The 144179-nt window shown below is 43.5% G+C and overlaps 5 protein-coding genes across 10 annotated transcripts; 3 read left to right on the top strand and 2 right to left on the bottom strand.

Annotated features, from left to right (window-relative positions):
• The first annotated feature begins 32415 nt into the window (after positions 1-32415).
• Positions 32416-40112, top strand: LOC130117244 (transgelin-2-like). The gene is made up of 5 exons (XM_056285445.1): positions 32416-32616; positions 38304-38491; positions 38658-38829; positions 39054-39156; positions 39316-40112. Exons 2-5 carry the CDS (start codon positions 38312-38314, stop codon positions 39467-39469), a joined length of 609 nt encoding a protein of 202 aa, XP_056141420.1. The 5' UTR covers positions 32416-32616; positions 38304-38311; the 3' UTR covers positions 39470-40112.
• Positions 40113-48760: 8648 nt separating this feature from the next.
• apoa1a (apolipoprotein A-Ia) lies at positions 48761-50571 on the bottom strand. Its single transcript, XM_056285427.1, has 4 exons — positions 50472-50571; positions 50096-50147; positions 49836-49980; positions 48761-49646 (listed from the first exon to the last, which is right to left on the bottom strand). Exons 1-4 carry the CDS (start codon positions 50508-50510, stop codon positions 49046-49048), a joined length of 837 nt encoding a protein of 278 aa, XP_056141402.1. The 5' UTR covers positions 50511-50571; the 3' UTR covers positions 48761-49045.
• A 6434-nt stretch (positions 50572-57005) lies between these two features.
• Positions 57006-96279, bottom strand: pafah1b2 (platelet-activating factor acetylhydrolase 1b, catalytic subunit 2). Of its 2 annotated transcripts, none has more exons than XM_056285435.1 (6): positions 96088-96279; positions 68096-68177; positions 64012-64101; positions 62646-62762; positions 61115-61237; positions 57006-59036 (listed from the first exon to the last, which is right to left on the bottom strand). In XM_056285435.1, exons 2-6 carry the CDS (start codon positions 68174-68176, stop codon positions 58758-58760), a joined length of 690 nt encoding a protein of 229 aa, XP_056141410.1. In that variant the 5' UTR covers position 68177; positions 96088-96279; the 3' UTR covers positions 57006-58757. The 2 variants fall into 2 exon arrangements, with proteins under 2 accessions (XP_056141410.1, XP_056141409.1); XM_056285434.1 differs by lacking the exon at positions 96088-96279 and adding an exon at positions 68627-68808.
• Positions 96280-108024: 11745 nt separating this feature from the next.
• On the top strand, positions 108025-120983 carry mpzl2b (myelin protein zero-like 2b). Of its 5 annotated transcripts, none has more exons than XR_008810629.1 (5): positions 108025-108307; positions 113279-113448; positions 114857-115067; positions 119949-120231; positions 120754-120983. XR_008810629.1 is itself a non-coding variant. In XM_056285448.1 (4 exons), the coding sequence occupies exons 1-4, from the start codon at positions 108253-108255 to the stop codon at positions 118332-118334; spliced, it is 567 nt and encodes a 188-aa protein (XP_056141423.1). In that variant the 5' UTR covers positions 108025-108252; the 3' UTR covers positions 118335-119224. The 5 variants fall into 5 exon arrangements, 2 of the variants coding, with proteins under 2 accessions (XP_056141423.1, XP_056141422.1); XR_008810628.1 differs by lacking the exons at positions 119949-120231; positions 120754-120983 and adding exons at positions 115182-116315; positions 118204-118232; XM_056285448.1 differs by lacking the exons at positions 119949-120231; positions 120754-120983 and adding an exon at positions 118204-119224.
• Positions 120984-126126: 5143 nt separating this feature from the next.
• scn4bb (sodium channel, voltage-gated, type IV, beta b) lies at positions 126127-135887 on the top strand. Its single transcript, XM_056284259.1, has 7 exons — positions 126127-126305; positions 127105-127187; positions 127398-127493; positions 133480-133643; positions 133783-134002; positions 135387-135516; positions 135791-135887. Exons 1-7 carry the CDS (start codon positions 126127-126129, stop codon positions 135885-135887), a joined length of 969 nt encoding a protein of 322 aa, XP_056140234.1.
• Positions 135888-144179: the final 8292 nt, after the last annotated feature.

Here is a 144179-nt window from a genome sequence, read left to right on the forward strand (position 1 = left end):
CAGCCCGACAATTGTTGCAAGCAATGTACAATAAATTTGTGCTAAATAGCATATGCTAGACCACCAGGGGCAGTGGGACTAGGAGGTAGTAGCTAGAAGGCGACAGACGAGGTTACAAACAAAAAGAAAATGGGCAAATGTAAATTAAATCTGAAATGTTGAAGGACGACAAATATCGTGGGTGGCTTAAACAATCCAGCAAAACTTACAAGGCACGCTGTGAACCTTGTCGCAAAACATTCAAACTGGTGACAATGGGTTGTAAAGCAATAGATTCTGGTTGAGGTGAGTTTCCCCCTTCAATGTGAAGCGCTTTGGGTGTCTAGAAAAGCGCTATATAAATGTAATGATTATTATTATTATTATTCTCATATGAAATCCGAAAAGCACAAGCATTATGATATGCTAGCACTCGAGAAAGCACTGTGGCCTTTCAGTCACATGCTGAGCCCGTTGTTAGCTTGGCTGCTTGTGGTAACATTGAAGCTAATTTGTTTGCTGCAAATGCGTCCGCCCAAGCTATAGGCTCCGTAACTGCCACAGACAGCATTCAGCAGTTTTTTTCTGACAGCCGCATTGAACGCAAAAATACTGTGGGTACCGAGTCTACAAAAGAAAGAAGACAACTTCACAGAACTAGCAGAGATTACTGCAGGGACGAAAATGGCAATGCTGATAACAAAATCCAACACACTGAGGAAACGAGCAAAGGAAATGAGAGCAGTTGCTAATGCTAGATGGTGAAATTAACAAGAAGGCTGTTGTCAGCTAATTTGCACAGAAAATTGCTTTTCATATTCATAAAAACTCAACAACAGTTTATACTAGTTTGTTGATTTTTTTCTGTGGAAATTTTTTTTCTCCCATTTAGATGTATTAAAAAGGGCAGCACGGTGGCGCAGTGTTTAGTGTGGTTGCCTCACAGCAAGAAGGTCCTGGGTTCAAGCCCCGGGGTAGTCCAACCTTGGTGGGTCATCCCGGGTCGTCCTCTGTGTGGAGTTTGCATGTTCTCCCCCGTGTCTGCGTGGGTTTCCTCTGGGGGCTCCGGTTTCCTCCCACAGTGCAAAGTCAGGTGGATTGGCCATACTAAATTGTCCCTAGGAATGAATGAATGTGTGTGAGTGAGTGTGATGGCCTGGCGGCCTGTCCAGAGTGTCTCCCTGCCTGCTGCCCACTGATTGCTGGAACAGGCTCCAGTATCCCCGCGATCCTGAGAGCAGGATAAGCGGTTAAGATAATGGATGGATGGATGTATTAAAAAGGTCTTACAAGTCACCAAATTTTTTACTTTAAAAGTGTTGGGATACTGTGTGATAATGACAATAACAATCATCATCTGGCATTATTTTTACTTGCCTTGAACGTGCTGTATAATCCATTGTGTTGCGTGTTTAGGGTATACAAACATGAGTATGATACTCATGTTTGTGCTACGGCACTATGAGCTGGATCTGGCTTGGATCAAGACCAAACATTGACCAAAGCACAAATCACATGGCAGCCACTTTGATTCCGCCTTTAATCTGGTTGGCATATGAAGGCCTTTGACTTTTGCCTCTGCTGGAGAGCCAGTTCTCACCTGGGATTGACTTTGGCATGAAGGATGGGCATCTAGCCAATGTTTTTGCAACAGATAGAAAGCCTGCAGCACAGGGTAAACCTGCTTACATTTAATTCGTCTTTTTTTTTTACATTTTATGGGCTGACAAAAATTATTTTGATGAAAATTCATAACACGTGTTACGCCTCTGTAAGAGGAGATGTAAAGAAATGAAGTGGGCACGATGTTGCTGGCTTCAAGTCCAAATTGTAATGAACGAGCATACACAACATACATGTCCACCTTTAAACAACTGGCATACTGTAACACATTGACATGGTTCTTAACTTTTTAAATACAATAAACAATGAATACAGACAAAAACCCCTTTCTTACTGAACGGCGCTGGACACGTCTCTATCATCCTCTGTCTGCGTGATCCAAGCTAGCAAGCATGCTACGACCAGGCTAACACTTCATGTTTCGGCTAACTCAATTCACTTGCTGAAATTACCCTTGACAGAGATATTTTACCATCAGCGTGCTCCTTGTAACATAGAAAACATACGTACACAGTTAAACATTTTACAACTGTTATTTTTACCTGTAAGAGGAGATGAAAAGAAACGGACATGATGTTGAGGCTCCAAGCCCAACGCGTAATGAACGAGCCACGAGCGACACTCTCCCTCTCCGCCACAGGGAAAATACGGAAGCCCGGAATGATCAAAATACATTTCCATACCGAAGCAACGGATTACAAACAATTAAACTTGGGGAAACAAAGTATTGTAGCGAATTCAGGGGGCGAACCCGTGTCGCCCGCACCATGGGTGACCACGATAACCAGTCAACTGAAGGGTCCGATCCATTGGTTAACGGGCTAGGAGTCTACACATCCGTGATCGTTAGACGACCCCCCTCCTTCGGGAAGCGTGTCCCCGCGCTTCAGCATAGTGTAACGAGCATGGATAAGTAGACACGCTGGCCGCTGGCTGGCGCGTCTGACCCTTTAGTCGAGCGGCTAGCGATGTCTCCTGCGGTGCGGGCGATACGGGTTCGCTTCCCGGCCGCGGCAGCTCCTGTGGTTGTGTTGTCCCCCGAATTCGCTACAATACTGTAAACTACTAATAAGACACGTTAGCCCCTAGCTAACAGGTCTGACCCTTTAGCCGAGCGGTTAGTGATGTCGCCTTGTGGTGCAGTACACTCCGTATCGAATCCCGCACCGGGCAAGAAAATAACCGGTTACATTGGTGGCAGCGGTGGGATCCGGAAGTGTGCAGATCCTCATAATTCTCTTCGGAGCGCGGGAATAACAAAGCACGAGGGCGCGCTTCCGGGAGAGGGTGACGACTGTAAACTACTAATAAGACACATTAGCCCCTAGCTAACGGGTCTGACCCTGTAGCCGAGAGTAAGTGATGTCGCCTTGTGGTGCAGTACATCCCGTATCGAATCCCGCACCGGGCGAAAAAATAACCGGTTACAATACCAACTCCCTCACGCCTCTGGACACACGCTTCCGATGGCCTTACGGTCTCACCATCCCACTTCTGACGCCAATATACCGAGTTCAGGTGGCAGCCGGGATGCGAACCCAGGACGCCTGCGCTCACCAGTCAATTAAAGGGTCCAACCAGTTAGCTGACTGGTTAACGCAGTCGCCCGTAGTGCGGGCGGCCCGGGTTCGCATCCCGACTGCCCCCTGAACTTGCTATATTGGCGTCAGAAGTGGGATGGTGAGACCGTGAGGCCATCGGAAGCGTGTGCGCCTAGAGGCGTGAGGGAGTTGGTATGCTGAAGCGCGGGGACACGCTTCCCGAAGGAGCGGAGTAGTGTAACGACCACGGATGTATACACTCGCTAGCCCGTTGGCTAATGAGTCAGACTATTTGGTTGACTGGTTAGCGTTATCGCCCGTGATGCAGGCTATCTGAGTTCGCTTCCCGGTTGCGGCGGATTCCCGCCCAGATAGCACCCGAATGTCAAGAATCAAGGCAAGGCAATTTTATTTGTACAGCACATTTCATACACTAGGGCAATTCAAAGTGCTTTACAGAGGGACAAAATACAAAGATAAAAGATATACCATTTTTACAATTAAAAATCTTAAAGTGCAAAAGTACAGACAAAAAATACAAAGGATAAAAGACTTAAAAGTAAACTAGTTAAGCTAAAGGCTATTTAGCTAAAAAAAACGTTACAGGGCAAGGTAAGCAGTACAAAACAAGAACGTTTTTAACTTTGATTTAACAGTGGTCAGGGTCGGAGCTTGTCTGATATCATCTGGAAGGTTATTCCAGGTCTGTGTAGCATAACAATGAAATGCTGCCTCACCATGTTTTGTTCTAACTCTTGGGACAGCCAATAGGCCATCCCCAGATGACCTAAGGGTCATAGAAGAACACTTTATTGTAATTTCTGCTATGTACTTGAGTACACAAAAGAAACGAAATTCTGTTTCACCCAGCCCACAGCAGTGCAACACAAAAGACATTGTTGGCCACTTCAGGCAATGATGTGGCACTGATGGCCTTCTTCTGGCCCTGACAAAATGGATTTGAGCCTGAAGTGGCTCACATGTATAATAGCAAATATTGCCCAAATATGCCAAATCAAATGTGGGCCTTTTTTTTGGCAAAGATGCAGTGCTCTCGGCAACATGTAATCTGGATGTGACCCTGAAGTTGCCCATGTGGTAAATGTTGAATATGGCCCAAATATCACAAAACAAACATGGGCCACCTTTGGCAAATATGTGGCACATGCATCATTGCTATGGCTTGGTTCTGGCCCAGATCTGGCAAACAGGAGCGGACCGCCCAAGTGCCATCATTCTATGTGGTATGTGGGCCGGATGAATGTGTCGGGTGTGGGACGGTTCTGGGCCACAGCAATTTTGTTATCTGGGCGGCTGCCCCCTGAATTCGCTACAGTATAAAATTACAGATACAGTGGCTTGCAAAAGTATTCATACCCCTTGAACTTTTCCACATTTTGTCACGTTACGACCACAAACATAAATATATTTTATTGGAATTTTATGTGAAAGACCAACACAAAGTGGCACACAATTGTGAAGTACAAAGAACATTACACATGATTTAAAAAAAATTTTACAAATAAAAAGCTGAAAAGTGCGGTGTGCAAAAGTATTCAGCCCCCTTTTCTCTGAGTGCAACCCATAGCCTTCAGAAGTTGCCTGATGATTGCTGAATGATCGAATGTTGACCTAATGACTAAATAGAGTCAACCCGTGTGTAATCTAATCTCAGTACAAATACAGCTGTTCTGTGACGGCCTCAGAGGTTTGTTAAGAGAATATTGGGGAGCAAACAGCATCATGAAGTCCAAGGAACACACCAGACAGGTCAGAGATAAAGTCGTGGAGAAGTTTAAAGCAGGGTTAGGCTATAAAAAGATTTCCCAAGCTTTGAACATCTCATGGAGCACTGTTCAATCCATCATCCGGAAATAGAAAGAGTATGGCACAACTGCAAACCTACCAAGACACGGCCGTCCACCTAAACTTACAGGCCGAACAAGGAGAGCACTGATCAGAGATGCCGCCAAAAGGCCCAGGGTGACTGGACGAACTGCAGAGATCCACAGCTCAGGTGGGGGAATCTGTCCACAGCACAACTATTGGTCGTGCACTGCACAAATCTGGCCTTTATGGAAGAGTGGCAAGAAGAAAGCCATTGTCAAAAGAAAACCATAAGAAGTCCTGTTTGCAGTTTGCCAGAAGCCATGTGGGGGACACAGCAAACATGTGAAAGAAGGTGCTCTGGTCAGATGAGACCAAAATTCAACTTTTTGGCATAAATGCAAACGCTATGTGTGGCGGGAAACTAACACTGCACATCACTCTGAACACACCATCATCCCCACTGTCAAACGTGGTGGTGGTAGCATCATGCTCTGGGGGTGCTTCTCTTCAGCAGGGATGGGGAAGATGGTCAGAGTTGATGGGAAGATGGATGGAGCCAAATACAGGGCAATCTTGGAAGAAAACCTGCTGGAGTCTGCAAAAGACTTGAGACTGGGGTGGAGGTTCACCTTCCAGCAAGACAACGACCCTAAACATAAAGCCAGGGCTACAATGGAATGGTTTAAAACAAAACATATTCATGTGTTAGAATGGCCCAGTCAAAGTCCAGACCTAAATCCAATTGAGAATCTGTGGCAAGATCTGAAAGCTGCCGTTCACAAACGCTCTCCATCTAATCTGACTGAGCTTGAGCTGTTTTGCAAAGAAGAATGGGCAAAAATTTCAGTCTCTAGATGTGCAAAGCTGGTAGAGACATACCCCAAAAGACTTGCAGCTGTAATTGCAGCAAAAGGCGGTTTCACAAAGTATTGACTCAGGGGGGCTGAATACTTTTGCACACCCGACTTTTCAGTTTTTTATTTGTAAAATTTTTTTTAAATCATGTATAATTTTCTTTGTACTTCACAATTGTGTGCCACTTTGTGTTGGTCTTTCACATAAAATTCCAATAAAATATATTTATGTTTGTGATCGTAACGTGACAAAATGTGGAAAAGTTCAAGGGGTATGAATACTTTTGCAAGCCACTGTATATACTGATGATTAAACTTGGAGAAACAAAGACAGACCATTTCAAATGCACTCTCCCAACACATCAACGAAAGCTAATTAGAGTACATTTTTAACACATTTCCATATCCATTACACACACACTATATCTGTAAGCATCACACTAGTATTTTTTATATATTGTATAATATTGGTATGAAATTAAACAGTATAAAAAACATAATTTGATCATGACATTTTTTGATTTATGTTTGCTTTGGTTGCTATTTCCCCAGTGGTAATCAGATTAGTGGTCATACATTTATATGTCGTTATCTCATAGCAGTACAGGAGAAATGAAGTTAGACGTCAGTCTGCTACTATCTACTGGAGAGACCCCAAGGCCAGCCAGCTGGCTGTGCTTGGTAACATAGATGGATAAAAATAAGTTGCTCTCTATATGCCTGCTACTTAATTCTCCGTCTCTTCCCTGGCGGTGGACCCTCGATGTAAAATATGCTGTGCTCTCTTGTTAATCTGTCTTTAATCCGTAATGACACACTGTCCTGACACAACGATGTGTGTGCTAAACACTAAAATAATTTTTCATGAAACACACAACAAATGGCTGACATCCATGCTTTTAGAAGCACAGATTCATAACCTCGTTTAACATCAATTATTCAAGCCTCAGAAGTGATACGTCTCTGAGAGGGTTGTTGTGTTAAAGTATTCTGAGTTTCAGCCGATAAATTATAGATATTTTACCAATCCAGCTATGATATAACAACATAAAGCTCTTGACAATGGTGAATTTATCATGAGCCATGCATGGAGTTTTTACTGCCACTGTTTTTGATGAGGTCGTGCTGAATTTCACCACCAGGTTCTCTCCAGAAGTATATCCTCAAGGTGAGAAGACAGCCATTAAAGGAACAAAACTTTATATTTCCTACTATAAGCATCTTTGAAAAATATTGATGATGCTTATTTTGTTTTTATTTTGGTTTTTTTGGTTTTTTGTTGTTGCTTGGTTTGATAGTAAATTGGTTGCAGAGATTATATAAGCAGTAGTGATGTCTGACCTGCTGGTTTCATTGATAAGCGAGGCCACAGGGGAATGGAGAGAGGTGTGTGGGGATGGTGAACCTTTTAGTGTTATTAAACCTTCAGTCAGTGCAAGTAGCATGTGACTAAGCCCTTGGGCAGGGAGTGGGGGGTTGTTGCTGAACCGAAATCTGAAAGATGGGGGACAAGGGAATAAGAAGTGGTGGTTAATAAAGTAGATGCCTGATTACAATATGGAGTAATGAATTTGGGGTTATTCATTCACGTAAAGGGTATGCCATGTACTCATGGATATGTGGATAGCAATGATTGACTCTAGGTGGTGGGTGATATGGAATGTAAACAACAAGTGCCCCTCACACGCATGCATGTGCACACACACGCACACACACACGCACGCACGCACGCACACGCACACACACACACACACACACACACACACACACACACACACACACACACACACACACACACACACATACATACAGGGTCAATAAATGCCTAAACAAAAGCATTGCTGCTGAGGATGTAGCCAGGATGGTTGCTGTGGTAACAGGAGGAGAGTAACGATGTTAAGCACCACAGAGACTACTAAAGTGAAAGACAACACCGGCAGAACCCCTGCATTATAGCATAGCTGTATCCTTCCATACTAGTAATACATCACTAAACAAAATGTATTTGTGCTTGCTTTATCAGTCCCAAATTCAAGCAATAGGAGACATTAAGGTTTACGATATTCTCCACTGTATTTACACTTAATACCAGGTACAAAGACACTACAAGTAAACTCTATGTTATTCAAGTTAAAATCATTATGGTGTGAAGAAGGCATAATATATTGTTTTAAAATGATAGCCACTATATAAAATAAAAACAGTATATAGTCATAATTCTGTTTATTCTTGTGGGATTATTGGCTCACTTGACATTCCATGTGATGAAGCAGATGCTACTGTTGTTTATTGTCGTGGCCATTATTGCAAATAGGATGCATGATGCAGACTATCCGACACCTGGATGGCTGAGCAGGGAAGAAAGAAGGGGAAAAGAAGAGGGAGAGGGGAAAAAACAACAACAAAATATTATGCAGTAATAGGTCAATGGTGGAAAATATAATTTAAAAACAGAAACTGGGGACTAACACGTGCCTCCTATACAAATAAAATTGACTTGACTTGACTTGGCTCTTACCTGTACTTGTTTCAGATTTAAATAGCAAAAAATGCGATTGCATTATGTATTTGTGCACTTTGCATCATTCTGTTAGTTGTTCAATGTAGCAATAATTCCAGAGAAGGTGATTTTTACTGTGAATTTTGATATGGGAATGTAACTAAGTATGGAGTGCCATCAAATACCTTGGCCCCACCATTGTAATGATTGCCTGTTGTCTGTACTGTCTGAGGGATTTACAACTAAGTAATGTCCAGAAAGCAAACTCCCTTGAAGGTGTAAGAGTAGGCAGGGTAACTGATTTATTATATAGTTCAGAACTAGACATGCTCCATAGGAGTTCTGCATGGCTGGAGCAGGCCTTTGATTAATTAAATTGCTTGATTGATATGGCCCATTGTTTGATTATTCAATGTCAATCTGTCACCTTAGCACTCAACAGGACACAAGTAAACATAGTTTTAAGTGACAGAGCAGCTGTTAACATTGGCACCTGTTTAACCATTGCTTATGTGAGGTAGGTTGTCATATTCTATTTTAGTTTATATATTCATTCATTCATTAGCTATTCATTGGACTTTTTTATTTTTACTTTTTATTTTGATATACTTTAATGATCCCCATAGGGAAATCATGCTCTGCATTTAACCCATTCTAGCTGTGTAGCTAGGAGCAGTGGGAAGCTGCTGTGGAGCACCTGGGGACCAACTCCAGTTCGTCTTGCCATGCCTTGGTCAGGGGCACAGACAAGAGTAGTAACCCTAACATGCATGTCTTTTTGATGGTGGGGGAAACTGAAGCACCCGGAGAAAACCCACCGCAGACACGGGGAGAACATGCAAACTCCACACAGAGGACGATCTGGGTTGACCCCAAGGTTGGACAACCCTGGGGTTCGAACCCAGGACCTTCTTGCTGTGAGGTAACAGCTCTCACCACTGACTGCACCACCGTGCCACCCAAATTTACTTAGTATTAGGTTACATCAGCATTTTTCATAGGTTGTTTTTATCTCATACACTGATCCACACACTGGACCAGGGGGAAAGTAAGTACAATATTAACAAGAGAAATTAAAAAGACACATAAAACTGGTGCGACTGACGCAGACAAGTTCAAGAGGGACTGGTTAGGACTAAAATAAATTATTGTTACAGTATCAATATTGCAACTCCCCCTCTATCGCCTGTTATTGGCAAAACATTTCATAGTAAAGCAGTGTCTTCAGCTTGATATGGTATGTACATACAGTATTTTACCATAGTCTGTTGTGATCAAGCCTATTTTCCCTACCCAGTGGGATTCTGCACAGATGTTTTGTTTAGCTGTGGTTGATAGGATTGCCTACAGAAGAAAAAAACATGCATGTGTCGCCTTAAGTTAATATGATCATTTTGAGCATTGTTGTGGCTTAATACATTCATCCTGTACTCCTTCATTTGTGCACACATAGTCATGCATATCTACTGTATTTGTTAAGCAAATGCACACGCACACACAACAAGTTTATATTACCTACTTATTCATGCATTAAAGCATGTAAATTGAATGCTTGCCCTGTTGTGTATACTGCTTTGGGGCACTGTGCGTTGATGCAGCTGAAATGAAGGTAGGAAAAATGGCTGCACCTATCATTTTGAGGTTTTTCTCCTTTTCATAGTGCTTTCTCTGCCCTCTTTAATTACTCTCATTTGAGAAAAACCTTCTTCTCACCCTCACCCATTCAACTAGTGTGACCTGGCACAACTCAGTATCAACCACACTCTTCCTGTTTACCCAGCAACCTTCGGACATCTGTATCTGGTGACATTTCAGGCCACAGCAGTTCACTTTCCATACTGCTCTCCCACCATTTGATGATACTCCGTATCAAATGACTCTGCTCCTGAGGTTTGCCAAAAACACACAACATACCCCACAAGTCCACGTTTTCTGACCCGTGCCTCACCCCTCCAGCAAGTTAATTGAAGATAGGATGAATCGTCTTACTCCTTGTCATAGCAGGGTTTTGAGCCCCATATATAAGACAAATGTATGAGAATGCCAGGGTTCTTTGGCCACCTTGCACTCTTACTGGCAAGGCATATTTACTGTTGTACGGGATATGATTAAACCTATCAGTTTGTCATATCATCCTTTGGCTGATATGGGGGAGGAGGCATCCTGACATGTGAAGTACTTCTGTGCTCAGAACTAACACACTACTACTACTGCTCGCTAAATGAGCTGCTGTCCACATTGATCCTCATAGTAAGTCAGGATTTCCACACCACCTTAACTGTCTGGCCCGACAAAGTGCCATATCTGAAAAACCAGTCTCTCCCCCATTGGTTGTAATGTTTTTGTAGTTATTTTTCAAATGTTTCCTATCCTCCCATTGGTTGCTGTGCAGAGTAACTATGGGCATGGCGTGAGGCAGCGTGGTATTCATTGGCTGTATCTTCTTTGTTGTTTAACCACCTTAGTAGCTGACGAGTGTGTGGCGTACAAAACAGGCTTGTACTACTATGAATTAAAGTTTTTTTCCCCCTACATCTGTCTTACTATTCCGCTCCTCATTTGTTGAGCACTCTTACCAACACCATTGATGGTTTCCAGAAAAAAAACGTTTTAAAATCCAGTGAGTCAAGTAAATTCTTTATGAGACAGTACAAGCCTGTTTCATGCCATAAGCAATCATCGCTTATGGCAATATAAAACAGGTTTGTACTGTCTCATAAAGAATTTACTTGACTCACTGGATTATTTTGCTCCTTATTTGTTGAGCACTTTCCCTACCGTTGAGTGTTTCTTTTAACAAATTCATATACGTATATATATATATATATATACACTACCGTTCAAAAGTTTGGGATCACCCAAACAATTTCGTGTTTTCCATGAAAAGTCACACTTATTCACCACCATATGTTGTGAAATGAATAGAAAATAGAGTCAAGACATTGACAAGGTTAGAAATAATGATTTGTATTTGAAATAAGATTTTTTTTACATCAAACTTTGCTTTCGTCAAAGAATCCTCCATTTGCAGCAATTACAGCATTGCAGACCTTTGGCATTCTAGCTGTTAATTTGTTGAGGTAATCTGGAGAAATTGCACCCCACGCTTCCAGAAGCAGCTCCCACAAGTTGGATTGGTTGGATGGGCACTTCTTTGAGCAGATTGAGTTTCTGGAGCATCACATTTGTGGGGTCAATTAAATGCTCAAAATGGCCAGAAAAAGAGAACTTTCATCTGAAACTCGACAGTCTATTCTTGTTCTTAGAAATGAAGGCTATTCCATGCGAGAAATTGCTAAGAAATTGAAGATTTCCTACACCGGTGTGTACTACTCCCTTCAGAGGACAGCACAAACAGGCTCTAACAGGTACTATTTAATGAAGATGCCAGTTGGGGACCTGTGAGGCGTCTGTTTCTCAAACTAGAGACTCTAATGTACTTATCTTCTTGCTCAGTTGTGCAACGCGGCCTCCCACTTCTTTTTCTACTCTGGTTAGAGCCTGTTTGTGCTGTCCTCTGAAGGGAGTAGTACACACCGGTGTAGGAAATCTTCAATTTCTTAGCAATTTCTCGCATGGAATAGCCTTCATTTCTAAGAACAAGAATAGACTGTCGAGTTTCAGATGAAAGTTCTCTTTTTCTGGCCATTTTGAGCGTTTAATTGACCCCACAAATGTGTTGCTCCAGAAACTCAATCTGCTCAAAGAAGTGCCCATCCAACCAATCCAACTTGTGGGAGCTGCTTCTGGAAGCGTGGGGTGCAATTTCTCCAGATTACCTCAACAAATTAACAGCTAGAATGCCAAAGGTCTGCAATGCTGTAATTGCTGCAAATGGAGGATTCTTTGACGAAAGCAAAGTTTGATGTAAAAAAAATCTTATTTCAAATACAAATCATTATTTCTAACCTTGTCAATGTCTTGACTCTATTTTCTATTCATTTCACAACATATGGTGGTGAATAAGTGTGACTTTTCATGGAAAACACAAAATTGTTTGGGTGATCCCAAACTTTTGAACGGTAGTGTATATATATATATATATATATATATATATATATATATATATATATATAATGGAATAGGCAGAATATGTCCAACCAGATTTGGTCGACACCAATCAGTTCCCTCCAGTGCCTCTAATTGTTTCCCCTGTGTTTCCATGTGTTTCCCTTTTCCCCTGTGTCTCCTGTTTTCCCATCTGTCTCTGTGTGTGTATGTGGTGTAGGCATGGCTTCCTTCTTTGGCACTCTCTGGCTCCCTCCTGATTGCAGCTCATTCACCTTACCTGCCCAGCCTGCACACCTGCCTTCCATCAAATCAACAGTATATCTACCATGGTTCTCCATTCACTCATTGCCAGATCATTGTTTAAACCACTGTGGTAGTCTCTAGCTCTCGGCCGCTCTGCAATAGCATATTCAGAGTTATCCCTCATGTTATTTGCATTATCTGTATTTGCTGTGTGTCCTTGTGCTTCCAGGATCACTGCCCTCCGGTCCTCCTGCCTGCCAGCCTCCCTCTTCTGCTCGCTTATTAACCCCCCGAGCTTATCCTCAGTCAGCCACGCTTACTCCCTCATCCGCCTTTCCTGCTCAGCTGATTTTTTTTTTTGCCATCCACGATTGGCTCTCTACCTTCTGCATTGCTTGCCGTCCTCATTGCCCTTTATTCTTGCAATAAACCCCTTTTATATTACTTAATTCCATTATCTGTATCTGCAGTTGGGTCTGCCTCTACTGATCGTAACATAGGCCAGACTATCTGAAGCAATATGTTCTATAAAACAGTGATCTCGAGTTTTGTCACTTGGCTGATTTCTCTGGGGTCTGGCTTTGGTCCTATTTTTCAAATTCGACCCTGTATTTTAATAATCTACTCTAAAAGGTACAGTACATCTCTCTGCCTTGTAAAGCTGGATAGGTGTTAGCAGATGGGCTAGCATTGACTATCATTTCCAGAGTATTTACCAATATCTCGTCAAATTTTTATGTGCTCTGCATCCCACAACTCCCATTACATTGCTGTCATTTATCATTATCCCAAAGACAGGGTAGCCCTCAGAGAAGCTCCATCTCATCATTTCTCCCCTATATTCATTGGATTGTTCCCTCTGATGCATACCCATCCGCATACCTCATAATGGATTTGGCCCGTTCTTCTCTAGAGACTGCTTGCCTCTCTGTACCGCTCTTAATGTCTCAAACCATCCCCGTGTACCCTTTTCCATTCTCCTCTTCATTAGCTTCAGAGGCTTGGCAAATCTGCACTCTCTCTCCCCTTCCTCCCTCTCCTCCTCCATCTGGTCCTCTCCCTCTGCACCTGATTCACTCCTCTCTCTTTCCACCAATGCTGCCACCTCCCCACTTCTTTTTGCCCTCCTTCCTTCCTTTGACCTTCTCGATCCTATTTCCTCTTTACCAGCTGTCTCTTATCTGACTGAGGCAAATGAAGCAAAGCCAGTGCCATCAGCCGCTTCCAACAGTTCCTTTCTTCATTCAATTTATCTGTCACGCCTGCTGAAGACGTTCAGGCATAACATAATCCATCCTATGCAAGCCGAAGCTCTTTCTGCCAACTATATACAGTATACTGGCTCTCACTACCTCCTCCCCCAGCTATGCTTGCACTGGCTCAAAACCTCTCCCCTTTTACCCACATATCTGTCAGCAAACAAGGGCTTCTACATGCCATCTCAACCCTCTTTTTCTAACTGATGGGCATACATTGTTCCATTTTGTATAATGATAACTATTAAGAGCAGCATCCCTGTTTGCATCCAGCCCTTTTTGTCTGGCTGACTCCTCTGATATAAAACGGTAAAAGTCAGCTTACTGTGCATCACAGATTTAAAGCAACCAACATGCCAGAAATCCCCACAATAGTCACTCAGAGAGCTGTGCCTTAATTTTAGCACAAATACAATGGCAACAGTTTAATTCTGATCAATAGGAAATGCAGCAGACAAATAGAAAAGGTGAGGAACAGTCTCATGTTACAGCCAAAGTAAGAAAAATTGCACGATTATCTGAATCTTCTAATTCATCAGTAATATTGCATGTTTGGTCCATGTAAGACAACAATAATGCATTATAATGGAGGTGATAGGCAAAACAAATCATTCCGAAGGTATTCTATTTTTTTTCAAGATTATTTTTAGGGCAGTTTTTGCCTTTATCTGGCAGAAAATGAGAAATAGCATAGAAAGAGAGAGGGGGGGGCAACAAACTCAGGACATGGCACATAGGCCTAAACCAATGTGGCATCAGTGATGGTTAACCCACAAAGGTGCCTCCACTGGAAGATGTCACTTTAAAAGCTATATATGTTATGCTTTTAGCCTTGATAGGGTGACATTTACAAAACCAGAGTCCAACAAGTGCCCCGGCTTCTTACATCCCACTCTCATGAAGCCTTAAGTGTGTATGTACGAACAGTGCTTCTCAAAAATAACGCGGCGCTTTATCAGTCAACAATCTCTAATTGAATTTATGAAGGACTGAGGTGCTTTATCATTTGCAATTTTGCAGCAATTTCCCACATTGTTAGTGAGAGCGCTGACAGGTTGACTTTACAATACAATCCTTAGTGAGCGATGAAAAATGAGAATACTATTAATATGTAAATTATTGCAGCACAAAACTAGACACACACGCACACACACACACACTCACTCACTCACTCACTCACTCTCTATCGCTCCCATATCTTTAATGATCCTGCTTAAGAACACCTAATCCTCTAGTGGGAGCCCAATTCAGCCATTACTGCAATAAATTTCATCTGAGTGTACGCCACAGAATGTGTATGTGTGCAGGCAACCTCGCACTGCTCTCCCTCATTACTTAATGATTCCTAAAGGATGATGAGCTGAGGAGCAATGGGCCATTACTGCTGATTTGTTTTTGTTTGTTTTGTTTTTGTTTTGTTTTTTGGGGGGGGGGGCTGATAAGCCAGCATGACAGCTTGTTCTGTTGTTAGATGATCTAAAGCTAGTTTTTTATTTATTTCTTTTGTATATGGGTATAATTTTGTATGTTTGCAATCAGAAAAAAACACTTTTTTTAATGAGTAAGCAATTTCTTGATCAGCAGTTAAAAACATGTGCATGGTATCTTCTTGTTCTTAACATTTGCATCTCTCGCAGATCTTGTACAAGTTCCTGGCTCTCTGACCTGAGTGTGCAGAGGGCAGAAAATGGACTGCACCTCCCTGCAGGTCTCCTTGCTTCTATGCTTGTGATTTAGAGCCAGAGGAAAGAGCCATTGGCAAGTTTAAAGCCTTCTGTTAAAAGGCCAGCTCCCCAGGGCATGAGATACTAGCAGGAACTGGCAGCGTTTAAATATAACTTATGCTGCAACCGCTCTCCGAGGTATCCAGTCACTTACACCGACCCCTGAAATGTTTAATTTGTAAAGCCTTAAGTGCTCACCTGAAGAAAATAAATGTAAAAAAAAAATGCTGCAAAAAAAATCAAACCTTTGTTGTGTCCTTTCCCTTTATCGTGCTTGATTTCGATTATCTTCTGTGCTGTTAGTTTCATGTGAGTCTATGTCATGCTGACTTGAAATCACAAGGAAAATGTGAGAGAGGGATGCACAATAACAGACAGTATTGGAAATATGTCCGATATTATGTGTTTGCTGAAATGAAATTATGAAATACCTACGAATCCTCTTTTCTTCCCTCTGTCTCCCCGCTCCTTTTCTTTTCCTCCCTCTCCCACACACACACACTGACACACATGCAAAAACAGACCTGCCTTTCCTCTCCTCTTTTGGCCTTTTTCCACACCCTTCCTCCACCTATGAAAATCTGCCTCCCAGATCAATACATACGTAGAGGTGACGTGAATTAAATGCAAGGCTAATCTTATTTACTAATTGCACTTGACAGGATGTTGCTGTCATCCATTAGTCGTGTACAACCAACTCAAACAGCAGAATAGAGGAGGAAGTAGACTCGGTCTTCCCCCTTCACTTTGTACATTCTCCATTCAAAAGCACACAATACACACACACCGCTCCATACCTCATGTGCAAATTCAGTGTAGAGCTTGTCCGCTTATTTAAACAAATAACTTTAGACCACCCATAAATTCAATTGCTACGTAATGATGGGCCTATTTTCCACATTGTAAAAGTATAAAATAATGACTAAGGTGGTGAACTGCTTCATAGTAATGGGGAAATTGAGCCTTTACGTAATTCTTGTCACTCTCAGCTGAGTTGAAAGACAAGCCGTGGCACTACTGTCCAAATCACATTTCACTAAATAGAAATACAATACAATAGGGCGTCCGGGTAGCGTAGCGGTCCAGGCACGTAGCCAGGTAGGTGGTTTTCGTGTCTGAACCCCCCCCCCCGAAACCCCACGGCCGGTCTGAAATGGCACCAATAATTATTTAGTTATCGTTTCGATTATTTGTCACCGCCCCTCTAGCCTACTCATACACTGCATCTATTATGACTGACAGGCGTTAAACCTGTCAGTTAATTTGTTTCCAAACATGATGTATCTTATTGGTCTGTTTCGTAAAACAAATAAAATCACACCCTTTTGATTGGCTCAGGGGTCTGACGAGTCAGCTAAGCAACCTGCCACTGGTTATGCTCGCTAAATGGTCGATCTATAGTTTGCTTTTCAAAAGCAATGGAGCCGCCGAAAGCTGCCTGTAAATCAGGCAAGAGCAGTAAAGTTAATATTCGAAGAGGTACTGGACATCTTTTGCAGACAAAAAAGACGATTGGACCTGCTTTCATAAGGTAAGATCCACTTTCATTTATTAATGCATTGATGATTATCTATGGGCGATTAATACGTTGACATTTACCGTACGGTTGGGTATTAGGCTATAGTATACAGTGTGGGAATTTTATTTACCGGTAGCTTTCGGCAGTGTTGCCCGACCCCCCCCCCCCCCAAAAAAAAATATGTTTCTGGCTACGGGCCTGTAGCTGTCTACTCCGTTGCCTACCAACACGAGGATCGCCGGTTCGAATCCCGTTACCTCCGGCTTGGACGGGCGTCCCTACAGACACAATAGGCTCTGTGCGTGACTGTAGTCCGATGACTTCCGGTTTCGACCGCGGCAGTCATGCTAGTTTCCGGTTTATTGCTGTACGCTATCGTCAATGGCATGTTATTCACCGTGCCTACAAGATTTACCGCGGATAAATATCAACGACGTGTACAGAATTTTCGACGCACTTTCACCTGCAACCACCAGCAAACGGGTGAAAGGTTTCAAGTTGTACATGTCAAGTTACAGCCACAATTACAAGGGTGAGTAATTACAAACTCTACGAAGAAAAACAATAAGTTTACAGACATCAAGATTGGCTATAAACTAGGCTAGAATATTGGCTTAATTACTCACCCTTGTAATTCTGTACACGCCGTTGACATTTATCCGTGGTAAATCTTGTAGGCGTCGCGAACAATATGCCATTGACATACAGCAATAAACCGGAAACTGGGTGTGGACGTAACTTGATACGTACAACTCGAAACCCCTTTCACCCGTTTACTGGTAGGTGCAGGTGAAAGTTTGTCGACAATTCCGTGCATGTAGTTTACATTTATCCATGGTAAATCTTACAGGCACCGCGAAAAATATGCCATTATCAATAGCACGCCCAACAAACAGGAAACTGGTATGACCGCTGTAGTAGAAACCGGAAGTCAGTGGACTACAGTTATGCACAGGGAAAAATCCGAGAAAAAAAATACAATAGAAATACACGTGGTTTAGTGACCAAATATCCAGAGTTGGTTAATTGCAATAGCTAAAAGTGAAACAGATAGACAGCGTTCCTCTGTTTTAAATGCGTCAGTATCAAAGAACTCCATTTGGAGAGGTGAAGGCTTTACGTTGCCATCAAGTAAAATTACCTTTTTTTTCTGACCAATCTGAAACGTGGGATCTTGTGAGCACAGTGGTTGAAAACTAGAGTATTGATGGTTTATAAGATGTCGCCCTTTTCAGTGATTCGTCTGGACACCCGAGTCCAGCCTCAGAATCTAACAACTTGTCATTCAGTCAAGGGAACAACTCTGACAAGATGTTGATAATTATGACCGTGTGTGAGTAGACAGGCACAGGCTTATCTTCTGCACGTTTGACTGCAAACGTTTTGTAAATGAGACTGAAAGGGCAAGTTAGACCAAGTGTAATCATAAATCTCAGGTCTGCCTGGTTAGAGATGAAACTCACACAGGACATGCCCACGCCTTCCCCGTCTGCTCACCCCCCTTGGTAAACCATGACTCACGAGGTGGGGATCCGGCGTTGTTTTACGAGCTTATGTTTGCCTTTGCAACCAACACTGTATCGAAAATAAGGCCTCTTAGGGCTTGATATAGATACGCAGACATGATTCATATGAACGTCACCAAGGAGGCGGGAATACTTGGAGCAACGTGCAAATGTGTTGGTGAGTAATCAGTTCCTGTTGCAGGAGTGGTGGATGTGTTGCTGATCTTATTGTTGATAATTAAAAAAAGTTGATTGTGCTGGATTTTGGAAATGATTCGCCGGCCTAAGAAACAGTAAGTGTTATTCCCTCTCTTCCAAGAATCAGTCACTGGATTTTGAGGTAAAAGTTCCCATACTTATGTTGGAAATAAAGGGGATGAATAGTGAGAGTAAGATCGGATACTGGATTGGAAATTGTGTTTTGTAGAGTCACATGTGGTAAAGATAGTTGTTATTGTTAATCAAAGGAATTCCATACCTTCTTTCAGGGTGGTGGTTTGGGCTGTCACACTGAGACACAGCACCTCCAAGAGGAATAGATTGCACACTGCAACTCTTGATGCTCAAAGGGGACATGCATGTAGGTGAATACATACATCTACAGTTATCTCATAGATAATAAGGAATTTGTTCATGATAATTGATACACTCGGCCCTGAACTGTATTAAGCTGGAAGAAATCATGGATGGATGGATCGAAGTTTTTTGCATTGTTCTAATAAGTGGATATTTATTTGCCACCTAATCTTCAGAAATACATCCAATGGTTTTGTGTGTGTGTGTGTGTGTGTGTGTGTGTATGTGTGTGTGTGTGTGTGTGTGTGTGTGTGTGTGTGTGTGTGTGTGTGCGGGCGCGCGCGCGCGCGTTTGCGTGCTTGTTCACATTAAAACTTTTCAAGCTGGCCAGCTTTCGCTTTCTTCAGAAAGGGTTCAAATTATCTGTTTTAAGACATATCCAAAGTCGTGAACATCCTCCTCCATTAAAATCCTGCTCACAGTCTACCAGCATGTGAATCAGTAATAATCCTCCACATTAATAATCTGACAAGGTGTCTTGCCTTTCCCTGTCATAAATTAGTGTGAGTAGAGCAAAAGCGCTATTATTTTGAAGAAACTGTTCCATGCTGTATATTTATAGATTGAAGGACAGAGCCCTCGAATAAAAGAGATAGGACCTATTTGAGATTGTCTAACCGACTGCTTCTCCACCTGAAAGTTCAAGCTGATTTGTCCCAGTTGACAGAACACGGCTACACAGCCAGGTGTCTTAATCCAAATCTCCTTATTCATTCAAATATGTTATTAGCATATCTCCTTGTGATGACCTTCAGAAATAAGAGCCAGTGCAAAGTATGGCCAGGAATTCAATCGCACACATTTACCTTTATCCGTCTGCTCGAGCTGACCTTGCAGCCATATTACATACTACAGCAGCCAGTAATTTCCATTTCTTATGATTATGTTGTTTTATGACTTTTGGTCATAAGCTTCACTGCGTGGCGACAGGCATGGACGCAAGTCCACGACTACTGGGATGGCATCTAACACTTTACCTGTGCCCCCATCCATTGTGTCAGGAAGGGCATCCGACGTAAAATGTTTGCCAAATCAGTACGTGGTTTGACAAGACCATACCGGATCGGTCAAAGCCCGGGTTAACAATGGCCGCCGTTGCTGCTGTGCTCTCACGGGGTTCCGACGGACACTATACAATCCGCTGTGGCGACCCTTGAGAAACAGGGAACAAGCCAAAAGAAGAAGAAGAAGAAGGCTCCACTGCAGTGAAGTGTTGGTTCCCCTCACCAAATTCACCTCTGATGAATCTTACTTCACTTTGTCCTGTAACCTGGTGTGTGACTTGGGTCACTGGTGAGAAACAAGCAGCAGCGTGGCCATCAAAGACTGGAGAGCAGAAGTATGAAGTTCCCCTCGGGTCACAGACCAAGGGCTTTTCTTACAAGCAAAATTAAAAGCGGAAAAATGTCAATGCAAAAAAACAACACGGGGCCCTTTCTTGGGTTCTGGATCCAGTTTGGCTTTTCCCAGAACCCGTACTTCTAATCTTGTTGGTAATGGGCCAACACAATGGTCCCACGTGTAGTCTTTTGGGGTTGAGCCTGGCCGGTTTACAAGGACTACCCAGTCAACAGGTGCTCACCTGATCAAACAGCATGGGATCTTGTTCTGGGCAAGGTAAACCTGCTGTCTATGTGCACTGTGACAGAGGTCTTTTTCACACCTTGAGGGTCTACCAGGTGCACGAAGCTCCTGATCACATTGGTCCGGGGGTCATTAAACTGCACAACCCCCTCCGCCCCTACAAACCCGGGATCCAGTGAGAAGGGTCTTGACGAGCTTAAGTAAAGGAAATTTTCGGAGGGGGGGGGACTCATTCCTACAGTATTTTTAAATGTGTCCGTTGTGGCGTCCGGATAGCGTAGCGGTCTATTCCGTTGCCTACCAACACGGGGATCGCCGGTTTGAATCTCGAATCCCCGTGTTACCTCCGGCTTGGTCGGGCGAATCTACTGTAGCAAATTCAGGGGGCAGTCCGGAACCGCCACAGCCGGGACGCGAACCCGTATTTCCTGCTCCGCAAGCAACAACGTTAACCAGTCAACTAAAGGGTCCGACCCGTTCGTCAAGGACCAACGTGTCTACTTATCCATGCACGTTACACTACATACATAATTGCCTGTGTCTGCGGGTGGGAAGCTGGATGTGGGTGTGTCCTGGTCGCTGCACTAGCGCCTCCTGTGGTCGGTCGGGGCGCCTGTTTGGGGGGGACTGGGGGGAATAATAATAATAGTAATAATAATAAATTAAACTTACATAGCGCTTTTCTAACACCCAAAGTCGCTTTACAATAAACGACGGTGAAACAAGACAACAGATAAACATAGCACAAGACATACAGGGGTGGATGGGAAGGGGGTGGGAGGAGCTACGAGAGGGAGAAACTGCAGCCACACACGACGCCAGCAGTACTCTCCGACTTAAACAGATACAAAAGGGCAATAAAAACAAAAAGCAACAGCACTGTGGACGTAGATTTTCCGTTGGGGTTTACTCCCGTAGCCTATTCCTCTCCCGAAGTGTCCACCAGGCAGTGGCACTATTTAACCCATAGCTGGGGGCTGGTTCGTGGGCATCAGGGAATATCCCCACTCCGGTGGGTCTGCGTACCGCACGTCTAGGGGCCAGACCTCCTCCGAGTCCCTTGTAGTTCAGCCAGGGTCCAAGGTGTACCCAATTACCGTGAGTCGCCACAAGGAGGCACTACATAAGGCTTGCTGTTGGAGAAGCTATGTACTGGCAGCGAGAGACTTATGTGTTCGGCTCTCCTGTTCGCATTTTTGCTAGCCAGCGGTGAAGGTTGCGAGTGAGACGTGACAGGCACAGAACACTACACCAACACACTAGGTGCTTCACAACAACCCGACTTCTTACACAAGAATGTCAGACACACAAGACTAGTGTGAACCTCCCACACACTATGTCGCCCAAGGCTGGATTACGGACCGAACATGCCGGGTGAGTGCCCCGGGGCCCCGGACCACGAGGGGTCCCAAAAGGTCAAGGGTATTGTGTTCGTGTATAGTAAGGATCCCCAATCCTACCCAACAGGGGACGTTTGTTCCAACCCTGCATCGTGATGCAGGGCCCAAGCTAATCTCTATTGATGCGGGGGCCCCAAGCTACAGTCTCTACTGATGCAGGGCCCCAAGCTGCAAAGTTTCTATTGATGCAGGCCCCCAAGCTACAGTCTCTACTGATGCAGGGCCCCAAACTACAAAGTCTCTATTGATGCAGGGGCCCCAAGCTACAGTCTCTACTGATGCAGGGCCTCAAACTACAAAGTCTCTATTGATGCAGGCCCCCAAGCTACAGTTTCTATTGATGCAGGGTCCAAGCTACAAAGTCTCTATTGATGCGGGGCCCCAAGCTACAGTCTCTACTGATGCAGGGCCCCAAGCCACAAAGTCTCTAATGATGCGGGGGCCCCAAGCTACGGTCTCTGCTGATACAGGGCCCCAAGCTACAGTCTCTACAGATGCAGGGCCCCAAGCTGCAAAGTCTCTATTGATGCAGGGGCTCCAAGCTACAGTTTCTATTGATGCAGGGTCCAAGCTACAGTCTCTACTGATGCAGGGCCCCAAGCTACAAAGTCTCTATTGATGCGGGGGGCCCAAGCTACAGTCTCTACTGATACAGGGCCCCAAGCTTCATTGTTTCATTGTGTATATTTAAACAAATATGCTAGCTAAAATGCCCATACTGAAAAATAATTAAACAGATAGTTTTACTAAAATATGCCCATATTTCACGAAATTATTTGCTCTGAAATTACTGTTGGCAGGCCGTTGTGAGTGGGAAGAAAGCTTCACAATATATTTGCGATGCTGTGAGCTGCTATTCTCATCTCTGTTTGTTTTGTGATTCAAAATTGTGTTGTACTTTGTAGTCGCCATCCGAATCCCATGCAGATTGGCATAGCGTCCACTACCATGTTGGGTATTTGCATTAGTTTTACATTTAACAATATTTAGTATTGTTTGCGTAGCCTATCTGACAGGGCGGCGGGGTGTGTGTGGGGGGGGGTGGACGTGCATGCCCCGGGCCCCCTGGTGGGTTAATCCGGCCATGACGTCGCCCTGGCGAAACTCCTCACTGTCAGGTGAAAGAAGCAGCTGGCGGCTCCACGTGTATCGGAGGAAACATGTGGTAGTCTGCAGCCCTCTCTGGATCGGCAGAGGGGGTGGAGCAGCGACCGGGACGGCTCGGAAGAGTGGAGTAATTGGCCGGATACAATTGGGAGAAAAAGAGGGAACAATGCAACAACAAAAAAAGAAAGAAAGAAAGAAAGAAAGAAAGAAAGAAAGAAAGAAAGAAAGAAAGAAAGAAAGAAAGAAAGAAAGAAAGAAAGAAAAAAAAAGATTTGTCCGTTGCTTATCCAGTCCACAAAGCTCTTCGGTGCAGCTCAAACAAATTTGGATATCAGCCATTTGTCTCTGGTCTTCTCTCTCCCTAAGGAGCTAACTGGCTTCCTGGGTGTCTGGTGTGGCTTGTTGAAGACAGTAGTTCCTCTGGTGGACACTGAGCGGCGCCAACGGGAAGGAATATAAATAGCCTCCATGCCTCTCAGCCCCTCACATTGGCCAGAACCAGGCATGTCTTATCTTTTGTTGGCACTCCTTCCTTCTGTGTTGCTGTTTAACGCCATCCCCATTATTTGCATTGTTCAAGTTTCTCCCATTGCATGCTGATATTATCTAAACAGATTGACTGCTCAACAATCAATCAATCTGATAATGTGAATTTACTTATGATAGACTATGGCAAAGGTGGCGTCTCTTCCTTTGTATTGTGGAGTCTGTTTTCCAGCTGAATAGCTGAAAAGTTCAGCTGTCTAAACACCAATTTGCATGGCCAACTCATTGGCATTATTTATGAGATGTTTGCAGTTGACTGAGTTTCACCGAACATGTAAGTGAAATTGTGCCATCTGGCCCCAGTGAGCCCTTGTGTAGCACATGCTGTTTTGTCTGTAGGGTTATGCCAATCTTTCCTTCTATAGGGCATTTCAGGACATGGTGCTATACGCCTTGTGATTTCTGCACGTGGCTAGTGTATTAACTGGACAGGAATTAATAGATGTGTCCTCTATTGTAATATAGCTATTCCTTGACAGAAGAAAAAAGGACACGATACCATTTTGCCTCTTCAACAATGTGCTCAGTAAAGAGCAGGTTAGAATCGGCGGATGAGCCTGTGCATAGTGACATTTATATGTAGGCCTTGGGGTAGGGTTGGTTGGCCACTGAGTTCATACTCGCCCAAGGGACGTGACTGAATAGATCATAAGTACCAACTCTCACCAGAGCGTTGGCTTCGTAGGTATTTGTTGTTTATTCGTTCCCCTCTTCAGGCAAGACGGTTTGTATTCATTACAGTTTTATTTTTGTAAAAGGCAGCTGAAAATTCAAGAAAGGGAAAAAATATGTTTGCTAGGGAATCCTCTCATAAAGCCTCAGATTTTAGTATCAAAACCCCAGAGAGCACGCACGCACACACGCACACGCACACACACACACACACACACACACACACACACACACACACACACACACACACACACACACACACACACACACACACACACACGTCACCCTATACTTGTGGAGACCCCACATTGACTACATTCATTCCCTAGCCCTTAACCCTAACCTTAACCATCATAACTACATGCATAACCTTAACCCTTAACCTTAACCCTAAACCCAGGACCTAACCCCAAAATAGACCCTTTTCCTCATGGAGTCCCATAAAATATCCCCACAAGGTAGGTGGTTTCAGGTTTTTCTATCCAAAACCTGGTACACGCGTGCACACGCATGCACGCACACGCACACACACACACACGCACACGCACACACACACACACACACACACACACACACACACACACACACAGAAACATAAAGTGTACTACAGTCAATGTGGTGAAGTGCCTTGTGCTATTGTAGATTTAATACAGGCACTTTCGTTTAGTTGATTTTTTACTGCTGCACTTTATTGACACATTAAAGTTTCTAATTAATCTCTGGAAAGGCACAATATAAAGAACACTTATCATTATCATTAATGAATGGCTGAGGGAACAAAAAAATGTGAAACTGTTAGGTTTAGTCTTTGCAATCAGGTACCTTAGGGGAGAAAGAGATACTTGTGTTGTGATAGATGGTCACAGTCTAAAAGGATAATCTTTTGCAGGCTCTGTCTATTACAAAGCTCAGAAAAACACATCCGCTTGACCCCATTTATCATGCCGTGTTGGTCAACAATGCGGTTTAGTACATTTTTAAATCTAACATTCGAGTTTACAAACGAGCATACCATGGAAGAATTTAAACTGCCACAACAAAAGGCTTGTTAACCATTGTTATCAGTTTCTTGTCATGATTATGAGACCAGACCTTTCTCACTAGGCATGAGATCTGTTGCCCCCCCCTTTTTTTTCCACAGTGAATCAGTATTTACAGTCACTTATGGTGCCCAGATTCTTGCAGCTGTTGACGTTTTCTCTCTCCTGGTGCTTTATTGTTGCCTTTTGGGTAACACCATGTTTGTACGTAAAATCAATAGTCGTGACTCATGTCTGTACATGTGCTGCAAAAAAAAGGCATCACGATACCGTGCACAATGGGCGTGTGACACACGCCATCTTCAGCTAAAAGACTGATAATAACAGTCATTCACACATTTCAGGAGCATAACATGGGCCGTGACCGTCATTTCTGTACAGAGTGTACAACAGGACTGAAAGAACATGGCCTTGAGTTGAACCTGCAGGAGAAACTGGTGGATGAGACAGGTAGCCATGAGTAGCACTAGTAGTTGTATTAGTAGTAGTTTGTAACAGTAGTAGAAGTAGTTTAAGTAGTACTAGCAGTAGAAGAAGTACAAGTATTAATAATTTTAGTAGTATTAGAAGTTTTATTAGTAGCAGAGTTATTTTCGCCCATCTAGAAAAACAACACCAGCAGCAACCAAAAGGCCAGGGGTTCCTGGTGGACACAGAGAATCAGTTTGGGTGGATGAGGATGGTGATGTCTGTGTCCACCGGTGCTGACACTGAAGGACTGCGAGCCGCCTAATCATATGAATTATTTGATGGAGTTGCCTACACTGACCAAGCCGGTCATTTTGACCATTTTGGATTTTCAAAGTTTAATAACTTTGTGGGGGGGGGGGCGGGATACAGACCTGCCGCTCCCTGAATGCTCCTAAAATTGCATATATTTGCATTAAAACGAGTTTTAGATCAATTGCACTAAAAAGTTATAAGCTCTACCTAAAACGACCACGAGCGGTCAAAATGACCGCAGGTAATTTGCGGATCATCGTTCGCGACATGTCACTATTTATGACGTGTGTTGGTCGCGTCATTTCCTTCGCGAAGTTCATTGCTCTGCCCTCGAAACACACTGGCGTTCTCCAGTGCAGAGTAATATTCTAAACTTGATTTTTTAAAATTATTTCCAACATGTCTGGGTGCAGCCGCCGTTTCAGACGCACCATGACTACCACCGAGGCGTTACAGTATTTACAGGCTTTGGACAGCGGCAATTTTTAATTGTTTGAAAAAAATAGTATTAAAGTTGTTAAAATTTTAATATTGGTGTCAGTCGTTTCTTTCTGTCTTTCCTTTTTTTAAAGATTTTCCCCCCTTTTTCTCCCCAATTGTACTTGGCCAATTACCCCACTCTTCCGAGCCGTACCGGTCGCTGCTCCACCCCTTCTGCCGATCAGGGGAGGACTGCAGACTACCACATGTCTCCTCCAATACATGTGGAGTCGCCAGCCGCCTTTTTTTCACCTGACAGTGAGGAGTTTCGCCAGGGGGACATAGCGCGAGGGAGGCTCAGGATATATCTCAGTTGGGTATTTATCTTGACAGGATATAGTGGGCGGTCATGGTCGTTCTAGTAGTTTTTAAGTTCCGGGCGTTGTTTGGGACTGTTTCAATGGTTATTTTCAGTTTTTTTTTTTTTACTTGTCACGTTTTATAGGCCTTGTTACGTTTGTTAGATTAGCAATACGTGTTTTCCGTTTTGTTTTTCAGGTAATATTTTCGCTTCTTCAATTTTGCTATTCACGTTCGACCATGTCTCTCTGAAGTTTAACTTGTTTAAAAATAGTATTATAGTTGTTAAAATGTTATTTTTGGTATCAGTCGTTTCCTAACAGATATACCAACATATGCAATGCATTAATATCTCAATTGGGTATTGACAGAAAACCCATGGTCGTTTTAGGGAGTGAGATCCCGGTAGTTACAAGAACTCAGTTTTAAAAGTGAGCGATGTACCTATGTGCCATATGGTTCACGGTGTTTTCACTCTTGCGTTGGAGTCAGAAGATGAACACAGGCACATAAATAGCTGGTGAGGAACTGTTCACTAGATAGTATCTTCTTCCTTTGCCGTGACACTAATCGCGGCTTTGTCTCTTTTGGCCACCAGAGGTCGATGTAGTGCAGTGACGCTCTGGTGCACTCCTTTAGGTTCAAAAGAGGGAGCAGGGCCAGGCATTTTCAGAGACTCCTCTGCTTGATGTTGCCTTTCCATACTTGGTGGACTTGAGAAAAGACATTTCAGACAAATTCCACAGTAACATTGTTTTTTTTAGTTTGAACTGCAAGACAACCACACAGAGCACTGTAGAGAAATATTAATCTTACAGATAGAGCAGTTTGTTCCACGTCAGAAACAGCAGACGAAGGTAAAGATTCAGTAGCCTATTCGATATATAAAAAAATATAATATATCTTTTGGTTAGTCATCCATTATAGTCTTTTCCCTATATTCTATTCTATTCTATTTTGCATACATTTTTGTTCCATTTTCATATGCATAACTTTTTTTTCACTTTATTTCAATCACAGTATTTCAAGTGAAAACTTACATTTCCTTTAGAAAGCCAAACTACCTTTCAAGAGCCACATATCTGAGGCATTTTGAGAAAAAAAAAGTATGACAAATGTTAGTTATGACATGGCATGGATAATGAACACTGCAACTGTGTAGGGCAAAGCCTAGACCATCATTGTGTGTGTGTGTGTGTGTGTGTGTGTGTGTGTGTGTGTGTGTGTGTGTGTGTGTGTGTGTGTGTGTGTGTGTGTGTGTGTGTGTGTGTGTGTGTGTGTGTGGACAACATGCTTAAGGCGCACAGAGCCACCCTCAGCAACCCACTATCCCAACCTCTCAAGAAACAATGGCAAGACCTCCGCTCTGAGGCCCAAGCAACTCTGCAGAATCTGCAAAATGAGTGGTAGATTTTGAAAGCCAGCGAAATCCAGGCTCCTGCAGACAGGAACAACATACATAGTTTCTATGATGCAGTTAAGACCATCTATGGCCCCAGAAACTGCTCCCTGGCACCTGTTAGGTCTAGTGATGGAACAACTCTTATCAAGGATCAGGCCCTGTTAGTGGAGCGGTGGGCTGAGCATTTTAACACCCTGCTCAACCAGCCCACCCCAGTGGACTCAACTGTACTGGCAAAGCTCCCTGAACAGCCTACCTTACAAGACCTAGACCTCCCACCAACCTTCAAAGAAATCTTGCATGTGGTCAAGACCCTGAAAAACAATAAAACCTCTGGACCTGATAACATTCCAGCTGAAATCCTCAAGGAAGCAGGCTATCTCTGTACGAGGACACTTTATTGCTACATCCTTGAGGTGTGGAGTTGCGAGTGTATCCCTCAACAGTGGAAAGACGCTAACATTTTGACCATTTATATGAACAAAGGAGACAAATCCATCTGCTCCAACAGTAGGGGTATTTCATTACTTGCCATTGTCGGAAATGTCCTAGCCAAGATCATGCTCCGCAGACTAACAGTAACAATAGCCAAACGGGTCATACCAGAGTCACACTGCGGCTTCTGAAAGGATAGAGGGACAGTTGACATGATCTTTGTCACATGCCAGCTTCAGGAGAAATGCTGGGAATAGTACAAGGATTTATTCATAGCATTTATAGACCTCTCAAAGGCATTTGATACAGTCAACAAGGACCTGCTGTGGCAAGTCCTGAAGAAATTTGGATGTCCACCCAAGTTTCTCACAGTACTTGAACAGTTTCACTCAGGAACGATGGCCTGAGTGGTAGTAGGGAACCACAGTTCTGAGCCCTTTGGTGTGCAGACTGGAGTCAGACAAGGCTGTGTGCTAGCCTCACTCCTGTTCAGTATCGTCTTAGTCTGTGTTACAACACTGCTATGAAGGAGGATGGAGAAGCAGGCTGGATTCACCATTGACTTCAGGCTCGATGATAACCTATTCAACATCAGGAGGTTCCATGCAACCACCAACTTGACCTCTGAGAACATCATTGAGCTACAGTATGTTGACGATTGTGCCCTGGTAGCCTACACACCAGAAGCCCGACAAAACACTCTGTCGGCAGTTGTAACTGCATACAGTTGAATGGGACTGATCATCAACACCCAAAAGACAGAGGTAATCTGTCAGATGAGTGCCGGCCTCCCAAGACATCCAACAACCTAAACAGCAGAAGGGCAACAGCTGGCCACTGTTCCTGCCTTCAAATATCTGGGAAGCATACTATCTGACACTTGCACAATGGATGATGACATCCGACACCACCTCAAACAAGCCTCTACATCTTTTGGTCATCTAAGGAGAAAGGTTTTCCAGAACAGCAGCCTCAATCTCCACACCAAAGTGCTTGTTTACAGGGCAGTGTGCATCTCCACACTACTCCATGGATGTGAGGCATGGACCATCTACAGCCACCATCCCAGAAGCCTGGAGGCCTTCCATGTGAGATGTCTCCAGAAGATCCTCGGCATTACTTGGGAGGACAAAGTGCCACACACAGAGGTGTTGGAACGGGCAGGTAGTTGCAGTGTGGAGTCTACCCTAAACCACCATCAACTCAGGTGGCTTGGGCATGTTATTCACATGCCCAGCCAATGACTCTACAACTAAAACTTGGTCAATGCACTGCTGGTGGGCAGAAGAAGTCATTCAAAGACCAAATGAAGACCACACTGAAAAGAGGCCAGATCAACCCCTCTTCTTTGGAGGAACTTGCCTCTTGCCACACCATCTGACGCTCCGACATCTCACAGGGAGTGAAGTATATGGAAAACCAGCACACACAACACTGTATAGCAAAGTTCCGATCCGCAAGCGCAACTGTGCACCCAGGATTGGATTATTCAGCCACCAAAGGACTCACAAATAGGAGAAGGTGGTCATCATCGGATACGATGGACAACCAGCAAGCAAGTATGTGTGTGTGTGTGTGTGTGTGTGTGTGTGTGTGTGTGTGTGTGTGTGTGTGTGTGTGTGTGTGTGTGTGTGTGTGTGTGTGTGTGTGTGTGAGAGAGAGAGAGCACGCGAGAGACAGAGAGACAGAGAGAGTCAGGGGCAATCTGAGAAATCACAGCATCTAATCTTGAACGAGGTTGAGGTTGTTAATACCTTAAATGTTAAATACATGCAAAGCATTGTTGATATGTAGCTGAAGTTTGATTGAGTTGATCACTTTAATCAGTGGAACGGCCACTGCCACTGGCGTAAGTAAGTCCTTAGTGCAAGGACTGTTTACTATCTTATCGCCTGATCAGACTGCATGCAGTTGTGGACTGTACCACCTGTGTGTACACTGACTGCTTACTTGATAAAGGCTGCAGCGTTCTCACGCACACAGCCCCACTTTAACCCCTTCATCCCATCCCCTTCTTGGTTTTGTAATATGTTAACTAACCACGACATGATCTATGCATACATCGATTCATAAAACTGCACTTTTTGTTCAGCAAGACTGCCCTCTATTACATACAGATCAAGATGATAAGGTTGGCTGGGAAGCTTGAAATGACCATTCACAATTCAAGATTCTTTTTCCTTTCTGGTTGCATTTAAAGCTAAAGAGTCAGAAAATAAGCTTGGAAAGAATCACTTTTGGGGGGAAGGTGGGTGGTGGTGGTGGTGGGGTGATACAATGCTGTGCTAATGTAGCCTGCCGCTATTGGCACACTCCAAGATAGGTTTTGCTTAAACATATACTATATGATATATATTTGTCGGGACTGATGGTGCACAAGGGAAACATAGACTCATGTAGCATTATTGGATCTGAGCACATCTGTGTCATTGAGCATATTTTCAAATGTCAAATAGAGTAGCTCTCCAGGAGTTAAGAATCAACAGACAGGAGAGAAACATACGATCGAGGATACTGACTCACGAATAAATATACCCTAACACCAATAAATACGCTCAACACCTGGATTATTGACACACGGGCTCAGACAATTACCTCACCCATTCCCGGCTCCTCCCGGTTTAATCACATCTGATGTCGTGGTGGCTTCCTCTTTTTTGTTTTTGCTCCTGACGTGGCTGAAGGGTGTGTCTCACCATGATATCATACTCCCTCACACGATGTCCCAGAGGTACATCTTACTGTATGGAAGTGGAGAAGTTAAACGGAGCAGGAGGACTTGAACAAAGCAGAGAACACGAATCAAGAAAGCTCTCTGACAGCTATCAAGGAAAATGCCACCGCATGTCATGACACGTTCCTCTCGCCACTTCTCTTTTTTCTTTTACCTCTTCACTGTTTCTCCAGTTGTTAATTATTTGTAGAGCGAGCAAGAGAGAGAGAGAGAGAGAGAGAGAGAGAGTGTGTGTGAGAGAGAGAGAGAGAGAGAGAGAGAGAGAGAGAGAGAGTGAGTGAGTGAGTGAGTGTGTGTGTGTGTGTGTGTGTGTGTGTGTGTGTGTGTGTGTGTGTGTGTGTGTGTGTGTGTGTGTGTGTGTGCGTGCGCACATTCCATTGATGCCTGGAGATTCTTTCAGTTCCTGGAGAGACCACAAACAACGTAGATCAGAACAGCGGTGGCCATTATTCTTCAAGAAGTATTTCAGTACACCTGGATCACTGTCAATCCCCTCCTGGACTGCATTACACTAGACTACACACTTCTCTTGTAGCATATGACCCCCCCACCCCCCACCCCCCTCCGCACACACACACATACCCTCAGTCCCCGTCACTTCCTCATCCTATCAGCTCTCAGCGGTAGAAGGAGAAATTTGGAGAATTCCATTCAGTGACCACACTGAAATCCCTGCTGGTCACATGCCCTCTCTTTTTCCTGCTGTCATTCTCCTAAATAAGGAATTACAATTTGTGGGGGTGGGGGTGGGGGTGATGGTTGCTGGTAGTGGTGGTGGTGGTGGTGGGGGAGAGGAAAAGGGGTGGGTCAAAGAATGCATTAAGAGGTCTTAAAGGCATATCTCTTTTCCTCACTCTTTCACTTGAATGTGGTGAAGTCATTTCAGACCAGGGCGTGTGCTATTTTCACGTTGGCAGTTCCACAGAGCGGGCTCTCTGCAGTGTTCTGTACGGAAGACGAGTCAAGACATTCAGAGCGGGGATCAGAAGACAAGCCACCCAGACTACCTGCACACACGCCAATCCTGTCATTGTGAGTAAATGCTCTTTCACAAGAGTTAACATTGTGACAAAGTTGATGACCGATCCCTGTTTTTGGTGTTGTTTTGTGGCTGCTAGTCAGATGTCTCTGTGTTTTATAGCATGTGGCAAATTGGCTGAAACAATGTGGGAAAGTTGTAGAAAAAAAGAAATATTTATCTTTATACCTTAATTACATCCTATATTGCTTTAGTTCTCTTCTGTCTCTTTCTCTGTCATGGATACACACAAACACACACACACTCACTCACTCACTCACTCTCTCTCTCTCTCTCTCTCTCTCTCTCTCTCTCTCTCTCTCTCTCTCTCTCTAATATTCATACATAATTCTCAGTTGTTTTCTGCATCTGACATGGCCTGTGAATATGGTAAAAATCTTTGATAGTGGACATAACTCTCACTGATTAGTTAATGATTAGTTTTCTCTTAGTGAAACTGTTCTCTCCTGGTAGGGCTTGGTTATCAAATCCTGTTTCTTATCTAACTCTGCTCTCAGCTCCTTTTCGTATACTCAGTAAAATCCCAGGCCCCACAGTTTCAGGGCATGTTAGAGTCTGCCACTGAGAAATCTCTTACTGTAGATACAAGTTTTACAAGGTGGAGTCAGTGTCGGTTTGTGTTAATACATATTATGTCCAGAAAAGACTGAGATCCATAAAGGCAACTGTTGCTTGGCTTGCTACCAGAGATGTTATTTGACAAGTCCTGATTGATTCACCTCTGCCTATCAACTGTGATAAAACAGAATACAGAGCCTTGTAAGAGCTGGGGCGGGACTGTACAGCAGCTGTGTTTGTACAGCTTAGGAGACGATATGGGCAATGTACATTGCAAAACAAAAAGACTAAATAGAAATGGCTTATCTGTCATGTTTCAGATCCCCAGCTTTGACTTCATGAAGAATTCATTCAGTAATTATTTACAGGATGAGGTTAGACATCATATTATAATGACTGATGATGATTCTGTTTGAATTTTATTCATATTGTCTAATATTTATGATTAGAAAACATTAAACAGCATTTTTGTGCCAAATTATGTATTATATACTAGTATAGTGTTACTGTTTGGTAGCTGGTTATTCATAAGCCTGCAGTCTCCACTCCTGTGAAATCATGGAGGATAAACTCATTGACCTTTTTGTATGCTTACGGTATTTGATATATATGTATGCAATACAGTGTATGTGTACTTACATTTGGAAGATTGCACTGTCTTTCAAGATTACACTGGTGATGAAAAGCAGTAGCATAGCATTTTGGTAAGGACCTTCAATAACGAACTGCACACCCCCACCTGATACAAACAACACAGCCACATGCAAAATACACTATCACACACTATATGCACTACTGCATCAACACCAACTAGACAGCTGATCTTTAACAACCACAACACACACCATTGTGCACTATATCAACTATTGCGGCATCACCATCAGATCTTCCTTTATGCCACACAGCAACTAGATTTTACACATACACCATGTGGCAAAAAACAAAAACAACAAATGAGTTTCCACAGTTTATGTAAGTGTTCACCAGTGACTATCTTAACTTCAACAAATTCAATAGTCAAGTCAAATTTATTTAGAAAGCACATTTAAAAACAACTCACATTGTTCAAAGTGCTGTACAGATCAGGTAGCTAAAACACAAATACAAGAAACACTGACATAAACAACAAGGCACATAGCTCATAGGCACGAATAAGCAACACATGGGCATAGGCACAAGTCAGAAATCAGCCATATCAGGAGGATTCAAACGCTAGTGAATAAAAGTGTTGGGCCGGGACTTGGAGGGGGCAGATCTGATATGGAGGGGAATGCTCTTCCACAGTCTAGGGGCTGCAAACGCAAAGGTGCAGTTACCCTTGAGCTTAAATTTAGATCATGGGACAGCCAGGAGTCCCAAGTCAGCCAACCTGAGGGACCTGGAGCTGGAATAGAGGGTTAAAAGGTCTGTGATGTAGGAGGGGCCCAGCCCATTTAACGCTTTATAACAAACAGGAGAACCTTAAAATCAATTCTGAATTGCACAGGTAGCCAGTGAAGAGAGGCCAGTATAGGGATAATGTGGTCCCTCTTCCAGGTACCTGTCAGGAGCCTGGCGGTAGCGTTCTGGACCAGTTGCAGGTAATCCCAATGTATGTGGAGTTGCAGTATTCCAATTGGGAGGATAGAAAAGTATGGATGACTTTCTCAAGATCTTTAAAAAAGAGAAACAGCTTGATTTTGGCAATAGTACAAAGCTTGAAAAAAAACAGGCTTTCACTACATCATTAACTTGTTTGTCAAACTTGAATGCTGAATATCACATCAAGGTTTTTGGCATGATGTTTGACAAGTGTGGACAGGTTGCCAAGACTGTTGTTAAACACTTTAATGGAGTCAGGAAGGCCAAATAAGACAACTTCAGATTTGCCTTCTTTCAGCGTTAGGAAGTTTTGTGCCATCCAACACTGTATGTTCTCAAGGCAGTTCAAGAGGCTGACTAGACTGGACTGGTGGTTTGGTTTCAGGGGAAGATGAAGCTGAGTGTCATCAGCGTAGCGGTGGAAGGAAATGTATTTTGAATGATTTGACTGAGGGGAAGCATGTTTAAAGAGAAAAGGATGGGACTTCTGATAGAACCTTGTGGGACCCTGGGGGTACTAGCTGAAAATGAGGGAAAATTGCCTATGTTAATGGAGAAGCTTCTATTTTTGAGTATAGCCATAATATTATCAGTGCACTGCCTTCAGTTCAATAAGAAAAATTAAACATGTAAGTTACCTTTGCTGGCCTTGGTAAGCCCATCCAGCTTAGGTGTAGGTCTTCCTCTAGTAATTATTTCTTTTTTGTCTCCAAATGGTCACCTTGAAAAAGGCACACAAAGTAGATTGGCAACAAGATTGTCAGTAGCTGTCAATGTGGTGGACATTGCGTTTTCTATCAGTACGTAGCTTAGTTCACTCATAACCCGCCAAAGGCTCAAGCTCAATGTTGATGACGACACCAGGGGCTAGCACTGATACATTGCAGGGCCCCTTAGGTGCTCTTTCACTACACATCTAAACTTGATTGGCTGATGATATGGTCACTCACAGTTGTAATCGGTTTGTGGCTTTGGGCTTCAACGAAAGGCCAGTAATACCACTAGTACTGGTCCAAGGAGTTGTCATGCGTTTAGATGACATTCCGATATAGGAAATCCCTGCTCAGCCTCACGAGAAAACAAGTAATTGAACTCAGACACATTTTAGGCACACTTCAATTTAAGTATGAAAAACAAATTATGATTTTGATTTTGACAGGGCCAGCAGAGAAGGCCCTGATGGCCCTGACAGTCCACCAATGATGAAAACTAAAAAAAAAAAGAGACAAGACCTGCCTTAACTTGTACCTTGGTTTCGTGCCATATACTTTAACAGTTCATATGGCTGCTGACATATTAGAGTGAAAATGGGAGCCTCAGATTACAATGCAGTCTTGCTAACCACAATGCTGCTTTCAGATGAATTCTGGAGTGTACTGCTTTTAATCTCCCTTTAAGTCATAAACACTCATAAAATACACAGCATTCTTACAGGGTCAGTCCCTTTAGTTCTGTGCTGTGCACTCTATCATTTTTTCTTGCAGTGAAATTCATCACAATACAATGTAATGAACACAATGGGTAGGTTGGACCCCTCGTCATGGCTTAATCTGGTGACTTTCATTTTGAGTAGATTAGTAGTTTGTATGTGGCCTGTAAGCACAGACGTGAAGACAAGTTGAAGGAGGGACTGATCTGGAAGAAAACCATCCTTTATCATCCATTCTGGGCCATCCATGCAGACAAAGGGGTCGATGTGTCTCAACATGACGTTTGGGGATAACAGTTTCTAGGCATGGCGGGACATAAAAAAAAAAAGAAAATAAATCCTCTTTGTGAGGTTGATATACTATCTTGAACGGTCAGAGCAGAAATTACTATTCAGTATTTGCGATGGTTGCTGTAACAAACGGTCTGTCTGGTTGTAACATAACTTGGCAGACAGAACAGACGGGTCCCTCCCTCCAGATGCCCCTGTATCCACCACAATATCCATGCTTAGCACTACCATTATGGCACCAGTCTAGAATTGAATGACGCAGTAATTTGTCAAATGATCAACACGTATTGGGCAATATTCTCAGTTTGTGTTGTGTAAGTGGTGGGAGGGGTATGTCTGTTTGTCCCGCAAGGGAGATATTGTTTCTTCTACATTACACTGAAGTTTGGCTTGTCAGTCCTGACAAACCTATCCAAAAGTCTTTTCCAAAATTAATTTACATAAAACATGAACATTATATTGTATGAGCTTTTTCAATGCACCTACTGAATTTGAACATGATTTAATCATTACATAGTCGCTGGTTAAAATACTTACTTACTAATGAGTGAAAGTACTAGAATTGTGATGAATTGTGGTGAATCATTGTGGTGATTTCAACCCTAGCAACCGACAGCTGGATTTTGTGTTGTACTAACACTTGAAGAGGAAGCAAGGACAGGCAAGAGGAGCCGTTAATAATCAGCTGTAAACATCTCCATCTGTTATTAACACTTCGCTTAGAGTTCAGTGAGTTGAGATTGATTTGAGATTTTCTGATCATTGCTTTGCAGTCAGTTTGAGATAAATACAGCAGCATGGTTGCAAACACTCTATATGACATATAGTATTTGTCATGCAGAACAGTTCAGGTAAATGTAATGTTATTGCTCCTTTTCTTTAGGATCAGTTTAAAATCACATAATGATGTGTGGTGTGTTATTTGGTCAGCTGCTCTCATACATGAAAATAGTTACCTTTGTGAGGAAGAGAGGAAGGAAGTGACAGCTGAGAGAGCAAACAGGATGCAGGGAGTGGCGTGGTACTGCTGCAGCACAACAACAGACATAATGTTCCTATTTCCATGTTAAGTGGCAGCCTGTTAGCGTTACTCAGGAACATTTTATAATTTTATAAGTACAAAGTGTAAAGAAATTTACCCTTTACATTGTCAGCAGCATTTTGTCCTTGTAAGATGGTGGTATTATCCAGCCTTGGCTTAATAGGAGCACAGATATAGTTTCAGTCCAATTCATTGAATGTTGTACACTTCAGAGTGTTTTTTTTTTTAGGGTACTCTGGTTTCCTTCCACAGTCTGAAGACATGATGGGAGATGAATTGGAGACTTTAAATATCCTCATATGTATGAATGGGAGCTGGAGTGATTGTGTGTTAAGTTGATGACCCTGCAATGAACCTCTCCAGGGTGTCCGTCCTGCCTTCCACTTAAAGTTTGCTGGGATAGACTCCAGTTCTTTGTGACCTGAAAAAGGCAAAAGTGGATTAAGAAAATGCATGGATTGATTTACTGGCTAGTCTATAAGGAATCAAAGTATTATAAAATTAGTGCAGTTCATGAAGAACTTTGTGGCCATATGTGCTAATGAGGATATAGACACCCCCCCTCCCCACACACACAAATCAGGAGAGTGATTAAAGTCTTATTTGTCTTGACTTAAGCAGCACCCTGGGTGTGGACGGGGCAGGGATCTGAGTGTGAATGTTGTTCCATCTATTAAATAATGATTTAGATTTTGAATCTTGATACTGGAAAGGATATAGTGGCTATTAGAGTTCAAAGAAGTATTTACTCAGCTAATGCTAAGTCTCCCTCCCAACAGGATCAGCCATGGCAAACAAAGGTCCGTCCTATGGTCTGAGCCGTGAGGTACAAAGTAAGATTGATAAGAAATATGACCCAGAACTGGAGGAAAGGCTGGTTGAATGGATCATGGCCCAGTGCGGCTCTGGAGCAGGCCAACCCGGAGATGGAAAGACCGGTTTCCAAAACTGGCTGAAGGATGGATCTGTGAGTGTGATGTCTCTTTCAAAAGAGGGGTTTGCGTATGAGGGATCGTATATCTGTTGTCTTTGCTGATGTGTACAGTATGTTCAATGGGGTGGGGGGTCTGAATGGGATCTGTTTCATCTATCCATCAGCACAACTGAGCCCAGCTCCTCCTATCTGTGTCTAGGTTCTTTGTGAGCTCATCAACAGCTTATATACCACCAACAAACCAATCAAGAAGATCCAATCCTCGACCACTGCATTTAAGCAAATGGAGCAAATCTCCCAGTTTCTCCGAGCTGCAGAAAGCTATGGTGTCTCCAAAATGGACATGTTCCAGACAGTCGACCTCTGGGAGGGTAAGACACACCACAGACCCCATCTGTACAGCCACACTGAGGCCTAGTGTAGTACAGATATTTTCAGCTAAGACAGATGAGCTGTGATGTAAGAAAGGAAATAACTTCTGGTTGAACTGGCGTATTATCAAGCTGCTGTCAGTGGAGAGTTGAGAAAATCACTGTAACTTCCTTGTAGATGGGTGTGTGCCCTCAGTTAATTTGGGAATAATATCTGATCACAGGGAAAGATCTGGCTGCTGTCCAGAGGACCCTGATGGCTCTTGGGAATTTGGCCGTCACAAAAAATGATGGGACTTACTCTGGGGACCCCAAATGGTTCCATAAGTGAGTTTGACATTTCTTTTTTATTTTTTGTCTTTTTGTCTACTCTCCCCAATTCTCTGATCTGTGATTATTTTTTACTTGTACAAAGAAAGGCTTCATTTCAACATTCCAGGGGTGAGATGTTGGACTGAGAAACGTGTGTTTGTATGTCATGTGCAGGAAATCACAAGAAAACAAGAGAGAATTCTCAGAAGAACAGTTGAATGAAGGCAGAAATGTCATTGGCCTGCAGATGGGCACCAACAGGGGAGCATCTCAGGCTGGCATGACGGGATACGGGCGACCCAGGCAGATTATCGGCAACAAACCTTAAGTTCAGCCTAACACCCAATTCTCCCAAAACCAGAGATATTCCTCCTCCTTCCCATTTTATAGATCAGTCAAGGAGGGTGGAGAAGTTCCATCGACTAACTTGACCATGGAGGAGAAAGAGAGAGAGCGATGTGAACTGAATGTTTTTCAAAACTAATGTGGACCAACATAGGGATGAAGGAAATCATATGCATATATGAAAAATAAATTCAACATCCTCTTCATGCTGCACACCTGCATGAGTGTACACATGCACATGTATACTCACACACACACACACACACACACACACACACACACACACACACACACACACACAATGTATGCATAATGACCAGACTGATATTCTGACATGTGCTTACAACATTTTCAAAATTACAATTTGACAAAGTATGACCATTCCATTTATATGTTATGTTCATGTTATGTTAACTAGTTCTGTTACTAGTGAGGCCAAAATGTTGTATAAGTCACTAATGCTTCTAGCGTATGCTTTACTAGCATTGTATTATACTAGAAAAGCTGCAGTTAGGTGCCACCATTCCTCTGTTGTCTAATCGAGATGTTGGGTCATCTTCCAAGAGCTTGATACGTTATGAGTCAAATATTGATGATGATTTTGAAATAAAATTTGATTTAATTTATGAGAAGCCTCTCGTTCTTCACAACAAGTAGAGACAGGTTTGTTTACATAAATGGCTTTGTCAGATTTGTTAGATAATTCCAGTAAGCCGTGCACAGTGTGCAGTGCACTGTGCTGTCTGATTCAGACAGATGTACTGAACCAGGTTATGGGTAAAAGGCAGGACATACTTCTGTTGCCTACCAACACGGGGATCACTGGTTCAAATCCTCGTGTTACCTCCGGCTTGGTTGGGCATCGCTACAGACACAATTGTCTGTGTCTGCGGTTGGGAAGCATGATGTGGGTATGTGTCCTGGTCGCTGCACCTGTTCAGGGGAGAGGGGGAACTGAGGGGAATAGCGTGATCCTCCCACGCGCTATGTCCCCATGGCGAAACTCTTCACTGTCAGGTGAAAAGAAGCGGCTGGAGACGCCACGTGTATCGGAGGAGACATGTGGTAGTCTGCAGCCCTCCCCGAATCAGCAGAGGGGGTGGAGCAGCAACTGGGATGGCTCGGATGAGTCGGGTAATTGGCCGGGTACAATTGGGGAGAAAAAGGTGGGGGGGGCAGGACATACACATGCATGGCAAATATATGGCAAGCACACTACATTTAACATCATTATCATCTGTCTTTCCTCAGTCTGCCTGCCATTAGAGTGTATATTAGGGCTCCTTAGGAGAGCCATACTTCACACTAGTGGAGACATGGAGCTGTGATAAGGAGAAGCTGGAACAAAAGATGTGAGGCAGCCCAAGGGAGGGGAAATAGAATAGCAGAAGGAAAGGATGAAGGATATTGTCTGACTGGATTTTCCCTGGATTGAATTGAACCAGGATGTGTGTGTGTGGGGGGCTGGGGGCTGGGAGGGGGGGGGCTTTACAATGGAAGTATCTCCTGGCCTTGCCAAGTTTTTGTTTATAGCCTGTTGATGCTTGTGTGCAGACAAGGCTGTTCAGTATGAGGAAAGAGGATGGCTATGTTTGAGAAATAGACATTTTGGAGAAACGGTGGGCAGAAGAGAACGTAGATGTGTCACAACACCGCTGTGTAGTAAGTAGCGCCAAGTGTTATTGCGGTGGGTCTGAACCCCGAGGAGGTTGGGTTTCATACAGCATAGGGAGCACGAGGAGTTTAAGTTAACAGATGTGATACAGAGTACTTAGGAAATCTGAGCACATATCCAAAAAGGGACTGATCACGACAGAGGGAGGGCAATTTTTTCTTTGCCTTTCCTCTCATTCTTGATGTGTTACTTAAATATGGCATGTATAGAATGTGGCATGGATGGGGGGAAACGTTTTGTTTTACATTTTGCAATGAATATTGCATTTCTGGTCTGGTCTTAGCTATGTTTTCAAATCAACAGGTATGCCTTTCAGCATTCCAACACACTGGTGGCTGCTGGCCCGTTCACTGACTTTCACATGAGTTCATAAACAGAATAACTAAAAAGTAGTATTATTTGTGGTCATGCCCTGTGTACAAATGTTTACGTGTATAAAACTGACATTTCTCTCCTCCCTCACATGAAGTCGGTTTTCAGAAGGACTTCCTGTGTTAAAGGATTCTGAAAGGGAACAAAAATGAAAACGGATAAGACACATTGAGGAATAACGATGAAAAACTACAATAATGCATCCACCAACCAATACATCAAGGGTTGTGTGGGAACGTGTAAATAGTAAGATTCCTGTAAGATAATTTCCCCATAAATATCCATGGAATTAACCAAGGGCAGTCCCGCTGTTTACATGATCCTAAACAACTTGAAATGATGGAAAGCAAAGGTTCTGCTGGCCTGCACTTCACCCCCGGGGCCAGCCATTAAGTCAGCCATAAAAAGGAAGTGGAAAAAACGCCATCGATTTTACACCGTACTGAAAGCATAGCTGTACTGTGACACCCTCTGTCACTGAAAGACAATATTTAGTGTCTTACCTACACACCCAGACAGGAGTCATTAGTTGTATCAACATGTTACCCATATTGTATGACCCGAGTTGCTCTGACTCATTCTGAGAGAGAAACTCTGAAGATCTGCAGAGTCAAAAGGTTTATGGAGAAGTTTTACAACTTAATTAAGGTGCTTTACGAGGAAAAGAGACTCCCAGCACAGTGTTTGAAGCTAGGAAAAAGAAGGGGGGAAAAAAGTTTTGTGGTAATGCCTTCAGTACTTCAGATACGGTATTTTCTCTCGGTAACCTTCATTAGTAAATGATATGTGAAATATTTCTTTTAACCATGTCTTGCGGCTTTTAAAATAACTATACTGAAGCAGACTAAGATAAAAATTATCTGAAATTGCATGTTGGGCACAGCAATTTGTGTTTTCCAAGATTTTTAACTTAAAAAGCAAATGAGCAGTGGAAATCATTAGCTGATAGGTTTGCGTCATTTATTTGTGGAGCAGCTTATTCATGAACATCACCGTCTTGGATTTCAAGGCACACATAACATCTCCAAACGAGTGACTTGACGATGGTGGTAAATGCTATGGATTGAGGATTTAGGTATTTTGACAAAACACTAGGCAGGACTAGATTCCTGAGTGTAATGGTACACTGTTTCCTGTAAAGACAAACTACGGGAATTTGAATACTATGGCTATAAAAATAGTACCAGACCTTTGCAGTGAGGTGCAAAATGATGGAAGGCTGCAATGTTTCCACCTGCTGACTCCATCCAAGGCCCGAGGGAAGCCATTACAAGCAACTAACTATCCACTTTGAGGCCATACTCGCCATATTGTAGTTACGATTATGAGTTGGAGTGCATCAGACATAATGGCCCTGTTGTCCTGCATGAATGTCTGTGACTGAAGAAACAACATGTGGATGCAGGACAATGGAACAAACATCTAGTGCTAAGTACTGCTGGTGTGGAAGCTTCATGCAATTGGACAACCCAGGAAATTTATGGAAAGACTGTATGTAGAACTGTTGCATTTGGATAAATGTTGGGGGCCATTATGTAGATTGCCAGGGAATTAAAGGATAATTGTGGTATTTTTTTAACCAAAGCCCCATTTTCCGACCATTAGGAGTCAAACCGAGCAAAGGGCTGCAGAATCTATTAAATTTGATTAAGCATTGAGCAAGACTGTGTCAGCCAACTGCTGCACACCAAGCTGCAACCTAACCCTCACCAAATAACCTCCACTAAAAGAGCTCTTTTTGGCACTAACAGGTTCAGTGTTTTGAAAGGAGTCGAAAGAGCCTTAGCGCTAATATCAATCAGTCATATTGTGGCAGGAATGAGGAAAAACACATGAGACCAACGCGAGTTTGATGTTTATTCCTCAACTCCAAAAACCAACTGCAGCAGGAACAACCCTGCCCCGGCGAGCCCGGGAACGTAAACCACGCCCCCAGCTCACAGTCCTGCTGGGTGAGAGGCATAGCCCCTAGTGTCCACCACACAGCCCCCCCCCCCCCGAACACCCAGAAGGGACTCCTGGAAAGAAACTTAGTGTCTCACTGAAGGCTTAAGCAGCCTGCCATAACGGCTGCGCCGTCCCTCAGCCGAAACGGTAGGTGAAACACAGTCCAAAGCCAGCTGAGAAGCAGAACGCTGAACCTGTGAAGACACTGCCGGGGTCCTGGAAGGAGGACGACCCCGACGGGGAACCTGTCACCCTGTGCGCCGGTTTAAGCCTATCAAGCGTGACACGCTCCCTACGCCCACCCATATCTAGCACAAAACCCTTAGGACCCGTCTCAAGAACCCGAAATGGGCCATCGTATGGGGGTTGGAGGGGCGAGCGGTGAGCATCATGCCGTACAAAAACAAAACGAGCCGACATGAGCTCCGCAGGCACGAACGACCGCGGAGAACAGTGGTGAACGGGGCCTGGAACCCGAGTGCTGTCGGACAAAAAAGGGTAAACGGCCGGACGGGGTCGAGGAGCGGAACTCCCAGGCAAAAATTCCCCAGGGACGCGGAGCGGCTGACCGAGCACCAGCTCAGCGGGTGACGCGTCGAGGTCCTCCTTAGGAGCCGAACGCAACCAGAGCATAACCCAAGGTAAACGATCCACCCAGTTACCAGCCGAGAGCGCAGTGCGCAGCGCTGCCTTGAGCGACCAGTGAAAACGTTCACACAACCCGTTAGCCTGAGGGTGATACGCGGCAGTGCGGTGTACCTGCACACCCAAGGATCGCGCAAGTGCCGACCAGAGCTCTGTCACGAACTTGGGGCCCCTGTATGAGGTGATATCTGACGGAGTGCCGAAACGGGCGACCCAGGAGGAAAGAAAAGCGCGTGCAACATCCGAGGATGTTGTGGGGGATAGAGGGACAGCCTCTGGCCACCTGGTGGTCCGATCTACCATTGTGATCAGGTGCGTAAAACCCTGTGAAGAAGGTAGAGGGCCCACCAGGTCCACATGCACGTGGTCGAAACGTCTGGCCGGGATCGGAAACGGTTCGAGGGGCGATTTAGTGTGCTGGTGGACCTTAGCGCGCTGGCACGCTACACATGCAGCTGCCCACCCCTTGACGTCCTTGCGGAGGCCAGGCCAGACAAACTTGGAACCGACCAACTTCACCGACACCCGAACTCCAGGGTGCGAGAGGGAGTGAATCGAATCGAAAACTCGACGGCGCCAGGCCACTGGAACAACGGGGCGGGGACGGCCGGTGGAGACATCGCAGAGGAGGGCAGGACTGCCTTCCTGCATCACAGCGTCCTCTAGCTTGAGACCGGTACGCGTTGACCTAAGGGCAAGGGTGTCCGGGTCGCTGGGTTGGTCGGCAGCCATAGCGGAGAAATCCACACCGAGGTGCACAGGACACACAAGCAAACGCGACAGACAATCAGCAACAGGATTGGACTTCCCGGCCACATGCTGAATGTCCGTTGTGAACTCGGAGATCGCCGCTAGGTGGCGCTGTTGACGAGCAGACCACGGCTCAGTCACCTTGGACATGGCAGAAGTCAGCGGCTTATGATCCACATAAGCCGTGAATGGGCGACCCTCCAGCAGGAAGCGGAAATGCCGGGTTGCAAGGTGCAGTGCCAGCAACTCCCGGTCAAAAACGCTGTACTTGCGCTCGCTGTCTCGCAGTTTGCGGCTAAAAAATGCGAGTGGCTGCCACGCATTCGCCACACGCTGTTCAACCACAGCCCCCACGGCCATGTCAGACGCATCGGTTGTTAAAGCTATGGACGCCGTGGGTGTGGGATGGGCGAGGAGGGCAGCGTTAGCCAGGGCGCACTTAGCTCCGTCAAAGGCCTGGACCTGTTTGGGAGTCCAGTCGACAGGGTCGTTAGCCTTCTTAAGCCTCAGGGCTTCGTAAAGTGGCTGAAGGAGGTGGGCAGCGCGAGGGAGGAAACGGTTATAGAAATTCACCATGCCCAAGAATTCCTGCAATGCCTTAACAGAGACTGGGCGGGGAAATTCCGCCACCGCTTGCACCTTAGAAGGCAACGGGAGCACGCCTTGCGGCGAAATGCGGTGACCCAAGAAGTCAATCACCGGCAGTCCAAACTGGCACTTGGCCGGGTTGACTATCAGGCCGTGTTCGTCCAGATGACGGAAAACCTGTTTCAGGTGCGCCAGGTGCTCTTCAGCTGACGGACTGGCCACTAATATGTCGTCGAGATAAACGAACACGAAAGCAAGGTCACGCAACACCGAGTCCATCAGCCTCTGAAAGTTTGCGCTGCCCACTTCAAGCCAAAAGGCACGCGCATGAACTCAAAAAGCCCAAACGGGGTGAACACTGCGGTCTTGGGCACGTCCTCTGCGCGCACGGGAACCTGATGATAGCCGCGCACCAGGTCCACCTTAGAGAAAATAGTGGTACCGGCCAGGCGTATGGAAAAGTCCTGTATGTGTAAGATGGGATAGCGGTCATTGGCGGTGACGTTGTTCAGGCGGCGAAAATCGCCGCAAGGCCGCCACGACCCATCCGCCTTGGGCACCATGTGAAGCGGCGAGGCCCACGGGCTGTTGGAACGCCTCACTATACCCAGACGCTCCATGATGGCGAACTCCTCCTTAGCAATAGCCAATTGTACCGCGTCGCGGCGCCGCGCGCGCGCAAAAACTGGCGGTCCCAGAGTGGGAATGAAATGTTCTACCCCGTGTTTAGTAACCGCGGTGGAAAAGGCAGGCGTAGTCACCGATGGAAAATCCGCCAGCAAACGCTGAAAAACATCACCTAATGCTAAAAAGTTAGTGTGTTAACGGCCCGGCTCCCCCTGTCTCGCACGGAACAGTGGCGAAAGACACAGCATTCATTAAACGGCGGTTTGCAACATCAACCAGCAGACCATTAGCACACAGAAAATCCGCGCCGATAATAGGAACAGTAATGGCGGCGACTACAAAGTCCCACTCAAAATGGCGCCCGTGGAAGCAAACAGTCACCAACCTTGTGCCAAACGTCGTAATGGACGAACCGTTAGCTGCACTTAACTGTGGGCCGCCACCTTCGGCCGACCTGTCTGTCTTAGCAGGAGGGAGTAGGCTCTTTTGCGAGCCCGAGTCCACCAGAAACCGTCTTCCTGACATCGGGTCCTTAATGAAGAGCAGCTCACTACGACCGCCAGCGCCCACAGCTGCTACTGAGCGCTGGCCCTGGAGTTTCCCGCCGCCTCAAACGTGCACGGAGGGACGCAGCGCCTCGCTTTGCCGCCGAACCGCTGGTGGAAGAAACAGAGGCCTCTTCCGCGCCGTCTCCGGGCAGTCACTCCAGCCACCACTGCCGGGTCCGCGTCCTCCGACGTCGGCTGCAGAGGCTCCGATGCCACACTCTGCACAGAACCGTCTGGTAGCCAGCAGGACCCGATCGGCCTCCTCAGCCAAACCTCGGCAGTCACCAGCGGCCAGACACGGGGAGTTAGCCAAAGCCGCGTGCACAGAAGACGGGAGCTGGCGCAGGAAAACGTGCGGGAAAAGGAATCCACCTTCGTCTGAGCCTAGCAGCGACAGCATATTGTCCATGAGATCCACAGCCGTCCCGTCGCCCAAACCGGATAGGGAAAGGATTCTATCTGCCCTCTCTGCGGTAGATAGGCTGTACCTCCGGAGCAGAAGATGTTTGAGGGCGACGTATTTATCGTGTTGCGGAGGGGCGCGCAACAGCTGCATGGCCCGGCGTGTGGACTGCTGGTCCAGCGCAGCGATGACCAAATAGTACCTGGAGTCGTCCGCGGAGATTCCACGCAGGTGGAACAGCGCCTCGACATGCTGGAACCACGAGGCCGGGTCGCTCTGCCAGAACTCTGGGAGTTTCACAGCCGCGGCGAGAACGGCCGGCTGTGAGAGTTGGGGCGGCGTGGCCGAAGTGGATTCACACACATCTTCCGCTCCAAACATGTTCAATTTGGGGTCACCAATGTGGCAGGAATGAGGAAAAACACATGAGACCAAGGCGAGTTTGATGTTTATTCCTCAACTCCAAAAACCAACTGCAGCAGGAACAACCCTGCCCCGGCGAGCCCGGGAACGTAAACCACGCCCCCAGCTCACAGTCCTGCTGGGTGAGAAGCATAGCCCCTAGTGTCCGCCACAACGTCAATCCATTTTTAACCCTGGGGCAGAAGTCTCACTTTGTAACCCAGTCAGGTGTGAGTTGTTGCAGGGAGACAACAGAGGAAGCGTGAGAGTTGCAAAAAGAAAATGCATAAAAGGGTTCGTCACTGCTCTCTGACTGTGCCAGGGCTATCTTCTCATAATGGAAGAGGCTTTTCAACATTTCTCATAAACATCTGGGCCTGTTAGTGCCAAAAAAACAGCTCTTTTAGTGGATGTTGTTTGGTGAGCGCTATTGCCCCGAAGGATTACATCGCAGTTTAGCGTGCAGTGGCCGGCTGATGCGAGTTTGCCCAATACTGAATCAATTGGAAAGATTTGTTACCCATCGCGCGTTTTCACTCCTAATGACAGGAAGATCGGGCTTTGGTTAAAAGAAATACCTTAGTTTTCTTTAAGCAAAGAAAATTCAATTTAGAGAAAAATGTTCTCATTATTTGAACAATTGAAATCTGATGTGTTCTGGCACAAGTGGGGTCTTTGTTAGGTCTTTGTTAAGTCTCCATTCAAAACACCTGCAAAATCTAATAAATTCTGTGTTCTGTAGGGGGCTGATAGAAATGATGGTAGTACTATTGTGTACTTAACAGTTAGTTTACCAATCACTATTGTAAAGACACATGTAAAATGGCCCATTGTTTGAGGCAAACGGTGAAAAAGAGGGCCTGACAATTGTGCATGTCAGACAAAAGGACATAAATTTGATGTGACGTGTCTTTTTTTTTCCTGTAAAAAAAAAATCGACATAATAAACCAGACCATCATGGGATGCTTTGCCTAAGTATTTTAGGTTGGCAAAATGAGTGTCATCTTCTTAAATTATTTTTCGCAAGACAATTTATTAACCAATTTTTGACCTCATCCTTATTTCATTTATGTTACTGGCTTGCATTGCTGTTTATGGAAGACTTTATGACTGTATTCCACTATTATCATTACCAAAGCAGATGCAACATGCTCCTCATGTGTTCATGTTCAGTAGGTGTACAAGTCCATGATATTGAAGTGAAGCACAATAGCAGATGCTGCTGGAAAGAATATTTGGAATTTAAAAGGGAGAATAATTAGAAATGTAATGAGAGGGGTTTGTGAAGCATGTAAGTAAAATATAACACTATTGCGTTTTGGAAACTTTGTGGTTTTATTGGCACTTCTGCACTTCCAAAGTATGGTATACACACAGCAATATGGAATCAGACAGTGTTCTTCCATAACAAGAATATATTTGACAGAAATGGTTGGGTGGATGTTTGTATGTTTACTGGTGTTCAAGTTGCCAATGAATTGAGTTGTTCTTTAGGTAATGTGCAAGTGCCTCAGTAAGGTTGTAATTCATTAGTGTGAGCCAGTTTCTTGTTCATTTGTACTAGTGGAAGGTGAATGTGAAAATTTGGCTTGGTCTGGTGTTTATGCATTGATGGCCTGGGCGATGCGCTCATAGAGGGACATGACCTTGGTCTTCAGGTCCTCCATGTAGGGCTCCAGCATGGTCTGCAGGTTCTGGGTATGCGGCGAGATCGTGTCCTTCAAATCACCAGCAATGCTTGTGAGCTGCTCCTTGTACTCTGCAACGTAGGGGTTGGCCAAGCTGCGCAGCTCCTCCAGGCGCTCATTCAGCCTAGAGCGGACTGTCTCCACCATGGGCATAAGCTTGGCTTTTGTCTCCTCCACATTAACTGCCACCTGGCCGCGCATCTCTTCCATCAGGGGCTGCAGCTTGGTCTTCAAAGCCTCCACTTCCTCTTGGCTCTTGGTCATGTAATCATTGAAAATGGGCTCCATCTTAGCACGGTACTCTTCAATGTGTTGTTGTACCACCCGCTGCAGTTCTTCACGTTTGGGCTCCAGCTGAATACGTAGCTCGTCGATGTCAGCCATGACCTTGCCGCGCACCTGTGCAGTCATCTCTGTGAGCTGGGCTGAGACTGTCTCGCCGTAAGGGGTCAGGGTGTGAGATGATGTCTGGACGTACGTATGGAGATTATTCAGGCTCTCTGACAGCTTCATCCTGACAGCAACAACCGGAAGGGTTTGAGAAAGACAAGAGGGAGGATGAGAGGTGCAGGGAGGACTGAACTACTGCATTAATATAATTTGGAAGAGAAATAGCTTGGTATCAGAAACACAAATGGAAAAAATAGCAAATAATAGAAAAATGCTGCATGCAAAAAATAGTGTTATATTATTTCTTTTTTACTTGTACTGAGCAAAGTCAGTTCCATCCAGGTGGTCCAGGGTCCTCTGGGCGGACTCCTTCACCTGGTTCATGTAGAGCATGGTGGCAGCCCTCACCTGCTCCAGTGAGGAGGGGGCATCGTTCTGGACGGCCCTGGCCTGGGAGCCTGTGCAAGGTCACATTCAAACAGCCTCAAGTTGGTATGAGTGAGTTATGGGTCAATTTTAAAAGCAATTACACACAATATCCCGTGATCCTGAAGCAGAGGAACAGATACTAACCGACAGCCAGCAAGAGGGTCAATGCACAAGCCAAAAATTTCATGGTGAACTCCTGAGAATGGGAGGAAAGGAACAGTGTTGTAACATTCCTACTCAAATACTTTAGTGAATAAAAATAACTTTGAATGATTAAAAATAGAATAAGAATAACTTTGTGATAAGAACAGTGAATAACTCTAGTGGTCAAAAAATGCCAAGCCTTTAAAATCAGCTCAAACTGACTTACTCGAAAAGCACCTCTGATACCAAGAGCTATTTTCCACCGACATTTTTGATCCCTTCCAGTCATTCATAATACAGTTGGCATTTCAAGTGATCTTACTTCATAGTACAGGTTAATATTCTCCATGTTCCCACCTGAATGAATTTCTCTTACCTGAAGGGTTGCTGCTCTGTGAGACTGAGAAAGACTCATAAGACTGAATAGCTTATATAGGTCTGTAAATCCACATGTAAAAGGTGAACCTTAGCCCCATGCCAACCACCTGGAAGACCTAGCTCAAAGGTCACTGACAGAAAAAAAACCCAACGGGATGGGGCGAGATATCTAGTGAAAGACAAAGACACACTGTTCTCAGTAAGGTTGCTATCAGTGATATGTACCAAAGTCCCTTCCTCTCAGAAACAGATAGCCACAGATGAGCATGGTTAACCCTTCTCAGTGGTACACAATGATGTAATATCATCATATCTCCATTTCATATTACAGACATAATGACTGGTATAGCATGGCAAATAGGGAGACTGCTCTTTTAACTGGATCCAGATTCAAGCTCATATTTCCTGTTTTGGCATCGGGCCTCATCATGCTGAAGTGTCCTGGAGGAAGATAGTGTATTTTATTATCACTCTGTTCCCGTCGAACATCCGCGGATAGAGGGAAGTGAAATTCAGTTTACTCCTTTGACAATGAGTAAAGAATCCCCCTGGATAAATATGTTGGGGGTTTTTTTCATAAAGTTTAAAGGAAAATAACACCACACACATGAATATAGCAGTGAAGTCAGGAGAGAGACTATTCGCAATGATAATTTTCTGTTTTGTTTTATAGTCAAAGCAAGTTTTTTTTTATGTCGACCTTTGTCGCATAGAAGTTCAAGTTACAAAATTATTTTAAAAAAAAGTGAAATTATTGACAAGCAGCTTTCATACCGGACAGCCTGTGTGGCTAACATTAATGTTTACAGGGTCAACTGGGCCAAATTGGTACCCTACACCAGTCAAACAAGTTTCCAAATGAGTGTTTTGGTTGCATCTTCAGATCACCACCTCAATTTCAAAGATAATTAAAGTTGAGGTGGTGCGTGCCATCCCCAACACACTGTGGCCAAGAAAGTCCTGCTCTGGATTAAGAAATAGAGAAGAAGAAGAAAAAGTAACGCCCTATTCCTGAACATGAACCTCATAATTGCAATGAGGAGCATAGACAGCTATCGAATAGTAGAGCCTGAAATCAATAATAAGAGACACATTTAAGGGTGTGGCTCTGGATCAGAGAGGCCCTGGTGTCTTGGAAAAGCTTCGTGCAGCACGATACTGGATTGCAGGCTTGTAAGCGATGCCCTCAGGGGAGATCAGAGCTTCTTCTTTCTTTTTTTTTTAAATATATGGCAGATGTGAATTGGATTGGTTTCAAATTATTCATTGTAAACACTGGGTGACTCCTTCCCTAAGCAGGAAGTGGGAAGGCATTATTTGCTGCAGGAATCCTGCATATGTGTGCGGTTTTCAAATGGGACCATTATCAACAGGGACTGTGAAAAGAAAAAAAAAACACGAACTGGGCAACAGTAAGGAATGTAGACTTTCCTAGAGACTAAACGTGGCTAAAGGTGCAATACCACAAATTCATATGAGGTTGCCTGTTCCACACTGAATCACAGACCAGTAGAGTTAATCAGAGTAAGGAAGGATAAATGTGACCTCTTGCGTGCCATTGATATATTTCAGTATGACTGGATGAGTGATGGATGGAAATGGTAAGCAGTGGAGGATTGGTTTGTTCGTAAACTGTTAACCACAGAGGTAGGGTGCCACCGTACCCTGCCTTAACTGTGAGAATGGAGATACATGTGAATGTAAGAAATAACACATACTACAGTTTATAGATGGAAATTAGGGTTTTTTAGAGTTTGGCTCCACACCCAGTTTGGCTCCACACCCAGTCTTAAAATTAATCAGAACCATCCACACTGTTACTATCCAGGATCTAAACTCATTATCTATTGAACGATACTCACCTACACAGCCATATGTACACGCCATAGGCTTTTACTTTGGCAGTTCACATTATACAACTATGCTATCTAATCAGGGCCCTGGCTTCAGCAACAATATAAGTTAATGAGTTGGCTGACTGCTGACTTACAACAGCCCATTGAGCAGTTAGGTTAGTTACTGATAGTTATTGATACTGAAATACACTCCCAGCCACATGCTTGGAGCATAGTTGACCCTGCTAGTTTGAAATTGCATGGATAGAGTGTGTGTGTGTGTGTGTGAGAGAGAGAGAGAGAGAAATAGTGCAGTATGATTGCAGCATGTTTTGGCTAGCGCTTTATGTAAACATATTGAAAGGTAAGATAGGGATATCAGGGAATGCAGGCGTGGAAATAGTCTTTCCTTTGTTTCAAGTCAAAATATTGAGATCTGCAATAACCATTTTTGTTTATGTTCAAGTAGCTCACTATGAAGGAACGGCTGTGATTGGAGGACAAGAGAATAGAGGGAGCAGATTTAAAGGAGAGAGAGAGAGGATTTAAAATTAACATGGTGTCCTATCTTTTTACATGAAGGAGCTGAGGATACATTGACATGCTCAAGGCCCTTTTCCAGAAACAAAGGGAGAATCGGTGAAAGCAACTCTCTGGTTTTCCAAACAAGACAATCTTTTCCTCTTGATGCACATATCAACTCAACAGCAGATCACTTTATTTAAGTTACTGTCAATCTTAATACTTTTCGACTCTGTTCGTTGGCAGCTATTGCATGCATATCTGGCCTGAAAGAGGGATCCTGCTCTGACACTCTTCCTGAGGTTTCTACCATCTTTTTTTCCCCTGACAAGGTTTTTTTTTCTGTTAAGTATTTCTTCACCCAAATCCAGAGTCTAAGGATAGTGTGTGTTGTACTTTGCACAGAATGTAATCGGGACTCTGGGACCAAATTGTGATTCAGGGCTATACAAATAAATCTGACGTGACTCAAGTTTCGCTCCTTTGCTTTTACAGAACTGAAACATAAGCCACGCCGTTTCTGCAAAGCGGGGTGCGCAGAGGCATAGTGGTGTGCAGTAGGAGGACATACTTCCTCAGTGAAACAGAGCGTTGCAGTCATCTTGAACTTCTGCTGTCACAGGTCAGTTGAGGGCACGTTAAGGCGTGCCAAACTCTTTTGCATGGTTTTGCATTGTATTTTGGCGCGACCTCTACAAAGTCGGTTGCAATGTGGCAGCGTCTCTGGTAGCAGCATGAGGCTGACACGGCAGCCACTTAAAGCACAGCTGTAACAAATTAATCTTAATAGCTTTTGGGATGGTTTGTTTGAAAATGTATCTCTTAATGCGCTCTTTGGTGGTTGTGATGTGGTCTTCTGAAAGAAATGTTATTTGATGCTAATAAATCATTGCTTGTCTCAATATATAGGGCTTCTATGACACATCAGACAAAAAAAAAAGAATTATAGGGTTCTATGTCATGGAAAAAAACCCTTAAGCAATGCCCTGGAAGTGGGAGTATGGTTTGATCACAGGGATAATTTCTGCATGTCATTTGTGGTAATTCACCACTGATACACTGCAAAAATGACCTTGCAAATCTATACCAGTATGGCGCGTTATGCAGCTTGCATACATGCAGCATTTCATTTGAAATTAAGCAATGAGTATGACGTTCGAAAGATGTCTGCGCTTCAGCTGCGCCAGAACAAAAGTAAATGTTGCTAGCACAAATATACATTCAAATGTCCATCCATCTATTATCCAAGCCGCTTATCCCAATTGGGGTCGCGGGATGCTGGAGCCTATCCCAGCAGTCATTGGGCGGCAGGCGGGGAGACACCCTGGACAGGCTGCCAGTCCATCACAGGGCTCACTCTCACTCACTCACACTCACACTCACACACACACACACACACACACACACACACACACACACACACACACACACACACGCACATTCACACCTAGGGGCAATTTAGTGCGGCCGATTCACCTGACCTGCATGTCTTTGGACTGTGGGAAGAAACCAGAGCACCTGGAGGAAACCCACGTAGACACGGGGAGAACATGCAAACTCCACACAGGGGACGACCTGGGTTGACCCTCAAGGTTGGAACACCCGGGGTTCGAACCCAGGACCTTCTTGCTGTGAGGTGACCGTGCTAACCACTGCACCGCCCCCCATTCAAGTGTCATTACTTTCTATTCCACCAAACTGTATCTTGCATCATGAGCTCTAAAGTGACCATGATTATAAATAGCTTAGTGATTTTAAATGACCACCTCAAATGAACCAGATGGATTTAATCTGCTCAGGCCAAATGGTTTAGAGTGAGGCAGGAACCATGACATCCAAGGAAGTAAAATTCACTGTAATTAAACATAAGGTTTGATCACGTCTTTTAGTCACTTACAGGTTTGAGCACTTGAAATAACTGGCCAATGTAATGGTAAATGTGATGTAATTCCATCCAAAAAGGAAGTTCATGCTGATTAATGCACAAACACATTTCTGATGTTTCAACCACAAAAAGTGAAAGGACGGTCTGATCTGCCACCAGTGTTTACAGCTTGGTCTGGCACACAAGTTGAACGTCTCAGGATGGAGGTTTACAAGGCTCTATTTAACAGGCTCTATTAGCTCATAAGTTGACAAGGTGGGAAATAAGTGAACCCAGCATGTGAACTCCCCTGCCAGGATTTTTTTTTTTTGGTGCATTAGTGTGCAGTGTAATTAGACAAAGTACAAACTAATTCTCACTCATTAAGACACAAAGTCCGGGAAAGTACCTCTAAACATGTTATCAAGGGAATGCACCGCAGCATTTAAAATATCTGACAACATCTTGCAAACCCTGAGCTCATGGCACAAACACAGTTGACCTTTGACAGGTTATAGTGATCTAGAGCATGCAACCTACTTTTCCTTTCCCTTATTCAAACGACCGCCTCATGTTCTAGGTCGAATAAATGACCAGAGCCCTAGTTTGGTCATCCTGGGCTGATAAGCCTACTGCAGATGATAGCTAACTTGCTGGTGACGTTGTCAGTCTTTTGTCATGCGTTTAGGCATTTAAACTTTTCCTCTTTTGGATTCAAACGGGTCTGCTCAAGACCGCAGAACAATAGGATTCTCATGCTGCATTCTATTTGATATTTTAGGCTATTTTCCAGTTGTGTAAGGCTGATGCTCTAATATGATTTGTGTGCCAGAAACACAAACTCATCAAGGAATCCAAGAATCCGAACAAATAATGGTGATGCTACATGAGTTTAATGGGTTTGAAGTGTTGTGTAATTAGACTATGCATCAAGGACGTGGTAAACAGTGCAAGATTCCAACTGGACCAGCCGTTGTACCTCTGGATCAGACAGTTTTGGGTCACCCTTGAAATGAACACGACCCAAAACAAAGATGAGGAAGTGGGCCTTAAACTAGGTAATCTGATTTGCAAACAATGATGCATATACCAAAATAGTTGGGGTACATGTTCTATGATGTCTTTCTCAGGGTAAATGTGGTTAAGCACAATATTAGAAAGAAGAAAGAAACCCACTTTATTTTTGTCATTGTACAGGTTACAAAGAAATATGTTCTCTGCATTTAACCCATCCTATTGTAGAGGAGCAGTGGGCAGCTGCAGCACCCGGGGACCAACTCCAGTTCTTCTTTCCATTGCCTTGGTCAGGGCACAGACAGGAGTATTAACCCTAACATGCATGTCTTTTTTATGTGAGGAAACTGGAGCACCAGGAAGACACCTGCGCTGACACGGGGAGAACATGCAAACTCCACACAGAAAGGACCTGGGACGGCCTGGGGTTCGAACCCAGGACCTTCTTGCTGTGAGGTAACAGTGCTAACCACTGGGCTATCGTGCCGCACTAGGCTAGGCTATTGAAAAACACCACTCCCTGGTCTGGGGAAGGAAAAAACACAGAGCAGGGTAATAGCGGTTAAGAGTTTACGTGGGATAACGGCTCCCCCTGTAGGTTACAACATCAACCTTCACCAACAGCAAAACATTATCCCAGTCATGGTTGAGCTTTTCCATTTGACTCTTCTCTAGTCGACAATGAATGTCGATAGATGCATCGTTCCATTGGGCATATCGTAAACACCTTTCTCTGGCTTTAACCCGGCAAAGTGAACAGTGTGCAACCTAAAAACCTGCGTGTATCATTTACTGCTACTTGTAAGAGGTACTATAACTGACAGTGTACCCTTATTCAGAATAACAGGAAAGAACACAACAGATAATTACATCCATGATTTTAATTGGAATGCTTCACGTTGTTAGCATGTGACATTGGGCCAAATGTATTGCACCAAATACAGTCTCCCGCTTTCTGAATTCCCTTCCAAGGACATCTCCTCAAACTTCACTTATATACAGCTGGGGCCACATTCACACTTCCAAGTCACACAATTAAGTGACACAGATACACAACTATCCCCAGAAAGACTTAAGGCACACACAAACACACAAATACATACAATGTAACAGAAATTTAAACAAAGCACACGCATGTGTACAGTGTAATATGGTAATAATACTGGATAAGCTGATGCTCAATGAGGATTTCAGCAACAAATTTAACAGACCTGTGCCAATGAAGAAATGGGTATAAGATCATATATATATATATATATATATATATATATATATATATATATATATATATCTCACATTCTTTGCATGACCTGTGATAGCTTTACAGCGTTTAGTGTAATAAAGACAATATGTGTCAGTATCTTCACCATGATGCTACTTTTACTTTTTAAAAATATTCAACAACTATGTAATATACTAGGATGCAGGTGCTGGGGACAGGGGCTGAATGAGGTTCTACTACACATACAACATAACAGGACCAGAGATAAAGAGTGGGTAGGTGACAGCATTAGGAGGTGCTTAAGTATGGAAGAAAGAGAAAAATCTTAAAAGATCTACACATTGAGGGAGAGGGAGAGAGAACCTTTGCTAGAAATATTTTGTCTACGGTTGTCATATTTGTTTAGCATTTCTATGCAGGTACAGGGTAAGTCAAATTTGTTCGTGTCGACTTTAGCGAGACATTGTGTGTGTATTTATAATGTCCCACGCAAATAGAGAATTACCAATTTAACGCTTACTGATGTACAATGCAAGGTGAAGTTCTGAAGATAACGTGACAGTACTGTAAATCTAGCCGCTGGAATAAGTGCACTGGTTCTGCCAACAGAGATCCAGGCCATGATGCAGAGGTAACAAGTAGCCTGACATGGCTTGGGGATAGCACCTTTAGTAAGCAAAGATAAATTGCACATCAAATAAAACATGGTAATGTGCACGCAGCGCATGGAGACATTAAAACATCTGAGCTGACAGGCCTTGTTTATATACCACCGAGTATGTTTAGTTGACATCACAACAGAGCAGGTATCTGATTTTTGGAAGGTAGCTAAACGGCTGAAATGTTGAGAGGTTACTGACCTCGTGAAATGTCTGGAAGCCTTTTATGGACTGCATTTGTATACGGAAAGGAATATAACTTCAATTCATACGTCTTTGACCAAAAAGTATTCAAGTTTGGGCTTTGTCATTGGGCTTACCATATCTACTGCTGTGCATGAACATCAATGTAGATTGGGGCAAAATTCGGGCTATGGTAAATTTGCATGTTTTTATCGTAATATTCTGGTTACTACTGAGCATGATTGGTCTTAATGTCAAAGTGTAAGGTGAATTTTGCACAACATGCTCCTGCCAACTGCCATGCATAATGTGAACAAATGTAAATTCTCCAGAGCAGCTTCTCTATGAAAATAGTAGCCAGACTCAAAACTCTAGTGTGAATGCTGTTAACGAGTGATGGCATACATACGAGTATAATGCATACTCTCTGCAAAGACCTTTACTTGTACACCAACATCTAACTGTGATCATCAATTAAATGACGACTTGTTCCGTATGTTGTTCACTGTTATGTATGATTTGGTGTGTTCTGTGTTGGTCTTCGTAAACCTGATTTCCGTCAGCACAATGAACATTTTTACGTTTTAGAGCATTTTAGTAAAGCTGTGTAAGCCACAGTGGTCTCCCAGGATCTCAGCATACTGTATGTGTCTATGCTTCAAAAATGTCAGACCTCACCTTCTAGTGCTACCACGGCAGTCACAGTGTCTAAATCTGTAAGTGTAGTCTCTCTCCCTCTTTGGCACCTCTCCACTCCCAACCCTGACCTGAAGAGATTCATGCATGTGATTCCACACTCCCTCTTGTGGGCCCACCCATACCAGGGAGACTATTCTCTCTCTCCCTCCCTATTTTCATGTCTCAGTCCCCTCCTATGAGTGAGCCCTCTCTCCTAGAGACACCAGGGGCATGTCTCTCCCTCCCCTCCCCCACAGCAGTAGGTGAGGCATGCCTCTGGCTGGCTGTACTGTTCAGCCACATGCCCTCAGACCAATGATGCCCTTCTCTCCTCTGGCATCTCCTCCAGTATCTGCAGAAGTAGATCGCTGAGGGGCTTGGCCACGGTGCGGTAGCCCGCTGATGTCAGGTGTAGGAAGTCAAACATGTCCTGTTGGCTGATGGTTCCATCAGAGTGCACAAACTCCCCACCGACTTCCAGGAACTGGGCCTGGCCCAATCGAGGCAGCCACGAGCGCAGGAATCCATTAACAGCTGCATTCTTCTCCCGCAGTGGGTTGGGCTGCTCACCTCGTGGCAACAAACCCTGACATGGACAAGATATTTTTGACTCTGACATTTATCACTGCGTCAGTGTGGAAAACAAAGGGTTATCCTGACATTCTGAATTTAAGTCGGTTACTTTCTTAAAACATCCTTGCCGCATGAGAAGAAAATGGCTTCATTATTTTTCATTTTACTTGAACCAACTTGTTTAAATTGAAATCTGGGATTTTTCTCAATTAATAAATACACTATTTTAGTCAACTGAACCATGGAATCAGGTTACACGATACTAACTGACATCTTTATCATGGTTGGAGATGCTCTCCATATACCACTGTTGGAATTTCTGACCGGGTAGGACAAACACCGTTTTGTCCCAGCAGCAAACACGTTCCAACTCAAACAAGATAAAGACAGAAACATAATTACAATGTGGTGATGCTTCAGTTGGACAATCTACCAATTCTACAGCCAATATTACAGTAGAACAGTGTTCCAATATAGTTTGATGCAGTTTGTAATACATTACATTGTCTGCATTAGCTTGGGTTTGAGGATGCCATTTTTGCGAGGGTAGGAACAGTTTACTGCTAAGCTGATGGCACACAAGCGACAGTTGCTGCTACACCTTGTTTGTAGTTCTCGCTGCAGATCGGGGAAATCACTGAATATTCCTACAGAGACCAATGGGCACAGCTAATAACTAGCCACAAACTCGAGTTTGCATCCTGTAACTTGTGTGAAGTGTGCTGTTGCCCATTTAAGGGTATAGCCCAACAGCTTGCCAGTATGAAATTTGGCCTCCATGATGCTACCATCCCAGAGCTGCATAGTTTAGCACTGGCTACTGCTGCCAATGAGTGACCAGCAACATCTATCACAGACTCAATTAAAGTCGTGCTTCTTTCTCTGTAGCACTAGTGTGAATGTGTTACATTACACGAAACGAGACTGTTCACTCAGTGAGAGAACAGATATACCGCGCTAAGCAGCATTCTTTCCCGGGGTCTTGTTTGGGCACTGACGTAACAGCCGGGTGGAGTCAGTATTTGATTTTAAATGGGCCTGTCTGTCAGCATGCTCATTCCCTGCTTGCTGTGAAATGGTGGCAAGTGACCGAGATCATCAAAACACCAGCCCACATGGCGGAGAATGAGTCGACTGATGAGTAAACATTTCAGTGGCCAAATGTGTCAAAAATTCTCAGTCCCTTTGGGTAAGAGACTTTTTATAAAAACGTGAACATATTTGCTGCAAGATTCACATTCAAACTAGCTCACTGTTTGTGAGTGGAACTCTTATCACCCAATCTGCCATGTTTTGTTCAGAGGCCTTTTTTTTTTTGCAGCCGCTGCTGGTTATAGTCAACGCTGACTCGAAGCGCCGCCTTTGCTGGCTTATGTCAGTTATGTGACCTGGATGATATCGGGTGTCCATAACCATGTGCACCCCAAATTTGAAAGTGAAAGTAAATAATGGGTGGAGACACTTTTTTTTTTTAAAGATTTCTCATTTGCCTGCACTGACAAGGGCAATCTTGTATAATGTGTCTTTGAGCTACGCCTTGTAGAAATTTGATGCACAGGCTAATTGAAATGGTTCTAATCTAGGTTGAAGATTTGATAGCAGTTTCTATCTTGGGAACTATCTGTTAGCTGGCTATTATTCCACAAGGCTGTATCAAATGGTAAAAACAGCCTAATGCAGGTGTGACCAACTGGTTTAATGGGGAACGAGACAATCGGTATTCCATTAATTTTCCTCTACATAAATGAGCTCAAAGCTGAAAATAAATTGAAACCTCAAGTGAAGCTGAGTGGCATTACAGCGATGGTCACAGCTGGTGCCCAGGGAATTTGCAGAGGCACTGCTTTGGAAAATATGTTAGATGGAAGGACGGGTTTTACTCCAACTGGTGATCATATTTTTTGCCCTGGCTTTATCTGACTGGGTAAACTTTTGATTAAATGATTACCCTGTGAATCAAATTTTGTTCATCTCTCGTCAGTGTGTTGCATTTCAATGTTAGCAGTGGTCATGGCAGGTGCTGGGACTTGAAAATTTAGAATGTCAAAGGATTCCCTTCAAGCTTAATAGACATACCACAGACAATCTTACCAGCACGACAATTTTTGCCTTGTGGAGGCGGGAGGTGAGAAGCTGTGCAATACCAAGAATTCCTCCTGCGACTTGCTCTACTGTGTGTTGGTGATTGTTGGTTCCTACCCACACCACCACCACCTAGACAGGACAGCAGACAAACACATTTATGTTATTCTAATTCCTTTCACTGAGCACTGGTCTCTCTCTCTCTGTCACTCACTCTCTCTCACTCTCTCTCAATTCAATTCAATTCAGTTCAATAGGACTTTATTGGTATGACCATATTCTGTTACACAGTATTGCCAAAGCACAAGGTGGTACAAAACAGTACAGTACAGTTTATAATATACAAACAATAATTTCAAAAAAAGTTGATGTACTGTTAAAAACAAACAATCAACCAACCAATTTAACAATATTTAGTAGTGCAATGTTAATTGAACTTGAAGGACAAAGAAGAGAAGGACAAAAAATAGAGAAAAGTAAGAAACCTGTGTTTGTGTGTGTGCGTGTAGGTGGGCGTGTGTGTGTCGGTGTGTGGACGGGGGGCTCACTCACTGTCCCTCAGATTGTGACATGCAACACTATATTTAGCTGCTGTGTTGCAGCTTGTCTTCTCCTCTCCCAGGAGTATGGCTAATTTGCTGATGTCAGGGAGGCTTCTGATGTTTGCGTGGATCTGTTCAATTTTTGGGTATTAATGATTACTAATTTGGTTATACTTAGGACAGGTGACGATGAAGTGCAGCTCTGTCTCCACCTCTCCCATGTTGCAGTGTGGGCACAGCCTCTCTTCTGCCGGCAGCCATGTTTGTCTTTGTCGGCCTTTTTCTACGGCCAGGCCGTGCTCACTGAGTCTGTACTTCGTCAAGGTGGTTCTCAGTGTTGTGTCACTGTGCGCAGATATTCTGCCACAGTGTACTGTCTTTTTAGGGCCAGATAGCATTGCATTTTATGTTGGTTTTTAGTTTGTGTGTCCCGATAAGTAATTTAGTTTTTGTTGAGTTATAATTTGATGGATTCTGATATTCTGGTCCTGAGGCTGTGAAGTGTTAAGTGTTTGTTAGTGAACTGAGTGTCAGGACCAGTTGAGTGAGGGGAGTGGTTTTGCTCAACTCTTGGTATTGCAAGGCTTTGTCTGTTTTTCTGTCTATCTGACTATCTGTCTGTCTGTCTGTCTGTCTGCCCCCCCCCCCAAAAATAAATTTTGGAATGATTCTAGAATAATCTTGAATAAGATTACGGAAGACAATATTAAAACCATGCAAGACACAGTTGGTTGATTTGAGCTGTACTTACATAGGAATATGTGCCCAATACAACAGATGTATACAGAAAACAGAATTATCCAAATTGATGTAATTTTTCTTATAAATAGAACTTTAGAGTTATTTCCTTGGGCCTGGTGTTGCTACTATTTGTTAAAATAAAGTTTATGGTCAATGCCCAATTGTAGGACCTAGTGTCACTCAGTTTCTTTATATCAGCTGAATGTCTTATCTCGCCTAGACTGTCTTGTCTCAGAGACCGGGCAAGCTTGGCTCACCTTGGGTCGGATGTTCTCTAGTTCTCCATTCTGCAGCCTCCACAGTACATTACAAGTGGTGTCCCCCCCAATGCCAAAGTTGAGCGCATGAAGAGGTGAGAACAACTCCCTCCAGATCTGTAGACAGTAAAACATAAATCAGCATTTCATTTGGCTTTCCTCAAAAGTGGTTACAAAAGTGGAAAACATGAGCAATTCTAAGCAGGAAGATGACAGCACTGCATGGGCTCCATCATAAATACAAAAGGTTTTCATAAATTTGTAAGGATCTGCACGTCAATGGCGAACCATTTTTTAAAAAGTATTAAAGCTAGAAGACAGTTGCAGCATTCCAAAATTGATTCTCTGCCTTACTCAATGGTGTAGCTTTTTCCAGACAAACGCATACATCTTGGGAAAATGGCTAGCATGTATTTCTATGACACAGTGAGCTCAAGAAAAAAAACAATAACTTCAAAAGGAAGGGACATTCAGTATAGTCACTGAATACTCATTCCAAGTTTCAGGTGCTGTATGCCTTCTTTGAATTACTCTACAATATACGTGATAAGAGCAACCACATACAGAAAGGGAACAGATTTAAGGAAAAAACAACATAAAGTGTCTTAGTAAGGTGTTGGGCCACCATGAGCCTCCAGAACAGCTTCAATCCTCCTTGTCATAGATTCTACAAGTCTCTGAACTCTACTGAAGGGATGGAGCACCATTCTTCCAAAAGACATTCCCTCATTTGGTGTTTTGATGGTGGTGGTGGTGGTGGTGGAGAGCGCTGTCTAACATGTTGGTCCAAAATCTCCCATAGGTGTTTGATTAAGTTGAGAGCTGGTGACTGTGAAGGCCTTAGCATATGATTTAAGTCATTTTCATACTCCAAACCATTCAGTGACCCCTCGTGTCCTGTGGATGGGGGGCATTATCAACCTGGAAGAGACCACTCCCATCAGGATAGAAATGTTTCATCATAGGGTAAAGGTGATCACTCAGAATAACTTTGTAGTGATTTGCAGTGACCCTTCCCTCTAAGGGGACAAGTGGACCCAAACCATGCCAGGAAAATGCCCCCCACAGTGTAACAAAGTCCCCGGACCCCCTCACTGTAGGGGGTCAAGCATTCAGGTTTTTCCTTTAATTTTTCATCTGTATGTACATGTAAGTGGCAGAGCAAAGGATAACAAGTTCTCAGGATACATGCAAATCCACCTAGAACTTTGTGACATGGTGTTACTGGCCTCAGTCAAATAGAGTTGATTGTCTCCCTTTTTAGCTACATTTGGGGAAAGTTTATAATGACGGTCTGCAACTTTAATCTTGCGGAACACTGTGAACATTAAAAAAGTGAGTGTAAAAAGTCACCTATATCTCTCACCTCATATTGCTGCATAAGCTGTACCATGGAGTCTCCCACAAACAGTACATCTGGTTCTGCATCCTTACACTCCTGCACAAATCTTGTATGCTGCAAAGCAAATCTTGTTACAGCAGAGCCTATGTTCAATACTTGTTTAACTCATGCCATTATAGAACTTATAATGCAATAATTTGATTACAATGAGTCGGAGGGAACAGTTTCAGTCTGATGCCAGGACCACATTTAGATCATAATGCACCAGTGTTGCTAAAAAAAACATGTTGCAATTAAACTGATTACATGTAGTTAATTCTAGAATTACAAATTGAATTGCATATATGATTCATGGAGGAAATGTTTTGATAACAAAAACTAATGCAAAGCTAGCACAAAGCAAAACATCATTAGTTTTAGTTTAGTGTATGCATGCATTATAAACACAATCCAGCGCATGCATGTCTCTCATTACACTGCAGTACTAATGAATTAAGTAGCAATAATGGACTCTCTCAAATCAAATTAATAAACTTTAATGAAATATTGGTTTCCAAGCATCAAGTGTAAACTCAGGCTTCAATTGTGAGTTTTGTGCTGTTAAATTCTGCATGAAACAAATGCTTATATGACCTTGGGAGCCAGATGAGTTCATCAAAGCACAGCACAAGAAACGTCTGGCATCTAATAGAAAGATTGGAATAAGGCAAGCTTAAGGAAAGTCTTCCTAGTCCTATCCGCTTTGGCGGATTAAGTAAAGACGTGTCTCGGCTAATGACCTACCAAGAGGTACCCCTTGAGAAGAAAAAGGGCAAAGTTTGGAAAGAAATTCCAAATCTTAGGATGTTTATGGTCCCATATGTCAATTCTTGGTACAAGGTAAACACGAGACATAGAAAAAACTACTAGCTGGCGACCTAATTGTAGCCATTAGTCATAAAGCTAAAAAAACAATGTCCACAACAGCTTTCTCCTGCATACAGTACATGTGGCCCACTGCATCTATATCGTTTATCTTGTGCTGAAGGGTTCGATTATTATGTCTAAAAAATGATCAGTGCTAAATTTGTGAAATATTGTTAACTTTGCCAGTACTTAGTTCTAAAGAGAGAGAAACCATCCCAGTCACTATCCAGAATGTAACCATCTCCAACAGCCATCATTTTGACAAGGTGCCATGCTAAACCTATAACAGAAGCTTAATATTCTTTCCTGATTTTACTCATTTAAAACAAACACCCTATTGCCAATCAAATATACTGGTGTTATCACCAGAAATGCATGCTCAGCATTTGCATCAGTGCTACAGAAATGTCAGAATGGTTTACCCAGGGAAGATAGCTGGAGATTTGTCCTGCTGCATCAACAGTAATTTCCTGTCTATCCTGTCTATCTGTGTTGAAACACCTCCTCCTCATTACCAGCTCTGATTCCACAAAAACGCAGTGAGCCCCCCTCCTCCCCCCCGCCACAATCTAGTAGCATCTGAATTGAGGACTTGAAGCATGTGACACTTATATCAGCTTTTGAGGATGTACAATGTTTGGTAATGTTTGTTTTAAACTTTGATGTTTGTAAACATTTAAGGAAAAAAATAATAACTTAGAGGTCAGCGAGACATATACCACACATTTTGTTTTCTATCAAGAAATAGAACTACTTGATAATGTATGTTTAAAATGAGAGATAGGCTGTATGCTTGATGAGGCGGGACTTGGCCTCTTATTCAACAGCTTAGTCGAATTTTCCGTTCCACCTTAAAAATGACAGTATGTCACCGATGGGGGATTCTGTTTAGTCCTTCTCCATGGAGAACGATTTAACATGTTTAGTCGTTTTACAAGACTATGGACTACAGTAAACGTCCTCGATCAAAACAGTTAATTACAATGGCTGTCCCTCCTTCATATCAAAGTCTCAACAATCTGACACTGTGGTGTCACGCGCTATATAACTGACTACCAAAATCCTAAATTTAAAGAAAATATACTGTAGCATTTATTATTATGACCCTCTGAACATGGCATGTGTGATTATATGGTTATAATGCAGTGTGATTACACATTCTGCTTAATTACTATGGTTCTTCCTCCTTAATATCATAAGTCTCAGAAATCTGACAGTGGTGTCACACCTACCAAGTGGTGTCACACCTATAACTGACTAATAAAAGCCTGAATTTTAAGAAATGTTATTGGAATATTTCTTTATTAGGACCCTCTGAAAATGATGTGTGTGGTTATACACTAATAATGCTGTGTGCCTGTAATTTCTGCTTAATTACTATGGTTCACCCATCTTAATTTTATAAAGTCTCAACAATCTGACACTATGGAGTCACATTGTATAACTGATTACCAAAATCCTGAATTCTAAGCAATTTTACTGTACTACTTTTTAATTAGTACTCTCTGAACATGGCTTGTGTGGTTTTACCATCATAATGCAGAGTGATTACACCTTCTGCTTAATTACCATGGCTGTCCCTCCTTAATACCATAAAGTCTCAACAATGTGACACTGGTGTCACACTCTGTATAACTTCCAAAAGCCTGAATTTAAAAAAAATCTTACTGTAAATTTTTTTTATTATGACCCTCTGAAAATGGCGTGATTATATGGTCATAACACAGTGTGATTGCACTTTTGGCTTAATTACCATGGCTCTTCCTCCTTAATATCAAAATGTCTCGACAATCTGACACTGTGGTGTTACACTCTGTACAACTGACTACTAAAATCCTGAATTTTAAGAAATATTATTGTAGCATTTCTTTATAAGGACCCTCTGAAAATGTTATTTGTGATTATATGGCTGGTTATAATGCAGTGTTATTGCACTTTATGCTTAATAACAATGGCTCTGCCTCCTAAATATCAAAAGATTTAAACAATCTGACACTATGGTGACACACTGTATAACTACCAAAATCCTGAATTTTAAGAACATTTACAGTGACAATTCTTTATTAGGACCATTTGAAAATGGCATGTGTGGCTATACGGTCATAATGCAGTGTGATTGCACTTTCTGTGCAATCTCTTTTTCTGTGTTCTCTTTTTCTCAATTTCTGTGCAGTCAGACCCTCTGATGGTCTGGCAGCCTGTCCAGGGTGTCTTCCAACCTGCCACCCAATGATTGCTGGGATAGGCTCCAGCATCCCGCGACCCTGAGAGCAGGATAAGTGGTTTGGATATGGTTTGGATAATGGATGGATGGATGGATTGTACTTTCTGCTTATTACCATGGTTCTTCCTCCTCAATATCACAAAGTTTCAACAATCCGACACTGTGGTGTTACACTTTATAACTAAGAAAGATGTCAGAAAGTGCAATCACACTGCATTATGACCGCATAATCACACATGCCATGTTCAGAGGGTCCTACTAAAGAAATGCTACAGTAAAATATTTCATAATTCAGGATTTTGGTAGTCAGTTAAATAGAATGTGACACCACAGTGTCAGATGGTTGACACTTTTTGATATTAGGGAGGAAGAATCATGGTAATTAAGCATAAAGTGCAATCACATTGCATTATGGACAATATAATCCCACATGACAAGTTCAAAGGGAGCTAATAAAGAAATGCTAGAGTAAAATGTCTTACAATTCAGGATTTTGGTAGTCAGTTATACAGAGTGAGACACCAGTGTCAGATTGTTTACTTTGTGATACTTAGGAAGGAGAACCATGGTAAATAATCAAAGCGCAATCATGTTATTGGATCTTTTAATTATAGTCTAACATGCCATGTTTTGTTATTCTGATCTTTTTAATACATATTTTCCACATTATGAAATACATTCCACACAAAAATGCAAACTGGACAGTCACTATTTATTTTTTCTTTCTTTCTTTTTTTTCCCTTTTGATTCGAGAATCGAGTACCTTTACTGTATTCTTTATAGAAGTCTTTTGAAAAATGACTAAACAGAGTCTCCTATAGGCGATATAACGCCACTTTTAAGGTGGAATGGGCAACGCGAATAAGAAGCTGTTGAATAAAGAGCCCAAGTTCAGCCTGGTCTTAAAATGAAAGGAAGTTCGTTTTCTCCGGTGATTTTATGACAGAATGATTCCCCATTGACGCTTAAACAACCAACCTGTGACATCCACCGACCATCCCCTTGCACATCCTCTACTGGATGCGCTTCTGCAGCTGGATTCATGTCATCGTTGCTCATCCTGCAAAAGAGAGATGCCACAGCTTGCTAACATATGTATGCAGACGCCCGGGGCGTGTGATATTTACACAGTGGCATACTATATCATAAATAAACAGATACTTAGACGTTATGTGACAAAAAACAAACAAACGAACAAACAAAACTGAGAGCCCGCTAGCTTCAAACAACCATGGGCAACGGAGCAGCATCACGTTAAATGAACAGACAGTCAAATCAACGACGCACTATGGCTTTCGACATCTACGATCGGCGATACAAACCGCCGTTTAAACAGCTATCTTTGATCGTAGTTGATCTGGCGTTAGCTTGTTAGCTAATCACCGCAGACTATTACCGCTGCGCATACGACACACACTACAAACACCAAGTGACACACCCGCGATTATGACCGCAATCCTGATTACTGAGACGTTTAACCTGGTGAATAGTTTCTGGCATATAAACTACCTGGCAGATCGATGATGGCCGGTGCTCGTCTTTCCAGGTTTTAAGTATCTACTCTCAGCACGGCGGCTACACGCCTCTTCTTTGTCACTGTCAGGGATGCTCAGTGCCGCTAATGTTGAGCTAGCTAGCTGACTCCGCTAATAGTGGGCTAGCCGCCGGCTGCAGAGGAGCAGACGAGACAACAAAAGGTGTGTCAGGAAGGCAACATTGCAAAGACACTCGAGTCAAAGAGCACCGGAGTGCTGCCAGTTGCCGTAACACCATTGGGACGCGTTGCAGCGCTTTATATTAATTCCTTGTGTGCTCGCGCAGTGCACCATGGGTTAATGCCAGATAGGCACTGTATCTTTGGCATAGCGATTATTTCCCAATGTATGCCATGAAAATAGACGTCTTCCGATCGCTGTATGTGCCATCTTCATCAAAACCCTCAAATGGTTCATATGCCTTCAACGGAACCCGGGCTCCACTCGTTGCGCATAGCGGGAAACATAACTCGATTTCCTACTTGCGGCCAATCTTACCGTATAACGTTTTTGTTCGCAAGGCATTATGGTCGCCGAATATCAGAGCTCCCGGTTAGCCAGGGCGTGATATTTGCCTAATTTATGAATTTAAAGTAGATTGACTCACATACTCGTTAAAATAGTCACAGAATTCCCGTTATGAACAATCCTAACATAATAAGAATACTTTGAAGCACACACACACACACACACACAATTAATTTCTATAAGGGCCAGGTTAAAAAATGAATGGGCATATTATCATCTTAAAATGATTAAGGCGCTAACTGGCTGATATCCTGGTCGTTTTTCTTGCCTCATTAAACCTACTGCCGACTTTTTTGTTAGGAATTGCGTTTTTTTTTTTTTTTAAGATTTTCAAGCCTCATCATTTCATGAAAAAAAAACACATTCCGTATTTCAATCACCAACTTGCTGCCTATACTGTGTATGCTGAACAGGAATGCCCCATGTGAAAAGAATGAAATTACATTAAATGAAAAAAAGAAAGCCACGTTATTTTGTCATACGTTACAATGAAATTTGTCTTCTGCATTTAACCCATCCTATTGTATAGGAGCAGTGGGCAGCTGCAGCGCCTGGGGACCAACTCCAGTTCTTCTTTCCATCGCCTTGGTCAGGGACACAGACAGGAGTATTAACCTAACAACATGCATGTCTTTTTGATGGTGGGAGGAAACCGGAGCACCTGGAAGAAACCCATGCAGACACGGGGAGAACATGCGAACTCCACACAGAAAGGACCGGGGGCGGCCTGGGGTTTGAACCCAGGACCCTCTTGCTGTGTGGCAACAGTACTAACCACTGGGCCACCGTGCCACCATGTGATCCATAACTCACCAGTCATGATTGTGCAGAACCGTATGCCATTAAGTTATCAATGTTTTTTTCCTGAAATATGGGATTAATGAAGGAGAAGACTGCAGCACCGTAACAAATGGTAATCTTGTGGTAATAGAAAGTACAGCACCTCACTAGGCTGGATCATCCTGGATTATCTGGCTGGATTATCCTTGCTGCTAACTCTAAAGAAATGCATATCGCTGCTCTCTGTTTCTGTACATCTAATATTAATACTGTTACTTGTTAAACTGTGGCCTAACTGTTACCTGAATTTAACAGTTGAAAAATAAAATCAACTTGTTTTCTTTTTTCCTCCCCAGCTAGTCCGAACATCCTTGTTACACAAATCTCCCACACTGTAAACCCCAGATGCCATTCAAATGAGTTCTGGCCGATTTCCAGATCCTTCCTGCAGGTTAAAAATCAAAGCAAACTTAATTCATCTGCATCTTATTTGCTATTAGAGGCATTTGATGTGATAGTATAAAGCAATGAAAATTTCATGTTTTGGCAATCTTTTTTGGCGCACGTCTAAAAGTTGTACCCATTTTATTACATTAGTCAAGTTTGCACTGTAAATCATTCAGTAAACACGGTTATTTCCTCTCCCACTGGTGCCAATATGCAGCACCGAGGCAAAGCTGTAGACACAAGTGACCAACAGAGGAAGTCTTGTTCCAGGATTCTCCAAATTATCTTGCTCTTTTCAAAGCAAATATATTTTTACTTTACTGTGTCTGTGAATTATTGTCCAAACTCTTGGGCCAAAGAGGATGTAAAGGTATTAATATATTTACTGCAGAAGCAAAACAAAAAGTGAACCCGCATTAAAAATCTCACTACATACAAGTCGGTGAAAACTTGCTGTCACTTTGTATTTTTCATTTCCCATAATATATTAGTACAGACATCTCAACAAAGGCACTGAATCCAAAAAAGAGACCCTTCGACACAAGGTCACTCAACCAATCTTTGTAGACCACTTATCACATGGTAGACCAGTTGCAGAAAAACTGCATATTGGGGACTACTGTACAAAGAGTTTGTCTACATCTACTTTCACCAGCAAGACTGTGTGCACAATGGAGGCCAAAAAAGGTCAATACAGCACCTCTTTTGCCATGCAACATTAATTCTAAATGTGATACTCTAATCCTTTCCCAACATTTTTTGACAATCATTAACTGTTCTATTTTCATACCCATAAATCCTCTGGCCAGATCTAGTCCTACTAAAGACATTATCATTTCCTCTTTGCATTTTACAGTATCTCTAGCACATTTTTAAATATGAATAGAACAGAATAGAATAGAATACACTTTGTCATTTGTACATGCATACAATGAAATTCACTCTCTGCATTTAACCCTAGCTGTGTAGCTAGGAGGAGTGGGCAGCCGCTGTGCAACACCTGGGGACCAACTCCAGTTCTTCTTTCCATTGCCTTGCTCAGGGGCACAGGCAGGAGTATTAACCCTAACATACATGTCTTTTTGATGATGGGAGGAAACCGGAGCACCCGGAGGAAACCCACACAGACACAGGGAGAACATGTAAACTCCACACAGAAAGGACCTGGGATGGCCTGGGGTTCGAACCCAGGACCTTCTTGCTGTGAGGCGACAGTGCTAACCACTGGGCCACCTATGGCAAAGAATACAGATTTTATGTTAACTTTTGGCAAAAAAAAAGCAAATCACTACTACTGTGTGACTAATTTTTCTACTCTTGATGACTGCTGCCTCCACTTTTATTAATTCAGACATTCTCCTCTCTTAACGCTACAAAGACACATTACTAAATGTCTGTGATGATGCCTTTCACAACCATTGATTTTTCTCATCGTTCAGCTACCAAGACATCACCAACATATCGTCAGACCATAACAGATCTGATGTCATGCTTAGTCCAGGCTGTACAAGGCCATATGGGGCTTGCTCTTTTGACAGAAATCACCACTTTTGGCCCAGATGACTGCCAAGGGGTTCTCTTTAATTAGAGGTCCTAATTAACATGCTTAATTAGCCAAAATCAGGTGATAAATTCTCTTTTGAACCAGTAGACAGATTTGGGTAATATTTGGCTTGTGTCTCAAAGTTTTTAGGATGCTGGATTAATTCCTGACATACTCAAGGTCACTTGAGTTCAAGACCACGTGTTAAGGTCAAGGTAATTTTTCACCAAGATCTTTGTAATTTCAGATTGTTCCTCATGTATTTATTATTTTATTATCATAATATTATTATCTAACTAAAACGGAAGGAGTCTCTGTATGTATGTATGTATGTAGTGGGTCTGACTGCGTTGTGTCATAAATGAAGACAGCCTTTCCTGAGATGCGCGTATGTGATATGCTCTCATTCTGCGCCTGTATTTGTGTGTAGAGATATTCACATTGAGTTTCTTACATGCTCTCACTCCGCGCCTTTCCCCAAGAAATCCCAAAACAAAGAGAACAATCAATTGCCAATAACATTACAAAATAAATAAAAAATAAAATACATCAGTGCAAAGCATGAATGAATTAATCTAACGTTGTATTTTCTATCAAAATAATAAAACTATGAATAAACCTACATACCTGTATTTGTGTGTAGAGAAATATTCACATTATGAGTTTCTTACAAGCCCTCATTCCGCGCCTGCGTAACATGAGTACAATCACTACACGCTCCATACAACGAGTATCAACAGCACACACTACCGTGACAAGACACATGGCAGCCCTGCAACACACAAAAGCCTCCACACACTTCTACAGCAGGTTTACGCATAAAAACAACTGAAATGGCATTTCTACAACACAACACTGTCGTTACACTGACTTTACATGTGTTTTGAAGTAATTTTAACGTCATCTTTACAACTATAAACGGCGAAATTGTAACGAACAGAAACTTCGCACCTTTCCCCAAGAAATCCCAAAACAAAGAGGAAGTCAAGCCAGCGGAAACGAGAAAAGTGCATTTCACAATAAAATGCTCGCTACCTCCGCTTGGATACATCCCCCGCGATTTCCCAGAGAAAGGTGCTCACTCTTAATGTGAAAACCGAAACGAAACATTTACAATACTAACACATATTAACAACACTGAGTGAACGCAGGGACCCTGAAAAGAAACCCGCTAACCTGTGTCTTTCAGAATAAAAGCATGTGTTTCAACCCATACAACATCCTCCGAAATATACCATGCCCTGTTCATAATACAGCGCAACATCATCACACTACTACATGTACAATACGTATACATACGTACTGTAACATTCGGCATTGGGCTGGTGTAGGTGGGCAGAGCTAGCATTATGTGGCTAGTTAGCAAGAGCCCCGGGATAGCTGATTAGCTCAGAGAGTCGACAGACAACGAGATGGGGATTTCCACACTGCTACTTTATTCTGTAGTACATACATCGACCATACAATGCCAGGTCTCCACGACACTATGTTCACCGATCATACATGAACAGTAAAACATGAAAATTATAACCTGCGCCAACATGTTACGGTGAGAGGTCGTTCTTGTGAACGTCTGTCCGGACAAGCGCACACTAAGCACTGCGCTACTGGGAAGTCGGATGTGGGTATTTGTCCTGGTCGCTGCACTAGCACCTCCTCTGGTCGGTCGGGGCGCTCCCCGGGTCGGCAGAGTGGGTGGAGCAGCGACCGGGACGGCTCGGGGTATTGGCCAGAAACCTTTCGCAAAGTGTTAGAAGACTAGACTAATACTTTATGTCTATCTCTGCGCAGATGAAGTGGATTATTAAACCGTTATAAAGAATCGTACTGACTACCGAACTTCTGCTGTAGGGAAAAATGCAGCCTCCGTTTATTCGGTAGTTTGGGGAGATGAAGAAAAATGAACGGCGTCTCAGTGACGTAATCAATCCGCGCATGCAAGCGCAACACCGCCCACTTGTGGACAAACAAAGTCGTAAACAAAATAATAGTACACAGTAACACATAGTCATACAAATACGCTAGTGTCATATCTCAACACTCCCACTTATGAATCATGAGCTTACTGTATACCTTTTCTTATCATAGAACAAAAATAAAAAATAAAAATAAAACTTGGTATAACCCATACCACTCACATTTCACACACCAAACATTGCCTTAGCAAATGTCTTCAGTTTTACCTTGGATGCGGGCTTCGTCATTACATCCGCAACCATTTCGTCTGTAGGGCAATACACCAATGACATCCTTTCCCCTTTTATGGTAGACCTTATAAAGTGGTATTTGATATCCACATGTTTGCAGCGTTGCCTACACACCGGGTTCTTCGCTAAAGCTATTGTCCCCTGGTTGTCCTCATAAACCACTGTTCTCTTATATTCATATGAATCAATACCTCCCAGTAACTGTTCAACATAAATACATTCCTGGATAGCTAAAGCCAGAGCCATATACTCCGCCTTGCACGTAGAAAGTGCCTCAGTAGCTTGTTTCTTGGCTTTCCAAGAGATAAGTGCACTTCCCCTGCTCATGCTCACACAGTAACCTGATGTGCTGCGTCTATCCGCAGTATCTGAAGCCCAGTCGGCATCACTATATGCCTGTAAGCCAAGCTTCTCGTCGCTCTTCCTGTAACAGAGCTGTTTGTCTGTGGTGCCCTTAAGGTAACGAAACACATGTTTTACTGTTACCCATTGCTCTTCAGTAGGCTCTGCAAAATGCTGAGATAGCTTGCTCACAACAAAATATAAATCTGGACGTGTACATGTAGCTAAGTATATTAGACTCCCGACCACCTCTCTGTACTTTTTCACATCTAACATTTTTGGTGCATCTTCTGAGTAGTCTAATTTCTGCTCACATGGGGTTTCTCTTACCCTGCACTCCTGCATATCAAAACGCGCCAATATTTTCTCAGAGTACCTTTGTTGTGAAACTGTTACACAGTTGGCGGACTGAGTGAAGTCCATCCCAAGAAAGCACTTTAACCTGCCCAGAGCTTTCATCCTGAATTTTGTGGACAGCATCTTTTTCACTTTACTCAGCATCTCTGTGCTGCTTGATGCTATGATAAGATCATCTACCCAGGTTATAATGATCGTTTTCCCTTCCTTTGACTCCTTGGAGTACACACAATGGTCTGATTGGTTTTGTGTAAAACCATCACCTATCAAACACTCGTGTAACAGTAAATTCCCACTGCGGCCAGACTGCTTGAGGCCGTAGATTGACTTCTCTAGTTTACACACTAGTTTTTCTCCCTTCTCAATATAACCCTCAGGTTGTTCCATGTATATGTCATAGTCTATGGGGGCATGAAGATAGGCCGTCTTTACATCCATCTGGTGTAAAATCAAGTCATACTGAGCCGCCTTCTGTAGAAGCACTCGAACACTTGTTAGGTTGGCTGTTGGCGAAAATGTCTCCCCATAATCCACCCCAGCTCTCTGGCTATATCCCTTTGCTACAAATCTAGCCTTGTACTTGTCGTGTCCGTCTATATCTGTCTTTATCGAATACACCCACCTTCCTCCCACTGTTTTCTTGCCCTCTGGCAATTTCGTAAGGGTGAATGTTTTGTTGTCTCTTAGAGACTCCATTTCCTCGTCCATTGCCCTGGACCACTTTTCTGATTCTGGCGATTCCATGGCCTCTTTAAAGGTCAGAGGGACACCGCACACTGCCCTGTATGCATAATCTTTAGTAGTGAGTGAGCTGTCATCACTGTCGCCCTGACTATAGTCAATCAGGTATCTCGGAGGGTTGCGTTCCCTTTGGGGGTACCTCCCACTGGCTGAGGCTTGTGACGTCACCCTTGGGTGCTCCTCGTCATCATCCTCGGGTGCTGACTGTGTACCGCCAGTCTGTACATTTTTCTGTACTCTAGGCTGAGTTGCAGCTGTCTCAACAGACTTTCTCTCTCTTACCCAGTCTTCTGGGTGCAGACCTGGTGTCTGAGTCTCATTTTCACTAGTTGCCTTGTGTACAAATTTAACTAGTCTGTGTTTCTGTACTTTCGCTTGGTCAGGGTAGTAGACTAGGTAGGCCGGGCTGTTCTTGTCGTGTCCTACAAAACGCCCCCTCTCACATCTAGAATCTAACTGTCCCTTGTCCTGCTGGTAAGCATAGCATTCTGTCCCGAACTTTTGCATTCTAGCCATGTTGCACTTTTTTCCTGTCATTGCCGTGTATGGCGTAGTGCCTGTGTGCTTGTTGAAGCATCTGTTTCTGGTGTGGGCTGCCTCCTGTACAGCATAATGCCAGAGGCTCTTTGGTAGACCACTATCTATTAGCATACACCTTGCCATCTCGAATAGTGTGCGTCCTTCTCTCTCTGCAACGCCATTTTGATGGGGAGAGTATGGGCAGGACGTCTCATATCTTATTTTGTTCCGTCTCAACAGGGTTTGAAACTCCTTGCCTGTAAACTCAGTTCCATTATCTGACCTTATGCATTTCACTGTCCCATAGGGAGCTACATCTGCCAGAAATTTCTCGGTCGCTTGCACTGTGTCACTCTTTGTTTTTAAGAAATAAACACACACTGCCCCTGTGCACACATCTGTAAATGATTGCATGTACCTGAAACCATTAATGGACTCGTTTGCCACAGGACCGGCTAAATCCGTGTTTACCAACTCCAGTGGTGTCTTGGCTTTGTCTGTAGATTTCCTGTTCCTGTTTTGGGTAAACTTCCCTTCTATGCATACTGCACACTCTTTGTCAGGTTTACACACTTTACCCTTTATATGCATACCATCAGTGATATCCTGTAGCTTTATGATATCGTCATAGTTGCAGTGGCCCATTATCTCATGCCAAGTTTCTATATCATGGCTCACATGGCACTTTTCAACAACACATTCAGTTTGCAAATAGTACATTTTCCCCTGTACAAAAATGTCAAACCTGGTACCATCCGGTGACATCAGGGCATCTCTGCCCTCTTCGAAGAACACACTCGCTCCGTGTGCTGTCGCAGACTTCACAGAGAAGAGCTCTTGGGGGTACGATGGAATATATAGTGCGTTCCGCAGTGTCACTCTACACCGTCGCCCCTCACTGTCGAGCAGACATACCGTAGCATCTCCCCTGCCCTGCACCACACCAAAGGTGCGCTTACCGTCCGCCAGCTCCATGCAGTGTTTCTCTGGCTCGAACGAGCTGTCAAAGCTCTTGAACTTCTTCTTATCATTGACTATGTGGGAAGAAGCCCCACAGTCCACAATCAATCCTGGTTTGAACTGTTGCCGTCGTCCTGGTCCTGCTGAGCTGGTCTCTCCAGCCTGCACTCTGAAGATGTAGTTCTCTTCTTCCGCAGCATTCCCCGGTCCCTGACCTCGACCTGCTCCGTGACCACCACCGCCGCCGCCACCTTGCTCGCGTGCACACCTGGCTCCATCAGCGCGGTCCTTCTTCTCGCACACTTTGTCCGTGTGACCCTTGACCCGGCAGAAGCTGCACCACACGCTGCGTGAACAGTCCGATTTCCGATGGCCTTTGTCACCGCATCGCCAGCACACCGTTTGTTCATCATCTCCCTCACAGCGTTTCACTGGCTTTTTGTTAGGCGCTGCGTGGGCCTTCATCACCCTCTCGGACGTCTCGTCCGATGCTGTAGCATTAGCTACATCTTCTGCCGCCTCAAAGTTTCTCAATTTGGCCTTAAATTATCCCAATGTCAACTCACTGTCGCCATGTGTCACCATTAGAGTGAATGGCTTATATCTCTCAGGTAACCCCCTCATCACCATGGCCATCATTAGTCCCTCACTCGGTGCTTCTCCCGCCCCTTTGAGAGCCGTAATGATTTGTTCAGCTCGGATAATGTATTCGGTTATCGTCTCATTATCAGCTTTCTTTAGCCCAGTCAATGTTACATACAGAGTGACAATCCGGGGTCTGCCCTTACCAATGTAATGTTCCCGCAACACCCGTAGACTCTCTCTACCGTTGTTCTTCGTTTCTCTGAAGATCAGTCCCAAGCTTGTGTTGTCCAATAAAGGCGCAAATGCGCAGTAGGCGTCCGCGTTCCGCTCCTCGTCTAGGGCCTGCTCTTCCGCTGTCAAAGGTCCCACGGGCTCGGTAAGAATGGTGGTTTTCAGCCCCACACCATGCATGCAACAGAGCATTCGCTCTTCCCACAGTTCATACTCATCGGCCTGTCAATTGAATGTGGGCCACCTGCTCTTCTTCCGCTCCATCTCCCTAGGTAGCGTTAGCTTAGCTTAGCGTTCCGTTAGCTTCCCGATAGCCTCTCTCGATGCTAACTAGCTTCACACTTGCTAACTTGCTACTCCGTGATAACCTGCGCGCATCCCGCCATCCGAGGTTATCCCACTTCGTGTACTTCTTTTATCAAACTACTAAATAATCCAACGTTATCTGGGCCCATAACCTGTTAGAAGACTAGACTAATACTTTATGTCTATCTCTGCGCAGATGAAGTGGATTATTAAACCGTTATAAAGAATCGTACTGACTACCGAACTTCTGCTGTAGGGAAAAAATGCAGCTTCCGTTTATTCGGTAGTTTGGGGAGATGAAGAAAAATGAACGGCGTCTCAGTGACGTAATCAATCCGCGCATGCAAGCGCAACACCGCCCACTTGTGGACAAACAAAGTCGTAAACAAAATAATAGTACACAGTAACACATAGTCATACAAATACGCTGGTGTCATATCTCAACACAAAGTCCCGCCCCCTTAGTTACTGTTGCTATGCCCATGAAGCTTTTCACTAAAACATGAAGGAAGAAATCAGCGCATTCCCAGAGAAGATTATTCTGTTATCAGATGTTATCTTTTCTAGTCAACGTAAATAACCTGACATGACACACGAGGCGTCCAGTCTCAACCATAGACTATATATAAAGAGCAGACGCCGCATCGACCGCTACTGCCTATTGGCGCTGACGAGCCGTGGGGCCGCCATCTTGGACCGGTCACCCGCTCCACTCAGTGTAATGTGTTTGGCAGGCGCAATGAACTGTCAGCGCAGTTAATCAATCATAACTCGCTGAATACCAAACTGATTTCCACGCCTTTTTTGTTGCTGAAAACGTCATACATGTAGCTATGATACAGGACACATGGTTTGACGTATTTTAATATTCATAGTTGGCTTAACAGTAATAGAATATTCTGATATATGATATATGTGATGTATGATAGGTAGCTACCGTATTGTTCTGAATATAAGACGGGGTTTTTACCCTGGAAATACGTATGAAAAAGTGGGGGTCGTCTTACATTCGAGGTCTAGACTTTTGAATGTCAATATACATTCTCACTCAGTCAGATTTTCAAGACCGTTCTAAAATTAGACCACTTCGATGGTTAATGCAGTTATTGAAATGTTGAAATGGTTATTTTTCACTATGAGATGGATAGTCTCAATAGACTACAGTTTATTTTCATTTGTATACTATTTAAATACCATAAGTCATTCATTTACAAATGTATTTACATTTTTTTTATTTAAATGTGACAATTTCATCTAAAATATATTGAAAACATAATTTTATTTAAAAGCTGTTAAACAGACTATCTTGTTTTATTCAATGTGTTTTTATTATCATTATTTTCAAATATAATGTTTTTCTTTATAAAACCAATATTTGCTCTTCAAAAAGTATTTTTCCAAAAATGAGTCTTGAAAAAAGGGGGGGGTCGTCTTATAATCAAGGTCGTCTTATATTCGGAACAATACGGTATTTAGCAAAACACTCACTATAAATATATATATACACACACACACACACGCTAAAATATGATAGAGAGGCAGAAGCAGATAGTGGCAGTAAAGTCAGCTATTTTAATAAGTTGAAGAAACAATATATGATTAGGCTATATAAATATATAAACAATATATGAACACATTATATATCTACAGTATATATAACAACAATATATGTTATATATCAGAGAAAATGAAAATATATATAAATCCCCGCCCCAAAACATATTTACACATGTACAAAGTTGCTTACATAGGTGACCTGTACATTACACACAATGGACAAACGTAAACACTGACAACAGCACAAAATATTTACATGTGAGGGTAGGAAGTATACAGTGTGTGTGTGTGTGTGTGTATAATAAAGTGGTATAATACTGTAATAATATCCAATAGTATGATGTAATAATAAAAAATAAATACAGATATACATATATATTTTAAAGAGAGATAAATATATAAACAATGTAGCATAACAATGTAGGGGAAAAAATAAAAGTTGCTAATTAAAGTTTGACATGAAACCCCTAAAACCCTTGAAAGAGAACTGTTTTGCAGAGTTTCTTTCTCGTGCTCCCTTTCTGCAGGTCAAGAGAGGTGAGTTTTGCAATGTGGTGCAACCTTATCTTGAGAAACACAGACACAACCAAAGACAACAAGTTGTAGTGGTGGTTGTCGATGCCAAACTGTGTCTCCTCAATGTGTTCCCCAAGCAGAAAAACATCCTCCGTGCCAATCTCCTCTCAGACGATGTGGGTGACTGTAGACAGCTTTGGAGTTTGCTTTGTTGCAGCTTGGCGAATCACCCTCTCTGCAGCTCTCAGCACCTTATAATAATACATTATATTTATATAGCGCTTTACACAGTGCTCAAAGACACTTTACAGAACAGAGAAAATAAGAACAAAGAACAAAGCAACTTTAATATACAAAGATTAAAATGTGGTGGACACGTATTGTGTGAACCTACGGTCTTCTCCGTTCCTTCGGCTCTACAAAAATATTTTTTAAAACAAGATAATGAAATCAAACCTTCACTGTGCCTTGTGATGGAATCACTAGGCCGCCCGCCGTTGTGTTTCAGGGCTAGAAGGTGGCAGGTAGCTCTCGTCAAATGATGATGGGACAGCATCTCTGACAAGGCTCGCACGGCACACATCACAGGACAGCTTTCGCTCTATAACTTTTTTTAAATAACTGCGTATCGCGCCAATTTTTTGGGAGAAGGGAGAGGTCTTATAAACACACACACACACTGACTTAATTGCATCACGTCCTGTTTTGTTTCCTTCGAAAAAAGCTCTGTGCTAATTTCACGGCGTGTTACTTTCGGCCCGGTTCTCCCCTATCTTACTGTTGTTAGGATGGATTACATGTGAATAATACAGTCTGTGCCACCTGTGTAAAATTCGCTGGTCAATATAATACCAGTAACGTTAATATTGTTTTATTTGTAAAATAGCATTATTTTGTCAGTTGTAAAGTCAGTGTTATGGAATATGACTTATAAAGTCTCAGTTCATAGCCGGGTGAACACCGGCACTGAGCATAGCCTAGCTAGCTGGCTACGATTTCGCAGTTGGACATAAATACAGTACAGTAATAATATATTCACAAAATACAGCCAATAGTGATGTTCAATCTTACTTGTGAAAAGTAATCCCCCGAGCCCTGTTTTCGACGGTCCGTCGATTGGAGCAGGAATATGCTGAACAGTGTTCTGGCATCTTTCTCAGTCGTGTATTCTGCTGCTAGGCAACTCGTAGGATGACCGGTCCAAGATGGCGGCCGTATTTCTCGCGCCCCAACAGCGAATGCGGCGTCTACTCTTTATATGTCTATGGTCTCAACCGTCAAGTGACGGTCCGTTTATTAACAACTCCCCCTGCCCACAACATACCACACAGAAAGGTTCCTACCTAGATATCACCTGATACTACATCCCCCTTTCTGAGTAGGAATCCTTTTCTGTGGGAACACTTTTTTTTGCTTTAACCAACAACTCAGTGTCAAGGCATGAGAAAACATTACCCTGTCCTGAACATTACCTTAAATGTCACCCTTAATGTCAAACTGCCAGTGCAAGACAAAACTTGAATCACTCCTGTTTTGTTTGTTAAACATACATTCAGTTTGCATGAAATAACCACTATAAATACATATTGTAATTAAGAGTAGCTTATCTTTCTCGCTACTTTACAGAAACTCAGTTTCCCTGCATTTTGTTTAAAAAAATAACAACCTTTTTGTCAATCAATCCACCTATCTACCTCCTCACAAAATCCTTAAGTCCTTAAAGTACCCTGGAGGCTGTTTCACTCTTAAAGGATATCGTCTCTCAGGTACTGGGCTTGGCTGACTCTGGTCGACAGGTGTGTACCGTGCTCTGGCAGGTTCGGCAGGCGTGGTGTTTGTTACCTAAACTGTCTCCGGTGGATCAGTGGGTGTTGAAGGTGCCACAGGGGTAGTTGAAAGATGAACCCTGTTCCTCTGCAGGGTACCCCCAGGCATCTCGACATGGTAGGATCTAGGCGTGTCCGCTGCAGACACTACTGTTCCTCTCTCAGTGGTGTCTTTTACCCAGACGTGGTCACCTGGGTGCAGACCTGGTAGATCATGGTCCCTGTGTCTCACATTAAAGTGTCTCTGTTGTTTCTGTCAGTAGATCTGTTCGGTCTGTTTCAGCTTTTCCATGTTAGCCCACCTGGGGCTCAGCTGAGTTGGGATGACAGAGACAAGAGTTCTGATTCTCCTCTCCATCAGGAGCTCGGTGGGGGTGTGGGGCTGTATCTATTGGCTAACGGAGTGGCTCTGTACGCCATGAGTGCCAGATATGGGTCACTTGACTTGTTGAGCAGACTTTTGACAGTTCTGACAGCTTGCTCGGCCTCCCCGTTGCTCTGTGGAAACTGGAGGCTGGATGTAACATGAGTGAAACTCAAGTCCCGTGAGAATTTGCGGAAAACATCAGACGTAAATTGTGGCCCGTCATCTGTTCGCATCTCCTGTGGAATCCCATGTCGGGCATATATCGACTTGCAGTGTTCCATGACTGCCTCAGACCTTGTGGATGTGAGTGGTGCTGCTTCAAAGAACCTGGAGAAGTAATCAACAATCAACAAGTACTGTTTGTTCCCCTTCTGGAAAGGATCAGCCCCTACCTTTGACCAGGGCCTCTCTGGGAACTCTGTAGGTATCATAGTCTCTTTGAAATTTGTTCTTTCACATGCACACACATCACATCTTTCTATTTCTTTTTGTAGCTGCTTGCTTAAGCCCGGCCACCACACTGCCTGTTTAGTCCTCTCTCGGCATTTTGTGACTCCTAGCTGTCACCTCATGCAGTTTACACATCATGTCAGATCGGAGTGATTCTGGTATCACAATTCTACTGCCTTTCAATAGCAGTCCATTTTGCACTGTTAACTCGCCTGAGAATGGCAGGTATGGCTGGATTATGTGCGGCACTATGTGCTTATCCGGCCACCCCTCTGTGTAATATTTCTTGATCTGACTGAGGGCAATGTCACTGTCCTGGTGTGTCTGGATCTCTGTGATCCATTTTTCAGTGGCTGGCAGGTTGGTCATGACTGCGTGAACATACAAGTCAATTTCCTCTTCCTTTTGCTGGCCAGGTGTGCTGTTAATTGGCGATCTTGACAAAACATCTTCTGTTGCAATTTTCTTGCCAGGCACATGTGATATAGTGTACGAGAATCTCATGAGCCTCATCTGCAGTCGTTGTATACATGGTGGGAGATCGTCAAGGTTCCTGGAACCTAGAAGTGGAACCAAGGGTTTTCCAAAGGAGTTGAATCAAGTGCAACTGGACTTGGTATATATATCCATATATATGTCCGGCCACTGCTGTCACCTTCTTGGAATCTGCACTCACTCCTGAGGCTCCCACAATCTGCCCCAGAAACTTGATTGTGGACTTGGAAAATTCAGACTTTCATTAAGTGTGACACCTGCATCCTGGAGTCGTGTCAGAGCTGCATGAAGCCGTCTGTCATGTTCTGCTTGTGTGACTCTGAAAATTAGCACATCGTCCATCTGGCAGAGCACTCCGTCAAGGCCATCGAGGATCTGTGACATTCTCTTTTGGAAGTGCTCTGGTGCCGAAGATATTCCAAAGCACAGTCTGTTGTAACAAAACCTCCCAAATGGTGTTATGAAGGTTGTCAACAAGGAGGATGCTTTTGATAGAGGTATTTGCCAAAACCCAGAATTGGCATCCGATTTGGAAAACACTTTGGCTCTGGCAAGTTGTCCACGCGTTTGTTCCACGGCGGGGAGTGGGTGTTGTTCTCTCTGAACTGACTTGTTAAGTTTGGTGAGGTCTGAGCAGATTCGCACCCTCCCAGTGCGCTTGGGTGCCACTACCATCCCGGCACACCATTCAGTTGGCTCATCCATCCCAGATATGACGCCTTGTGACTCCATCCTTGCTAGCTATTCTTTCACCTTAGGCAAGAGCGGTAGGGCTATGCGCCTGGGTGTGGAGAATGAGAAGGGCACTGCGTCGGATTTCAAAACGACAACGACTGACTATTACATAGTATGTTACATAGTACGTACGTATATGTATGTATGTATGTATGTATGTATGTATGTATGTATGTATGTATGTATGTATGTATGTATGTATGTATACATACGTATACATACGTACATATGACTGTCCCTCGATTTTCTCAACAACCATTCAACCGATTGACTTCACACTTAGCGGGTGGAATGCTGAGGACCCAAGGAAGTGCAGTGTTGAGTTCGAAATTGTTTGGATGAGCGGTTGTCGAGAAAAGAAAGACAAAAGTCAATGTCGAGGACGTTTATGTTGTTTGGAAATTATAAAATAAACACCAAAGTAAAAGTAGTGATTGACAATGTCCAACTAGCCTCTTCACATGCTTTGCTATACGGTGTTGTGTGCGCTGGTCTTCCATATATTTCATTCCCTCTGAGACGTGAGAGTGCCAGGTTGTGCGGCAGGAAGCAAGTTCCTCCAAAGAAGAGGGGTTGATCTGGTATCTTTTCAGTGTGGTCTTCATTTGGTCTTTGAACCGCTTCTTCTGCCCACCAGCAGTGCGTTCACCAAGGCGTAGTTGGCCATAGAGGACTTTACGTGGGAGTCATTGGCTGGGCATGCGAATAACATGCCCAAGCGACCTAAGTTGATGGTGGTTTAGGGTAGACTCCACACTGCAGCTGTCTTCCCTTTCCAACACAACAAATGTCTCCAGATCCTCTGGAGACATTTCACATGGAAGGCCTCCAGGCTTCTGAGATGGTGGCTGTAGATGGTCCATGCCTCACATCCATAGAGTAGTGTGGAGATGCATACTGCTCTGTAAACAAGCACTTTGGTGTGGAGACTGAGGTTTCTGTTCTGGAAAACCTTTCTCCTTAGACGACCAAAAGATGTTGAGGCTTGTTTGAGGTGGTGCTGAATCTAATCGTTCATTGTGCAGGTGTCAGATAGCATACTTCCCAGATATTTGAAGGCAGGAACAGTGGCCAGTTGTTGCCCTTCTGCTGTGAAGGTTGTTGGGTGGTTTGGAAGGCCGGCAGTCAACTGACAGATTACCTCTGTCTTTTGGGTGTTGATAATCTGTCCCATTCTCCTGTATGCAGTTACAACTGTTACACACACTGTTACACACTTTCACACACACACACACACACACACACACACACACACACACACACACACACACACACACACACACACACACACACACACACACACACACACACACACACACACACACACACACACACACACACATACCTGGAAAGTGTATATGAAAATAAATTCCTAGGTGTGACACTAGACCACAAAATTTGCTGGAACCTCACACAACATATGTGCGAGCAAAGCTGGCAAGGAGAACTGCAGTCATGACAAAAGCAAGTCACATTCTGGATCATAAATCATTGCACACTTTGTATTGTTCATTTATTTTACCATATCTGATCTATTGTGTGGTGCTTTGGGGTAGCACCCACAAAACCAACCTACAACCATTATGTATACTACAAAAAAGAGCCATAAGGATAGTTAATAATATAGGATATCGTGAACACACCAACAAGCTATTTTTAAAGTCAAGTGCCTTGGAGTCCAGGGATTAAGTAGAATTTAACACAGCACAAATAATGTTCAAAGCAAGAAACAATCTACTACTGAGTAATAGACAAAAAATATTCTCGGATAGAGAAGGGGAATATAATTTGAGAGGGAATTTAAACTTCAAGAAATGATGTGTTCATACAACTTTAGGATGCATGAACTTTTGAAATGCATGGGCATTTCAATCTGTGGGGTAAAATTGTGGAACAGTTTGAGCATGGAACTAAAACAAAGTACAAACATTACACATTTCAAGAAATACAAAGGTCTAATTTTCAAGAGCTATAGGGACGACGAAGAGTTGTGTTAACTGTCTGTTTTATTTGTCTCTAAACATTTCTTATTACATTTACATCCATCCATCCTTTATCTTAACCACTTATCCTGCTCTCAAGGTCTTCATTTGGGGATGCTTTCTATGACACCGAGTGTATATTTGGGTTGTAAATAGCATTGAGATCTGTTTCCTGGTATATGAAATTCCTGGTACATGACATTAGGATGTTTTTTTCTTTTTTTCTCTCTCATTTGTTTTTGATGTGTTTTTTTTTAATTTGTTCTCTTATTGTTCACAGTAGTTGAGTTTGTATTGTGCAGTATATCGTGTATTGAATTTTAACTATATAGTACAATGAGAATTGAGTTTGAAATGTATAGTAGCTGAATTAACTTAAGAGTAGGTGAGAGGGGGTAGGAAAAAACAAGTGTATGCTTCCTCCTACTCCTTTTCCAACATGTAACAAATAATTTGATGCATACAGAGATTTGTTCGCTGAGTTTGATGTGTGGATTTGTTGATCACTTCAGATTATTGGCAATAGCTTATCTGTATGTTATATCCTGCTTATTTACATGTTCAAAATAAATCATCATCATCATCATCACATATACATACATACATACATACATACATACATACATACATACATACATACATACATACATACATACATACATACATACATACATACATACATACAGAGACGTTCTTCCTGTGGTGACTGGACAAACCGCGCTATGCTGCCATCACAATTTACATTGTGGTAGGAGATGGAATTACATCCGAACAGGCGCTGCACTAGACATCGAGAGGCCCTCTGAAATTCAGGACCATTGAATTTCCAGGCCCAGCAAAGCTCGTGCATTAAATCACCACTGTGTGCAGCCAATCAACTTTTCATTTCCATAATTAGAGATCCACTTTGAAACATTACGTTATGAATATGAATTTTAAGAAGCATTCATTCAATTCAGGCGGCGGCATGGTGGTGCAGTGGTTAGCGCGGTTGCCCCACAGCAAGAAGGTCCTGGGTTCAAGCCCTGGGGTAGTCCAACCTTAGGGGGGGTCATCCTCTGTGTGGAGTTTGTGTGTTCTCCCCATGTCTGTGTGGGTTTCCTCCGGGTGCCCCAGTTTCCTCCCACAGTCCAAAGACATGTATAGGTCAGGTGAATCAGCCGTACTAATTTGTCCCTAGGTGTGTGTGTGTGTGTGTGTGTGTGTGTGTGTGTGTGTGTGTGTGTGTGTGTGTGTGTGTGTGTGTGTGTGTGTGTGTGTGTGTGTGTGTGTGTGTGTGTGTGTGTGTCAGCCCTGTGATGGCCTGGCAGCCTGTCCAGGGTGTCTCCCCACCTGCCACCCAATGACTGCTGGGATAGGCTCCAGCATCCCCGTGACCCTGAGAGCAGGATAAGCAGCTTGGATAATGGATGGGTGGATGGATCATTCAATTCAAGCATACATTTTGTGTATTAACTATTACTCTGTTGTTGAAATGGCATTAGATTTGATGAAGAGCGCGTAATGACTTTTTCAGGGATTGAAACTCAAAATTAGGACTTGGGGCTTGACTAGGGACTCGCCTGTTTTGACTTGGCACTTGATTTGGGACTTGAGTGCCGAGGCTTGTGACTTGGAAAAGAATGACTTGATCCCACTGCTGCAGTTTCCTGTAGGCTAGCAATGTCAGGGCAATATAGCAACATAGGCTGGGCTGTGCTAATTATCTCTGTTGTTCCTACTTACTGGTGTGGATTGTTCGTAGATGTCCAGTCTGCAGTCACATTTTCACCAAGTAGCCAGTTTCCAGCTGTATTGTGAAATTTTTACTGAGAATTTCCTCTTACTTCCTATTTAGTTTGTTGTTTTCCTCTCTGATCCAAGATTTTTTTTTCCTGGTTGGCATATCAGCCCCCCCTCTCCATAATCCTTTGGCTCATTCTCACATCACTTACCAACAAAGTACACATTTCATGATAAATAAAACTGCCGCTATAAATATAACTCCAGAACAATGGCAGCTGATGCCAAAATGAGTTTCACAAATTGGACACACACTCTTTAAGGCATTAAAATCCAAAGGGCATAAACACTTTGTTTGCCTTGTCCTCTGAAAAGACCAACGAAGAGGTCACATACGGGTGCCATTTTACTCAGTTCAATTCTAAATTTCACCAGCGTCTTTTGAGATTCCTTGGGGGGGGGTAGACTAAATTTGGGATCCATTCTCTCCTTCAGGGGCTCTTGGTTACCTGTTATGCCATTTTAAGTTCAGAGGATCCAACTTATGTAAGAGAAAGTTCAATAAAGCCAGACAAATTCAGCAGAAGAGGAACAGACATTCCCTGATACCCCACAGAGACATGCCACCCTGTGTGAGGGTGGGGGTTTTCACATTCATCTGCTAAAATCTTATAAACATGTGAAGCCCGGTTCGCTGCAAACCAAACGCCCCTTATTACTGGAAATGTTAATGTTTAAGAGGAAGTCATTCATACGATAGAAACATGGGTCAGTACTTTGATGCTGCCCCTCCAACATATACTAAGACCAGCGGCGTTGTTGTGGGGGGAGCTACCAGGGCCCAGAAGAGAGGGGGGGGGGGCTTGGGAAGCCTGGAATTAAAAGTTTGTTTTGGTTTGCAAATTTTTATTTCTAACTAATTAGTGTCATAACTTCAGTTAAAACTGGCTCAATACATCAGTTGAGGGACTTAAAGAAAATAGTGGAGGCTCTCTGAGGCCCCTCTCACACCTTACAAAAGGTGCAAAATGGTTTAGTCCACCCCTCACAAGCATCTCTCACTGCAGCTCATCTAGTCCTGTTGCGAGTGACTGCTGACACAAGCAAAAGCACAGAGTTATGTCTTTCCCAAAGAAAGCAAAATCTGTGTTGCAGAAAAGAAAAGAAAAAAGGAAAGGGAGAGAAGGCAAAATGAGGGAAAACAACTGTTAAGTAATTTCTTCCAAAAGAAAGGTGAGCTAGGATAGGTGTGCAACGGTGTGCAAGATAGTTCAGTTAGGTTAAGGTTAGGTTAAGTTAGGTTAAAATAGATTAATGTACTGTGGTTGTATATAATATACAGTATGCTAAAACTCAAAAAAGTGATGCGTGAGAGACAAAAGAGGAAAGGGGCCCACAGAGACTGCTTATGTATAGGGCCCAGAATTTTGTGCTACACCCCTGACTAAGATGGTAGGAGCCAAATGTCTCCTTATAGTTCATATTTAGTAATATTTAGTAATTTGAATATTTAGTGTTGATGTTTATGAGTTACACTATCTTTACACTTTCATTATATTCGTATTGTGGTGGTGTATAGGCCTAATGGTGCCTGTCGCTTTAAGAACGGGAGAATCGTTTCACTACGTTAGCGTGCTCTTGCCAGTGTATTTTGGGATTGTAGAGCCGAAGGAACGGAGAAGACCGTAGGTTCACACTTTAGCCGTGTAAGCAACTTTCTTTAATCCACGGTAAATCAGAGAGACAACAAAACCACAGCTCGACTGAGCGGAGGCGGCAAGAATCACCAGAAAACTGGCTGGACAACCATAACTTAACCCTGCGTTAACCTGCCAGGGCAACCATGACTTAACCCTTAGTTCCTGGGTTGAATTCTGTCCCCAATACGTGTCCACATGAGCCCCCCCAGAATTCGCCCTAGTATCGAAGTCAGGCAGGCGCGGGGGGACGACAGGCCATCCGCGGCGGCTTCGGGTAACAGGGGCCGGAGTGTCTCTGGGAGGCATTGACGCGGGCCTGTGAAGGTCGGCCTGAGGAGCAGAAGAGGCAGCGCGGGCCTCCACGGGGGGAGGAGGCGGAGCCGGGGGACGACCGCGACGAGGAGGTTGGGCTAACTGCAACGGCTGCGTCAAGTCCAGGTGTGCGGGTTTAACTCGGTCCACTGAAACATGCTCGGCCGTGCCCCCAAAATCCACCACCAGGTGCTTAGTTCCCCGTTCCAGGACGCGGAAGGGGCCGTCATAAGGGGGTTGCAGAGGGGGGGCGGTGTGCGTCGTGACGGATGAACACGTAGTCCGCTGACTGCAGACCTGGGGGCACCTGGGACACCGGAGCGCCATGTTGGGTGGTAGGGACGGGTGTGAAAGCTCTGACCCCGTCCAGCAAGGAGGCTCGTTGGTCCACAGCTGACCAGGGACGCGTTGCGTTGGGCATGAAATCGCCTGGGACTCGCAGCAGCGTGCCGTACACCAGCTCCGAAGAGGAGGCTTGTAGGTCTTCCTTCGGGGCGGTCCGCAGGCCCAGCATGACCCATGGGAGCTTGTCGACCCAGTTGCAGTCCTTGAGAGTAGCCCGAAGCGCAGCCTTCATGGACCGGTGGAAGCGCTCACATAGGCCGTTTGCCTGAGGGTGGTAGGCGGTAGTGCGATGAAGCTTGACACCCAGAGCCTCACCCACAGCATTCCATAGCTCTGAGGTAAACTGTGGCCCGCGGTCAGATGAAAGGTCGGAAGGCGTACCAAAACGCGAGACCCACGACCCAATAAAAGCCCGGGCCACATCAGCAGACGTCGTGGATGCCAGGGGAACAGCTTCAGGCCAGCGCGTAGTCCTGTCCACCACAGTGAAGAGGTAGGTGAACCCATGGGAGGGGGGTAGGGGACCAACCAGGTCGACGTGGACATGGTCAAATCGTCTCTCCGGCACTGCGAAGCGTTCCAGGGGCGCCTTAATGTGGCGGTGTATCTTAGCCCGCTGACAGGCAACACACGAGTCGGCCCACGCTTTCACGTCTCTCTTAAGTCCCTCCCACACAAACTTAGCAGAGGTCAGGCGCATGGATGGCTTACCGCCTGGATGAGAGAGGCCGTGCACAGCTTCAAATACGGGGCGTCTCCAGCTGTGCGGGACGATGGGCCTGGGCTGTCCTGTGGAGACGTCACACAGGAGGGTGACACCTGTGTCTCTGAAAGGAACGTCCTGCAGGCGGAGCCCCGTGTCGCAGGTCCGGAGACGGAGGATGCTCGGGTCCGTGGCCTGGTCAGCGGCCATCTGTGCATAGTCCAGGCCTAGGTGGACTGCTCCAATCACTGCCCTAGAGAGGCAGTCAGCTACCTGGTTAGACTTACCAGCGACGTGCTGGATGTCGGTAGTGAATTCCGAAATGTAGGAGAGTTGTTGCTGCTGGCGAGCGGACCATGGCTCGGCCGTCTTGGACATAGCAAACGTGAGGGGCTTGTGGTCCACGTACGCAGTAAACTCGCGGCCCTCTAGCAGGAAATGGAAATGCTGGACGGCGAGCCAGAGACCGAGGAGTTCCCTATCAAAAGTACTATACTTGCGCTCTCGGGGTGTAAGCTGGCGACTGAAAAAGGCCAAAGGCTGCCAAGCCCCCCCCCCACCCACTGTTCGTGAACCGCACCAACAGCATAGTCCGATGCATCCGTGGGTATGGAAATAGGCGCTGTAGGTGAAGGATGCGCTAGCAGGGTAGCCTGGGAGAGCGCAGCTTTAGTCTCGGTGAACGCACGGTCCCGCTCTGCTGTCCAGTCGACCGCCTGGTTGGGGGACATGCCTTTCAGCGCCTCGTACAGTGGCCGGATGATAAAGGCGGCTCGGGGAATGAAGCGGTGGTAGAATGTCACCATCCCGATGAACTCCCTGAGCGCATGAGCTGTTTGGGGGCGCAGAAAGGCCGCCACCGCTTCCACCTTTGAGGGCAGGGGGACTGCCCCGTCCCCAGTGATGCGGTGCCCGAGGAAATCAATGGCCGTCAGCCCGAGCTGGCACTTCGCCGGGTTGACGATCAGCCCATGCTGGCTGAGGCGTGTGAAGAGGGCGTGAAGATGGGACAGGTGTTCTTCCTCGGAGGCGCTGGCGATGAGTATGTCGTCCAAATAGACGAAGATGAAAGGAAGGCCATGGAGCACTGAATCCATCAGCCGCTGAAAGGACTGGGCCGCGTTTTTGAGTCCAAATGGCATTCGTAGGAATTCGAATAGGCCGAATGGGGTAGTCACCGCTGTCTTGAGGATGTCCGAGGGGTGCACGGGAACTTGATGATAACCACGGACCAGGTCGACTTTTGAGAAGACGCGTTTGCCAGACAGGTTTGCAGAAAAGTCCTGGATATGCGGGACAGGATAGCGGTCGGGTGTGGTGGTGTCATTTAGTCGGCGGTAGTCCCCGCATGGGCGCCAACCTCCATCAGGCTTAGCGACGATGTGGAGTGGGGACGCCCACGGGCTGTCAGAGCGGCGGATGATCCCCATGCGTTCCAGGTGCTCGAACTCAGACTTGGCAATGGCGAGTTTGGCGGGGTCGAGACGCCTGGCTCTGGCGTAGACCGGGGGCCCCTTCGTAGCAATGTGATGCTCCACCCCATGCTTAGCGGTGGGTGCAGAGAAGGTAGGCTGGGTGAGGTCAGGGAACTCAGCGAGGAGGCGGTTGAACTTGTCTGCCTCTGAGAGAGAGTTGGCTAGACCTGCATAGGCCGCTTCCCTCCGCGTACATGCGAAGGAGGAGAAGGTTAAGGCATCGACCAGACGGCTGTTCTGAATGTCCACTAGCAAACCGTAAGCGCACAAAAAAATCAGCTCCGAGGAGGGGAAGCGTTACATTGGCCATGACGAACTCCCACGTGAAACGTTGTCTACCAAAACACAGTTCTACAGACCGCACGCCGTAGGTGTGGATAGGGCTGCCGTCAGCCGTCGCCAACTGGGGGCCCCGCTCCCCGCCCATGATGTCGACGTCAGTAGCAGGGAGCACGCTTCTCTGTGCGCCCGTGTCACAAAGAAATCGCCGACCGGAGATGGTGTCGAGGATGAAGAGTAGCCTGCTCGTATCGCCAACACTCATGGCCACTACTGAGTGTTGGCCCTCTCGTTTCCCGTCGGCCTGTAGTTGCAGGGGGGACGGCACCGTTTAGCTTTCGCACCAAATCGAGCGTGGTACATAGAGTCCAGAGGGCTTGTAGCGGTCTGATGCTGTGGCGCCACCGTCGGGCCACGCCCGCGATGTCGGCGGGGGGCCAGTGAAGGTAGGAGCCAGCACCCCGGCATGGGAGGAACGTTGTGTAGCGACGAAGAATCGGTCAGCCTCCCTTGCCAGCTCACGGGGATCAGTGATGGTGGAGTTAGCGAGCGCAGTCTGGACGTGGGGCGGCATGTTGCGCAGAAACAGCTCCATAAACAGGAAACATGGCTTTTCTTGACCCAGTAGGTTTAACATCCTGCTCATTAGCTCCGATGGTTTGCCATCTCCCAAGCCCTGAATTGCGAAGAGGCGACGTGCTCTCTCAGTTGTTGACAGTTCAAAAGTTTCAAGGAGGAGATGTTTAAGTGCGGCGTATTTACCATCGGCCGGTGGGTTGGTTATGAAACCGCTTATCCTGGAAGCAGTAGCGCCCCCCAGCGCTGCCACTACGTAGTAGTACCTGGTCTCGTCCGCTGTTATGTCTCTGAGCGCGAACTGTGCCTCAGCCTGTGTGAACCACGTAGCCACGGAAGACTCCCAAAACTCCGGCAGTTTAATTGCAACGGCGTTCGTAGCCATAATGTGTGTGGTTTCAGAAAACTTATCCGAAAACCGACGTCGGGGTCACCAGTGTAGAGCCGAAGGAACGGGGAAGACCGTAGGTTCACACTTTAGCCGTGTAGGCAACTTTCTTTAATACACGGTAAATCAGAGAAAACAAAACCACAGCTCGACTGAGCGGAGGCGGCAAGAATCACCAGAAAACTGGCTGGACAACCATAACTTAACCCTGCGTTAACCTGCCAGGGCAACCATGACTTAACCCTTAGTTCCTGGGTTGAATTCTGTCCCCAATACGTGTCCACCACAGGATGTTGAATGGAAGAGTGGAGTCTCACGGTCTTCTCGCCATGTTGATTAGGCTGCGTTGGAAAGTATATTTTATTTGGTGATACGTGGATACAGTTCACTACTTAGAGGCCCGGATTGGCTAATCGGGACCACTGGGGTGGGCCGGTCAGGTTTTTGGGCTGCGAGGGCCAGTGTTCAATCATGGATGGCACTGGTTGAAATATATCATGCATGCTGTCCCTGGGATGCCTGCATTCGCAGCCCACTCGCAGAGTGCAGCCTGGTTGATGACGTAATTACGTTATGACTCCGGCCGACGGCATCACCTCGCCCAATTGCACACTGCAGTCAGGGGTGCTTGTTGGAGGATGCGAGCAAAAAGTAGGCTATAAGATCAAAATGGATAATAAAAAGAGCAAAGAGGGCGCTGAAAAGGCGAGAATTAAAAAACGGAAAGCTCTAGAAACTGACGCGGCCAAAAGTGCTAAACTGAGCAACTTTTTTATTAAAACCAGCTCGCGGTTTGAGAGTGAAACGCCAAGTGAAGACGATGAGAAGGGTAAGCTAAGCTAGCTAGGAGTAGTGCAAGATGCTAGCAAGCGTGCAAAACAAAATACAACGTTGCCTGCAAACCACCGTTCAAGTTTATGAATCAAGCCAATTAACTGTGTGGCGTTATGGCATATAACGTAACGTTATATGATAAAAAAGTTCTTTACAAATAGTATGTTGCGACGCCACCTAAGTGTGAGACACTTTGTCTTGTAGCCCCTCAGCAGAAGCCACTAGTCCAGTTTGCTGCCAACAGTGAGAGCCAGTACCAAGCACCAGCCATGAGCCCATAACTCCAGAGTGGGCAGGTAGGATTGCTCATTGAGTGAATATTATGAGAATGAGAATTAATATTATGAAAAGTATGGTGTAGTCCTGCTCTATATGAAAAATTCCTAGAGATAACTTTATGATTCAGCACTACATTAATAAAACTAACTTGACTTGATCAGAAAGCTTTGTAAAAAGGGAAGATTTGTGCTGAAAATTATGACAATTTTTAAAATTTGATTTAGTGTCAGAAGCAGAGCCAGGACCCAGTAGTGTGCAAGGGATTGCTGCTGTCACTGTGAAAGGCACAGGTGAGCTGTTGTACCACAGTGTGTAAACAATCAAACATGATCAGATTATTTCCAATATGACCACTTTCTATGCCAAAATGTTACTAGTGACCCATTATGCTTCTTATCATTAGAAGTAGGATAGTAAATATACAAAGCCCACAATTGAAAGGAAATAGGATGAAAGTCATATGAAATAAGCCTGCATATTTTACCATTGGAAAAATCTTAATCTTTTCGGTCAAAACGTGTTTTCCATGTCAAATTTGCCAAAGCCTTACAGATTGCTTTTTATTGTGATTAAATACAGGTGCAATTGAGTCTCATAGGGATACTGAAGGAAGTGTGAAAGGGAGAGCAGAGTTTACTCAGGGACTGATTACAGAGGCAACAGCTCAGCAGCAGAACCCTGAACCACAAGCTAGGAACAAGACAGATGAACGTGGAACCAACTGCAAGGGGCTAACTTACTGTGAAAAAAAAACAATCTCTGTACTGTTCTGTTTGTCTGGCATTTGCACCTTTGGTTAATGATGGCCTTTTCATAAAGGGAGGCATGAAAGACTGGAAACACATTCACCAAAGAATAGTGGAACACGAAAAAAGTAAGACACACAGAGACAGTGCAGATGCTTACTTTCCGAATGTACAAAAGGCAGATGTGAAAAGCCTGTTGACTGGCAACCAAATGCCATTACGTGCTGAGCAAGTGAAAAAGAAACATAAGGTGATGGAGCACATAGTGGATGTTATTAAAGTTATAGACAAATGTGGCCTTAGCTACAGGGGAGACAAAGAAGAGGCAGGTTATAGCTTAGAAAACATTGCTGTTATTCATGGCAACGTCCTAGAGTTGATTCTACTCTTGAGTACATATGACATTTGCCTCCAACAGCATGTAAACACGTGCATAGAAAATAGCAAGAAGCAGCGTGAAACTGGTGCAAAAGGCAGAGGCTCTCTAGTTACCCTGCTGTCAAAAGAAACATTCAGTAAAGTTGTGGATGTGGATGCAAATAAGTGTACACATCCTCAGCGATGTGTACACTTACTTGCGTACACATCACTGAGGACCTCACCTGGACTCTTCACACTCAGCACACTCTAAAGAAGTCCAGACAGAGGCTCTACTTCCTCCGAAGGCTGAGGAAATTCAAGGTCTCACCCTCCATCCTGAAGACATTCTATTCCTCAGCTGTGGAGAGCATCCTAACAGGTTGCATCACCGCCTGGTATGGAAACTGTTCTGCCCATGACTGAGTTGACCTGCAGAGAACATCCCTCCCCATCCTGCAGGACACATACATCAGAAGGGTGAGGACAAGAGCCAAGAAGATCATGAGCGACACTTCTCACCCTGACAACGGACTGTTAAGGCTATTGGGGTCTGGTAGATGCCTCTGTAGTCTTAGGGCAAAAACAGAGAGACTAAAGAGAAGTTTCTATCCACAGGCCATAAGAACTCTCAACATATACGACCTTTCACATACTTGAGACAGCTAGGTTTTTTATTTTTTTATTTATTGTTTATTTTGACTTAAGAATGCACTAATCTTTTGTCTTTTATCTAGGCCTATGTCTTTTTTCACACAGTGACAGACGGAGTACCCCCCTTCATTTCACTGCATGTTTTACTTTGTATTTCTGTGCATGTGGCAAATAAAGTACTTGAACTTGAACTTGGATGTCATCAGCCAACCGATAAAGGCGACTATAGCAAAAGAAGTAAGACAAGCTGGCATGTTTTCAGTCCAATTTGACACAACACAAGATATTAGCTCCAAAGACCAGTCATACTAAGATATGTAACAGATGTCATTCATGAAAGACTGATTGCTATGGTGGGCTGTGAGTCATCTACAGGGCAGCATTTTGCAGAGCTCCTGAAAAAAGTGCTACTGAAGGTTAATATCGACATTGGCACGTGTGGGCAACTCAACAAATGGTGCAGCTAATATGCAGGGACAGTATCAGGGGGTTTCTACACTCCTGTCTGAGCAGTCTCCCAATCAGATTCATATATGGTGTTATGCACATCTTTTGAATCTTGTACTGGCAGACACAACAGGCAGTGTTGTGGAAAGTGCATTCCTCTTTTCACTGCTTAATGATATAGCAGTTTTCTTAAGAGAGTCATACAAGCGCATGCAGAAGTGGGAAGAGATGAGTCAGGACAAGCATCACAGACGACTGTGCCCAATAGGGCCAACTAGGTGGTGGACTAAGGATCAGGCACAAAGTAAAGTGTTTGGTTCTTCGGGAATCCTCAGGGAGCCTTGTTTTTTGAAGTGCTTATGACTTTACACACCATTGTAGATGACAGTACACAAAAGCCAACTGTGAGGGCCAAGGCAAAAGGATTCATAGAAGGCCTTTTGAAGTAAGAGACAGTGCTCACTGCTCAAATCTCCCTTTGCATTTTTGAGCATACATCCCCCCTTTGAAAATACTTACAGACAAGGGGAATGGATATCATCACAGCTCAACATCTGACTGAGGGGACAGAGGAGGGTCTCAGGAAGTGTGCTAGGGACTTTGAAGGAGTTAAGTGTGCAGCTGATGAGTTTGTGAAGTGGGCTAATGGAAAGCTGCAAGAGGAGGAAGAATGTGAGCTGGTAGTGCAGACTGCCCTTCCTGAGAGAAGGGTCAGAAAAAAAGAAAATGCCAGGAGAGCCTGCAGAAGATGAGCAGCTAGCATCAGCTGATACTGACTTCAAAGTCAAAGTACACAATGTCATCGCAGACACAGTGACAGACAGTATCCATAGGAGGTTTTCTGCTAATGCAAAACTTTGCTCGGATTTTGCCTGTCTAGACCCTAGAAACTTTTCTCATGTGAGGAAAAATGGACTCCCCAGCTCAGCTCTGGAAGAAATAAGCAAATGTCTGCTTAAGTTGGACAATGGAGCTACAGTTGGGACATTATGTGGTGAACTGTACAGCCTTTCATCTCAGTGGGACAGACTAAAGATGTCCCCTCTGGAGGGTTACACTGTTAGGACAGCTAGTGAAATGCCACAAGGAAGTGAGGAGGATCCTTCCATAGAACAGCAGGATGTCGAACTAGAGAGCAAAACTTGTTCCTCCTGTAAAAACTGTGTCATTTGTGTTCATCTCATCCTCTCTCAGTACAATCTTCTAACCGATGCCTACCATGTGATTGGACTGGCCTACAAGTTGCTATTAACACTGTCCATCACATAAGTAGCATGTGAGAGAAGCTTCTCAACAGTGAAATTCATAAAAAACAGACTCGGGAGCACTTTAACCCAGAAGAACCTGGTGGCATTCATGCTCATGTGCACTGAGAAAGACATTCTCATGTCTTTGGACAATGATACTGTAATAAACAAAGTTGCAGAGACCAGTGCACTGCTCAAGCGTTTATTAATGTTTTAGGGTTGGCCATGTTTCCTTGAAGCTACACTTATGCAGAGGAAAAAGAGATGATGGCGTCATTAGAAAGTTATACTGTGAATAACAAACTTGCAGAGAACAGTGCAATACTTATTCTTTATTCATGTTTAAGGATTTGATATCTGTGAACACTTATTTGCACAGAATATAGATTCTGATATTGTAGAAAAGGACATTGTGATGTTGTAAAGAATAGTGTTGGAGATTTGCCCTTTAACTCATGTTCTCATATTTGTGAAAATTAATCTAAGTTGTGAAGCAACAGTTTCCTTGACTTATGCATTGGAAAAAGAGATGATAGTGTCATTAGAAAGTGCAATACTTTTTATTTTATCCTTTATTTATTCTTTTATTTCATTTTTAAGGTTTGGATATCTGTGAACACTTATTTGCACAGAATATAGATTCTGATATTGTTGAAAATTACATTGTGTTGTTGTAAAGAATAATGTTGGAGATGTGCGCTTTAACTCATGTTCTAATAAATCTAAGTTGTGAAGCAACACTTATTTGCACTGAATTGGAAATTATGATATTTTAGAAAAATACACTGAATTACAAGGCTGTAGAGAACAGTGCGCTATTGCAGACTTACATACTAAGGTTACAATTATGTTATTTTAATATCATAGGTTGTGTACTAAAGTGGGCTGGTCTCAGGCATGAAACTCCAGGGATGAAAGTGAGTCGCACTCCGGCCCTGCAACACGGGGATTGCTGGTTCGAATCCCTGTGTTACCTCTGGCTTGGTCGGCTGTCCCTAGACAATTGGTCGCGTCTGTGTGTGGAAAGCCGGATGTGGGTATGTGTCCAGTTTGCTGCATTAGCGCCTCTTCTGGTTGGTTGGGATGTCTGTTTGGAGGGGAGGGGGGGAACTGGGGGGAAAGCGTGATCCTCCCATGCACTATGTCCCCCTGGCGAAACTCCTCACTCAACCCAGTATCACGCCAAAGCGTCAAGTGAAAAGAAGTGGCTGGTGACTCCACGTATCGGAGGAGGCATGTGGTAGTCTGTTGCCCCCCTCGGATCGGCAGAAGGGGTGGAGCAGTGACTGGGATGGCTCTGAAGAGTGGGGTAATTGGCCAAGTACAATTGGGGAGAAAAAGGGGGGTAAATTAAAAAAAATATATTACCGCAGATTGGTCTACATTGAAGAAAGCCCGGTTCATCCCATACAGACGCTGAAGGGTCCCTTGTGCATCGATATCAGATGCCAAAGGGCATGAGAAAGCATTGGTATTAGACAACCTGACAATGAGAACGGGTTGGCGGCAGATACATATATACATATCCAACTGACTGTCTAAGGACAGTATGTTGTGTTGCTGTAAAGCCCCTTGAGGCACATTTGTAATTTGTGATATCGGGCTATACAAATAAAATTGACTTGACTTGACTTGCCTTTGAAATCTAGGTGCAAAGCCAAAAATGCAGCACTTCTTGGTCTTCCCATGCTGTTACACACACACATACACACACACACACACGTGCTCACACATGCACGCACGCACACACAGTTCTTTACAGAATCAAGACATTAAATTTGGCCAACTGCGAGGTATTTTCGGCACAGTCTTCAATGTTTATTTATTTATTTATCAAACATCACCTAACTTCTCAAATGAGTTACCAAAAAAAGAAAGAAAGAAAAGCAAACCATCCTAAAAGGTGCAGAGCACAGCACATGAAAATCACCACAAAATGTGACAAAATGTGAGTCCATGCTTACACTACCACACACCCTCACTTCCATGATGACTTCCTTATTCTTATCAGGACTGTCTGCATTTTTTTTATCATTAACTTTCTTGACATTGGGTCAGCACGGTGGCCTGGTGGTTAACACTGTTGCCTCACAGCAAGAAGATCCTGGTTTCGAACCCCAGGGTCCCAGGTCCTTTCTGTGTGGAGTTAGCATGTTCTCCCCATGTCTGTGTTGGTTTCCTCCCACCATCAAAGACCTGCATGTTAGGGGTAATACTCCTGTCTGTGCCCCTGACCAAGGCAATAGGAAAAAAGAACTGGAGTCGGTCCCCGGGCACTGTACTGTGGCTGCCTACTGCTCTTAGCATTGGATGCGTTAACTGCAGAGAAGAGATTTTGCTGTTTGTATATACAATGACAACTAAAGTGTCTTCATTGAAGGTTATGTATTGCTGCAAAAAAAAACACCCTTTCTAAAATTGTTTGGATGGCTATTGTCGTTTTAATTTGAGGACAGATGTTTTTGAAAGTTCTTCAAAGCTTACAATACGTCTTCTGCATACTATGTAACTAGTTCTCTATGTGATTTGTTTTGTTTAATAACTCCTTAAAACGAATGCAATCGCAGTAAGCATAGACTAAACATTTCAGCTAGTACAGCCCATAAAGAAGCAAAAGCAAAATCTACTACTACTACTTTCGGCTGCTCCCATTAGGGATTGCCACGGTGGATCATCTGTTTCCATCTCTTCCTGTCCTCTGCATCTTCCTGTGTCACGTCAGCCACCTGCATGTATACATCCTCACCACGTCCATAAACCTCCACTTTGGCCCTCCTCTTTTCCTCTTCCCTGGCAGCTCCATATTCAGCATCCTTCTCCCAATATACCCAGCATCTCTTGTCCACACATGTCCAAGCCATCTCAATCTTGCCTCTCTTGCTTTGTCTCCAAACCGTTTGTAGTTATTCAACCAATCAACAATGAATTATGTCAGATTTTGCACACCTTGCATAATTAAGTGCTGTGAGATGATTGGTTGAATAAGTACAAGAAAGCTACCTATACAGGGTTACAATGAAAATCTGCAGGATAGGGGGTCCTTGAGGACTGGGTTGAGAAACACTGCTCTAATATACTCATTCCTAATCCTGTCCTTCTTCGTCACTCCCAATGAAAATCTTAGCATCGTCAACTCTGCCACCTCCAGCTCCACCTCCTGTCCTTTCATCAGTGCCACCATCTCCAAACCATACACCATAACTGGTCTCACAACCATCCTTTAACTCTTGCTGGTACCCTTCTGTTGCTAATCACTCCTGACACTGTTCTCCACCCACTCCACCCTGCCTGCACTCTCTTCTTCACCTCTCTCCTGCACTCCCCGTTACTTTGGACAGTTGACCCCAAGTATTTAAACTCATATGCCTTCATCACCTCTACTGCTTGCATCCTGACCATTCCACTGTCCTCCCTCTCATTCACGCATAGGTATGCCGTCTTGCTCCTACTGACTTTCATTCCTATTCTCTCCAGTGCATACCTCCACCTCTCTAGGCTCTCCTCAACCTGCACCCTATCTCATTACAGATCACAATGTCATCTGCGAACATCATAGTCCACGGAGACTCCTGCCTGATCTTGTCCGTCAACCTGTCCGTCACCATTGCAAACAAGAAAGGGCTCAGAGCCGATCCTTGATGTAATTCCACCTCCACTTTGAACCCATCTGTTATTCCAACTGCACACCTCACCACTGTTACACTGCCCTCATGCATATCCTGCATCACTCTTACATACTTCTCTACTACTCCCAACGTACCACACCTCCTCTCTCAGCACCTTGTCATATGCGTTCTCTAAATCCACAAAGACACAATGTAACTCCTTGTGACTTTCTCTATACTTCTTCATCAACATTCTCAAAGCAAACATTGCATCTGTCGTGCTCTTTCATGGCATCAAACCATACTGCTGCTCGCTAATCATCACCTCTCCTCTTAACTTAGACTTAGACTGCTTTTATTGTCATTGCCTCATATGCATGTCTCATACATACAAGGGAACGAAATTATGTTTCACATGGACCACTGTCACATAAACAAAAATTACTTCACAGACCTAAACATCAGAAGCACACCTGACACGGACAGTGAGTAAGATGGTTGTTGTTTTTGCACCTCGTCACCAGTTGATCCACCTCCACTCTGTATGATGACTCATCATTGTTGCTGATGAGACCTACCACTGTAGTATCATCAGCAAACTTTGTAATGAGGTTGGAGGTGGATGATGCTGTGCAGTCGTGAGTCAGCAGGGTGAACAACAGTGGACTGAGCACACAGCCCTGTGGTGCGCCGGTGCTCAGTGTGATCGTCCTGGAGGTGATCTTGCCAATTTGCACTGACTGTGGCCTCCCCTTGAGGAAGTCCAGCACTCAGTTGCAGTGGGAGGTGTTAAGGCCCAGCTGGCTCAGCTTTCCGATCAGTTGTTGTAGTATGATTATGTTAAAAGCTGAGCTGAAGTCATTGAATAACATCCTCACATAGCTGTTCCTTCTCTCCAGGTGGAACAGGGCTGGATGAAGAGCAGAGGTGATGGCATCTTCTGTGGAGCAGTTATCGTGGTATGCAAACTGGAGAGGGTCCAGAGTGGAGGGGAGGCTGGACTTGATGTGCTTCATGACCAGCCTCTCAAAGTACTTCATGATGATGGGAGTCAGTGCAATGGGGCAGTAGTCAATGTGGCAGGACACAGGGCACTTCTTTGACTGGTATGATGGTGGTAGACTTGAAACACGTGGGGATGACTGCCCGGGACAGCAAGATGTTGAAGATGTCAGCAAGGACATCTGCAGCTGCTCAGCACAGTCGCTCATGGCTCGGCTTGGGATTCTGTTTGGACCCGCTGCTTTGTGTGGGTTGACTCTGGAGAGGGTCTTTCTCACATCATCTCTGGTCACCTGCAGAACCTGGTCATCCATCAGGGATGTAGTCTTCACCACCGGTATGTTGTTCAGTCTCTCATATCATGCGTAGAAGTCATTCAGTGCATCTTGGAGGGTAGGAGTACCGCCATAGGTCTGAGAAGGAGGCTTGTAGCCAGTGAGGGCCTGGATGCCCTTCCACTCCAGAATTCTTCTTTCTCTTCCATCTCACACCCAACTTGCGGGGCATATGCACTGATAACATTCATCAACACACGTTCAATTTCCAGCTTCATACTCATCACTCTGTCCGACACACTCTTGACATACTCTTCCTTCAGAATTACCCTTCCTCATTTCTCCTCCCATCCGCACCATGGTAGAAGAGTTTGAACCCACTTCCGATGCGCCTGGCCTTACTCCCCTTCCACCTGGTCTCTTGTACACAGTATATCTACCCTCCTTCTCTCCATCATGTCAGCCAGCTTTCTCCCTTTACCAGTCATTGTCAAGTTATTTAGGGGTATATGCTTAAGCTCCTGCCCAAACTTGAAAAAGGCCTTAGCCAACCGCAGGAAATGTATGGCACAACTCAAACAGCAATCTTCTTAGTCTTGTTTTAATTGAATTATTTCAACTGTCAAGCTTTTTGATGATTACGTTGTTAGGCTAAAAACATTTACAATACAAGTAGAGAAAAAAAATGCTGCCATTACTGCTAATTCTATTCCACAAGTACAGAAAAATAAACCTAATTTTTTACTTAATCATTCTTTTTCAGGATCAAGTCAAGTCAGTTTTGTTTGTATATCCCAATATCACAAATTACAAATTTGCCTCAGTGGGCTTTACAGCAACACAACATCCTGTCCTTAGACCCTCTCATTGGATAAGGAACAACTCTCTTAACGAAACCCTTTAACAGGGGGAAAAAATAGGAGGAAACCTCAGGGAGAGCAACAGAGGAGGGATCTCTCTCCCAAGATGGACAACGTGCAATGGATGTTGTGTTTACACAATTTACAGAATACAACATTAAAAAAGGATAAACAGAATTATAATGGAATGATAAAATTTATGAAGAATATGATGCGCAAGATGCCAAGCAGTGTCCAGATGCCACCGGAACAGCCCAGGACCCAAGCCACGTGACCAGCATCACCATGTAAAAGATATATATATATATAAGATATATAAAAAGAAAAATGTGATGAGGGGAATGCCAAGCAGCATCCAGGTGGCGACCACTGTCACCACGGAGGCCTGGGGGGAGGATCGACTGCAAGTGTACACAAGAGAGACTCACATGACGCCATTCACACTCAGAAAAAGAGAAAGGAGAAGACATTCAGACAGAGAGAAGAAAAGACATATGAGAGAAGAGAACAGTTTGCAATAGTCATTATTCATAATCAATTAAGTCATCAATTAGTCATAATCTATACACTATAATATCATCTGCAGAACAGTGGTTGGTAAATTCATTGAGACAGAAACTGACCCACCAGTACAGGTTGCGAAACACTGAACTTAAGCTAAGGCAAAAAGATGAGTTTTAAGTTTGGATGAACAAAATGGTTATGAACAAAATGAATCTCACCCATATTCTGCATCCTTTACCAAATTAATGCTATAGATAACCATACACATTGCACTTAATTGCACAGAACATGGCTAACCTCAAGCTAACTTAACTACACATGAGAAACTACACAGCAAGGCAACCTGAGTGACTAGCTAACCGTTTTAACATTAGCCCAATACCAGAGTACTAATTAGCAATGAATTCCAACAGCAACGCTAACCAGCAATGAATTCTTATGACAAAAAAAGGATCAATTAGCCCACCAGTGGCATCCCTGTAGATGGCCAGCAAGATGAAGCTCTCCCCACTCCAGTCTTGGTTCAATTGCGACTAGTTGGCTCGCAACCAGCACGCATCTACAGCTGACGCCACACTATCCGTCTCTCCCGCTGTCAGCTCCCTCCATGTTTCTTCTTCTTCTTCGTGAATTTTTTTTTCTTCTTCGTGGCCTATGCATGACAACCGCCAAACTCAACTTCCTTCCGTGTCAAAATAAAAGCCGCCGTTCATTTAGGATCTGGCAGCACAGTCATAGTGCCAACATTCAAAGTTCTTTCTCTCACCTCCACACTCCTACGCTTCCTCCTCTCCTGCTTTCTCTGGACATGCCTTCCCCCTCTCCTTCTCCTTCATCCAACAGTAGCATAATGCAGCCGCAACCATATGATCTTAAAAACCTGTTGATACAGCAATAAATCATATTGAAATTAAGAGTATCTACTACTACTACTACCTTCGGCCGCTCCCGTTAGGGGTCGCCACAGCGGATCATCCATTTCCATTTCATCCTGTCTTCTGCGTCTTCTTCTGTCACACCAGCCACCTGCATGTCCTCCCTCACCACACCCATAAACCTCCTCTTTGGCCTTCCTCTTTTCCTCTTTCCTGGCAGCTCCATATTCAGCATCCTTCTCCCAATATACCCAGCATCTCTCCTCTACACATGTCCAAGCCATCTCAATCTTGCCTCTCTTGCTTTGTCTCCAAACCATCCAACTTGAGCGGTCCGTCTAATATAATCATTCCTAATCCTGTCCTTCATCACTCCCAGTGAAAATCTTAGCATCTTCAACTGTGCCACCTCCAGCTCCACCTCCTGTCTTTTCGTCAGTGCCACTGTCTCCAAACCATATAACATAGCTGGTCTCACAACCATCCTGTAAACCTTCCCTTTAACTCTTGCTGGTACCCTTCTGTCACAAATCACTCCTGACACTCTTCTCCACCCACTCCACCCTGCCTGCACTCTCTTCTTCACCTCTCTCCTGCACTCCCCGTTACTTTGGACAGTTGACCCCAAGTATTTAAATTCATATGCCTTCATCACCTCTACTCCTTGCATCCTGACCATTCCACTGTCCTCCCTCTCATTCATGCATAGGTATTCCGTCTTGCTCCTACTGACTTTCATTCCTATTCTCTCCAGTGCATACCTCCACCTCTCCAGGCTCTCCTCAACCTGCACCCTAATCTCGCTACAGATCACAATGTCATTCGCGAACATCATCGTCCATGGAAACTCCTGCCTGATCTTGTCCGTCAACCTGTCCATCACCATTGCAAACAAGAAAGGGCTCAGAGCCGATCCTTGATGTAATCCCACCTCCACCTTGAACCCATCTGTCATTCCAACTGCACACCTCACTATTGTCACACCTCTCTCATACATATCCTGCACGACTCCTACATACTTCTCTGCAACTCCCGACTTCCTCATACAATACCACACCTCCTCTCTCTGCACCCTGTCGTATGCTTTCTCTAAATCTACAAAGACACAATTTAACTCCTTCTGGCCTTTTCTATACTTCTCAATCAACATTCTCAAAGCAAACATCGCATCTGTGGTGCTCTTTCATGGCATGAAACCATACTGCTGCTCGCTGCTGAAATTAAGAGTACATTGTGGCCAAAAGACTGTAAATAAGGTTATTACTAAAAGTGTGGCCTATGTGACATCCGTTACTTAGAAATGTCGATTGAAAGTTGGAGAAGGTAGAGATGGGAGGAGTTAGAGGTGACCTCAGTCCACCGCCAGATCAATCAACAGTATCTATCTGTGGACTGCAGGAGAAAGTACAACACACGCCCACATCAGTACAAGAAATGCCCACTTGTCAGTTTCAGAAAGCCCCCCATTACAAGACTCCGCCCCCCCGCCGAGATTAAGGTTGGAAGGTTAAAGTTAGGGCAAGTGATATGAGTCCTGCTAGAAGTTCCACCCCTACACCTTCTGTCCCTGTCTTGCAATCCACAGACAGACCCTTCTCAGATCAGTGAATGAGCCACAACATTTTAACAAGAGGTGGGGCTACTTTGACTTGTTGGCAATTAACCTTTAAAGTCAATATATATCACTGAGGCTAATATAACTGACAAAAATTGTCGATGTGTTTATATGCACACAAAAAAGTCTCACCTGCATTGGGAGCAGGCTCGGACTGGCAACTCTGGCAAATGCCGGATGGGCTGGCCCACAAGGCCAGCAATGTGGGGGAAAATGTGGGGGGGAAATTCCTCCTGCCGCCCGCGGCCCACTTGATGTTGGAACAAGCCATCTAATTGGGGTTACATGGTCCCAGTTTTCAATAGGCTACCTATACTGTAAGGCATGTGCAGGAAGTGCTACCCTCGTCCTCCCCCCACCCCTTCAACAGGATGTGTCCATCCATGTAATGTCAGAGGTCAAGCGGGAAATAATCAAATCAAGAGAGAACGAGGGGAAACTAAAAGTTCAGATCAAAGGTAAAGCTAGCCTGAACCGGATGAAGGTCCCAAAAAGCAAAAAGATGGAGCGGAAAAAGAAATGGAACATTTCCAGATCATCATTAGACGAGGTCTACATTAATGAAAGCTTTTGTCCAGTGTGAAAATTGAATTTAGCTGTTGTGTTTCATGGTGACAGCATTGCATTTTGTCATAGACTATTTTCATGACATATGATTATGTCATATGTGTTTTACTTAAGATTGTAGCACAAGTGCGTCGGGAGTTGGGTTGCCATTGTCAAATGAATAAAATCCTAAATGCGCCTCTTGGGGGTGCTGACTCTTCCTTCAGGCAATTCATTGTCCATTTATTTATTACATTATTTCATGAAACCCTGTACTAAGTACACCTGGTGTTAGGGTGCCAATGAGGTATCTATTGCTTAGCCTATATGTTATAAATAGCCCGGTATTGCTTTATGCGACTCATAAGTACATATGTTGAGGTAAAAGGGGGCCGGTCCAGACGAAAATTGCCAGGGCAGAATTTTGTTCCAAGTCCGACCCTGATTGGGAGGCTACGGGGTGGATCGTTACGACAGACAGCCTATACGGAACAGGTTATGCAGGCCGTGCAGAAGCCGCCCGCGAGCGACGGAAAGGTGTGTAGCGCACGGAAAAAGTGACTTCTACGTTTCAAACCCTGGGTCATTACATTTGAATCTACCGGACTGACGTTGCTTTTTTTCTTCTTTGTTTTCTTTTTTGCCCGGAATTTGCTGGTGGCACGTTTATGACTGTCCCAAAAAAAAGAAAGAAAAAAGAAAAAAGTTGCCGTTGCATGAAGGGACTCTGATAGAAGTCTTCCAGGCGGCGGTTCACAGGTAGTATCACTTCTGGGTCCCATGTATCGGATATGGCTCCAGCTTGTCGCTTTCCTCGGAGGATTCGTGGTGCCAGGTGAGTCAGACAACTCCCTGAATGTTACCCCATAAGCCACGGCAGCCCTTTCCTTCTATTTACTTTACCTTTTTTTTTCTTCTCTAGCGGTGCTCATTAAAAGCAAATACTGTCGCTAAGAAGGCGAATTCGAAGGAGCCTTTATAGCCTAGTACACTAATGTAAGATTAAATAACAAGGAACGACTGGATTCTTAAGAGACATTTTGAAGGGGCCTTGATAACACCTCCTTTGAACCATGTGATTTCTATTGTCGACAAGGTGTATTGAGGCATACTAGGTGTGATCAGAGACTATAAATAAATTCGTAGTCAATAATCAAATGGAAATCACAGAAAGTTGAATCAGTTCATCTGGACACCACAGGGGATAATTAATGATTAAGAATCAAACGTTTTCCTGAAGAGGATGTGAAAGTGAACCAATTCCAAGTAACATGCATTAAAAAACTTACCACCAAACAACACTTGACACCACTTAACATCAAATAACAGTAACATAAATAACTTGTATTGTGTTTACTGTGTAAACATATTGAAGAAATGTTACTACTGACGCCTTAAAAAAAACCTGACACTTTCCTCTTTCCTACATACAGACTTTTTCACATTTGTGTACACACACACACACACACACACACACACACACACACATACACACACACACACACACACACACACACACACACACATATATATATATGTATTTTGATATATTGTAGCGAATTCGGGGGCAGTCCAGGAACTGTAACGTGCATGGATAAGTAGACACATTACAATATATATATATATATATATACAGGCGTTGTTCTACTTCTTGCATATTTTAGAGTTTGGCACACAAACAAAGCAAGCATTTCACTGCCCATTGTACTTGTACGTGAAGTCTATGATGAATAAACCCTTTGAATCTTTCAATCTTTGACGGTAAACTCTCTTTAAATTCAAGATCAAATGTATCAGACTGAATATAACATGAGTGGTAGTCTTACTTTCATTCAAAGCTCTGGGTTGGGTTTGCTGTAGATCCTTTGAAGTCGTGGCAACAGACTTTTTTCTTTTTTTTAAAGGTGACAATGCAGGTTACAGGTAGGATTTTAAATGTAAAGACTTGTCTTGTCCTAAGGGTGCACATGGTCAGAGGTATGTGGGGCTTTTAAAGGCGCTGATAAAAGTGCCCCTCCCTCTCGAGGTTGTCAGATTTGCTCTTTTTTGTGCAGACTTCAGCCATAGCTGCCGCAATTGTATCACCACGAGGAGCTGTTTGGACAGGCAAACTGCAAAGCACCTCGAGTGATAGATGTGGATGGCTGTGGGTCAGGGTGGGGAGTCTCCGTTTTCTTATTGGTGTGACAGTTATATGGAAATTACCAGATATGTGGTTTTCTTTTTATGGATGATCTAAATACACAGATGGTGAAGTGTTCAAAACACAGAGCGGGACTTGTTTAATTTCCTCTCCAGCAGTGGCAGAATCGTCTTGCATGTCTGACTGAGATGATATGTTGCTGTTTCCTTGTTTCCTATGATCGAATGTATTTGAATGTAAGACTGTGTGGTCTGTTGACTCTTTCAGGCTGTTAAGATACACTCCCACACTTGATAAAGTGGTTAACATTGCTATTGCTCAACATCAGTGAAATCACACATTAACCCAACTGTAAATTCTAGTTTTTTGGTGAAGTTTCTGTTGGGTTAAATCTGTCTCTTTTTGTTGTATGGTATACTTCTAGTAAGTGGGAGCAAGCTATTTGAATCTCCATCTTTTACTCTCCCATTGAATGCTGAGTTTTCCCATTTTAATTACAAACAGAAAATGTTAAAGGGGTTCTTTAACATTGGCATCTGGAGGGAGATGTTGAAGTAGAGTTGCACCCAAGCAGAATTTAAGGTAGGCCTGTTTGTGAATGGGGTATGCAATCTACAACAAAAAAGTTTATTCTGCAGGTACATCACAATGACAAAAACCTATTAAGTATGTTCATAGTGGTTTTATATATAAGCATGGCCACACTGACATCACTTTTTAATCGGATTTCATGCTAGAGGTGTTTCCAACATGTTTGCGTTTGCTGCTGCACCAGTGTTGATTTGACCCGGTCAAAAAGTTTCAATAACGGTACAGAGGCCAGTTAGTATAATACTACCTGATCTTATAGTCCAAATGGATGAAATAATGATTCATTAATGGAGAAGAATTGCACATTTTTGCTTTAATTCCTCATTGTTGAGGCTAACTGAGTATTCCTGGACTTTCTTTTTATAAGGAATTTTGTAATCCATTTGGGGGAGGGGACTGAAGGAATGCATTGGAACTCACAATATGATCCCTATTAAACTTTAACCACTGGCCCTTTGAAAGATTCAGACTGAACACACCAGAAGATTGGTGTTGTTTTGGGCTCATCCATTAAGAGGGAAATGTAATTGAAGTTACAGTCGTCCTGAATATTGCCATTTTTGTTAAACTTATTTGTTGACACCTATGTACGTTTGTGGTCATTGTAGAGGCGGTTGACCACTTCACAGATCCTACAGATTCTTTCAAAATGAAGTGGAGTTGCCAGTGCTGTTATATCAACACCTTCCCCACAGCCAAACAAAATAAAGATACGGTTCAACTTGGGTTTTAGATATTGATGCTGTGGTATCTGTTTGGTAGCCACAATTTCACTTCTTCCTCGCACTCGTTGCTGCTACCTGTCTTCCTCTTGTGCATTTGGCATGTTAAATCCCTGTCGTGACAGTTGTTTTACCAGACTGTCGTAGAGGACCCAGACTCAGTTCTTCGCAGTATTATCACACTTTATTAATGCTTAAAAATGGCACACATCCAGCATAGTTACATAAGTGCGTGAGCTCTCTTTGTTTTTTCTCCTGCTTTCACAGTCAGATTATCTTAGAGCTATGATGACCCCCCTGAAAATGAATAAATGAAACATAAAAAATCTAAAGAAATCACAGTGCAGAGTTGGAAATATCACTAGTCACCATTCACCCATGACTTTGATAGGATAAATACATAAGATGCTTCGGAATTTGAAAAGTATAAAGATGAGCCTGGGGAATCCTGGAGCAAAGCGTTATGAACAAAGGAGAGAGATGAAGTATCAGAAAGGGGAAAGTGGAGAAAGATAGGTAGTGCAATTGATCCTAGGCACCCTACCTCATCACTGAAGTGTAGGGGCAGTAGTGTTAAGGCATGTACATGCATTTCTGCCTCTAGAACTGTAACAGTTGATGGAGGCATCAGAATGAAAACTGACATGTACAGGAACATCTTGTCTTTCCACGTCCAAAAAAAACAAAAACATTCAAGCTTTTCAGCGGGATTTCTTAATGCAACAAGACACAGATCCAAATCATACTGAACCCCGAACCAAAAAGGTCATCATGAAGGAGAGAAGTGGAAAATTTTAAAATGGCTCAGTCGATGTCCTGATTTAAATCCAATTTAGCATATATTTCAGTCACTGAAGAGGAAACTGCGGTCACATCAGCTGAAAGAGGCTTTCGTTAAAGCTCAGCAGAGCATCCCAAAGACAGATATCAAGAGTCCGGTGATGTCAATGTGTGACAGACTTGAAGGAGTGGTTACATGCAAGATGTAAGCGATCAAACCAAACTTAACACTAGTTTTCTAAAAGTCTTTCTCACCTGAAAATGAGGGAACGGAAGACAGCAACATGGTTTAAAATGAATGGAAAAAATACCCAGAAGTCAAAGCTGACAATCTGTGTTTTTGCCTCATAGTCCTCTTTTCATCTGAAATCAGATTTCAGCAGTATATAACAGAGATAACAGTTTTTCTTGACCGTCCCAATACCTATGTTTTCCAGTGTACTCCCTTTCTATGGGCGGCGTCTGATATGAGGAATGTTGTATTGAAATTCTGATAACATTCACATAAACATTAACCTGTGGCATGGCAGACCATTTACCAAGATACACACAGCTCCATACATTTTCTGTCCAAGCTCTGTCAATTTTCAGGTATCCTCTCATATTTTAACCCCCCTCCCCTTTTTCTCCCCAATTGTATCCGGCCAATTAGCCCACTCTTCTGAGCTGACCCGGTCACTGCTCCACCCCCTCTGCCGAGCCGGGGAGGGCTGAAGACTACCACATGCCTCCTCTGATACATGTAGAATCACCAGCTGCTTATTTTCACCTGACAGTGAGAAGTTTCACCAGTAGGATATAGCACGTGGGAGGATCCCACTATTCCCACCAGTTCCTCCTCCCCCCTGAGCAGGTGCCCTGACCAACCAGAGGAGGCACTAGTGCAGCAACCTGGACACATACCCACATCTGGCTTCCCACGCGCAGACACGGCCAATTGTGTCTGTAGGGATGCTTGACCAAGCCGGAGGTAACACGGGGATTTGAACCGGTGATCCCCGTGTTGGTAGGCAACGGAATAGACCGCTACGCCACCCGGACGCCCACCCAAAATGACATTTGTTACCTGAGCTTCCACATACAATGGACCAGTTTCTGTGCAATAGGCACAATGATTTATGCAGATGTAGTTTAGTGGTTTGAAATAACCCATAAATACTAGCATTATTTGAGGCATGTACCACCTGACTCTCAACTGTGAAGGACCTTTCTGTTGACTGCCATCCAATTGCTGAATTAACAGAGAAGATGTGGGTTGTTGTTTTGATGAAGAAGTTATGACATGGCCATATTAATATCCTGTTAATTGATATACTTTTTGTGTGCCTTCTGGAGGATTCTGTTTTCAAAATAACAGTGGAGACAAGGTCTCTTACAGCATGGTCTGTGCCAGCTAGTCTGCAGTTTGGCCTCGATGATAAAATAAATATCTCCAGAACTGAAGGAAGAAAATGAGTTGTGAATAGGAAACTCGGTGAGAGGGAAGTTTGAGACTTATTTCTATTGTTTGTGTGTGTGTTTGATATGTACGTAACCTCAAACATTTTTTTCTCACTGGGTTGCTCTGCAGGGTTACTACAAGTCAGTGGGATGGAAATCTTCACTTCAAGTGAAGTGGAAGCAGTCAATGGGACAAATGTGAGACTGAAGTGTACCTTTAGTTCCCGTAGCCCAGTGCAGGCCCAATCTGTGATTGTGTCCTGGAACTTCCGTCCCCTGAACCAAGGACCTGAGGAGTCGGTATGTTACCCATGATAGTCATGTAAATCATCAGCATTGCCAGGTCATTTTGCCTGGGCTTAAGCCCCGAACGTTTTGAGTGTAGCCCCGAATATAATTTTATATTTATGCCTATGTGAAGTCCGACAAAAAAACGTAACGTGTGTGTGAATGTCCGATAGTCTTCGTAACATGACAGCCTGTCAAAATAAATGAAGGTCTCTAAATTAACTCTGTGTGTGTGTGTGTGTGTGTGTGTGTGTGAAAGAAAATTTAATATTCCAATAAACTAATGTTCACATAAATACATTTAACTTTTTTCCTCTGGTCTGGTACTGTAGCATGTCAATAAATGTTCAATGATAGCGGTTGTGAAGTATTCGGTTTCTACTCAATACTAATTACAAACAACTACTAATATTTTTCACATGACAATTCATAATTAATCTAGAGAGCAAACAACAGTTTTTGAGGCGCACATTTCAATTTTTCAATAATTAAGACAAGTACTTTGAATGTAAATAAGGTGCCAGAGTGCATAAAAAGCATCAAAATAGTGCTTGTTTGGGGAAAGATCGCCCAGACCCCCCTACAGAAGTCCAGGCTAAGCCCCGAATGTCCTCAAATCCTGGAAAGGCCCCTAATGTAAATACCCTTAGTTAGTTTGCCTCACAAAGTCATCTTACAACTCTTGTTTTGCTCTTTGTGGTCTAGCAAGGCCCAATAGGTATTGGTTTGTGTTGAGGGCATCGTCAATGGGCTATGACCAAAATTTATTTCCTGGTGATTGAATCTGCCTTTAACCAGTCGGAGCTGCACATCCCATGGTTTAGAACCAAAGCACCACATTTCCACATGCACTGGTCAGCTAGTAGTAAACACCACTACCACTAACAGGTCAGTCCATTTAGCTAGTTATTATATCTCAGCTATCCCTTCAATGCATTAATTTTTTAATCATATTTAAATGAGGGAGTGAACTCCAGCTCTGATAAAACTAATTCTATAGCAGCATCAACGCTAACTTCTCTATTGTTTTCAAAATACTATGCTGCTTGTTGTCATCATCTAAATTGCTACCCATAGTTCCCTGACTGGTTCCAGCTGCGAGGCTCAATTGATTCTCAAACGATTCTTTCCAGACGACTATAGTATCTTGGTTGTCACTAGGTGGCCATGCTAGAAAGGGCAGAAGTCCTGCTCATTAACCAATAAGGTTAGAGAGATGGCTAAGTTTAGGCATGGAATTGGTGTGGTTAAAGTTGGGCTAAGGATCTGGGAGGGAGCATCTAGCATAGCGTAGCCATCTAGTGATGACCCTATATCTCTTAAGAGCAAAAACTGAGTTTGCAACATTTAGGCTGGCTTTGGGAGGCTATGAGTTAGTTTGATTGTTTATTAAAATTTGGTTCCCAACTTTTTTTGTCAGGTGTTCTATTACCATGAGACATCATATCCTCCTACATCAGGTCGTTTCAAAGACCATGCTGTATGGTCAGGGGATATCATGAGAAACGATGCTTCAATCACCCTGCATGAGGTGCCTCCGACCTTTAACGGCACCTACATCTGCCAGGTGCACAACAAGCCAGATGTACATGGCAGAAACGGAGAAATTATACTCAAGGTCGTCAACAAAGGTGAGATTACATCATGCATAAACTGATGCCCTGACAGCCGGAGAAAGCTTAGATTTGACAATATCCATAAAATAGATACCTAGCTGCCCTGTGTTTGGGTTTTATTTTTTATAGTCACCTTATCTGAGATTGGCCTCCTGGCAGCAGCAGTGGGAGGTGCCTGTGGCATAATCCTGCTTATCCTGGGGATCGTCGTGCTGGTGAAGTTCTGCCGGAGGAGGCGCTCTGAGACAAACATCGAAATGCACGAACGGGAGAGGAAGGATCCCACCGTATGGTGAGGGTCAGAGGGCCTAGCCTCTTCCTCTCCCCCTGTGCTTGGGAGTAGTGTGGAGTTGGCAGTTTGGCTTTGGCAGAGTCTGTTTGGGGTCCTCTCTTTGGGAAGAGACTAATGACCATTGGGGTTGTGGGTTGTTCCTTCTTCCATGTATGCTGGTCCCTGAATCAACCAATACTAGCTAACTCACCACACTATTAGGGATATAAGGTATCAATTTTAACGTTTTTATCGAAAGTCGATAGCAATTTATCAATGTCTTGGCTTGATTTTTCTCATTTTATCATGTTTTTAATCATAGAGATGTATATATGATGGAGAATTTTCCCCAAAAAAGTATTTTTATTTAAGCTTGTTCACTGACCTCAAATTACAACAGTACCTTCAACCATGCTGGCCATGTTGTGGAAGCAGCCTCAGCTCTCATTGGCTCATCAAATCAAAAAAAAAATGGCTCAGTCTTTAACATAGTTAAATGTTACAGGATTTTTGTTTGGTTGAAGATTAATTTCAATATCTGCTACCAAATTTTACAGGATTATGTTATTGTGTGATTCTTTACCTAAAACAGAATGTAATTGATAACAAGCAAAATTGATGTCAATCATGAAAAGCAAAAATGAGCACTTGAGTCTTTCATAGTGCTCTTGTGAACTGAGTCAGCTTACTTCTTTTGCTTATTATACAGCTTGTTTAACCTTGCTCTTGGCAAAGCATTCCCTCTTTTTGTTTAAAACACAGCCCAGAATAACAGCTGTTGTTTTACAACATGGAGAAAAATGCTACTCACAAGTGTGAACTTGGGTGAAGAAATGTGACCCCAGAGAACCATGGACTGGTTTTTTTTTAGTGGAGACATCTTAATCAACTACTGTTCTGGTTAAAATTTGTCTATGGATGGAAACAGTGCATCAATTCTCTGTGGTGCTTTGGAGTGAGGACATGTCGGGATTGGTTCCAGGCTGTGGCGTGTGGGTATTGTATTCTCATAGGTTTCTTTCTTTCTTTTATTCTGCCTTTTGAGGTATGGTGAGATGAATTAAAGGAAAACGCTGGTATTTTTGAACCCATGCCCTTTTTCCCTATCGTTGGGAATCAAACTACGCAATGGGCAGCCGAATCTTTTAAACTGATTCTGTCTTGAACAAGCAAGCATCAGCCGACTGCTACGCACCAAGCTACAATGTAAATCGTCAGGGCAAATGCGCTTACCATATTATGTCTGCTCGAGGTTAGGATAAAGATGATCACTCAGAATAACTTTGTATTGATTTGCAGTGACCCTTTTTTCCAAGGGTCCCTCAAGGCTCAGTTCTTGGCCCCCTTCTCTTTCATGCTGCCCCTTGGCCAGATCATTCAAAATCACAATGTGCTCTACCATTTTCATGTTGACAACACTCAGTTATACGCCACTAAAACCCACAGATCCTAGCACCCTAGCAAATCTCACAACTTGCCTCCCTGACATAAAATCCTGGATATTCGAATTTTTTCTCGAATTTAATGATGGTCTGAGGTCATTCTGTTCGATCCTGAAAATTCCATCAGCCCTTGGTGGTCTGTCAGGTAGTCTTAAGCAGGCTACTAGGAATATTGGGGTAATTGTCTATGCTAACCTCAGTTTTGATAATCATATCAAACATGTTGTTGAGTCATGCTTTTCGCAGCTCAAACTAATCTCCAAAATTAGGTCATTTTTATCAATTGCCGATCTGCAAAAAGTTGTTAATGCTTTTATCTATTCTCGGCTTGACTATTGTAATGCACTTTATTCTGGTATCAGCAAAGGCTCCCTGCACCACCTCCAGTTGGTACAAAATGCCGCTGCTCAGCTCATTACTGGGACAAGTAGGCATGACCATATCACTCCTGTGCTTGCTTCCCTACACTGGCTCCCTGTTATATTTCGAATTGATTTTAAATATTTACTGCTCAATTGTAAGGCTTTAAATGGTCTTGCTCCTTCATACATTTGTGATTTATTGACTTGGTATATGCCCCCTCGACCATTAAGATCTGCAGTTGGAGTCCTGCTAGTTATTCCCAGGTCCTGGTTTGTTACAAATGATCTGAATGATCAGGCTTTTGCTGTTTGAGCCCCCACACTATGGAACTCTCTTCCTGTTGAGCTAAGACAAACCAAGTCTCTAGCTTCTTTTAAATCTCGTCTTAAAACTTTTCTTTTTTATGGAAGCTTTTACAAAATGTCTGGTATTTGTTTTTATTTATACTGTTTTAATTTTTACTCTTACTTATTTGGTCTTACTCTTATTTTTGCCTTGTCTGGTTTTTTTTGGGGGGGGGGTTGTGAAGCACTTTGTAACATTGTTTTAGAAAAGTGCAATATAAATGAAATTATTATTATCATTATTAAGTGGACCCAAACCATGTCAGGAAAATGCCCCCCACAGCATAATGGAGCCGCCAGGACCCCTCACTGTAGGGGTCAATTATTCAGGTTTTTCCTTTAATTTGTCACCCATCTGTATATTATTCTATATTTGATATTGTGGCAAAGACCCTTTTGACTCCTCCAAAAACATTCTGAGCCTCATAGTGCCATAAAATAGCTCTTTTTAGTGATATTATTTTGCAAGCACTATTGCCCCAAAGAACCACAGTGCAGCTTGGTGTGCATCAGTTGGCTGATATGGGCTTGCCCAATACCGACTCAATTCAAAAGATCCTGCTACACATCCCTCAGTTTGACTCCAAATAATAGGAAATTGGTTTTAGATGGTTAAAAGTTGCTGCACCTCTGATTACCCCAGTTAGCTATCATTATCTCACTGTATGTTTTTGTGTGTATGTGCAATTGCCTGCCTGTATGTGCCTATATATGTCTGCTTTATATAATAGAGATTGATAGTTCAGATGAAGAGTCTGAGCCTAGCAGTGGTGATGAGGAGGAGGAAGAGGGAGAAGAGGACGATGATGATGATGATGACGATGACGACGACAATGGTGGTGGTGGTGATGATGATGATTGAATCAGGTCATTCTGTTGATTTGAATAACCTTTCTTGTTATAACCCTCAGCTCTGTAGTATCTGGTCATTAAGACAGTCTGTATGTTCAGATGTTTTCAACCCTGCCAGTTTTTAAATGAATGCACATGTACCTTTTATCAGAATTGAATGATTGTAAAATGGTTGTACTGTGACATTGAATTACAGAAATGCATCCCTTATAAAAGTTAGTCCCTGCAAACTGAATGAAAACTTAGTGGATTGTCTCAGTTGAGGCAGAGGACTATATACCCTTTCTTCTTTATGCTTTGCTGCCCTGGAGTCCACAAATCAAAAGGCGAGCTGATGCTCACGATGAGCTTTGCGAACAAAATTAAGTTTATTGTGTTTTCATGTTGGACAAAATACACAATAGATTTTTTGAGGACGGCATCATTTTGCTTCTGGCTTGTACCAGCATTGGTTCACATTTGTAGAAAAGTGCATGTGACTTTCACAGACACACATACAGTCTTTGTGGCTTCTGAAAGCCAGTGTCTCTCATTCCTTTTGTAAAGGCATCAAATGAGAATGGGAAAAAGAATGTTTTCAGCCACGGATATCTGCAAACAAGTATTGTGCCACTGTGTGTCATTGTGTGCTTATGTTGTGCCATTGTGTATGGAAGGAGAGGTCTGTACTCTTTAATGGTTACTTCTATTACCTATGCCCCCCCCCCCCCGTAGTGACCCTACTTCCATGGTGAAGCTATTTAATAGTCTACCCATGTGGTGTTTACTAGAAACATAAAATTGCACAAGTGATTTTATTTTTTGTATTTTGTACGTACTCCCTTAAATAAGAGTCGTTCATTTTTTAAATTGATCTCTAAAGCTCTTTGCATGTTTTTCATTCAGACATTTTTTTGAATAAATAGCTGTCTTTTTCTTTTTAAATTAAAAAAAATGGAATCAAGTCTATTTTTAGAAAACGTCCTATGACGGTGTATGCAAGAGACACCTACAGAAACACAAAGCTCTATGTAATTGGTTAGGTTGGAGAGTGTGAAATGCCAGAACGCCTACCATATGCCACTCCTAGAAATACAACACATTCTTCCTGCAATTCTTCCTGTACTCATTGGTGAGGCCTATTGAGTCAGACCTGTTGAACCCTACACAAGTTCTGCTTCCTACTGTGCTGTACTGAGATGTCTAGCCTAACCACATGTGTCAGATAATCTAAAAAACCATTCATCTCAAATCCACCAGTTCTCGTGCTGCTGCTGCTGCTACTACTACTGGTACACACACACACACACACACACACACACACACACACACACACACACACACACACACACACACACACACACACACATAAACACACACACAGTTAGACTTTTAGCACTTGCAGTGATTTTATTTCAATAAATCAGTTTTTGCAGGTTGCTGTGATCACAAGGTGTACATCAGATTTGTTCATCAGTTTGTACATCAGAGCACAACGCTAGAGTAAAATTAACATGCCTACATGGATATGTGACTCTAAAGCCATGTGTTCTTACAAACTGAAGGAAAAAAAACATTGTCTAAGTCTTTGGGATGAGGTAAACATCCATCTATCCATTATCCAAACTGCTTATCCTGCTCTCAGGGTCACGGGGATGCTGGAGTCTATCTCAGTAGTCGCTGGGTGGCAGGCTACCACAGGGCCGACACATTCACACCTAGGGACAATTTAGTACGGCCGATCCACCTGACCTACGTGTCTTTGGACTGTGGGAGGAAACCGGAGCACCCGGAGGAAACCCACGCAGACACAGGGAGAACATGCAAACTCACACCACACAGAGGACGACCCGCGAAGACCCCCAAGGTTGGACTACCCCAGAGTTCGAACCCAGGACTTTCTCGCTGTCAGGCAACTGCGCTATGAGGTAAACATAACACATTTAAAAAAAACACATTTTAAATGTTATAAAAGATTACACCTAGCCTTTATAGCGCTTATCACCCACAAAAACGGTAGTCGAACATGTATGATTTGGACTACAGGTGACATTTGATTTTTGATGTAGTGTTTGATCAATTTAGTGGAGTTAAAATTTTATATGTATTTCTATCTTATATTTGTCAGTATGACGTAGTTATGAGTTTGGTTAGTTACAGAGTACCAGAGGCATATGGTATCACACTGAAACCTGAGAAATGTTCTTTGAAATCTGAAATGCACAGTTGTTAAAAGAAGAAAAAACTGCAGTCACTTCCTTGTTGCTCACTGTGAGAGACATTGCCCCCTGGTGGTATCATGCACGTTTCTATTTTACAATCTAGTAGGGGTGTTGTTTTTTTCTCTGTTGATTGTACACAAATGTGATTGTTTCTATCTCGTATTTAAAAAAAGACCAAATTGACAGAGTGTGAATGTTTTTTGTTTTGCCCCGGATCTCTCACTGTAGACATGTGACATGGGGACGACAAGTCTCAAGGTGAAGACCCGAGCTTGACTCCTGGTGACCATTTTGCTCAGGGGACCTTGTACACATTGCCTTTGACGGATCACGGATATCTCCATTCATGCAAAACCAATGTTTGAAAATCTTAACGATGTGTAAAGCACAGCTATTTTTTGATTCAGCTACTGTATTTCACAACACAAATCCTCTAACCGGCTAATTAAATTTGGATAGTTGACATCTTGTGTTCCGTCTTCATCTGAGTTGATTGTTTAGAGTACTATGTCATGGTAGATAAGAAGCCGAAGTGCATGATGTGAAATACTTTTAATATCACTTCTTGGCAATGGCCTTGGCTTTGCAGAAAAGAAAAGTAGATTAAAGAAAGGAAAAGAAAACAAAGGTTTCAGGAAGGAGGAACCACAAGTATTGCAAAACCTATTGGTACATTCAGGCATTCATTTTATTTATTCAGTCTTCCTACCCACATCTTGCTAAGATTCCTGATTTGTGTCTTTGTCATGTTTGACAGGAACTGAGTCACAGAAGTGGGATTTGTGCCAGGGTCCACTTGGGTGTGCTGGGCTCATTTGGTTTGTGTGTGTGGACTGATCTGAGTGACTTAAACTCATGGCAATCAATATTACCTGCTATGAAGAGACAAATATAGATTTAACTGACCACAGTACAGAAAGACATGATTCTGGCCAAATTAGTCAAAGCTATGTCAGCACAAGAGCACACACATTGATAAACTCGCACACTAACATAGGCCTACATAAATAATCACTCTAAATGCTGAGATGCCAGTTATCTCTTTCCTGTGAAGCAGCATTCTGCAGTAAGAGCAGTATGTGCTTTTAAATGCTGAGTGCACGTCTGCACTCTGTCTGTGAAATATAATTTGCGTCTATGGTGCAGGAGAATTTCTGTCCGTGAGTGAGCTCATCTTTGTGAGCTCGAGTGTAATCATCCATGGACCTTCTGCTTGTGTTGTTACAGTACTCCTGTGCAGATCTGCAGCACCCTCTCTTTCTGCAGCAAAACACTGCCTTTCCCCCCCCCCTTGCAGTGCTGGAAGAGTTCCCACTGCTGCTGCAATGATGCTCCAGTGGAGGGGCCTGGAGAGCAGAGTGGTGCTCCTGCAGCCTGCCCACATTATCTCTCATTCAGAGCTCCACATCCAGTATACCATCCCTGCCCCACGCACACACACACACACACACACACTCTCTCTCTCTCTCTCTCTCTCTCTCTCTCTCTCTCTCTCTCTCTCTCTCTCTCTCTCTCTCTCTTCTCTCTCTCTCTCTCTCTCTCTCTCACACACACACACACACACACACACACACACACACACACACACACCATGTTGTCTCCCTATACTTGTGGGAGCCCCTCATTGACTACATTCATTCCCTAGCTTTTAACCCTAACCTTAACCATCATAACTACATGCCTAACCTCAACACTCACCCTAATCTTAACCTAATTCTAACTTTAACCCTAAACCCAAATCCTAACCCTAAAATAGACCCTTTTCCTCATGGGGACCCATATAAAATATCCCCACAAGGTAGGTGATTTCCGGTTTTTCTATCCTTATGGGAACATTTGGTCCCCATTAGCATAGAAAAACCTGACACACACACACACACACACACACACACACACACACAATGTCCTCTAGAGACAAACAACTTATGTTTGAGTCAAAACCTGTTTCCCTAACACCAAAACTTTTGGTTAAGCCTAACTTAATAATAAACCCCACCCCCCAAAACACTTTTAAAACACCCCAGATTTAGAGCTAACCTTGACCCCTAACTTTAACCCTGAGCCTAAATCTAATGCCTAACTTTAATTCTAACTTTGATACTAAATCTAACCGTGACCCCAATCGTAAACCGAACTGTAAACCTAAATATTCGCCCAGAAATAATCCTTTTCTTCTTGGGGACCAAACAAAAGTCCCCACAATGTAGGTATTTCATGGCTTTATCATCCTTTTGAGGTCATTTAGTCCTCACAAGTGTAGATACATGAAAACACACTCACACACACACCACGCTCTACCCAAGTTGCAATTGTTTTATTAGGAAATAATGACACTAGATCACAAGTCTAGATATGCCCTCACAATCTAATGCATTGAGGTTATGGTATGAATAGACTGGTTTGAATGTGTTTATGACTGATCCTTGCACAAAAGGAACTTGTTGTTCAGGCCATCTGGGCGATAACTCGACACCATCTCCTATTCGCTTGAAGAAACAGGGACAAGGAGTCACTTCATTCACTTGAATTCCTGCTTCGCACTCTGTTCACACCAGCAGCTTTTGGTTTTGGTTTGTCAGCTGTCTCGCTGCTTCTCTCTTCCCCTCAAAAGTGATCACTGAAGCAATACCGCTAAACCCGTTTAAACTGACCTGGGGGGGGGGCAGTGATAAACAATATAGTATCAGTTCCTAAAAATCTGCAGAAACCTGCTGGGAGTGATATAACAAATCACGTGTGATTCACCAAACAAATATGAAGTAATTTGCAGACAATATCTGAAATGTGATCAATGCTTTGGTTTGAAAAACTTGGTGCGGGATGCTCAAATGATGTATACCATCCCATAGTCCCCCATAAATAGATGCAGGAAATAACCTGTCCAATGAATAATAGATCACAGTGCAAAGTGGTTGCAAAGGAAGTAGAAGATATATGCTTATCTAGCAAATAACTGCAGTTGTCATCTTTTAAAATATCAGCTTGAACTTCACTTACAGCCCTTAAAGTTGCAGGCCATGGGAAAATACCCACCACTTTCCTTCGTCTGCAGAACATATACCAAAACTGTGGCCACAGAAAAACAGCCCGACAGCTACTGTAGACGGATAGGGAAGTTGCGGGAGCCCCCACTGCCTTTTGCTTATGCAGCTGCTCAGATGACACTCAGTCACAATACCTGAATCCTGAATGAGTCCATCTCCATTTTATTATTGAGATCAGGAGAGCACCACCAGCTCATGAGCAAGCTCTGTTACAAATTGCTGACTAACCAGACCTGAAAGCACTGCTCAAATCTAAAACATAAAAAGCAAGCACTTCCTCCTTTTTTCTTTTCTTTTTTACAGTAGACATTAGACATCAGACAGCTATTACTCAGACGTCTCAGTGTATTTCTATATCTTATCTTATCTCATACTGGCTAATGATGGTTCGTCAGATTGCCTCATATCTAAATCAATGTATGGTTGCATCACACCAGTGACAACAGAGTAAAGCAAACCCAATGCCATACCACTGACCTACTGGGTCATAAAATCTCAGGAAATCAGTCTCAGTAATTTATCAATAGTTAATTTTGGCGTTCAATACTTGTAATTAAAACCATTCAAGTTGATGGAATAGTGTTGCACCAACTGGAGTGATTTAACTGGCAGATGATGGCTTCAGTGTTGTCACAAAACAGTCAAGAAAATTATTTACTTCAATGAAAAACACGTATTAGAACATTCAATTAAAATCGACAAATCCTAATCAGTTACAATCAATAATTGAGCAGAAATGTAATGATCAAGGCACAAAAGGTAATATGAGGTAGCGAGGTTGTGCAAATATTGAAAAAGTGTGTGTGTGTGTTCGCGCGCGCGCGCGTGTGTCCCCTCAAGGGGAAGATGCGCATGGAAAATGGGAGTGAGAGATAGAGGGAGGGAGAGAGCGAGAGGGAGAGAGAGAGAGAGAGAGAGAGCAGCGCGTGCGCAAGCTACCTGAAAATTTGCAAGCAAACAAACGAAAGTAGCAAAAGAACAAAAAGGAAGAGTAAATGGTCTGTCTAGCAAACCATGTGGATCAGTGTGCGATGTGCGCAACCGAACAGTGAATGAATTCAAACGACAACACTTTTCTAGCGTTATACATCGCAGGCTACACTAGGCTACAACGTGCCCGGATGCCGGCCTGATTTGAGATCGCCTGCTCTCGGCGACCAGGGGCGTGTCTTTGTTGTCCAGTGCACAGCGCGCGGCCCAGGTCCAGGGAAACCAGTTCTGCTCCGTCGGTTGTCCGATGATCTTGATGAAGATCCTCGATGCTCATTCCCTTTGGTCGTCCGGTGATCTTGAAGGGGTCTAAATTACAACTGCATCGATGTTTAAGAAATGAAGAGGGATCCGGTGTCCTTCTTTCTGTGAAAACTGCGCGGCTTGCAGGAAAAGTAACCCATTACAGCAGCTGGTTAGCGGATGAGCAAGACTAGGTTATCTTCCAGTTAAACCATGGCCAGTGGTAACGTGGAGACACGTGGTCCTTTGTTCTCCTGCAGAAAAGGGGTATCTCTACAAACCTGTGTGGTCCACCGTAGTCCACCGCGAGAGAGGGAGAATTCCGATCCTGCTGCGGTTTTAAGGGCGAAATTGCGTCACCGGATACAGTATTGCTGTAAGCAACATTATTACAGTGAAAGGTGAGATGGTGGGTGGAGATTACCTGTGAGTTTAAGCAAGGAATTGTGGGTATTGTAGGCTACGGACAGGACAGCCAATACAGCACACGCACGCACGCTCTCACGCACACACGCACACAATAATTAGTAAAGGCTGTAGATGTTTAATGATGCTTATCCTCAGCCAGGGGACTCTGGCTCTGGCTTACTTTCCGTAAGACACTATTTTATTTTGCCCATGCACCATAGGAATGTCATCACATAAAGAGGATTGGAGGGGGGGAAGAAAAGAGTGGCTAGGGAAAGAGAGGAAATGGAGAGATGAGGAGAGGAGAGGAAAGGAAAGAGGAGATGGGATTGCGCAAGAGACAAAAAAAATGCAGAGTCACAGGAAACTCAACTCTGTCAATCTATCATAGGAAGGGATAAGTGCAGAGAGAGACAGAGAGGGACAGAGAGAGAGACCGAGAGGGAGGGAGGGAGGGAGAGAGAGACGGGGGGGGGGGGGGTGATGAAAAGGGGCTTTCAAAGTCACATTCATACTGCAGGTAAACAAACAGAGGCATTTTTGCTCTCATTCGGTTACACAAACTACAGAGACTTACTAAAGCTCCTCCCGCACACGCTGATGACCTTGTTTATCATGAAGCATAATACCTTCCTAGAAAAGAGAGGCAGGTGCCAAAGTGGGACTCATAGCCCTGTCGACATATAAGCATGAGAAGTCTGCAGTAGTTATGTGTCGGATTTATTTAATGCAAGGCAATGGGGGTTGTGTTACACCACCCCATCCTCAACCTGCACTGCAGAACTTTCTCTGATGTTCAGAAACACTCTGACAAAAGTGCCTGAGTCTGCATACACGCCCCAAGCCAGGGAGATGGGGGAGAAGCATAGGGAGGAGGAGGAGGGGTGTGTGTGTGATGGAGGAGAACGAAAATTAGATGGGGAGGGAGGGGGGTGCTGAGAGGGGAAATAGGGAGGGTGGGGTAGGGTGGCACAGAGCCAAAGGAGAGGGCAAGGAAAAGTTGAGAGATAGCCAGAGGGACAAGGCAAAGAGAGGAGTCAGCGCCGTTTGGGCACTGCTGTCCGAGAAGAGGAGTAGCAGCCCTCCTGCCATTAGGTGTACTGCAGCAGCTATCCAATCCATTCGTCCTCTCTGGATTTCTTTCCGTCTGCCTCTCTGTTTGTCTCCCTGTCTGTCTGTCTCCCTGTCTGTCTGTCTGTCTGTCTCTCTGTCTGTATCTCTCTCTACTAACTGTCTCAGCCCGGTTGGGTCTGCAATGTGGCTGTCTCTGCAGTGAATGCTACGGCTGGCGGATTCTCCTTGACTGAACCCTGACTGTGCGCAGTGAGTCTTTGCCGTTCTGCTGTGCTCTGCTCTGCTCCGCTCTGTCCTGCCGCTGTAACGTCCACATTGATTCAGCTGTGCAGTCAGCCTGCCGGCCTCTGAGAGTACACCAGCCACGGGACGAGGTAAGGAAGATGCTGTGTTACTCAAAATGCTGCTGGGGCAAATACAGACATTCAAATCTCCTCAGCTGTACCTGCCTTGCATTCAGGAACAGAAGCACATATGTAGTTTTTTTTTTGGGTGGGGTGTGGGGTGTGGGGGTGACAACAAGCACGCACATATGCGTATGCGCGTGCACATATACACACGTGCAAACACGCACATGTCATCTATTCTTCACCCGGTTTTACATTGGACTGTCTATTACAATACTTTACGGGATTCTCCCAGCTCTCTCTCTCTTCCTGTGTCTTTCTCACCATTTATACAATTACAGTTGTTGCTTATTAACTTTTTTTTTTTTGCATTTTAGCAACTTGTTTACCATCGAGCTACACCCTCTTCCCTTATCTTCCCTCTCTTTGCCTCTCTCTTCCTTACCATTCCCCCTTTCCCCCACTCTCTTCAGCCTCTGCCCTCTGTCTAACCTACAGTCTCTCTCACAGGAGTGCTGCGGGGGCTGGCAGGCAGGCTCACTGCACCTAGGACAAGGTATAACGTGTGGATGTGCTACATCGGGGACCGGATACCCAGACTGCAGATTCCAGATTCCAGTCTGACGGCCGGAGACGGAGCGCTGTTTGGGCAGAGCCCACTGACACACATTCAGACGGACGGACATAAAGAGTCTATTTCAAAAAGGGACATTTCGGTTTCCCAGAGCGTGGACTGGATCTCCCAACAATATTTGTCTTGGAGCAGATCTGATTGCCATGGACGTCCAGTGGAATAGGGCTGAAGCTACCAGCCTGTTCCCCAAACACACAGCCCCTGGCGTGATGTTCTCCCTGCTGCTAGGTAATGTTCATACACTCCATTCAAATCATCTGCCTTTGCTGGCTTTATCTTTGTTATAACATAGTTAACGTGCACTGTGCCTCAGCCCTGCCCTCTCAGCAGCTTTAAAGTTTGGTCTTTTCTCCATTCCCCTGGGAATAACCAAGTCCTTGTTTTATGTGTCTTATCACTGTGCAGCTGGGTAGTCTATGGAGGACAACCCCCCCCCCTCCCCAGCTCTCAAAACTCTGACCTTCCACAAGTTATGGCTGAATTGTTGGCTGTCATTCCACTATTTAGTGCATGTGGTATTATGTTTCGTCTGCAGAGCAGTTTTGCATATATGGCAATGTCAACTTGAGATGACATGAGGTCGTACAGTTGACCTTTTATTTTGCCGCTGGAAAATAGAAAAGAGAACCAACAAAATTGTTGAAATTCAGGTTCAAGTTTGAAAAAGAGTAACAACATTTTATCGTGTGGCTTATAAAGGTATGTATGATGCTGCAGTGAAGGCATATAGAGTCATATGTGACCCCTTTTGGCTGCGTTAGGGTTTCAAGGTAAGACTAGATGACCCAATAAACCATAGCAGTGTCTGCAGAAGCACAGCGCCTAGACGTGAAATAAACAGGTATCAGACATTAGATGCTAGTGTACACCTATCGACCCGAATCCATATTGTGAATGTTGGTGTAGCTCAGTCAGCTAGGGTAGTGACTCTTTACAACCTTGAGAGCATAGAGAATGATTGGTTGCTTTTCAGTCAGACCTGGTTGTGTTGCAAGTGGTGAACTGACACACGGATCTGAGACTGGAGGTAATGATGGCCTCATCTTCATGGTTTGATCTTTGATCTGGATGAATATTGGGTTGGGACTTGCTTAAATAAAAACAGTTTCCATTTAACTAGATAGCTCCAATAAAACCTTTTCATCACTCTGCTGAATGAAAAGGCTAGCAAGATGTGAGCATTCCATTACAGTCATAGCTGACACCCGGATATACAGGCTCTGCTGCCATCACAGAGGCACCCCATCTCACATTACTGCTGCAGTAGCCACTTGAGATAATTGTGATGGTCAAAAAGTAGATCAAAACCAGTGTATTGTATCACAAAACTCATGTCTTTCAAGGAACTGGTTTTTGGTTCATTTTTCATAACTTGTGTGGCTGCAAGGGGGGCAACATTAGCATTTTCCAAACCTCTTCCGGGGTACAGAAGAAAATGCAAGAGTGCAGCAAGCATACAGTAAGGAGCTGGACTAATGGCTTCATCTGTATTGGCATATGTGAGGAGGTTTTCAACTTGGCTTCAAAATGTCCAGGTTGCCAAGGCTCATTGAACATCTCCTCTTAAGAGAAGCTTTTGTTAGGCCCTGATGTTTCAAAAGTGCTACGTCATTTTCTCCCCATCTCAAGGAGATAGAGTATGCTTGCTAATGTCAGTTGACAACTTTGTTAGCTTTTTTCCAGTCAGTTTTACAATAATCCTGGAGAACTAGATGTACATTTTTCAGGAAAAAAGAAGAAGCAATGACAAAGATTTTATTTGTTCTAAATCGTTGTGTTTATTGAATGACCAAGAAGTGTTTTTGGCCACCCATCAAAAGCTGGTTAACAGACCTGGTCCTGCTACGTACTGCAGAAAGTTTCAAAGGGAACAGGTTGGGTTTTTTCTTCTGGCTCAGAACTGATGACACTACTACAAATTAAGCTAATTTGTGTAGAAAAACAACAGAATTGAACAAATTTCTTGTAGAGAAAGACCCACAAAATCTTTTCCATTTCACATGTTGAAGTTCTCCGCATTTTGGCTTCCTGCAGGAGATTATGTTCATTGATGGGATTGTAGACTATAGTGATGATAAACGAACTCTAAAACTGAGTTGTTGAGAGATATCTGAGTGTATATTGTCCAAATTCCTCTGCCAACACTGAAAAGTCCCCATATTGATATCCCACACCCATACTTTCTAGTTATGACCTCTGTCCGGGAGGTCTTACTAGAAAGTACATCTACTGGAGAAAATGTGTGGACTAGCTTAAAGTGTTGGCAAGGTGATTGTAGTGCTTTAAATTGGCATTACAAATTGAAATCGTCACACTTCTCCACTCTAGGAGACTCCAAACATTCGGCCTTTCGTTGCTATGCTGACATGTCTTGCAAGACAGTACAATATCTACCTGTGACAGATGGACAGAGAAACAGACACACAAACAAGGGCTAAAACATACCTCCTCAGTGAGGTTAGCTACATTAAAATAATAAGGAACACCCAGTGGTCCCAAAAGTTAAAACCTGGAGCTGCCCTTCGTTTCATCCACATATTTATAACAACACACAGAGACGTCAGATCACACAAGCCAACCCTGAAATCTGAATTTGGACATCTTAAAAGAATGCAATTTAATCTGTACTTCCACAGTGCATAGCCATCTAGAGAACAGAATTAGTGCTATAATATGGTCTTTGAGGGCTTGCAGTCAATTAACATCAGTCTCCTTCCATCCATCCATTATCCAAATTGCTTATCCTGCTCAGGGTCGTGGGGATGCTGGAGCCTATCCCATTAGTCATTGGGCGGCAGGTGAGGAGACACCTTGGACAGGCCGCCAGTTCATCACAGGGCCGACACATTCACACCAAGGGACAATTTTAGTATGGCCCATTCACATGACCTACATCTCTTTGGACTGTGGGAAGAAACCAGAGCACCTGGAGGAAACCCACGCAGACACGCGGAGAACAGGAGAACATGCAAACTCCACACAGAGGACGGCCTGGAATGACCCCAAAGGTTGGACAACCCCAGGGTTCGAACCCAGGAACTTCTTGCTGTGAGGCGACCGTGCTAACCACTGCGCCACCATGCCACCTATATATATATATGTGTGTGTGTGTGTGTGTGTGTGTGTGTGTGTGTGTGTGTGTGTGTGTGTGTGTGTGTGTGTGTGTGTGTGTGTGTGTGTGTGTGTGTGTGTGTGTGTGTATCAGATACAGGAAAAAAGATTTTAATACATTGCAGTACAGGCCTATTTCGTGAGTCTCACACTCATCAAAAGCAGCTGAGTGCAAGACACATGAAACAGGCCTGTACTGCAATGTATTAAAATCTTTTTGCCTGTATCTGTGTTGATATTCTGCTCCTCATTAGTTGAGCACTCACAACACCATTGACAGTTTCGGGAAAAAAAACGCTATATATATGAGGACAAATGTAGGAAAAAACGTTAATACATACCTGCTATGTATTAAAGTTTTTCTCCTACATCTATCTTAATATTCTGCTGCTCATTTGTTGAGCACTTTTGTTAACACCATTGATGATTTCCGAAAGAAAAAAATGCTATATATATATATATATATATATATATATATATATATAATAACATTAATCTCATCATGTTTTTTCTTCATCTATTATATATTCTTTATATAATGGGCCGAGTATAATGAGCCTATCTATATGTGCAAGATCCTAGTGTTCTTAGATCTGACACATGTAGGCTAAAAACTAGAGCACTGCTGTTCTACTTTCACCTCGGACTACAAAACTTTACTTTCCAAAAAAATAAGCAAGAAATTCAGCTGAAAACAATGTTCCCGTGCTCTATATATAAATTGTATGCATGGAAAAGTATTAACATTGGCTGTGCTTTGAGATAAAGAAGTTAAGCTGACCAATCAAAACTGCTATGGGTTTACCGTACTGTGGCTTTTTTTGTTGTTTTCTTTTCTTTCTTTTTTTGTTGAGCAAATGACTTTAATGCTTCAGTACTGTAACCCAGACATTTAAAGTGATTAGCAAATACTTTGGGCATATACAAAGGGACACAGGACAGATTTCAGGAGATAACTAAAATGTAGAATTGTAAGAAAGATAGAAAAACGAATAAGAAAGGAATAGGAAGAAGAAAGGAATGAAGTGGAGAGGGGGTATTGAGAGGAAGAAGGATGGAAAGAAAGAGAGAGATGCTGTTACTTTCACTTAATGCTTGCCCATTGTTTCTTCAGGATTTCTGTGTTGATACAGGTAAGACAAAAAAAAAGTGAGGAGAGGCACAGAGAAAAACAAGTTATATTACAAGGAATTATTAATTTTGGATTCATACTTGTCCTCGTTTACCAAGTTTAGCCTTCTATAGAATTGGAGGTAATGTATGACAACTAACTGCTGTAGTTAAGCTACCTCACATTTGACCTTCACCATGTTGTAAATGATCATTAACACAGCATGTTGTAGGGGGAAAAAAACAGGACTGGATCACAAGAATAGCCATGCACCATAGAGGATAGAGGGGGAAATTTAGGAATATGAAAGAGAGAGAGAAGCTACAACGGCTCCAGCAACCGTGCATCATCTTAAGGTGCTTGTGAGAAGTGGGATGCATACATATACATAGTCCTGCGTTTGTGTTCGGTGGTGCAATACCGTGAACCAGTGCTTCACAGTTTACACACTAGATAGCAGCATTGAGCCCAGCATCCTGGCATGAACATGGAAAACGGAGAGTGGAAAAACAGCACAAATCCTAAATCTTTGTCCTTGACCTGTGATGTGATTTAATCCATTGCCAGGGCCTGGTGGTTCGAGTCACGGCTGGGAATATATAAAGGAAATAGACGAAGAGGGAGATTACCTTTTCAGATGAAAATTAACGAGGAGAGGAAAAGGGAGGCAAAGATGAGCAAGCACCTTCTCGTCTAAGCGATCCGTCTTTGTTTGATTGGTAGAAGAGACTTAAGATAAGGTGATTTAAAAAAAAAAGGCTCACTTGTCTGATGAGCAAAAAGTTATTGGTGGCGTGTCTGTTGTGCCAGGGACAAAGCTGCTGGATAGCTTGCTCTTCAGGGGCCCTCAAATCAAAGGCTCGTAATGTATGGAGAGAATACGCAGTAAACAAACAAATATGACGTGGTGCATTTTATTGTTGTTGTTTTGTTTTTTTTACACACCATTGAAATATTATGTTTTTGAATGGACTTTTGTACTAAAGAGATGGCACTTACTTAAAGATATGAAGCTTTAGCACTGAGTCAGGGCCATTTACAACAGAATTTACATGTTATTTCTGATATTGAACCATCAAGTATTGATTTATTTTACAGAAACAAGTCCATCCCAATTAGAGGGTTTGGACTCTAAACTTTATCATCAAACAATGCTGAGATCCAGTCTTTGTGAACTGACTGAAAATGAAATTTTGCTTGTTGAATGAGTTCTTTTTTCTTTTTTTTTTAAGGCTAGTAGAGTCACACTTCTGAATAAAAGATAATGCATTGCTATCCGTGAGAAATCCTTTTGGTCAGTGTCCATGACTACAGATTTTATGATGTTTTTCTTGGCAATGTCATGGCTCTACTCTGGGCCCTACGGTTTCAAAGTTGCCAGGTAATGGTTTGCACACACGAATCAACACCACATTTATAAGAGGAATCCCTGTTTGAATTCGGTTCAAGGTTCGAGTTTGGTTCAAAAGCCGGTCTAACTTCATGGTCATACAACACTGCTCCATTGTAAATATGTTGTTTTCCCTATTGATAATAATCCGGCCTTCCTTTTTTGGGGTGGGTCTCCATTTTTTTTCTCTCAATCGGGCAGCAAAGTGGTCCAGTCGTTAGCACTGTTGCCTCACAGCAAGAAAGCCCTGGGTTCAAACCCCAGGCCTTCGCAGGTCCTTTCAGTGTGGAGTTTGCATGTTCTCCCCGTGTCTGCGTGTGTTTCCTCCGGGCACTCCGGTTTCCTCCCATCATCAAAAAGACATGCATGCTAGGGTTAATACTCCTGTCTGCCTGACCAAGGCAATAGGAAGAAATACCTGGAGTTGGTCCCCAGGTGCTGCACGGTGGCTGCCCACTGCTCCTAGCTATGCAGCTAGGATGGATGAAATGCAGAGAGTACATTTCATTTGTATGTATGTACAAAATGACTGATATTCTATTCTATTCTATTCTATTTTGTGACTCTTTCACTCCCACCAACCCTTGCCCCACTCTGCCCAGGTGTGTGGTCTGCTCAGGCCCTGGAGATGTCTGTAGGGAAAATCCCCTTCCTGGAGGCGGTGAATGGGAGCACTGTCATGTTGCCCTGTACATACGCCAGCTGTATCGGAATCAAAAACCTCTACTTCAGCTGGCAGTTCAATAACAACGGTACCATGATAAAGGTAAGAACCACACGTGGCCTCTTCCATGTGTCCGCAGAGCAATATGGTGTTCGATTGCAGTGATGTCATTCATCTGTTCAAGTTCTGTTAATTTCCCGCAAACAGTTGTGGATGATTGACAGCTTTCTGGTCTGTCCAGATGTGTGACTCGATTATTCCGGCAGAGGGAGTGGAGCCAGATGTGAACATCGAGCGAGACCGCGTGGAGTTTGTGGGAAGCAGTAAAACCAACAACATATCCATTTTGCTGTGGAACATCACCTTCGATGACCAGGGCCAGTACACCTGCTTTGGACGTAACCCCAAAGAGAAGGGCAAGAACCACAGTGCCATCTTCACCCTCACTGTGGTGGATGAGTGTAAGTGCTCTCTCTCTCTCTGTCTCTGTCTGTCTCTCTCTCATGTCAATGAGCAGTGAACAAAGCAGTGAGTGGAGCAAATGTGACCACAGCTTTTCTGCACTATTCTTATCTGCTAACACTTTTCATTCATTTCATTTGGCAAAATGGTAAAATTACACACAAAGAAAAAAAAACACTCAGCTGGACTGCTATTGTTTGTGACATGCAGCAACATTTCTTTACACTTGAATATTGAACTAATTGTCTTCACACACACACACGCATGCACGCACACACACACAATCGCTCACATAAACATATGAAATGGTGATTCACAATAATTCACACAAACATGCACACATCAAAATTATTTTTTGAAAATATGCACCCAGCGGTGACATGCTGAAAATGTATATTGCATTACCTTTTAAAAGATTCACCAAGCGCAGTAATGTTCCATTCATCTCCTGGGGCATATTCCTGCTTGAGGTAGGTATGACTATAACGGACCAGATTTAAAGGCTAATTCCACTTTTTTTTAACATCCTGTGATTTATTTTTGTAGGTTTTGACATGTGCATATTGTTTGTAATATTATTTTCCTCACCGGCCTCCTTTTTGGAGATTTTGGGTACAAGACCACCTCTGAAAGTAGTTTCACTACTTACACTTCAATTTTTCTTCACTACTTACTTACTTACTTACTTATAGCTTACTTATTTACTTATTTACTTCACTACTTACTTAAGTAGTTTTACGACTTAGTTTCTTTACTTACTTAGTTACTACTTACTCTTACTTAGTTTACTTACTTATTACTTACTTAGTCTTACGGGGCAACTAAGCTCAGGCCTGAAATCTTTCCTTTCAACAACATTGATGACAAAAACAAAAAAAAAGAGAGAGAGAGAGAAAAACTTAGTGCCTCAGCTAGACCGTGTACACAATTTCCATTTATCTATGACTCAATGAGAACTACAAAATACGGTAGGTATAGGCTGGTGATGCCCACCGGTTGAACCAGGAAGTAGCTCAGCAATGCAATTGGCCACTATTCTAACTCCATACATTTTGGGTAATAACTTTTAACTTGCACTTTTTTTTCACTTCCAAATAAGTGATTTACATTGCTGAGTTGAAATGCTCTCTAAGACACTGTTGTTAAACTGAGTCCCATGGTGGTCCTGTATCCAAACTCTCCACAATGAAGCTGCTGAGTAAAATGAACCGATATGAACGATGGCAAAAAAAACAAACAAATGAACAAAAAAAACCACAAAAGTAAAACCGAGGTCATAAATAAACAGAATTATTATCTAAGCAAGGGTTATCAGTGCAGAAAAAGGGTTAGTGTTGCTATGTGGCATTAGGATGATGTCTGTTCTTATGTCCCTGTCTGCAGTAAGAGTGGTGGACAACACCCTAACCATCATCATAGCCTCGGCAGTGGGCGGCGCCATTGCATTGTTGATGGGCTTCATGTTGCTGAAGAACTTCACTCTTTTTGTTCTTGCCACGCTTGAAGAGAAAAAGTGAGTCACTACATATTGTATGAACAACCACCCAAACTTCAGTGCAAAGTAATACTGGAATTAATATCACCAACAGTTACCGACTGTTTCGTAACCAAATTATTTCTACCGAGACATGTGAGCACGTGGTAGGCGATGTGTTCTGATAGGTCATTTTTTATTGCACCATATAAGTGAAATCCAATACAGGAATCTAGCAATGTCTCTCTTTTACCTGATTCATTGCTACGGTTTAAACTCTAACCACATCTCTTTCACTCTTGTCTACCTACAGTAAGGAGTGCCTTGTAACTTCATCAGGGATCGACAACACAGAAAATGGCCTCTCAGGATCCAAAGCTGATTCAAAATCAACACCAAAAAAGAAATGAGTTAATGCATGTATGTAAATCCATATCAATATTTACGCATATATTTGTATATGCACATGTGTTTGCACACATGCGACTTCATTATGTTCAAGTACAAAAAAATAGGCACCTGGCTTTGACCTTCATGGAAGAAAAAAAAAATTATTTCATGGTAACAAAACTTTTAGTGCATGTGAACAAAATGCCATGATGTGTGCATGATATAGAAAATGTGAAGAAAACACACAAAATGAATACACACTGAACAAAGCATTCTCACAAGTTGTGAGCGCAGACAAATAACGTGTCTGTTTGTGCACATCGTTGAATCAGGTCACTATGTTAAAAACGTAATTCCAACTACCGGAGACACTTTGAACAAACTTTATTGCATGTTTCGGTAACAGCTATCTCAACCGAGCAGAGGGTATGTTCTCAAAAAGTACAATATTTCAACTACGTGAGGAGATGAAAGATTATCAGGAGCCTCCTGCTCGATGTGCTCCTTCAACCCAAGCAAAAGCTAAGTCTGCATCTTGACATCTTTGCCATTGGTGCTGTGCCCACACAGGCTACTGATGGAAACAATAAAATCTGCTGTTGCGACCCCTGAGAAACAGCGAACAAGCCGAAAGACGAAGAAGTGTCCAGCAGGGATTCAGATGAACTGATTCAACTGGATTATTGAGCATGCATCAAGACATATGATTCTGATGCTTAACTTCAGCCTCAATAGAGTAACGAGCCGAATAAATCCTGTAATATTCCACCAGCAACATACACATAGCCTATCTGGGGCATGTCTTTGCAGGTTGTGACTGAATTGTTACAAGCTAGCATTACTTTCATCAGTGTCGCCAGATCTTGATATTTTATGGTAAGCGGACAACATGAAAATTGACAGAGGTTCATAGGCTGAACTCGTTGTGTATAATAATACACACCGTTTTTAACGAGGATAGAACGAGTATTATGCCAACTGTTGTGTGAAGGAGAAATAAAACTAAAGAATGGGGATGCGCAGGTCATACAGCGGCTTGGAAAAAAATAAAGATGACAAAGGCTAAGAATTTGGCAATAAATGAATAAGATATGAATGGCTCGAAGCCTTTTTAGTGACTTCCTGCGCCTCTTTTAGCTAAGGATGTTAACTAAATTATGATCGGTTATGTAATAATTCTGAGGTTCAGACAATAACGAAATTAGGCATCAGTGTTAACAGCGATGCAGTTTGCACCGTATCTTCTTCTTGGCTTTCTGAATTAAGGCTTATGTGTTTTCCCACTTCTATTAATATTGTAACGAATTCGGGGGGCAGTCGGGAACCGTCACGGCCGGGACATGAACCTGGGTCTCCCGCACCACGAGTGACTATGTTAACCAGTCGACTAAAGGGTCTGGCCCGTTAGCCAACTGGCAAGCAAGTCTACTCATTTATGGTTGTTACACTACCCTACTCCTTCAGCATATCAGCTCCCTCACACCTCTGGGCACACGCGCCTCCCATGGCCTCACGGCCTCACCATCCCACTTCTGACACCAATGTAGCGAATTCAGGGGCGGCCAGGACGCAAACCCAGATCGCCCACACCACAGGCGACTGTGCTAACCAGTCGACTGAAGGGTCCGGCCCGTTAGCCAACCGGCTAGCGAGTCTACTCATTCATGGGTGTCACACTATGAATGGGAGTCAGAAATGGCTGTAAGAGGACGAAGGGATTTGAGGTGCTTGTTGAGCTGAGGCAGCAACTCAAAGTGTCTCTTGTAGATGGATGAAAGCAATGTGCAACATCTCTGACTTCTTTAATATCCGATCAAGTTAAACGGCATTGGTTACATTAACACACGCACATTCTTTGTAAAACTGTGCCAACTAACTGAAATCACTAAAATGAGGAAAGTTTGTATCTCATGTCGCACAAATGCATTTTGTTCACTCGTCGAAGTAAATATTGGCTATGATGCAAAAAAAAAATGACAGTAGTTTCAACAGCATCAGCCAGGTTGCAAACTTAAGATCTTGGACTGTTTTTCATGAGACATAAAAACAGACAAAAATATTTGTTTAAATGCTTGTGACAGGGAATAATGCTATGTAAGTAGTTTGAGCTGGGCTGGATCCTGCTTCACCAAACACAAAATACACAAACTACACAGCGGGCCTTTCCGGACATGGTCAATGGTAAACTTTACATCGTGATATTTGGGAGTACATGTAGTATGGTCTTGGAATTTCGAACATTTAAATTGGCTGTCGCTCCTAAATATAAACGATGTTTGTACAACCAGTTCATTTTTCTGTTCACAACAAACAGCAGGTTGAAAAAAAAGAAGTGTTTTTAATGGAAAGATAATGTGAGGACTCAGCCCAGCTCCTCATGCCTTTTCTTTGCTTGATACAAAACACAGGTGCCTGTTAGCGCTTCTATATTCCTCTATATGTGAGGATGACTACATATTGCAAAATGGTTTGTAAAACTCAGCAAATGCAGCAAATAATACAACGAGCTACTGAATCAAAACAACAGAACAACAGACAATCCCCTGAAAACACTCCCCATCCCGTAGTAGAAACGAATGATCCTTCGATGACGATGCTGCTTTTAAGACAAATAACCAATGCATTTTAAGCATGTGAAGCAACAGGGGCCAGATTTTAGACACAGTGCTTGAAAATAGAAATACGTACTCTTTGTGTTCCTTTTTTTTCTTTCTTTTTTTGGGGAACACCTGTTTTAATAAACCTGTGTCATGCTGGTAGCATCTGCCCGGAGATTAGTTGTAAATCTCATCATGTACCGTGCCGTGCTAATCCTGGCAAGGCTATGCACTGTTTGTACTATGTGTGGCTCCAACTGGACCTGGATCCGGCACAACATATTCCCATCTCATACGGAGTGCCATCAATATTTATCTGAACGGAAGTGTTTGACTACTTGCAATAAGTAATCATTAGCTGCAGCACAGTGAGATAGAAAGCCATTGTGCTGGAAAACCATAGGCAGGTTACCCATCGTTTCATATTTAACGTGAGCATGAAGTCAGCATTCGACTAGCACATAGAGTAGGGGGCTGCAACCCATCTAAAGAGGTCAGACCCTGCTCGGAAGGGTATAGGACTGACTGGAAGAAGAAATAAGGGATTCTCTCAGTGAAAGCCCACTGACCGTACCAGACTGGCAAACTGGGACAGCCCCTGAAAATCAACTTGTCAGCATATCAGGAGAGGAATGTATTTTTTCACCTGTAGCGCTACTGTACATTCAGCCAATGGAACACAGTGTCGGCTGCATCTGTGGCACACTACAACCGCTGCACACTTGAGACGCTGAATGTCTGGTTTCAAAAATACCTCTGGAGTGCGGTCTATGTGAGATGTGATGGTAAACACTGTGTTCGGGTCAGTGACATGATATTTTGACATAACTGTACCTCCTCTATCTCCATTTGTGTGAAATGAAAGTACTGTATAATGAAATGTGAATTACCGAGTTTCCTGTGGTTGTCAGAAAACTCGCCCTTGTGTCATTAAGAACTGTTGTATGTGCCTCCAGTCTTGCAGCAATGTTGCCTAGGGGGAGTCTGTGGGACATTTAAACGTAGATGCTTATTTTAGTGTATGTCAGTTAACTAAGTGTGATCCAAATCACTGTTTATGTGTTATGCTGTGCATTTCATTGAGAGGTGAAGGGGCCGTACAGCACAGGGAAAGACGATGCCAAATTTCTTTGGAGAGCCATTGCAGGTGCTCTTATCATGTTTAACAGGAAGAAAGTGTTTGTGTGTGTGTGTGTGTGTGTGTGTGTGTGTGTGTGTGTGTGTGTGTGTGTGTGTGTGTGTGTGTGTGTGTGAGAGAGAGAATAATGTGCAAAGAGACAAATTCCTAGTATGTAATATGATGAGTGGAGTGCTCTAAAATTAAAGTGATTTCTATGACAATACAATCAGCGTGAGCATGACCCCCCCCCTCAAAAACAAAAACAAACAAAAAAACAAAAACAACAAAAACCTAGAAACAAGACAAGGAAGAACCAAGACCAACACATCTTGTGGGATGAGCTTTATTTGGAAACAATGCTAGTTCTCTGCTTGAGGAGAGAATGTCTCATGTTGAAATATCTGATTGTGTTGTCATAGACCAGTCACATTCACTTTTGTTATGGATGTCATCACATTTTAATAGAGACTCAGACATTAATTCACTCATATTCACCTTTATTTAAAACAACAAGAACTTGACACTTAAAAAAAAAAAGCATAAAAGCTGATGTACTGTCCAATTCAAAGTTGGCCTGAGGGAAAACTACAGAATCCTAGATACTTACATCCCCAGGTGCAACAGATGTACAGGAATTTCACGGAGAGTTGAATCAGTTCATGTGGACACAATGTTTATTGAGAGACAAACGTTTCATCACTCATCTAAGTGACCTCTTCAGTCTCAACTGACTGCAGGTATCCCCACCCTTATACACAACACAGTGGCATAATGACCGAAACCAGCGATCGGTTTCATATGAAAACTGGCGTGACCATTAACTGTGCATTCCATATATATTTACAATATGCCCAATGACTGCTGGGCTAGGCTCCAGCATCCCGCAACCCCAACTGGGATAAGCCGCTTGGATAAAGGAATGGAACGAATTAGCTATGCATATGGATTATGCAGAATATGCACAGTTGCATATGGAACTGGTCGTTGTTTTCGTGGGGTGGGGTGGGGTGGGGATACCTGTAGTCAGTTGAGACTGAAGCAGTCACTTAGATGAGTGATGAAACGTTTCTCTCCAGATGAACTGATTCAACTTTCTGTGAAATTCCTTACCTGGATTATTGAGCATGCATCAACACATGTACAGGAATATGTTTAGGGGATGTTAATGCAGAATTAGACTGTCAACCTAGTTTCATAGATCAAATTGATTAACAGTACGAGAAAACCAGGACACTCTAACACTCTGTATGTGTGTGTGTGTGTATATATATATATATATATATATATATATATATATATACGTATATATATATATAATCCAGTTAGTCAAGTAAATTCTCTATGAGACAAGCCTGTTTCATGCTATCTGCCTCGTCATGCACATCACGTGCACATTGTCCAATGGGGAAGAGGGAGGTGCAACGTACACAATTTTCAAAAACACGTGATCGCAGATGGGGGTGCGATTCAAAATTAAAAACACGTGATCGCTAACTGTCCAATTTTTTTTGGGGGGGGGTATTTGTCTATTGTCACGATTTATTCGAAATGTCAAAATAGGTGCTTATAGCTATGTCTGCAACTGCTGGCCAATTCAATCCTGTTACTCAATGTGGACATTTCTGGTTTGCAAATGATAAAATATTTTTCAGTTAGACAGAGATTGCACATTTTACTACTGGTTGAATATGCTTTGTTCTTTGAGAGGATTTCCCTGGTGGTTGAATAATTAATGTTACTGTCCGCCAATGACAAAATATAATGGCTTAAAGATGTTACATATGAATTATGAACATGTTACATATGAAATATGAAAACTATTTTATCATTTGCAAACCAGAAATGTCCACATTGAATAACAGGAATGAAGTGGCCAGCAGTTGCAGACATAGATATAAGCACCTATTTTGTAATTACAAATAAATAATGAAAATATCAATCGACAAATACCCACCTCCCCAAATTGGACCGTTAGCGATGACGTGTTTTTGAAATGTTTGTACCTTGCACCTCCCCCTTCCCCATTGGACAATGTGCAAGTGATGTAAAAAAAATTCAACTTGATTGATTGATTGATTGATTGATTGATTGATTGATTGATTGATTGGTGTGCATGACGAGGCAATAGATGGTATGGCCTTTCCTCGAGTAGTTTTATTGACAGCTGATGATTGCTTATAGCATGAAACAGGCTTGTACTGTCTCATAGAGAATTTACTTGACTCACTGGATTATTTTGCTTCTTATTTGTTGAGCACTTTCCCTACCGTGATATATATATATATATATATATATATATCACATTATATTATTTTTTTCCTGGAATAATAAATCCTCAAATCCAGTAAGCAAATCCAGCAAATTCAATTAGGGAAATCAGACTTCACTCTAGGCTGTGTTGCTTTTTGCTTTGGGACACGGTGGAAGAAAACAAGCCTGTGTTATACTTAGCCAGATAATGAAAAGGCTGATCTTGTCTGATTAGATGCAATATTAAGAAAAGTAGTTTATTCAAATTGTATTGATATTCAACAAATAATTTGCCCTCTCTTCTATCATTAATGAAGGTCATCTCCAGTTGCAATTCATAGTTTAGCGGTTATGTTAAGGAGCAAGGGCCTGCAGATGACTATGCAAATTTAAGTAGGACTGCAAGACTTTGATAGTTCAACAAACTGCACCTTTGAGTTACTGTGATGATACTGTAAGCAATACCAATAGCGAATGGAGAATGGGTTATGGTTAATGGAGTTGTAGTGACGGGATGCAGGTTGAATGGGGAACATCCAGCAATGAGTGGCGTGGAGCCCCGTACTCTGACCCTGTGGAGTGTAGACTGAAAAAATAGTGCAACACTGCTGATCTCTGCACACAAAATATACAGCTATGCTCTGGCTCACCCTCAAACGATGTCCCCATCGACAACCTCTCATCCGTGCATATCAGCTCTACTTCTCTTTATTATAAAAGCCACAAAGTCTAATAAAATTTTGCATAAAATATACCTTTGGTTGTGATTTGGTTATCTTTTGACCCATAGGCTTAGATCATCACTGACTATAGGAACTCATATTGGGCCATGGAAGAGCCTGAATACAGACAATTTACAGGTAAACTTGAGTTATGAAAAAAAATTGGTTAAAATGGTATGATAGAGGTTTTAGTGGTTTGGATGAAGGAACTAGTTAAGAGTTTTAATATATAACCATAAAAAAGAGAAGCCTTGGAAGATTACCAGCACTAACCATTCTGTCCTGCACTCACATCACACTTTTTCTTGGCCTTTCATCCAGTTGATTTACCCCTTTCCATGGTTATGGTCATTCGTGTGATTTTATTTAGGATAGGCAATATAATGTATATAGTAGTAGTAGTGTCCAGCCACACACAGCAAGTTTATGTCTGCATTACACGTTCCAGACACCTTACAGTATTGGTGTTTCTACCTCATCACATTCATAATGCACATGCACCAAGCTAAATCACATGACTACGGCACAGCTTTTGTCTCGTGCAACAAACTAATCTTCATCTGAACATTTAACAGTGAATGAGTCCACCCGTTTTATTTCACGCTATAACGTTGGGATCTATTTTGTCGCGATGTTGCGTCTGGCACCGGAACATATCAGCGATATATAGTTTTACCGGCAGATGGCAGCCGAGAGGCCGAAATTGATCAGAATGAACGGGAGTCCATGAGTCTTCCACAAAATCAGCACCACTGATGGACTGCATTTTATATCGCGCATTTCTAGCTGCAACAGCCACTCAAAGCGCTTTACAATTAATTAATGCCTTACATTCTCTCTCTCTCTCTCTCTCTCTCTCTCTCTCTCTCTCTCTCTCTCTCTCTCTCTCTCTCTCTCACACACACACACACACACACACACACACACACACACACACACACACATACACACACACACACACACACACACACACACACACACACACACACACACACATACACACACCCGCACAGCGTTGGTGGCGTCAGCTGTTTGTTCTCACTCTAACCAAGACACCAGAGACGTGAGCATGTTAATCAAGCTTTACTGAAGAACTGACCAGCAACCAATCACTGTCAACCTTGTACATTTGGCGGACATTATTCTGCGGAGTGTTACCTTATCATGACGTCCCCTTCTTAAAAAAATAAAAAAATAAAATAATTACAAATTGCACCCTCTTATTTTCCAGGAAAAACAAACATACGACTATTGTATTTAGAAATCACGTCAGGACACAGCGCTGTCGCTCGACACAACCTCTCCGTGGCATTCTTTATTTAGACTGACCCAGCATCAAAGGCAGACCCGATCAAATATCAGCCATCCTCGTCGCCAATATTGTATTTAGAAATCACGTCAGGACACAGCGCTGTCGCTCGACACAACCTCTCCGTGGCATTCTTTATTTAGACTGACCCAGCATCAAAGGCAGACCCGATCAAACAACCCAGAGCCCGCAGGCATCACCAATCGATCCCAGCACAATAGAACAGCACCAAATCAAATGCAGCACTGTCGATGTGTGCATACATAACAACGACACCTTCCTTTCTGTACTTTTTTTTGGGCTCCACAATATAC

This window comes from Lampris incognitus, chromosome 8 (assembly GCF_029633865.1).
Source record: "Lampris incognitus isolate fLamInc1 chromosome 8, fLamInc1.hap2, whole genome shotgun sequence".
In the NCBI taxonomy this organism is placed as follows: domain Eukaryota; kingdom Metazoa; phylum Chordata; class Actinopteri; order Lampriformes; family Lampridae; genus Lampris; species Lampris incognitus.

Bases quoted from the DNA above. Each gene is read 5' to 3' on its own strand.
- mpzl2b (XM_056285447.1), top strand. From the start codon at position 108,253: ATGTATCGGATATGGCTCCAGCTTGTCGCTTTCCTCGGAGGATTCGTG. The intron at 113,449-114,856 runs GTATGTTACCCA...TTTTTTTGTCAG, and splicing joins ACCAAGGACCTGAGGAGTCG to GTGTTCTATTACCATGAGAC. The intron at 115,068-115,181 runs GTGAGATTACAT...TATTTTTTATAG, and splicing joins ACTCAAGGTCGTCAACAAAG to TCACCTTATCTGAGATTGGC.
- scn4bb (XM_056284259.1), top strand. From the start codon at position 126,127: ATGGGGAGGGAGGGGGGTGCTGAGAGGGGAAATAGGGAGGGTGGGGTA. The intron at 127,188-127,397 runs GTATAACGTGTG...GTCTTGGAGCAG, and splicing joins CTCACTGCACCTAGGACAAG to ATCTGATTGCCATGGACGTC. The intron at 127,494-133,479 runs GTAATGTTCATA...CACTCTGCCCAG, and splicing joins GATGTTCTCCCTGCTGCTAG to GTGTGTGGTCTGCTCAGGCC.
- LOC130117244 (XM_056285445.1), top strand. From the start codon at position 38,312: ATGGCAAACAAAGGTCCGTCCTATGGTCTGAGCCGTGAGGTACAAAGT. The intron at 38,492-38,657 runs GTGAGTGTGATG...ATCTGTGTCTAG, and splicing joins ACTGGCTGAAGGATGGATCT to GTTCTTTGTGAGCTCATCAA. The intron at 39,157-39,315 runs GTGAGTTTGACA...TGTCATGTGCAG, and splicing joins GACCCCAAATGGTTCCATAA to GAAATCACAAGAAAACAAGA.
- pafah1b2 (XM_056285435.1), bottom strand. From the start codon at position 68,176: ATGAGCAACGATGACATGAATCCAGCTGCAGAAGCGCATCCAGTAGAG. The intron at 64,102-68,095 runs GTTGGTTGTTTA...TTTGCTTTGCAG, and splicing joins ATGGTCGGTGGATGTCACAG to CATACAAGATTTGTGCAGGA. The intron at 62,763-64,011 runs GTGAGAGATATA...TACTGTCTACAG, and splicing joins AGCTTATGCAGCAATATGAG to ATCTGGAGGGAGTTGTTCTC.
- apoa1a (XM_056285427.1), bottom strand. From the start codon at position 50,510: ATGAGTCTTTCTCAGTCTCACAGAGCAGCAACCCTTCAG. The intron at 50,148-50,471 runs GTAAGAGAAATT...TCCCATTCTCAG, and splicing joins ACAGAGCAGCAACCCTTCAG to GAGTTCACCATGAAATTTTT. The intron at 49,647-49,835 runs GTAAAAAAGAAA...TGTTGCTGTCAG, and splicing joins ACTGACTTTGCTCAGTACAA to GATGAAGCTGTCAGAGAGCC.